General features: G+C 42.0%; 11 protein-coding genes across 15 annotated transcripts in view; 2 read left to right on the top strand and 9 right to left on the bottom strand.

Annotated features, from left to right (window-relative positions):
• Positions 1-2,329: 2,329 nt before the first annotated feature.
• On the bottom strand, positions 2,330-4,694 carry LOC147252447 (uncharacterized). Its single transcript, XM_086221144.1, has 3 exons — positions 4,594-4,694; positions 4,157-4,205; positions 2,330-3,031 (listed from the first exon to the last, which is right to left on the bottom strand). Exons 1-3 carry the CDS (start codon positions 4,692-4,694, stop codon positions 2,330-2,332), a joined length of 852 nt encoding a protein of 283 aa, XP_086077270.1.
• Positions 4,543-19,527, top strand: prkag3b (protein kinase, AMP-activated, gamma 3b non-catalytic subunit). Of its 3 annotated transcripts, XM_086221323.1 has the most exons (14): positions 4,543-4,876; positions 9,353-9,416; positions 9,644-9,789; positions 10,331-10,412; positions 11,934-11,992; positions 12,615-12,660; positions 12,762-12,816; positions 13,142-13,268; positions 13,378-13,543; positions 13,669-13,706; positions 15,143-15,289; positions 15,459-15,552; positions 16,311-16,400; positions 17,767-19,527. In XM_086221323.1, exons 1-14 carry the CDS (start codon positions 4,793-4,795, stop codon positions 17,796-17,798), a joined length of 1,230 nt encoding a protein of 409 aa, XP_086077449.1. In that variant the 5' UTR covers positions 4,543-4,792; the 3' UTR covers positions 17,799-19,527. The 3 variants fall into 3 exon arrangements, with proteins under 3 accessions (XP_086077449.1, XP_086077450.1, XP_086077451.1); XM_086221324.1 differs by lacking the exon at positions 16,311-16,400; XM_086221325.1 differs by lacking the exons at positions 16,311-16,400; positions 17,767-19,527 and having other exon boundaries at positions 15,459-15,575.
• A 2,396-nt stretch (positions 19,528-21,923) lies between these two features.
• Positions 21,924-47,284, top strand: fer1l6 (fer-1 like family member 6). Of its 2 annotated transcripts, XM_086221321.1 has the most exons (46): positions 21,924-22,139; positions 22,845-22,930; positions 23,586-23,697; positions 24,191-24,245; positions 24,535-24,666; positions 24,787-24,849; positions 25,044-25,122; positions 25,234-25,390; positions 25,717-25,903; positions 26,074-26,175; positions 26,285-26,375; positions 26,501-26,618; positions 27,889-28,114; positions 28,426-28,534; positions 28,886-29,114; positions 29,805-29,925; positions 30,477-30,577; positions 30,862-30,964; positions 32,006-32,125; positions 32,228-32,380; positions 32,574-32,745; positions 32,920-33,044; positions 33,828-33,962; positions 34,102-34,251; positions 34,330-34,437; positions 34,960-35,022; positions 35,154-35,252; positions 35,559-35,787; positions 36,034-36,161; positions 36,255-36,374; positions 36,480-36,525; positions 37,972-38,016; positions 39,405-39,493; positions 39,873-40,001; positions 40,080-40,220; positions 40,314-40,441; positions 40,516-40,686; positions 41,782-41,936; positions 42,204-42,346; positions 42,902-42,990; positions 43,065-43,163; positions 43,771-43,891; positions 44,017-44,137; positions 44,213-44,370; positions 44,826-44,926; positions 45,818-47,284. In XM_086221321.1, the coding sequence occupies exons 1-46, from the start codon at positions 22,105-22,107 to the stop codon at positions 45,996-45,998; spliced, it is 5,625 nt and encodes a 1,874-aa protein (XP_086077447.1). In that variant the 5' UTR covers positions 21,924-22,104; the 3' UTR covers positions 45,999-47,284. The 2 variants fall into 2 exon arrangements, with proteins under 2 accessions (XP_086077447.1, XP_086077448.1); XM_086221322.1 differs by lacking the exon at positions 37,972-38,016.
• Positions 47,285-48,751: 1,467 nt separating this feature from the next.
• Positions 48,752-54,814, bottom strand: LOC147252444 (uncharacterized). Of its 2 annotated transcripts, none has more exons than XM_086221319.1 (10): positions 54,668-54,814; positions 52,606-53,072; positions 52,388-52,528; positions 51,829-52,064; positions 51,537-51,674; positions 51,289-51,373; positions 50,989-51,194; positions 50,435-50,521; positions 50,057-50,135; positions 48,752-49,295 (listed from the first exon to the last, which is right to left on the bottom strand). In XM_086221319.1, the coding sequence occupies exons 2-10, from the start codon at positions 53,042-53,044 to the stop codon at positions 49,039-49,041; spliced, it is 1,668 nt and encodes a 555-aa protein (XP_086077445.1). In that variant the 5' UTR covers positions 53,045-53,072; positions 54,668-54,814; the 3' UTR covers positions 48,752-49,038. The 2 variants fall into 2 exon arrangements, with proteins under 2 accessions (XP_086077445.1, XP_086077446.1); XM_086221320.1 differs by having other exon boundaries at positions 51,829-52,046.
• Positions 54,815-59,546: 4,732 nt separating this feature from the next.
• Positions 59,547-87,033, bottom strand: kiaa2012 (KIAA2012 ortholog). The gene is made up of 22 exons (XM_086221318.1): positions 86,905-87,033; positions 84,479-84,665; positions 84,057-84,163; positions 83,415-83,601; positions 83,230-83,289; positions 83,052-83,122; positions 82,698-82,905; positions 82,289-82,423; positions 71,041-71,211; positions 68,645-68,767; positions 68,493-68,555; positions 67,348-67,415; positions 66,803-66,866; positions 66,238-66,418; positions 64,511-64,639; positions 63,892-64,048; positions 63,634-63,745; positions 62,388-62,767; positions 62,089-62,276; positions 61,613-61,785; positions 60,927-61,146; positions 59,547-60,135 (listed from the first exon to the last, which is right to left on the bottom strand). Exons 1-22 carry the CDS (start codon positions 86,983-86,985, stop codon positions 59,979-59,981), a joined length of 3,222 nt encoding a protein of 1,073 aa, XP_086077444.1. The 5' UTR covers positions 86,986-87,033; the 3' UTR covers positions 59,547-59,978.
• A 1,479-nt stretch (positions 87,034-88,512) lies between these two features.
• On the bottom strand, positions 88,513-94,055 carry LOC147252442 (trace amine-associated receptor 8b-like). The gene is made up of 5 exons (XM_086221143.1): positions 94,018-94,055; positions 92,341-92,618; positions 91,195-91,206; positions 89,550-89,661; positions 88,513-88,891 (listed from the first exon to the last, which is right to left on the bottom strand). The coding sequence occupies exons 1-5, from the start codon at positions 94,053-94,055 to the stop codon at positions 88,513-88,515; spliced, it is 819 nt and encodes a 272-aa protein (XP_086077269.1).
• A 1,838-nt stretch (positions 94,056-95,893) lies between these two features.
• LOC147252441 (trace amine-associated receptor 13c-like) lies at positions 95,894-97,291 on the bottom strand. Its single transcript, XM_086221317.1, has 2 exons — positions 97,137-97,291; positions 95,894-97,057 (listed from the first exon to the last, which is right to left on the bottom strand). Exons 1-2 carry the CDS (start codon positions 97,289-97,291, stop codon positions 96,244-96,246), a joined length of 969 nt encoding a protein of 322 aa, XP_086077443.1. The 3' UTR covers positions 95,894-96,243.
• Positions 97,292-103,325: 6,034 nt separating this feature from the next.
• On the bottom strand, positions 103,326-104,515 carry LOC147252440 (trace amine-associated receptor 13c-like). The gene is made up of 2 exons (XM_086221142.1): positions 104,340-104,515; positions 103,326-104,139 (listed from the first exon to the last, which is right to left on the bottom strand). The coding sequence occupies exons 1-2, from the start codon at positions 104,513-104,515 to the stop codon at positions 103,326-103,328; spliced, it is 990 nt and encodes a 329-aa protein (XP_086077268.1).
• Positions 104,516-108,831: 4,316 nt separating this feature from the next.
• Positions 108,832-110,757, bottom strand: LOC147252439 (trace amine-associated receptor 6-like). Its single transcript, XM_086220760.1, has 2 exons — positions 110,575-110,757; positions 108,832-110,418 (listed from the first exon to the last, which is right to left on the bottom strand). The coding sequence occupies exons 1-2, from the start codon at positions 110,733-110,735 to the stop codon at positions 109,608-109,610; spliced, it is 972 nt and encodes a 323-aa protein (XP_086076886.1). The 5' UTR covers positions 110,736-110,757; the 3' UTR covers positions 108,832-109,607.
• A 17,134-nt stretch (positions 110,758-127,891) lies between these two features.
• LOC147252438 (trace amine-associated receptor 13c-like) lies at positions 127,892-129,313 on the bottom strand. Its single transcript, XM_086220759.1, has 2 exons — positions 129,144-129,313; positions 127,892-129,064 (listed from the first exon to the last, which is right to left on the bottom strand). The coding sequence occupies exons 1-2, from the start codon at positions 129,296-129,298 to the stop codon at positions 128,248-128,250; spliced, it is 972 nt and encodes a 323-aa protein (XP_086076885.1). The 5' UTR covers positions 129,299-129,313; the 3' UTR covers positions 127,892-128,247.
• LOC147252437 (alpha-tectorin-like) overlaps positions 129,012-141,041 on the bottom strand; it is a 16,102-nt gene continuing 4,072 nt past the window's right edge. Inside the window, exons 6-19 of the mRNA XM_086220758.1 lie at positions 140,947-141,041; positions 140,680-140,809; positions 140,276-140,519; positions 139,319-139,475; positions 139,029-139,116; positions 138,012-138,074; positions 137,681-137,883; positions 137,277-137,414; positions 136,474-136,658; positions 135,680-135,834; positions 135,313-135,558; positions 135,072-135,234; positions 132,986-133,078; positions 129,012-129,064 (exon numbers count right to left, since the gene is read on the bottom strand). The exon at positions 140,947-141,041 is cut by the window's right edge and continues 11 nt beyond it. Coding sequence (XP_086076884.1) covers positions 132,986-133,078; positions 135,072-135,234; positions 135,313-135,558; positions 135,680-135,834; positions 136,474-136,658; positions 137,277-137,414; positions 137,681-137,883; positions 138,012-138,074; positions 139,029-139,116; positions 139,319-139,475; positions 140,276-140,519; positions 140,680-140,809; positions 140,947-141,041 — 1,960 coding nt within the window. The 3' untranslated portion in view covers positions 129,012-129,064. The remainder of the gene's footprint in view (positions 129,065-132,985; positions 133,079-135,071; positions 135,235-135,312; positions 135,559-135,679; positions 135,835-136,473; positions 136,659-137,276; positions 137,415-137,680; positions 137,884-138,011; positions 138,075-139,028; positions 139,117-139,318; positions 139,476-140,275; positions 140,520-140,679; positions 140,810-140,946) is intronic.

Below are 141,041 nucleotides of genomic sequence, written 5' to 3'. Positions count from 1 at the left end.
TATCTCCTTTAGACAGGTCTCCAGTTTAGTCAGCTGATTTATTTCATGTCGATGCATTGATAAGTACAGATGTGTGTCATCAGCATAACAGTAAAAATTAATTGAGTGTTTCCTAATAATGTGACCTAGAGGAAGCAGATAAAGGGTGAAGAGGACTGGTCCAAGCACAGAGCCTTGTGGAACACCATAAGTGACTACAGTGGTTTCCGAGGGTTTATCATTAGTTAGTATGAACTGAGATCGACCTAGTAAATATGACCTGAACCAGTTTAGTGCAGTTCCTTTAATGCCAATGACATGTTCCAGTCTCCGTAGAAGGATATGATGGTCAATGGTATCAAAAGCTGCACTAAGATCTAATAGGACCAGCACAGAGACCAGTCCCTCATCTGATGCTAGTAGGCCATTGGTAACTCTGACTAGTTCTGTTTCTGTGCTATGATGAATCCTGAACCCTGACTGGAAATCCTCTAATAAGCTGTTGCTATGGAGAAAGTCACACAGCTGTTTAGCAACTGCTTTCTCCAGAATTTTGGAGAGAAAGGGAAGATTTGATATTGGTCTGTAGTTGGCCAAAACTTCTGGATCCAGGGTTGCTTTTTTGAGAAGGGGTCTAATTACTGCCACTTTAAAGGACTGTGGGACATAACCAGATAACAGTGACACATTGATCATATCTAAGAGGGAGGTGCTAACGAGGGGTAGAGAGTCCTTAAGCAGCTTAGCTGGGATGGGGTCTAGAAGACAGGTGGATGGTTTAGAGGAGGAAATGATTGAACTGAGCTCATGAAGACTAATGGGAGAAAAACTGTCAAAGTGTATGTCTGGTTCCATAGCTGCCTCTAAGGCTTCTGAGGTTATAGGTGCCATGTTGTCAGCTGATGGCAGGAGGAGGTGAATTTTCTCTCTAATAAGGACAATTTTGTCATGAAAGAAGTCCATGAAATCTTTGCTGCCCAGGGAAACAGGAATGCTAGGTTCAGTAGAGCTGTGGCCCCCTGTCAGTCTGGCTACAGTCCTGAAGAGGAACCTGGGGTTGTTCTTCTGCCCCTCTACTAGTGCCGAGTAGTGGGCTGCTCTCACTATACAAAGAGCTTTCTTATAACTTATAAGGCTGTCTGATTATATGAGACTTCTTCAGTTTGGAGGAGCGCCATATTCTCTCTAACTTCTGGGTTTTTTTTGTTTAAGCTGTCTGGTTTCTGCATTGTACCAAGGTGCTTATTTCCTTGGATTTATAGATTTCTTTTTTAATGGGGCAATTGAGTCCAAAGTTGTTCTTAAGGTGCCTGCTGCACTATTGATAAAATGATCAATTTGGGAGGGACTAAGGTTGACAGCAGTGTCCTCTGTAACAATGGGACATGACACTCGCTGAATCGCTTCCTTAAATCTAGCTACAGCCTGATCAGACAAACATCTGGAAACCATCGTTTTCCTGAGTGGAGTGTAGATGATTAGTGCAAATTCAAAAGTGATTAATTGATGGTCTGATAAAAGCGCCTTCTGTGGAAATACACTAGATGTTCAGCTTCAATTCCATATGTTAGGATGAGGTTGAGGGTGTGGTTGTGGCAGTGAGTGGGTTCATGAACAGACTGATGGAAACCAATCGAGTCTAGAAGAGAGAGAAATGCAGTACCAGACTGTCGTTATCAACATCCACATGAATATTGAAGTCACCTCCAATAATGACTTTATCTGTTTTAAGAACTAAACTGGATATAAATTCTGAGAATTCAGATTAGAATTCAGAGTAAGGACCAGGAGGGCGGTACACAATAACAAATAAGAGTGGCTGTATTGTTTTCCAGGCTGGATGAGACAAACTGAGAATCAGGCTTTCAAATGAATTGAAACTTATTTTGGGTTTGGGCTTTATTACTGAACTTTTCTCAAAAATGGCAGCAACTCCACCTCCTCGGCCAGAGCCTTGAGGAATATGAATGTTAATGTGACTGGGAGGAGTGGATTCATTTAGACTGACATACTCATCATCACACAGCCAGGTTTCAGTGAGACAGAGCAGGTCAATACAATTGTCAGATATCAATTCATTTACCAATACAGCTTTTGGCATCAGAGATCTGATATTTAATAGTCCACATCTCATTTTTAGTTTTTTTTTTTGGGTTAATTTAGTGGTTGTGTTCATTTTGATTAGGTTTTTCTGATTGACTCCTCTACAAGTAGAATTGGAATGATTAAACTGACGTGGTCGGGGGACAGACACAGTCTCTATGTAGTTTTGGGTGGGTAACTGCATTAATGGCCGCGCAGAGAAGCGTGTAAGACGGCAGCTCTGCTTCCTGGTCTGAACTCTGGGTTGTCAGGGTTTTGGTTCCATTATAAACTGGGCCATATTTCTGGAAATGAGAGCAGCTCCATCCAACATGGGATGGATGCCGTCCCTCCTAATCAGACCAGGTCTCCCCCTGAAAGTTTTCCAATTGTCTATGAAGCACACTTGGTTTGCTGGCCACCACCTCGACAGCCAGTGGTTGAACGACGACATGCGGCTAAACACGTCGTCGCTGGTCCGGTTAGGCAGGGGACCAGAGAATACTACAGAGTCCGACATCGTCTTCGCAAATGTACACACCGACTCAATCTTAATTTTTGTGACCTCCAACTGGCGTAGTCGGATGTCATTACCGCCGACGTGAATAATGATTTTACCATATTTACGTTTACTTTTAGCCAGCAGTTTTAAATTTGACTCGATGTCGCCCGCTCTGGCCCCTGGAATGCACTTGACTATGGTTGCTGGTGTCGCTAATTTCATGTTTCTCACAATGGAACTTCCAATTACCAGAGTAGTTTTCTCAGCGGGTGTGTCGCCGAGTGGGGAGAACCTATTCGCGACGTGAATTGGTGGTTGGTCACTGACAGCAGGCTTCTGCTTCGGACTATGCTTCCTTCGGACAGTCACCCAGCCGCCCTGGTTTCCCAGCTGCTTGGGAGCTGCTGGGGGAGCGCTAGTCGGGGCTAGGCTAAGACGGTCCGCACCAGCTACGGGAACTGGCTTGCTCTAATGGCTAATTGTTTGGATCCATTGGTGCGGAGCCACCGCAGGTCCAATTCAACCTCGCTAGGCCTCGCCTCCAACGCTATTTAAATATACTAGTGCTGATCCTTTAATGTGTAAACACCATTTAACAGGTGATGACTCATGAATTAAAAGTTACACAGGGAAAGTACCATTCGGAGCACTTCAACCTGTAACAGTTTGAATCAAACAGCTGGACTGGAAATATCTTAACTCACAAATTTTGACTCTGTAGTTTGTGTGAGGTGTTAGAGATTGATATCCTACTGAAGTATTTCTGGGAGGTCTGTGGTGGTGCAGTGGTGACTGTCACCTCATTAAGAAGGTTCAGGGTTCAAATCTGATAGCCACTGAACAGACAAAGTAGTACAGAGAATGTTTCGATTTGGGAAGATAGCAAGGAGCGATGGTGACGACCTCCACTTTTTGTGTATCCGGATCCATTTTGTATCTTTTTATTTCAGTTTCGTTTCCTCTTTTTTCCTGTTTCATGTCCAACACTTCTTCTCAGAAACTTATCTGTGCTCCTCTGAATGTGTCAGTACTCTTGTAATCTATTAATACCGAAGCGTTTGTCTCAGAAGTAGTGGCAAGCCCGTTTGGGTAACCGTATTTATTATTAGTAAGATGCTGTAAAGCAGCTGCGGTCAGTATTATGACTTGTAAACTAGATTCAGTCAATGTCCTCTGATATTAGAGAGGTGAACTCTTACTCTGAAGAAGCTCTGCCCCACTCTAACGTGTATCTTGTTTTTCCTCCTATTTGATATTTTGAGTAAAACTCAACTCAACTAAAAAAAAATGGAGCTCTGGAGTGGTCATAAGATATTTTGAGGAAACAAAAAGGAATTTTTTCTCTCCTATTAAGTTATTTTTGGGTTTTATTAAAAAAAAAAAAACATCTACCCATATGTGTTTACAGAGTATACATATATATATATATATATATTTTCTCTCTGCCCCCCAAAATGTTTTCTCTTTTTCACCTGTACTCAAAATAACTAAATTGAGGGAACAAGACATTACACTATGTCTCTGTTTCTATTACGTCTATTCCCACATTAAAGAAAAACTTCTCGGACCACAGTTTTTTTTTCTCTCTCTCACTAAGGCCACACCAGGGTTCTCTGCAAATATATCGTTGTACAAGCCAGAGCTAAAAAACAACAACAACAACAACAAAACATCCACCTGTGTTTATTTATTTATCTCAAATTTTGGAAAATGGTGCAAAGGGTACCAGATATTTTTTGTTTGTTTGTTTTTTACTCTTTAAGTTTGTTGGGACATTTAATTCACTCAAACTGATTTATGTCACACTAAATGACAGGGATGATGGTACGTTTTTGCCCAAATATTTATGATATTGCCCCTTGAACGTCTCATGTATGATTGATAAACTCACACATACCACACCACACATACACCCCCGCCTCCCCACTCCATGATCTCCCTGAGCACATTCTCCCCTCCCCTTCTGGGAATGCCACAGGCCTCTCACCCCTCTGTCCTGATTTAGACCTCAGCCTTTCCCAAACTCAGACCCAGCTGGCTGCAGCAGGCCTGTGGCGTCTGATTTCTTATTCTCTTCCCTTTCCCATTCCTCCCTCTTTCCTTCCTCTCCTCCTGTGCACTCCTTCACCATGCCTGGAATCTATCATCACTTCTTTATCTAAGTCAGTAACCGAGTTTCCCAGATGTGAGTTGGACAGCTGGTTGACAGTGTTATAGTTGTGCTGTTTGATGCGCGGGGCTGGGCCGCTCAGTCTGGTACAACAGAGGCAGATCTCCTTCTCCTCTTCCCTTGACATGGAACCTCTTGCAGAGGTAAGACCCCCCCTCCTTTTTATTTACCCACAACTGTATGTGTGTGTGTGTGTGTGTGTGTGTTGCTGTGTGTTTGGATAGGACATTCAAACCAAAAAGCTGCAATAAAACCTATGCTACTGTAATATTTGACATGGATTTATTTTTCACACAAACTGCACATTTGTATGGAGGAACTCATAACATCACATGAACTATAAACACAACCGGGGGGGGGGGGGGGGTGCTTTTCTGGCACTTTCGTACCTCCCTCTTGGTTGGAGACAGTCGACATATAATATTATCCTTGCTCCAGTAAATTTATGAACCATGAAACTGACCAAACTGTGGCTGAAAACCTTGGTAGTCACTTCAGCAGCAGGTGGAAATGTATTATTGATAAATAGCAGGATAATTCATCTACAATACAGTGCAATAAATGGCAACAGAGGATCTGTTCATATTATTATATCATGTTAATGTTCCCACTAGAAATGCTACATATCACCAGTGTGACAATATCATATCACAAGAGGAAGAAAAGCAATATTGTGCAGTAACAATATATTGTCTTAACCCTGACATATACAGTGCATATTTTGTTTAACAAGTGTATGTATGTTACAGTAATACCGTATGGATATACCTGCTTGGCTTATAATAATGTTACATATTAGGGATGCACAATGATACTGGCAAATCATCGGTGTAAGCAGAAACTGGTCATTTAGTAACTATATACTGGTATCGGTCTGATGGCTAATGTGAATATCAGCCAATAGGAAGCAAATATTGTGTACCCCATCACAAATCCATCAATTATGTGTATCTATGTGTGTGTGTGTGGGGGGGGGGGGGGGTATGGTTTCCCAATACAAACAAAAATTAATTTTATTGCTTTCCCCATTTTAATTTTTTTTTATTTTGTCTGATTCCTGCAGACAATGTTTCCCTTCCCCTATCATGTACTGAAGCTTGCATTACCCTCATCATCATAAAGGAAATGATCCAAATGGATGCCTTTTGACAGGCCTCTCTGCCCCTCATACACAGATGCTTACATTTTAGCCAAGGTCTTAGCTCATAGGTTAGAGAATGTCCTCTCTACCATTATATCTAAAGACCAAACTGCTTTGTTAAAAGCAGTCAGTCCTACTTCAATACAAGACGGCGGCTTGATATCATGTACTCTGCTTCTCAAGATGTCCCAGACTGTGTTGTCTCTTTCAATGCAGACGATGCATTTGAATAGGCCTACCTATTTGCTGCGCAGGACGAATTCAGTTTTTGGCAAAAATTTAAGTCATGGATAAAATTACTCTTGTCACAACCCACAGCATCGATTCCTGCTATTTCACAACAATGAAAGCTTTTCCATTAACAGCATGGAACCTGCCAGGGGTGCACCTTTCCTTTTGATTTGGCTGTTTTAGCTGGACATTTTTGGTATTTGGAGCATACAGTCTCACTCTATGCTGATGACCTTCTGCATTTCATCTCTTACCAATCCACATCATTACCTCTTGATTAATCACTGATCAGTCAGTTCAGTAAACTTTTGGGCAATAAATTAAACCTTAACAGGAGTGAGCTCTTTCCCATCAGTGCTGAAGCCAGGGCTTTACATCATACCAACCTGACTTTTATCACTTTGACAAGAAAGCACAAGGATCTGTTCAAGGAGAATTTTATCACTTTGTTAAATCAGACTGAACAAATACTAACAGAGTGGTCAGCCCTGTCAATGTCTCTTGTATCTTGATCAAAAATTTCCATTCTACCTTATTAATGTGGGGCCTACCTAAGTATTACTTAGGTGGAGCAAAGCCTCCTCACCCTCTCACTCACAGGGTTAGATTATGTCCTGCTTAAAACTTGAAAAGATCAGATATTCACTCAAGCACTCCATTGGGAAATTCTAGAGAGCATGGGGTCCTTTTCTTGATGCCTTCTTGACCCTGTCAAGGCTTCACTGTAAGCGCAGCTTAATGATGTTGCACACCGGTTACTCTCTTAGTGCAGGCCTTTGGTGTGACGGTGAGCTTAGACCATGTCTAGAACAGTAACTGTGAAGGGGGGGGGGGGGGTTGCTTTATTATTTGCCATTTGTTTATGTTAAATGGTTGCCAGCTGCTTCTGGCATACCCTCTTGTAAATTTCTATTCAGCACAGCAGTTTTGGCATTCAATGAAAACTTTCAATAAAAGATTTTCTTAAAAAAGTAAGAAAGAAAAACAACTCCGAAACATTCCAGAGATATAATATAATGATATTAACCCATGCACCGGGTGAAATAGGTACACAACAGTATCAACTGCTGATCTTCATAAACTTCTGAAGCTGTGAATTCAGTTGTCGTTGTGATGATAATAACTTAGATAACATTTATGGAGGAAATATGTTAATTAGAGAGATTTTGGCCATTTTACCAATACCGACTACAGCATGGCTTCTAATCTCTAAACAGAACAAATAAAATAAAATGATTCTGCGATGCCTGAAAGCCGATTCTGATGTTGACACTAGTTGGGGTGAAGTTGCCCTTCAATGTAAGTTGCCCTTATAGACGATAATCTATCAGACTGTCACTTCACACATTTCAGGTGGCAACGTCTTTTGCCAATTTATTCATGCCATTTCTGTGAAATGTCACTTATTTAGACAAAGATATAAAGAGGACAATGGTTTATTATCACTCTTGGCAAATTATGCTTCACTTTATGATTGTAGAGACCGCTAAGGGTCACAGCTTCAACAAAAAGAGTTTTTTTTACTTTGCCTTTTGCGATGGTTAGGACATCTGCTTTGACCAGTTGGGGGCAAAGAGCAGGAAATCAGGGAAGAGACAAAGACAGATAATGGAATAAAACAGATATAGAGAAAAAAAGAGGGGTACATTGATAAAGACAGAGAAAGGAGGGAGAGAATGACAGACAGATGGGGATGTGAACAGGCTGGAAGGAGGAAGAAGAGGGGAGAGAAAGACAAGGGGACAGAGGGCATAACAAACAATAACAACAACTTGCTACCGATTATAACATCTACAGGGTACTCAAGCAATCAGTTTCAGCATAATGTGAGCAATTATGTGCAGGCAAATACAATACAAACACAGTGGTGATGAGTATTGAGAATGCTGATATAAATGCAACTAGTACTAATACTAATACTGATAAGGGTGGCAGCATGAGCCTCCTCAGGTCTGTAGCCTCCTCCAGCAGCAGCACCAGTCATGGATCTGGGAAGTGGAGTAGCACAAAGTCTCTGGAGAAGAGGTCAAGTTAGTAACAAGAATGACTACAGGAGGACAGAGAGGAGTGCATCATGGGAGATCAGCAGCAGTTTAAGCCTATAACAGCATATGTAATGGCAAGTATAAGCCAGTCCTAACTTTAAGCTTTACTAATTATATATATATATATATATATATATATATATATATATATATGTGTGTGTGTGTGTGTGTGTGTGTGTGTGTGTGTGTGTGTGTGTGTTTGTGTACTTTTTAATGTGCAATTGTAAATTATTTTTAAAATCAAAGTAAAATCAATGCTGTCAGGTTTTCCAGACCTGCCTTTTGCTACTTCATTAGCAGCTTGTACCTCTCAAATGTGCTCCTGTTGGGCTAATGTTGCTCTGGGTGATTAAGCGTATCAACAGGTTCTTGACTCACTACCATCAAATCCACCAGCGGATTGGCAGACACGGTTCTCAAATACCACAGTCTGTGCCAACTACATGTCTGAGCCACTTGTTTAAATCAGCTTGGACAGGTGTTCCCAGCAAACCCTCAGGATACATGGGTGCAAGGCAGTAATCGTTCTCTAGTAGAGACCAATGTAAGTCCACCTCTCCCGAGTGGAGCGAGTCCATTCCCAAGTGAACCCTGGTGTGGTCCGATTACAGTGAGAGCACAATCCAACCTGATCCCTGCAGAAGATTATGGGATATATACATGTCACATTTTTACAGATGAAAGCAAAACAACAGGTACCGTAGCATGTGGGGGTCCAACTTGGACTTCTGCTCGAATACCATTGTCTCTACAGATTTGGGAGGAATTTAGGGTTTTACATTTTTTGAAGAGTTGTGTGACCACATTTCTGGCTCTCATTCTGTGAAACACCTTCTACAAATGTGTGTTTGTATGTTTTTTAAATCTGATCTCCTTGATTTTAGGTACTGTGAAACCAAATGAAATAAACCAAATACACACATTTGTATTTGATTTAGTTCAGTCAAACTGACTCGTTGTGAAAGGGCTTTTAAGAACAAAGTTGATCCCAGTCCACCAATTGCAGCTGGACCAGTAAGGCACGTTGACTGTTAGAAGACCCTTTGACTCTGACCTGTTCACAGATTCCAGTCTGGACCAGAATGTCATTTTGGATGACCAATCAAATGCCTAAACCATACCATGGAGCTGAGGAACTTTCCAGCTGCTGTGTGTGTCCTCAAAACCTAAGAGCAATCTTATGATGTACTTCTTTATTCCAGGTTCCGCTATTTGAGATGGACCAGGAAGAGGATGAGGAGGATCTTCTCTTAATGAGAAACAGAGGTGAAGAAGAATTTTTCTGACATGTTTGCAGTGATCGTGTGGCATATAGGCCTTTTTCACAGCAGACATGAAATAGCAGGCGAGCACAGGTGATACTGTGACATTAATGAGGGTTTCAGTTCTATTCAGTTTAGCTTTAATGAATATGAATGTCAACACCTGTGTCAACATGTCTGCAGTGAAAAATAAAAGTTGTAGTTTGAAGATGATCTTTTGTTTGTTTGCAGGTTGTATATATGCAAGAGATGTTCTTACGGCTCATACAGGCAAAGACTCGGATGCATTAATTTACATGAACTTCATGAAGAGTCACTGCTGCTACGATGCCATCCCCACCAGCTCCAAACTGGTCATATTTGACACAACACTGCAGGTATGGGGCACACACATATTCACACACAGTTTCAGGTCTGTTTCTAACTTTTGAAGACCTATTTTGACCTACAGTGTGGGGACTCCGTAGGCTATAAGGCACTCTGCTGGCATTGCATGTCAACTTTTTAATGATTTGAATTTAGGCATGTTGGGGATAAAAAAAAAAAGAAGCAAATTTTAAACAAATACAAATCTAACGTCACATTCTTGGTGACTCCAAGAGTGACAGAAGATTTTAATTAATGAAAACACTGAAAGGTCCCTTACTGCATTGTATGCTTATTTTCTGCTGTACAATAGATAGCAAGTTGTAATCTTTTTTTTTTTTTTCAGAGCAAAAATTATACACTTGGGCTTCCCTGGGGGCCTTGGAACTACACACTCCACGTTTAGCCAGAAACAAATGGCTTTGCTTCATACTGTCAAAGTGTGGCTTTTTAGGAAACTATTTATTCACTATTACTGAACAACAAAGAGAGCAACCCTCTTACGACAAATACTCAATGTCATTTTTGTCTTGTAACGTGTGTTTTTGTCAGGTGAAGAAGGCTTTCTTTGCTCTGGTGGCTAATGGTGTAAGAGCAGCACCACTATGGGACAACAAGCTGAAATGTTTTGTGGGTGAGCAACACTATGTCTCTGTTTCTATTACGTCTATTTCTATCTCCGCTACACACGTACTGAACCGACTGTACTAAATAATCACTGTCATGACCTGAGCTTTTTTGAACTTGAGCTGCACTCACTGGGGACAGAAACCACTGTCCATCACCCTGAGGCAAAGTTTGCTACTCCCTTTTGGAATTACAGTGATTCAGAATTCATCCCACACATTATTTCCTTATGTATTTTGATGAGGGGGTTGTTTTTCCATGTGAGAAGTGCTGACACTCGAAAAGAAGTATTATATCAAAGTTTCTGCAACAGTTTGGGCAACCAGTTAATGAGTTGTTAACATGTGCAATATAAGTCCCACTTACACCATATTTATTACTTCATAGAGAAGGAGAAAAGGAAAAATGGAAATAGTCAAAAATACTTCTTTTTTTTTTATTATCCCATGAACTAATTTGTGAAAGTGAAATAAGAATGTAGCCCAGTTTCAGAGCAACCACAATTCCACTGGTCCTGACTGAGCCTCTGTACATGCAAGTGACGGCATTGGTTTGTGACCTACTTTTGTTTCTTCCTCACAGTTTTGCAGCAGGATTGCGGGGTTCAGGTTTCCTGATTGTTGATAGGGGTGTTCAAGTTCATCCTGACCAAATGTCTGTTAACATTTAGTGTGAAGCAGGTCAGCTGCGATGGGTGTGTTGCATTACACACACTGTCACCTCAAATGAACATGCAGAGCTGATCATCATGACACTCGTTGGGACGTGTTTTTCCCTCTACTTGTAATTAAATCTGCAGCCGTTGCAGTGTTTACATCACAGAATTCATCAGCCTGGATGAACTGCCCTGCCTCAACTTACATCAAAAGGCTTATGTCAGCGTCTAGCTACAGTAGGTAAAGCCCCTCTGCTGACTCAGGCTGTAATTTCACAAACAAAGAATAACTTGTCAAAGGATCAATAACAAGCTATTCTCAGATCTTGAAAGTCCCTTTCAGGACAGAGATTGAGAATTCCTCAATGAGATGTCAACATTGTATAACCTCTGGAAAGCTACGATTGCTGTGCCCTTATCTCACCTCAATTATGTTGTACTGCTAAAGGAGAGTGAGCTTGTTCAAATATGTATTTTATAAAAGCCTGTTGCCTATAGTGGCACAGAAGTGAATGATGATCTTTGTTTGCTTGAATCCAAGTCAATGGGATTTTGAATGGGATTTTGGATAAATGCAAGAAATATGCTCAATGTTTAACACAACCTTGAGATATTTTAGCTTTTGCTTGATGGCATAAGAAATGTCTTAAATACCATTCTAATGCACTAACAAGTGTCTACAGGACTACGATCAGGACTACAGAGGCTTTCATGGAATTTTAATCATCACGCTGAAAAGAGAACAGGATTGAAACTTTTCCTGGTGGCATTGAAGTTATGCAGCCGTGCTGTAGTTTGTTCACAGAATAAAATTGGTTTTGTACTTCTAATGATTAAACTTACATTTGTGTGTGTGTGTGTGTGTGTGTGCAGGTATGCTGACTATTACAGACTTCATCAACATTCTTCATCGATATTACAAATCTCCCCTGGTTAGTGTGTCCTCTAAACAAGTTTCATGACCTTAAGTTTTTGTATGTCAGTACTGACATGACGTCAAATTCGCCTCTGCAATGTGTTGCAGTTATCCCGAGTGATGTTAGCATGCCAATCAGCTAGCCTTGGCTCTGCTTGACATCTTTTACTTCATTTGACCTTTTGTGTTATAGTAAGCAAACACACTAAGGCTTATGGCCTTGTGTGGATGAATCATAACTTAAATACAGCTACAAAAAAAGGACTGAAAAACATTCCAAATGGCATCAGCACTTGTTTTGTTGCAGTTTGTTTTTTCTTCTGATTACTTGATAGTACATTTTGCTAAAGTTAAGGTTCATTTTAGGAATTTTTGCTCCACTGTTATTTTAGTTAGTGGTCAACTTTAAAAACAAAACAAAACAAAACAAAACAAAACAAAAAACATACATACACAAAGTTAGACTGTGTTGACCCAGTGGTGCCCTGACTAAAAGAAATGCCTTTATGTTTACCCAACCACCCCCATTGTTTCAAGTTGTTTTCAGAATGATAAATTCAACAGTTGAAGAGTTTTTCCACAGAGAACCTTAAATTATTGTTGTGCAGAATATAAAATAAGGTTTGCTTTGACTGCAGGTTCAGATCTATGAGCTGGAAGAACACAAGATAGAGACATGGAGAGGTTGGTGCAACAGGATGATGTATTCGTGGCCAATGGTGTTGTCTATCATTAAAGATGACGTACTCTGTGTTTACCTCTTATGTTTCTCTTCATCTCTGCAGAGATCTACCTTGAGTATGCGACTAACAGACTGATCAGCATCACACCTGATGCCAGGTCCAGCCAGCCTTTGATAAATAATTAGTCATTTCTGAGCCAGTAGGGGTTATAGCCCTATATGTCTGAGGCTGTCCTCAGCCACCCCATGAATACAACTATCGATGCTTAGATGAAAGTTCAGGCCATAAAATGCCTGCTATTAAGAGAACAATATGTCATTTTCATGTGTGTATATCCAACTGATGTTTAATCTTTTTGTTTCACAACAATGGAATCTAAAATGACACCAGTGTTTACAGCTGGTCACGATGTGTTCTAATGCTGCAATACTAAATAATGACGATTGTAATCCTGAATACGGCTTTTTTTCTCTTTCCCCTAGTCTGTTTGACGCCATCTACTCACTACTGAAGAATAAGATCCACCGGCTGCCAATCATCGACCCAGCATCAGGAAATGTCCTCCACATCCTGACTCACAAACGCATCCTCAAGTTCCTCCACATATTTGTGAGACAACACTTTTCTGAAGTCCTAGGAGATTTATGCAGAGACAGAGCTGCATGCTTCTGTACTTTAATTTTGATTTTGGATTCTTCTCCTCTCCTCATTCCACCAGGGATCTATGATTCCCAAACCCTGGTTTCTGCAAAAGCAGATTGGTGAATTAGCAATTGGTACCTTTAAACAGATTGCAACGGTCCAGGAATCTGCCACTGTCTACGATGCGCTGACCATCTTTGTGGAGAGGAGGGTGTCAGCGCTACCTGTTGTCAGTGAGCAAGGTAATCCAAAATGTCCAAACTGGTTCACATTGAAAACACAATTGACCAATTTCTAATCTATCTATCTATCTATATATCTATCTATCTATCTATCTATCTATCTATCTATCTATCTATCTATCTAGGTAAAGTGGTGGCGCTGTACTCCAGGTTTGATGTCATTGTGAGTTCATTGCAATTACAACTATGATAGATAAATAATAATCACAAATTACTTCTAGCACTTATATTACTTATATAACACTTTCTAACCTGTCTAACTGACCAGTTTCTCAAGCATAGTGTTGGGACTAACGCATTCCTGCGTTATTAGTTACTGCCAAAAAAGTAACTTTGGCAGTAACTAATAATCAAACGCATTGCTTTTAATATTCAATACCTCAGTTATAGTTACTAAACGTTCCGATTATTAGTTTATTTTACGTTATTTTACTATCTCGGTTGAGCCACTGTGTGTACTTCCTGTGTCGGGGAGGGGGCTTGAGGGAAGTGCAAGAGACAGGAGGAGAGTGATCTGCGCTGTGAGGGCGTGTTTGTTTACAACAGCAAGAACGTGCAAGACATCATGGCGGAACCTGGGGCGAGTTTCTTCACGTGGAAGTACGCTCACTACTTCTCCTTCGTTGAGCAGAAGGAGAAAAATGTTTACGTTAACTCTAATCTGTTAAAGCATCCAGGCACGCAGCATGCGGCGGCGACGAAACTTGTTGCTAAAGCTAGCGGGTCAGGGACCGGCACAGATACCGACACAGATGTCACCTCACCCCGTGCACCTAAGCAGCAGCGCCTGCGTTGTTCTTTTCAACGAGGGAGTGCTGCTGCTAGCCAGGCTAAAGTTAATCAGTCACTTTGAAACATCTTAGTGTTTGTGTTTGTATAAATATAAACCATATTGCTTAGCAGAGTTCAGTTCAGTGATGAAAATGCATGTCAAGTCGAACAGAGCTTACAATGATGACAGTTCTGAACTTTTTTTCGTAACTAAATTGTTACTTTTCATAGTAATGTTATACTTTTTGGTTTTAATAACTGAGTTAGCAACTGAGTTGCTTTTGAATTGCAGTAACTGTAACTAATTACTGTTTTGCAGTAACAAGCACAACATTATTGTCATTACAGTAATATGCTGTTATGTTCTGTGTATGGAACAATACACTCTCAAACTTAAAATACTCAAGAGTTCAGTTCCCTTGTTAAAGTGCTTTATTTTTCCCACTACCTCAAATCAGTCAGATCCAATTAGACATTCATTAAAGGAAAGATGGCTCTGCTGATCCCACAAAAAAACAGGCAAACGTAAGCAAAACAAACACAGTAGCTACATAAACATAAACCAGTCATGTCAATAACAAATCCACACCATGCCAAGACAAATCAAAGTGTCAATACGAATAGAAGATAAAACAGTCCATATAATGAACCTGCCCACACATGTAGGAGTAAAAAGAAAGAGTAAAATTGATCCAATAATAAGGAATGTTGCTTTACCAACTCATTAGTGTTGCGTCAGAAAATGGTCAACTTTGTCAGCACCAAATTCAACATAGAATAGCTATGTTGGATGTACTCATGGTAACTCTCTCTCTTTTTCTATTCAAGAACCTCGCTGCCCAGAAAAACTACAACAACTTGAACATGACAATGAGGGAGGCCATCACCTCCAGGGCTTGCTGGGTGGAGGGAGTACTGAAGTGTTACCCACATGAAACACTAGAGACCATCATTAACCGCATCGCGAAGGCTGAGGTAGCACTTTTTTTTTCTCAGTGTTGTTAACTAACTGTGCTATGTTGCTAAGTGCTCAGCTAAGTGCTAACACCAATGGGTTAGCAGTCGGTTGGACACATCAAAGCCATGAATGCTAATGTGCTAAATATAATCATGCATTAATGTTTTTCTCGTTTTGTACTGTTAGGTGCATCGTTTGGTGTTGGTTGACAATGAAGATGTGGTTAGAGGGATTGTGTCTCTGTCTGACCTCCTGCAAGCCTTGGTCCTCACGCCTGCAGGTATTGATGCACTGTACTCCTAACTCCACCACTTTCATCTATTTTTCTCTCTCAGTCCCTTGGATGTCTGCCCATCTACCTACCCAGCTCCTCATCCTCGAAGGCTTCCAACTGCTTTTGGCAAACTACATCCCCTCTCCTCCTGTAATGGCTCATGTTCCTTTCAAACAAAGTTCTTTTCATTCAGTGTTGTACCTCCTGGAAAGCAGATCGCTTTCTTTCCCAGATCTCACCTTCAATCAAAGGTGAAAACTCCAAACCTGAACGAAACCCCATACTCTCACCTCGACTAATTGCCCTCATTTAACACACAAAACCCTTCAGGATCTTGAGCCCTCAAAGATCACCCTCCATAAACCTGAACTCACAATCTCTTCTAATGTCAGTTTTCAGCACCATGCTCTTTCAACATCAACCTGCCGCCTCATCTGGAATATTGTTTACTGACCAACATCCTCAAACTTCCTTCAAAAATGTCAGCGGAAATAAACCTCTAGTTTACCCTGATGAGCCTGCTCCTGCAACCAAATATAAACAAATAAAAACACAATTCTGTCTTTCAAAAGTCACCTGGCCACTTAAATGGTTCTAACCTTCCCCCACCTCCAACATCTGCCAACTGTCCCCACCAAATTCCCATAACTCTACCTAATAAATCTTCTGAGATATCGAACTTCCCATCAATCCTTCCTCCTGTACATGTTACGAAGGTGCAGCCAAGCCTCCACACCTTCTTACAAATGTCACTCATTCATCAGTAAGCCAGTGTCTTCAGGCTGCAGTTCCTCTTCTGGTGCCAGCATGTCATCAGCAGGTCTTAGCCGGCCCCCCAGCCCCTCACCGAGCAGGTAGGAGGCCCTAACCAAGCTTCCAGCCGCTGCCTGTCTGAGCTTGTACCTTCACACTTCCTTTGAGTCACAATGTCTTCACTGCTGCTCATTGTGGTCACCCTGCACAACCTGCAAGAATTACATGAGAGGGAACTGGTACTCGTGCAATTACGGCGTCTTGCACTGTTGTAGCAAAATAAACAAATATTGAAAAAATTCATTTGATACTTCACAATTTTCACTCCATTAGGATGAAATTCCACTCATCTCTGATAGTTAATTAAGTTTGAGCCAAAATATTAATACTGTGGTACATTGAGATACTTCCTCTAACCATACATTACCGATACTCTGGTGCCAAATATTGAATTTAAAAAAATAAAATAGCTGCCATAATGAACAGATTCTCTGTCATCATTCTAACAAGTTGTGTATTATACGAGTGTGTCTGCGTCAAAGATGCACCGCTGAACATTTCTTCATGTGATAATGCAGTGAATAAATACACAATTCTCGCTTTTTGCCTGTGTAGGGCTACTTTTCACCAATGCTCATCAGTTACACAGATGTCCTTATAGACCTCAGATGACTTGTTCGGCAACTTATCACGTATCACTGCATCATGATATGATTGCTATCATGATAATATTGCATTCTCACCTCTATTCTCATCTCTTATGAGTGCAAACAAAACATCTCTTCTTCTGTTATTAATGTGATGGTAAAATTGACTACATTTTAACAAGGGGGAATGTAAAAGACGATTCAATCAGACTCTTCCCCTCCACCTTCCTGTGTCATCTGATGATTCATGAAAGTGCATCGCTCGTATTGACACTGATGCGGTTTGGGTTTTGAAATTGCCTCATTCGTTTTTGGGGTTTTTTGGGGGGGGGGGGTTTGGGGCGGACACCTGTTTAGCTGTCTGGATGTTATTTTGCATCATCATCATCAGCATGTTGCTGCGCTGCTCTTACATCATATCAGATTAGCCTTAAATTTGCTACATCCCACTTCGTTGATTGATATTCTCACTGGGAGAAAGTGGATCATCAGGAATTCAGGTTCTTCTGATATGATGAGAACATGATATGGTCTTCCTGTCATGATGAAACGGTAAATGGCATTAGTGCTTAAGTGCTTGTTTTCTGTCTCAGAATAAATTCAACTAAATGTATAGAATGAAAAAACTGTCTTTTTGAGTTTCGACATATAGTTTTTCTTTTGTTTTGTTTTTTGAGAAAAAGTATATGGAAATGTTTAGATGAGTGGTATTTTTAGTCATAGTAAAATGTAGTGGTTAGAGCTTCCTTTTGGAATGCAGTTATCCCCTAATGAAAAGTTAAAATGACTTCATATGAATTTTCTTGTTTTATCTTCTCAGATATATGCAAGGGAATGAGCTCCCAAGACTAAAGAAAAAGACACGGAGACGTCTGTAAAACAAGACTATAAGTTGGTAAAGTGAAGTTTGTCAGCAGCGCAGGTTGGCGGTAATCACAGGCTCCAGTCTCAATCCATCAGGAAAAATATGGAGAAGAATGGAAGCAGCAATGGTCCCTTTAAAAAGACGTTTTATTCCCGAGTGAATCTTCTCAGTGGACATCGACAGAGGACTGATGAACATCAACATGTCTGGGAGGAAGCGAAGACTTTTAAACAGACTGTAACTGACATTGACAAGGCATTAAATATATATATTTTTTTCTGTCTTATTTAATATATTTTTTTATACTTGACCTTCTTTCCTTATTAATTCAAAACTGATCATTTGCATGTTGAAATTTTTATGGAATGCACTAATGCTTTGGCTCCTGAAACATTAACATGTAATAACATGAACTAACAAGGTCACCATGGGGCTACCGTGGTAAAAAGCTCATGATGATCTGGATATACTGTGTTTTTCTATGGAGTAATGCTAAAATATTAAATTAAAGTCAATCAGTTTTTACAATTATAAAGAATTAATGTCCCATTCTTTCGCTTCTTTTTATATTTAACTTAAAGCCTCTCTGTGCGGAATGATCGGTCTGCAGCATTTGACACTAAAAAGCATGCTAAATGTTAGGAAGAGGGTAATGAGAATTAAGAATAAAATGCAAAGACAACATTTATTAAGAAATATGTCACAATTACAGCCATGAAGGTTGATGTCTTACCCGGATACACAGGCGAAGTGTAATGGCAGTTTTATAGCAATACTATTAAAGATTGATCATTTGAGTAATTTGATATTTTCAGTAGTTTTACTTCAGCATAATGATCTCTCAACTTCACAGGAAAGTAATTTCCTGCAATGGGAGATACATCTATTGATTAATGCTGATTTTCTGTCACATGGAGTAACTATTCTAAAAGTTCTCAGTCGTCATACTTGCTACTTCCTGTTAAGGGTTGCAGGGGGCTGGAGCCTATCCCAGCAGCCTTCACCCTAGACAGGTCACCAGTCCATCGTAGGGCCAACACATAGAAACAGACAACCATTCACACTCACAATTTAGAGTATCAATCAGCCTCGTCCCCATTTGTATGTCTTTGGACTGTGGGAGGAAGCCGGAGTATCCAGAGAGAGGCACAGGGAGAACATGCAAACTCCACACAGAAAGATCCTGTGCTCGGGCCGGGACTTGAACCCGGAACCTTCTTGCTGTGAGGCAACAAAGCTGACCACTGCACCACCGTGCCGCCTGCTGTATTTTATGTATGATTATTAACTACAAATTAATGTAACTATGGTAATTATTTGCTATTGATTAAAAATTGGAATTTAGAAATACAAACTTTTTTATTTGCTGCTTCACAACACATCCGATGAAACTGCAGTAACATGACGACAACATATTATTAATAATTCCTATTCCTTGTGAGTATGGAGCACCTGAGCATCTGGGAGCTGTTTGTCTCCTGGTTATCCTCCCTGACAGGCCTGTCTGGGTGCTGCTGTTTTGTTTGCCAAGGGTGTATTTGTTACCTCTGCCAGTGTCATACATCCTGGTCATATCACACGCTCACATATGCACACTCACACAAACACACACCTGTACTTGAACTTGTATCTCTGTGAGGACTTTCAGTAACATAAGAGACAGACCCTTGACCCTTACTCCATCCCTAGCAGCACATCCTAATGCTTAATCCTGACTCTCTTCTTCTCTCTTTCCAATAATGTCCTCATTCTTGGGTTAGAAACCTCACTGTGTCGCAAATAAAGTACAGTACATAAACTCTGGCAAACAGCTGTGTCTGCTCACGTCTACAGTAGTTATCCCTCCGTTTGTGTTTTGGATGACAATGAATGATGAACGTTATTGTTTTCTCACCAGTGTGACAGAATCACCGGATGATTTACTGGGCCATTGATCATGAACAATAATACTTATAATAATAATAATAATAATAATAATAATAATAATAATAATAATAATAATAATACCACAGTGATATAATTTATACCACTACCTCTATCAATTGTGCTACTATACTTCTAATGAGCTTAAAAACACAATACTGTAAAAAGTAATTGTTGAAGAACTTCAGAGTTTCCTTTTTTGCTCCTGGGCTTCCAGGGAAGTAATCAGAGTGACTGGGAACCTGGAGGTGCATCAGACACATGCTCCAGGTGTGCTCACTGAACAAACACTTCAGCTACCAATCACTAATGAGGCCGCTTTCTTGCACTTTGCCTTAATGTGTCTGAGTGGGCTAACACTGAAACAACATACCCTCAGGATACAGTGGTGTGTGTGCGTGTGTGTGTGCGTGTGTATGTGTGTATGTGTGTGGCTTCTGATTGTAATAATGGATCCAAGACTAAGGTAGGAAACACACACGCACTCTGTTGTTACAGGTTAATCAAGAGGCTTATTTAATCACGTTTCTTAATATTGAATTCTGAAATCTTTTTACTTCATTTGAATGGAAGTCTTACACGGTGCACTCACATGCCGGTAAATATCAAAGGCTCGAGAGGTTGACAGACTGTATGCTGATCAGCTAAATGTCCTTGAGCAAGACACTGAACCCCAATATTGCTCCAATTTGGGCCCGTTGTGGCCACCCTCCAGCATCAGTGTGTGAATGTGAGTATGGGTGAATGAAGCAAAATTGTAGTGCTTTGAATACCATTAAAGTGCAAAGGTGCTGTACAAATGTTGCGCCTTTGACACCGTTATATTTTAACTACACACTGGTGTAAACATGTCGTGTATAAAAACAATACAGTGTTAAATAAGACTAGGTGTGTTTTCAATCAGTCAGTTAAATATGTACAAGTGATATTTCTTGGATGGATAATTGTGCTAATTCACGTGAAATCTTGTGATCATTCAGGAACAGAATAAATTGGCATCATGGGAATGTTCCAAATTGTTAAAATGATATTTCATCAATAAACAAATGTTCATGCTGTTGCCAAAATGGGAGTGAACTGTATTCAGTAATACAATAAAAGTGGAATACGAACTCATTTAACACATGAATCTTGTTTGGGCAACAAACTTTCATCTGTTGAAAAGGGTAAATAAGTAATATTGTGAACCAATGGAGACAAGGGAAGTGGGCATTTTTGCCAAGGCAGTGTATCATTTCTTCAGGCCAATTCAACAGATGTGTCCATCATGTTAGGAGGGATGTGTTTCTTTAATTCTATCTGCCTGGATACAGTCATGACAATTTCATTTACACTGCACCAAATCCTAACAGAAGTTAACTCAGGGCACTTTGCACAGGCAAGCACTGGGGTCAATGGCACAGAAAAACTCCCATGAATAATAAAGAATCAGACTCTGGTAGAGTTGAGATACAAAGCGTAAAGAGAGTAATTTACAGGAAAGCATCCTCGTCGTTGTCATCATCATCGGCATTGTCACCAGCGCCACCACGCTAACCCAGGAATGGAGAGGGTAAAGCGGAGGAAAGCAGCTCAGGGCATGATCGCAATTCCACAGCAAGTCCAGCTCAAAGTGCATCCTTAATCAATATTTGTCTCTGTGAGAAAAGAAAAACAAACCTTTTGTCCTTAAACCAACAGACATCGCTTTATCAAAGCTAGGTTTGAGGTACTGGAGGCCACGGCTACACCATCTAGCTATTTACAACATGTTTCTAGGATGTTTAGCGCAAGTACTATAAACTGAGTTTTGTTTTGTTTGTTTGTTAAATTGCATTCACATCTTTGTGTACTTAAGGCAAATTAAGGTTTAGTTAGCTTATTTATACATACATCTAATTGGTATCATCTAAATAATTAGAGATGACCTACACTGAGCAGAAGAACAGGATTTAGGAATGACTTAATGCAAGCATCAGCCCCCTCTACATTGTGATACTGGTTATATCTCTTCAGCCGTGGCACATGCTTCTTTCCATTACATGTGAATTACAAAAAGGGTGGGTCCCTTTAAACTTGTTAACCACAAACTAACACAACAATCCAAAGAAAATGAACCACAGCAAGTTAAACATGGAGAGAAACAGGATTAAAGTCTTTTCTTTAGAGGAAGTAGCTGAGCATGACTGCGAGGTTTAACTTAAGATACATTTATATTTGAGGATCAGACAGGATCAGGTTAATATATTTGGACATGAGAATGAAGCTTTAAGCATAGAAGTAAAATGTTTTAGCCATTGCTAATGGAGACAGAAAGGCAGTGGCATCCTCAAGTACCTGAACCCAGCTGGTGCCTGTAGGTAGAAAACTAAAGGTGTTACCTGTAGCAGAATGGATCCTACAGACAGTCCTGCAACCAAGCAGCGGTGAGCAGTTTCCTTTTGGAGGTTTTTTCTCTCTCTCTGTTTTATAGCCATTCATTTCAAATAGAAATGAATGAATGAATGGCACTGTGTTCTATTTCTTTACAAAATTTGATTTTAGATTTATTTTTTCCCAAGGACAACACGATTCCTTCTATCCATCCTTTATTTTTTTTTAAAATTAGGATACAAATAACGGATGTAACCCATGGTAAGAGGATAAGGAATGTAATTTAGAGCATGAAATGTTTAAGCGTGGGCATCTGACTTTGTGTTCCCTTATTCTCTAAGTAAGGGAGAACCTGTCTAATTTACCTAATGGTTTAGGAACTTAGGTGTGTATGTGTGATGGCAACATGCTTGATTCATGAAGCTCCAGCAGCAAAGCAGCTTTATGTTGGCTGTTTTCTGCACTTTTGCTGGGACTTTATATACAGTATGAGTCTATTTCATGACAAAACTGACGGCAGCTCAGGGCTGGAGTCACGTTTTGCTCTCAAACTGGCTGATAAGCTGGCTTTCTATATTTGCTAATGGCAACATTCATCTCCACCATCAATTTTAAGATTTCATCAAACACCGCTTTTTTTCATTCAGTTGTTTAGAGATCGAGCCTTTGAAGGTATGAAGAAGTTATAGTGAAAAAAAGAGAGAGAAAAATATGCTTCCATACTTTAAAATAAAATTTGCCTCTTATTATTTGAGCAGAAAAGCCAAGAATATGTTTGGCCTGAAAGTGAAGAAGAAGAAGAAAGTCAACACAGACCTGGTCCTGGCAAACAAAGGAGCCATGGGTGAGGCCTGGAGAACAAACATACACATTCCCGCTTCCCTGACTGTTTTTATAGTGTATATAAAGTAATTACAACTATTATATCACTGTGGTTGAGACTAACCTTAACCAAACAGTCACAGGACTGAGACGTAGAGTCACTGTCACGGGTTATTTTGTTGTTTAAGAGCAGGTGCAATTGTCTCTGTTAAACGAGTGGTCCTGAAATTACAATGGGAAGGACATTTTCCTCTTTGCAGACATTTCTCAGTCAAACAGGGATGAGGGATCAGGATTTGATCCGACATGAACATCATGAGTTTGTTTTTTTTGGTTTTTTTAATTTTACATCATGTCAGTTTGCAGAACTCATGATACTGCTGGTGTGGATGGCTGCAAACCCAGATTTGACATTGTTTGCTGAGACCACTAAACACTACATGACTGGGCTTTTTAAGTCCCAGGTACCTCTTGTTCAGGAAGAAACGCTGTTTGGTATCGCATGCAATGCACTTCTTTTTGGTAGTTCAGGTGGGAACAGGAAATTACAGGAGAACTTATTGTTTGATCTCTGATTCAGTCCATTGGCAGGATACTGAAAGCCAGATTTTGTGTGTACGAAAAACTGATTTGGATAAAACACCTGCCAAATAAAGATGATATGTGTTTGTAAATAGACAGCGAAGGGAAGGCGGCCTCAGGAGCCTCTCCGCTGCAGGAGGGAGAAAGCTCGGAGGACAAACAAAGAAGCCCTGCTGTCAGAACCAGAACGATACCAAATAATAAGAGGTATTTCTGCATCATGTACCACATATCTGGATCCGGACTGAGTGTAGGCTGAAAAGCAAAACCGGTTTGCAAGCTGCAAAACTTCCTGAAATACTTGTCTCTTTCGATCTAATTGTCTAACTTTAAAAGTTTAAAAATCAGCAGCAAAAGAAACGCAAAAACAAAATCCCATAAGTGAGTGCCTTTGCACAACCCACACGCATTTTCTCTTTACTGTGCACTGCTTTTAATATCTTTAACTTTGGCACAGTGTATACACTAGTTTTTTTTACTGGATTTAACTCTTTTGAAGTTTCCACCTATGTGTATCTTTCCGCATTTAAAAGACAAGCAAAACAGCAACATCAGGTAATGTATTTGTATTCATGTATCATGTTTCTGTTCATTTTTGCAGTAATGCATTGAGTGAGTTGTGTGTTTGTTACTGTGGCTTGAACACGTGTCACTGACTAATTTATGTCAATAATCAGATTGTTCGGTGAATCCTCCACAGGTCCAAACTGAAAACTTGCATCCAGGACAGCGACAGGAAACCACAGAGCTTCCAGGTAACACACAGCCTTATTTACTTTACATTGTTATTCATAAGTGTGTGTGTGTGTGTGTGTGTGTGTGTGTGTGTGTGTGTGTGTGTGTGTGTGTGTGTGTGTGTGTGGATATAGTTGCACTCCAACTTGTAAGATGGTAAAACTATATAGAACATAATATCTTATATAGACAACATAAACACTTACATAACACAACATAAACCCCAGCTTTAGGTGCTGCATTGAGGCCAGTTGTGACAGCCAATCAAATTCTTCTCTCGTCTCATGTTTTTTTTTGTCTGTCTCACAGATTGCTATTAACATAACAGAGGCTCGGCAACTGGTGGGTGAAAACATCGACCCCAGTGTGGTGATAGAGATTGGTGATGAGAAAAAACAGACATCAGTCAAAGAAGGAACCAACGCCCCCTTTTACAATGAGGTAGGACCTGGCAAAAAGCTCTGTGAATTTGAATCATTCATCTTTAGTGTCAAAAAAGCGATGTGGAAAAACTATGACAAACAACAATTCTAACTGTCTTCCCTCTCACCTTTTCTTTAGTATTTTGTGTTTGACTTCTTTGCACACAAAGAGGTCTTTTTTGACAAAGTCATCAAACTGACGGTGAGTAAAATGAGCAGGTGATCCTGCAAATGAAAAAAGTGCATGACCTTTGAAAGCCTTGTATGTTTGTAACATGTCAAGCAAAATATATATCGATGTATGAATATCAAGGACGCTCTTAATTCCAACATTAAATTTTTCCTTTGTCTATGAGAGGTTTATGTCTTTCTTTTTGTGTTGATTTCTCTCTCCAGGTGATGCACTCAAAGATGCTGAGGAGTTTTTGTGTTGGCTCTTTTAAGTTGGATGTTTGGACAGTCTACAAACAGCCAGGTGACTAACAGACTACTAACCACGCTGGCTCATTTTGCTGGTTGCCACTGGTCACCAAACAGTAAATTTCAAACAGCAAACAGCATTAACTGTTGATGCTTTCTCATTTAGGTCACCAATTCATCAATAAGTGGGCGATGTTGACCAATCCTTGTGACATTAGCACAGGGGTCAAAGGGTATGTCAAGTGTGACATCAGCGTCTCAGCAAAGGGAGATGCCATGCAGCCCGGAATTAAAGCAAGTGATGCTGAAGAGCAGATAGAAAAGTACGTTACTCATCTTTTTTTCTAGAATTTGTTTTGATGTATTCTTGTGATATGAGAACTGGTAGGGGAAGTTCACCCTTTATCTTCACAAAGAGACATTCTGCTCCTCATATTCTCTTGAACTACTGTAAAATGTCTCAAGATGCAAAAGCAATGCAGCTCCCAAGAGGTTTCAGCATTGACTTTGGAGTCATAGTCTTACTGCGATGTATTCATGGTCGCAAAATTTTCCGATAAACCCGTTTGTTAAACATTTTCAAACATTGATTATTGCCCGGGTTGAAGTACAGTATTCCTCTGATTAGTTCTGGATGTCCTTTTCTCAGGAACTTGCTGATACCAGAGGGATTTCCTTCTGAACGACCGTGGGCTCGTTTCTGTGTAAAGGTGTATCGGGCAGAAGGTCTTCCTCGGAACAACTCCAGCATCATGGCCAATGTCACCAAGGCCTTCATAGGAGACAACACCGCACTCATAGATCCATACGTCGTGGTTAGCTTCTTCAAACAGATGGTGAGGTGAATGACATGGAAGCATTCAAATTTGTTACGTTTCTCCATTTGCACATTTGGGATTTTTCTTTGTTTGCTGTCTCTTACCATGCGATGTAGTATAGGTTTGTACCACATCAAGTTTTTAGGGAAGTAGAGAAATTTGTTTTAAAACCTCATCTCTCCTCTAAGGGTCGCACATCTACACAGAAGTCCACAGCTGACCCGGTTTGGAATGAACAGATCGTCTTCACAGAGATGTTCCCTCCTTTGTGCCAGAGAATGAAGATCCAGGTCGGAATTTTTGTCACGTGGAAGTGGCCAGCAAATCTCACCACAATTTAACTCGATTTAGATGATTTTTTTTTTAAAAAGTGCCTACCTTACATCTGTGTTCTAATAGGTCTGGGATGAGGGAAGCATGAGTGATGTTGCCATTGGAACCCACTACTTTGACCTGAGACGCATCTCCAATGAACAGGATGGTGACCGAGGTAAGGAAAGACGATGGAAGACATGAGGGATTCAAAGGACGACTAGTGGAATTGTTGGCTGGTTTATGGTGACTGTTGTTTACATACAATATCTCTCTCTATCCCCCCCCCCCATCTTTCTCAAGGGTTTTTACCAACCTTTGGTCCCGCTTGGATCAACCTGTATGGCTCTGCAAGAAACTTTTCACTAGGTGATGACACCGTGGAGTTGAATGAGGGCATTGGAGAGGGCGTGTCCTATAGGTTAATATCAAAAGATGATTATAATTCAAAGATTTAAAGGTAGAGTCTGTAGCATGATATTTTGTGTCTTGTAAACACAACATTCACTCACATTGGCCCCCTCCTCCGAAACTTAACTTAGCACATGAACACTCACCATCCAGCCCTGTAATCACTTATCATCTATTGACTAGCACAGTGGTTCTCAAACTTTTTTCATTGATGCACCCCCTTTGAAATATTTTTTAGTCAAGTACCCCCTGAAATGCACAAAACATTTTTGGTAGAAAATAAAGAGTTACAGTGCTGTGTCATCAGTGTCTGATTTATTAAAGTTAAACAACCTATATCAATGATTTGCTAGCGTTGGCTAATTTCTCCCCGCAAAAAAAACACAGTGCCTTGGGTGCCTACATTCTGTACTTTGTCGGCTCTGGTTTCGCCTTCTTTTTCACTTGTTTCTCTGCTTTAGCCACATCTCCATCGTTACAGCGCATCGTCATGGTAACAGGAGGTTATTGACGAGAGATTCTGGATCAATGGGTCAAACTAACTTGATTTGGGGAGAGTCCGTTTTTTCTAAGGATATTAAAATTGAATACTGAATATAAAATTCAGTGTATGAACATACATTTGTATTTTATCAAACTTTTTATTATATAATTGTTTCTCAAGACTTAATTATTACTAGGATTACTGCTTTTTAAAAAAATATATGTATTTTCATAAAGCATTACGTACCCCCTGGAGTACCTCCCCCAGGGATACGCGTACCCCCATTTGAGAACCAGTGGGCTAGCACATGCAAACTGCTGGCTAGGACAAGCTAAATGCTGATGTTTAGCTTGGCTAAGACAAGCAAACCTCTAATGGTGGTCTCCTAACAGTCCAGCAGAAAGTAGCTCAACTCCACATCACTCTCATTCTGGAACCAGCTTTATCTGTTAGCTGTTTCACCTCAGCAGGGCTGCATTTCTTTTCTTTGCCGCTCAGTGCACATCCACTGTTTTCTCAGCAATGAGTTTCATCTAACCTCACCTGTGCGCTCTCTCCATTCCCAGAATCAACCTGTCTAAACAAAAACATTGGAGTCGTGGCAGAGTGCATCAGACGCTGTCACCGCCACACATGGCTATAAACTATAAGAGATGATTTAACCAGATTATTTTTGTGTCAGTCTATGTTTGAAAATGCTGCAGGCTCTACCTTTAATAATGACACATGATCAATAAAAAAATCCATATATGAATGATTAAATAACAGCAGGCTGCCAAATTCTTGCTGCTGTAAGGGGTCGGGTCTACATGGAGCTTGCAGTGGAGATCCTATCAGGAGGGACAGGTTCAGAGTCCAAACTCATTCGAATGGTCAAGACTGTGAAGGACACCAAAGCAGGAAAGACAGGAGGGAAAGATGGCAAGACTCCTGCAGGAGGAGCAGCAGGAGGAGCACCTGATGATGATAAAGGGAAAACAGTTGCAGCAGCAGAGGTCCTGCCTGTGGAATCTCCTCCTGTGGTGAGAAAGAATATCAGATCATATGATGATGTCCTCTCAGACAATGTGTAGCCTATCATGTGCAGCAGCAGTTAAGAGTACAAGAAGGTACTTATCAGCCTGCTTGTGTTTTTTCCTTGTTTTTTGTTTTTTACTTTTCTACTCTACTGTCATCCAGAGGAGATGTCATGAACTGTGGCTGCAGTGGCCTGCACACCACCATATTTTTTTTTTAATGCCATGAACCCCAAGGGTCCGAATTGATAAGAACTCTTTAGTACAAGCCGTGTAAAGAAAACAGCGTTAATACATGAGTGAATGTTTGTGTCCAGCCAAATATAGAGGACAGAGAGTGCTTCCTGCTGTTTGGGGCGTTGTTTGAAGCCACCATGATTGACAGGAAGATTGGAGACAAGCCCATCAGCTTTGAGTTCTCGTTGGGTGAGACCCCACTTTCATTCTTCTTGTTGCTTTTTCACATAAATGCTCTTAACATTAAAGTAATTTATGGTGATTTAATAATTGTCATGAGGTTAAGGATGACAGGGCTTCATATGTGCAGTTAAATGAGCTCTTTTAATTAAGGCCCGTCAGACTAAAGCATGGTAATGTTCACTCAAGTACTGCTCAACTTCCTGTTCCCAGACTCCCCTGTCATCACGTGACTCCACTAGCATGCTGGGATATATAGTAACTTAGGCTACTTCTCATCCCAATAATGTCAAGTGTAAAAATTAAACTCAAGCAATTTGTTGTGCAACAGATTGTTTCTTCTTTTCTTTCCTCTCCAAGGTAACTATGGGAATGTCCAAGAGCCTGTGGGCCAGACAGGCCCCAGTGTGACCAGTCCTGCTGTGGGTCTGAAGAGACGGGGACGAGACGTCTCAGACAGCAGTGACGCTCTCAGCTCCTCCACATCCTCCCCATCCTCTCCCTTGCTACCAAAAGACCTTCAGGACACTAACTGGACCTGCAAGTCCACTTCGCTCCCTGAAAAACCCCTACTCACAGAAGGAAACAGGTTGAGTCATGAGGAATTGTTTATTGATGCTTTATTGAAACTATAATATAGTTTTCTCATTTCATTGTTTTGTGTATATATATCTAATACACTATGAAATAGATAATATTTCAATTGTATTTATACAACTATTGGTTTTAAACTTGCTTTAGTAGAACCATTAGACTCTCGGATCAATTTAAAGGAACATGCCAACTTTTGAGAAAATACCCTTACTGTCCGTTCTCCCAGGCCACATAAGAAGACAGACAAGGATGATTACTTTAACTCAAACCAAGAACCTGAAATAAACCTTTATATTTAATAAAATCTGAGGAGAAAATGCAGGGTTTAGAACTGAGCTGGAAAGATGTATGTATGCTAACTTTCCCATCCATGGCCATTAATTGCGCTAAGCTAAGTAGCAGTCATCCAGTCTCAGATTCCTACTGCATTGGATTTGTACAAAGGAGAGAAAAGAATTTGTCTTCTTGTTGGTCTGTTCCTTTCCTTTTTTGTTTCTTCAGGATATATTAATTGGTTTCTTGACTGCTAGCGTTCAAGTATATCAATATTTTATACTGACTTGCTACTGATTTGACAGTCCCTTTCATGTGTAAATGTGTGATATACGTGTGTGTGTGTGTATGTGTGTGTGTGTGTGTGTGTGTGTGTGTGTGCGTGCGCGCGCACGTGTGTGTGTGTACCCAGGTACTTCATGTATTTGCCACTGGAGAAACGGAAGCCATGCATCAACGTGTTGAGTCACTGGGAGGACAGAACCTACCGACTCCACAATTCTAACATGCTGGAAAACATAGCTGTTCTATTTGTATGCACACACATGCACGAACACCCCCCCACACACACACACACACACACACACACATACACACACACTCACACAGGATGAAACTGTATTTCATAGAGGCGATATGAAAACTGTTGTTGATCCAGACATATGCAACGTTTGGACATTGTTTTGTCAATAGTGACATGTCATCCGGCTGCCTCACTCAGTACTGTGTATTTTATTTAGCAGTATTTGCACTCCTCACCATTGCGCTGTCTGCCTAAAGTAGTTTTGTTATAGTAGTCTTATTACTGTTTTTAGTAGTTAAGTTTTATTCCTTCGTTACAGCCTTTTTACCCCAGCTTTCCTTTTATACATCAGTGCTTAGTAGCATGCAAGAAACCAATGACAATTTCCTTGTAAGCGCACACATACTTGACAAGAAAGCTGATACTGATTCACAATTACAGACGCAGGAAGAAGCTCCTGTAGTTATACCAGTGATGCCAGTGCAGAGTTTTGCAATCGTTGTGGTTATGGATGAAGTTTCCACTTTCATCCTAGTAAAATGAATAATTTCTCTTTTTTAGGAGGAAGGTGTGGCTAGTGCAGCTGAGCTTCACAGGAATTCAGATCCAGGGGCGGAGAACATGCTCAGAACAGTTCTTGAAGAGCTCTGTATGGATGCAAGGTATCCATACTAAGCAGATACTACCTGTTGCATTTCACAGCAGTTATAGCTCGAAAGCCAAAACCTTGCAACTGAATGTGATTCAACAGATACCTGAAAGCATCAATCACCAGGACACACTGTAATCTAGTCCAGCTCCACTTGTCATCTGGGAAAGGTGACAATTGGTCATCAGTGGTGCAGGGAGTCTGTTTTCACTTGCTAATGCTGAGCTTCATCAGGACAGAGTTTCACATCGTTGTTCCCATGAATCTGTTCTTCAATTGGTGTGTGTTTCTTTACAGGAGTTTCATAGCATCAGCAGAGGCCAAGCTGAAAGCACAGCTAAAGTCCAGTTACCTGACACAGCTGGACAAGAAACGCCTCACAATGTGTATAGAGGAACTGGTGGGAAAATCTGATTTTATACTACTACTACTACTACTACTACTATTGGCGAAAACCTTTGCTGTCATTGTATTGCAGTACAGAATAAATCAAGAGTGCTGATGCTGTCGTTACATTGTTGCTGTCACTGAATAGCACAATTTTCATAGGACAAGCTAAAATATTAAGCGTCTTTTAGATTGTTGTAATGCTAAGACAAGAGAAAGCCTGCCTTTAAAACAGCTTATATGTGAATTTAGCCTTTAGTCTTCAGTCAGCCTAAACTGACTCCAGCTGCACTTATTGATTCAATCCTAAATAGAACCCTGATTGAATTTCAGGTTTTAATTCGGGAATTTAATACAATCAGTTTTTTTTTTTAAATCACCATCAGGCAGGTTAAGCTTAATATTAATCAATACTGTCAGTTACAGCAGGAAACAGTTTATTTTAGGCTAATTTGAGCAAAGCCTCTTACTATAAAACGTCTTTCTAGGTACCAATCGTACTGATTGACCTACTGTACCTCAAAATGCTTGCACATGCTGAGCAAACACAGCATGTCCTTATTTTTTTTCTGGGCCCACTTCTTTTTTATTCGGTAACTGTTGTGGTTTAAAATGTTGCAATGTACAATACTTAAGACAAATCTCTCAAGTAAAAGTAAGGTTAAAGATTTTAAAAACTATTTTAAAAAGATCAAATTCATTAAAAAAAACTATTCAAATACAGTAAAAAAAGTTAATAGAATTACTTACCTTCCACCCGGGGTCAGCTGATTCATTTCGACTACAATACTGTGATTTGTTGACACTTTTGAAGTCTGTGGCTGGCAAATGGGAGAAATTTACAATATCTCATAAACCAGGCTTTTAGTCACCCTTCAGGAGCAGGCAGCCGGCATGACTGTTCTTCCACCATTCATCTATGCAGTACATCATGCATTACAACTGTAACGTGTGTGTGTGTGTGTGTGTGTGTATGTGTGTGTGTGTGTGTGTGTGTGTGTGTGTGTGTGTGTGTGTGTGTGTGCATGCGCACACACACACACGTGTATTCCAGGAGAGCGTGATGGCAGATGCACAATCACTGGTAGAGAGGAAGAGGAAAACTGGAGGTTTGAAAGAGATGGTGCAAGAAGCGACAAAACTTGCACACAAACTACGCTTCCTAGTGGAGGAGGTATTATATACATGTGAATGACATAAGTGATTTGTTTCAAGACTGAACAGAAAAACATATACATACATAATGAACATATACACGCATGCCTTCCCATTACAGCCACAACACACAGTTCCAGACATTTTTGTGTGGTTGTTAAGCAACAGCAAGCGTGTTGCTTATGCTCGGGTTAAGGCCAGAGACCTGCTCTTCTCCAGCAGCCAGGAGGCCAGGGGAATCCACTGTGGCAAGATAATAACGCTTTTCCTGAAGGTGAGAAAATGTACGCTCGCATCTTTCAAAGTTGGGAGGTCAGCAGAGACTATTGATAAATGTACAAATACGCGTGCGTGTGTGTGTGTTTGTGTGTGTGTGTGTGTGTGTGTGTGTGTGTGTGTGTGTGTGTGTGTGTGTGTGTGTGTGTGTGTGTGTGTGTGTGTGTGTGTGTGTGTGTGTGTGTGTGCAGCCACCAGGAAAACGTGTTACAAGCTTGTCAGTCCAAGCCAAACTAGATGTGTATTTGTGGCTTGGAAGCTGTTTGGACTCCAGCCACATGTTGGATAACCTGCCTGCAGGTTTCACTGCTGCCACAGGGGATGCTGATGCTAGCAGCTTTCCCACTCACTTAGTTTGCACAGGTGAGTGAGTAAGGGATTATCAAAATCCTGTTTTATTTTTTATTTTTCTTGAAAATTAAGATTTTCCTCACTGAAAAACAAGTATCAGCCAACATGGCTAAATGGCTTTCTGGTGCATAGTTCAACCTCTAGTGATGAGTGTGATTCCATTAACATGTCCTGATGTGTCTCCAGAGCAGCATCAGTTCCAGCTAAGGTGCCACATGTATCAGGCTCGAGGTCTAATCGCGGCCGACAACTCCGGTCTGTCCGACCCTTTCGCTCGAGTCACACATCTGTCACATAGCCAGACTACTAATGTGAGTACACCATCATCTTCATCATCCTCATCAGCATCAGCATCCTCTGCTCTGCAATACTTGTGGTCAAGTGTATTAGTTAGAGTTCCTTTGGCCTTTGGCTTGTGTGTCTCGATGGAGTTGCACTGATTCAGACAACAGAAATAAGTAGTGAGTAAAGGCAATAAATCATGAGACACAACAAAAGTCAAATATAACCTATTACAAATACTTTTCCTCTTGAGATACTCAAAGCAGGGCCCTTGAGGGTCTTCCAGGGAATCCTCAACAAAATAAAGATTAGTGTACTTGTACTTTTGTTCATATATTGAAACACAGAGGCTCTTAACCCACATTTATATTCATAATTTTAATAATTAGAATGTATTTTCCTTGTCATCTGAAAAATTTTAAACTATTTTGGTTGATTGGTGGTCATGTTATTTTAACTAATTTCTTGCATATTTTCAAGTAATTTCTTACAAATGTATGAATGCCACTGAAGGGTAACCTTGGTTTTTAAACAAAACCAGGTACATTTTGATTAGAAACACCAACAAGAAACGCTACAGTGCATAACTTAAAATTGAAATTGGCAAATTTTAAAGACAATGTAGGGCTTCTACTCAATGATTCGACCTAAAAGAAAAAGAAATTACACTGAGCTAAAAATAGATTTTTACAATGCCGTTATTGTGTAAATATCAATCTAATAACTGTTATGTTCTTCTTATGAATGCTAAATAAAGTGCTTTTTCCTCTCCTTATCTTATGTCGTGTAAACGTTGTGTCTGTTGAGGACAGGTGATCAGTCAGACTCTCAGTCCGACCTGGAATCAGTGTTTGCCAATGAGTCGCATCCTGTTGAGTGGAGAGCAGCGGTACATCCAGGAGGAACCGCCACGCATCGTTATAGAGGTGTATGACGATGACGCGCTGGTAATGCTTGTGGCAAACACACACACACACGCACGCACACACACACGCACGCACACGCATACACGTAAAGTAATACTTTCATAGGTTTTTTTATATACATTGCTGCCTGACTGGACTGTGACCTTCCCTGTCATCTCAGGGTAAAGCAGAGTATCTTGGGGCCACGGTGGTAGTTCCGGAAGTGCGGCTGAACTCTGACCCCTACACACCTCCAACACTGCAGTACAGCCCGTTACACTGTGGCAGCCAGTCAGGAGGAGACCTGCTGGCTGCATTTGAACTGGTGCAGGTCAGCTACACACTCACATCTGTCAAACTAGTGCAGAAGAGAGAACAAAAATAAGCAATTACTAAACTAAATCTCTAGATTCCAACATCGGAGGAACTGAATCTGCCACCATTGGAGGAACAGGAGGGAGGAATTTATATGGTTCCTGCCAACATCAGACCTGTTCTCAGCACCTACAGACTAGAGGTTTGTATGTGTGAACATTTTTCTTTTGAGGATTTTCACACAAAGGTCTGGTTGAAAGATAAACTTTCTGCTATTTTTTGTATTATTCGATGTGTATTTTCAACAAAACACAAAATCAACAATTAGTCCATCCTACGCAAATGCGTTACCTAGTTGTTGTTATCGACAATACATTTCACTGCCATTATAGGAATACAGAAATGAAAACTAAAAACCCTCCAGAGACACTGGCAGGTTAGATGAATGCAACTTTCACTCTGACATAAAGAGAACAAAATGGTAATTTTATTTATTATTAGTAGTGGATAGTAACTCGGAAAGACATACTATATCATAGTTTTTACTCTACCTTCTACATTTTCTTCAAATTAAGTGTATAGGAATATATCATTCCCTCAGTGAAATTAGCCACACATTTTTTATTTTCATTTTAGTGATACAATTATTCATATGAAACAAAATTAAAAATTACGCCTTGAGTAGCTATAACTGTTACTGCACTGTGTGTTGTCTCTCCACTAGGTGTTATTCTGGGGTCTAAGGGAGTTGAAAAAGGTTCAATTACTGTCTGTTGATCGCCCTCAGGTACGTACATACACACACACATGCATGCACACACACACACAAACATGCATACAAATACCCATTTATTCATTAATACTCTAAAGAAACTGAATGACAAAACAATAAATATAAGAGCCTCTCTCTGTGTCTAGGTCTTCATAGAGTGTGCAGGGAAAACGCTGCGTTCTTCTGTCATTCAGAAGTACAAGTCCAACCCAAACTTCACCACGCTGGTTGATGCCATAGAGCTGGTAAGATTCTTCATTTCTAACACAATCTTTATGATATGACTTAGCACAATAAAAAGTTGGATATTGAAGATAAGTGGCGGTGCCTGGGAATTCACAGTTGTCTACACTGACTGACTACACTATGTATGTATGTATGTATGTATGTATGTATGTATGTATGTATGTATCTATATATATATATATATATATATATATATATATATATATATATATATATATATATATATATATATATATATATATACAAGTACCACCTCAAATAATTTCCTTTTTATACCCTAAGAACTCTGTTCTCTTGTCCTGCAGGAGTTACCAGAGAACGAACACCTCCATCCTCCTCTCAGCATCACCGTTGTTGATTGGCGTGCCTTTGGTCGCAGCACACTGGTTGGAAATCACATCATCAACAACCTCAAAGCCTTCAAATACATTCCACTGCCAACTCCACCAACTCCTAAACTGGCCCGGCCCCCACCGCCTGAAGTAACGTACACCCCTGGTCCTGCTCCAGCACCGGAACTGCAGACAACTGAGGGTATTCTATATCATGTTGTACAGTATATTCTTCTTTGCTTTAAATTACTCAACATGCTCACAAAGAATTATTTGAATATTTTAAGAGCACATAAGTTATTTGCTTTACATACCATAAAATACTTGGTCAAGATTTCTGAAGCATAAAGCTGTGTTTCATGGCCTTAATGAAACTCTTGCTGATGTAACATGAAAATTTGAGATGATTGATCTTAAAATCAACAGAGATTTTGCCTCCGTCCAACAGAACCGTCCCAGCCTGCAGGAGAACATTCCACTACAGCACCAACAAATCAGGATTTTCTGATCACTGTGGAGGAGGAAGCCCCTCCCATAGCTCCACCCCCCCAAAAGCCACAACCTGCAAAGAAAAGCGTGAATATTGCTGCATACAGAGGTCATAAGTTGAGTTCTAATAGGTCCATATGACTACTTTCTAATATTTTAATATGTGTGCTTGAAATGTAGGACAGCAGGACAAAGAGCACTCGTCGGTCTACCAAGCGGAGGAGAAGGACCATCGCTGATGAATCAGCAGAGTGTGTCATTGATTGGTGGTCCAAATACTACGCTTCTGTGGAAAAACAGGTGCCTCTGAGTTTGCCTTTTATAAACAGCTGCAAAATGGTTCAGAAAATTATTTTAGATATAGGAAAGTTGACCGTCTTCTTTCTTGTGTTGTTCGTGTTCCAGACCAAACAGGTGGAAGGTTCTCCATTCCCTCACGTCTTTGAGAAAGGTGAGAAATAATCTGAGCTTTCTTTAGGATCAAGATGTTCATTAAGACAGATGGCTTGAGGGATTTTCTGGGAGCAAGGAGAGGCCATGGGTTGATCTGGGGCTGATAGACAAGGCCGCCTGAATGCACGGGCTTACCTGGGCTGAAGCTCAGGAGCCCACCGAGATTAGGGGCCTATCATTTTGGGGACACAATGAGCTGAATAAGTCGCATTGTTTCATAACTTGTTAGTTTTCCTATGTACTGTATAGCCTATTTTTAAATAGGGACTACTTTATGTCATACTGTAGTAACACGCTACAGTACGTGTGCTATTAGGCACTCAGTGATCTGTTTATGGCTCTGTTACGTTCTGGATTCTGCAAGTAAAGAGCCATTTTAGTTCATCTCTCCAGCATCTTTATTAATAACATAGTTGTGTTATAGGTCACATCCACAATATCGTGTCAATCACTTTATACCACTTTGGAGGCTGCTGATTGATCCAAATTAACCCTTTGCTAGCTCAGCCCCACCCCCCTATGTGTCAAGCTGTCACCCTTTGCTTGACTGAGTTGTAAAATGATGGGAAAAAAGAAATTTGAGAGCGGTGCCCACAAAAGAAAATTAATTCTAGAAAAGCGTAATCGGGGAAAAGAGTTACTTAAGAGCATCCCAAAGCTCATGGAATTCTTTGAATCACGGATGACAGTGGGCCCACAGCTTGACCCTCACTTTCTAACCACCCGGAGGCAGCAGATGAGGCGAGGCCTTTATTACCATAAGTTGTTGTTATAAAAAGTGCCTTTAGTGTTTACGTTCAAGTGGGCTCATTGATGCTGATGATCATTGATGACGTGTTCATGAAAATAGAATTGTTTTCTTGCTGAAAGAAGGAATACTTGCTGTCGTATTCCCTGAAAGACACAACTGCTTTTTTTGTGATGTGGACGACCTAGCTACTGTGTTTTTTTGTTTGTTTTTGTTTTTTATAATGAGGCTCTGTAAATTTGGGAGATGGGACAGGGCCTACAAAACCTCTCCATGGGACTACCATTAGGTTAAGGCAGCCCTGGGCACTGATCATACCCCGACTTGCAAGCGACAGTGTTTACCTGTCAGTCACCACATCAACCCTGAAGCAGACCCTGATTTATTGTCTCTTTGACTGCAAACTGGATCATCACGTCCAGGATGAAATCTCTGCTTGATTGAAGAATTTGGGATCTAAACTAGTGACTGACACCATAAACACACTTTCGGCACCCAGTGGAGTCACCCCCTGCTGGCCATTAGAAATTCCTAGGCACTGACTTTACTTTTTCAGTAGAGAAGGACACCTTATGTGGTCACTTTCATCACAGATATAATGTATTTAGGTTTCTAAATTAAGTGTAGTTAAACTGGACTTTTAAGGAGTAACCCAAAACTTTACCCCTGACCCACACATACTGTTATGTATTACAGCTTTGCCGTACCACAGCTTACTCAACGATGGAATAGACTCCTTGGGTAAGAACAAAGATATGCAACTAAAAAGCCCAAAACCAAGTGTTGGTCGTGTCAAAATCTGCCCAGTACCTTGGGAAGTGATGCTATCTTATTGGTTTCTGGAGATCTTTGGTGTTGGTGTGTTCGGGTTGTTACATTGTTGAAAAGCTGGATGTGTGGTTCTGTCAAAGTATGATCTGCCCTGCACTGCCACTACCACTGTCCAGCTGCTGCTCTCTCCCATCAGAGGACACAGGAGCCACATTCATGTAACAGAGCATTAGTTCAGGCAGGCCACAAAGTCAAGCTCAGCTCACAATGATGCTGTATCAGCAGATGATCAGCTGTTCTAAACCAGCCCACTTCAGCTAACAACCCAGTTGTCCCCTTCCTCCACTTTAATACTCTTGTTTCTTCCTCTGCATGCTGTCTTGCAACCCACCTCCACTCCAGTTCCTCCTTTACCTGCTGTATTTGACTTATTACTGTTAATCACAGACCATTAAAACCTCAAATTTTGGTTCTACTGCCATGAGAAATAAAAGATGCATGGTGTTATTTCAGGGTGTCATTCTAGGCTTTTCCCTTGAAATGTGGAGTTTCCAAAGCATGGCGCTATTTTACTGCAATTATCAATAGATGACAAGTCAAAAAGGGAAGCAAATACATGCTATTTCCACTACGGATACTGCAGGCCAATAGAAACCATTTATCCAACTGTGGTAACTATAGTAATCATAGTATGGCTGTCAAGAGTGAGGTGTCTGCTATATTTGTGTAGAGAGAAGTTTATAAGGAAATAAGGTTTGCGTGTGTGTGTGTGTGTGCGCGCGCGCACGCACGTGTGTGTGTGCGCGTGTGTGTGCGTGTGTGTGCCTGCGTGTGTGCTTGCATGGGAGCGTGCATGTGTGCAGTAAAATTTATATCAGGACTCATGTTGATTCACAAAAGCTCATTAAATCTGGAAATGATATCAATGTGTACTATTTTTGTAACTTTTTCATCGTATGAGTTGAGTTTTTCATGAAAGTGTTCCTGACTGAGATCATTTTCTTCCAGAAGGATCACTGAGTTCTTTATGTTGGAGTCAAATCAGAATATCTGTACAATACAATTTCATCTAGAAAGATGAAAAGCATGAAAAGAATTATGGCTCTTGCTACATGAGCAAGTTAAAATGCTAATGGTGCAAATCAAACTTTTAAGAGTTACTTAAAACACACACACACACACACACACACACACACACAAATACATACACACACAGAACCAGGTTGTTTTCCCACTGTTAACCACAATCTTGTATCTTCCCAGTTTAAAAGAATGTTCTTTCTTCTCTTGATATCCACAATTTGTGCCTTGTCAGTGTTCCTCACTCACATTATATATATATTTTTTTTTTCCATCAGTCAGCTCCTCATCAGACGGAGACAAGAAGAAGAAACAGAAGGGAAAAGAAACAGTGGCCAGCCTGCCTGCTAAACTAGCCACTCTACAGGTACTTGATCAGCCACAGAAATCCAACAAAATCACAGGAAGTAGTTTTATATGTCAGATTTTCAGAATGGAGGAAACATCTTCCTGCAGCTAAGGACCTGAATAACCCAGCACTGATTAATTTCTATAATGTTCCATGCTGATTTCACCTCACACTCCTGTTAGTTTTCTTTGACATCAGAACATTTCTGGCTCAAACAAGGAAATGACTTTGTTTCATAAGTGTGTAAAATTTCACGTGTATTGATTTGTAATAATTGTATCGTTTGTACAGTTGAAAATATACATCTAGACGTAAAATGTGTCATGAATTTTGGTCATAGATACTGTATGTCAGAGAGAGAAGCAGAGTGATGCTGGTCCTGTTTTGCCCTCTGCAGCTGTACAACAAAGAGCTGGAGGCAGAGTTTGGGCCATTCGATGACTGGGTGAACACATACGAGCTTTTCAGAGGGAAAGCCAATGAGGAAGAGGGGGTGTCGGAGGAGAGATTTGTAGGCAAATTCAAGGTGAGACATTAGTCTTCTCATGTTGACTTCTAGAAACCACTTTAGCTCTGTTCAACCATGAGAATGCTTTCTCCACAGGGGCGTTTCTGTCTGTATAAACTGACTGAGGATGATGCAGGGCAGTGGGATGAAGCCGCAGACGTCGATCACTTCAGAGTCAACAGAGGACTCCCTCCAAACAGCCCAGTCAGAGTTCTGATTCGGGTTTATATTGTCTCTGTGAGCCATACACGATATTATTCATGATAAACAATCAATCTTACATATTTTATGTCTTCTCAGTTCATTAGAATATTCTTAAATGTCCTCCAGGCATCTAACCTTCACCCAGCAGACCAGGATGGGAAAGCAGACCCTTACATTGTTGTTCGACTTGGCAAGAATGAAATCAAAGACAGAGACAACTACATCCCTAAACAGTTAAACCCCGTGTTCGGAAGGTAGAAGGCTGGTTAAATGCAGCTTCAAAGCACTAATCACCACAGTAGCTTCACCCTCGCTTTCACCCTCCCAGGTCTTTTGAGATGCAGGTGACATTTCCTCAGGAGTCTCTGCTCTCAGTGCTGATCTATGACTATGACATGGTGGGAGGCGACGACCTGATTGGACAAACTCAAATCGACTTGGAGAACAGATTCTACAGCCAACACAGAGCCACCTGCGGACTCCCTACTGAGTACAGTGTGTGAGTCTTCACAAATTTTTTTTGTTTTTGTTTTTTTTGTTTATTTGTCCCAACCAAGCCATGTCTTCTATCTGGTGTAAGCTTCCCCCTTTAACATGCTCTGCTCAGGCTCCTCCACTTCCAGTATATAACCACTGACCTGAGATCTGTTCTCACTCATGTGGCTCCGAGTTGGAGGCTACAGCAGCTGGACTGATCGTGTGGACTTGTACTTGACTTTGGAGATGCAAGAAGAGCAATCCCCTGTCAAGGCACCTCGAGCCCTGGTCTATTCTGATGCTTCTGCCTGTTAAAGGGCAGTTTTTCATCACCATTGCTGCGAAGTGCTTGCTCATAGGGGAATGTTGGGTCCCTTTCAGTTAACCAGCATGGTTAAGAGTATTTGGTAAATGTTTTTATTTACGATTATTTTGTTATGACTTGGAGCTTTGTAAGTAAAACTGACTTGACTCCATCTCAGCATCTCATGGTCTTGAAACTTGTGCTTTGTTCTCTCTGTTCCTGCCAGTCCCTGGGAAATCTGGCCTGCTTTTGTGTCGTACGGCAAAGTCATAATAGAATAAGTGTCACCCTGCCATCGGAGCAGGTTGTGATGTCAATGAAGCCCCTTGGGGTATTCAAGCTCACTCAGAAGGAAACTTTTCTTCATTCATGGTTCGTCTTAGAAGGATGGCAATGACAGGCATCTGTGCAGTAGCACCTGGCGGTTCAGCTGAGCCTTGTCGTCTGTTTCTCTCTGTGTTACTGTGTGTGTTGAGTCCTGTTTGACTCCTTCAGTTAATGTGTTGCGAACTCATACTATGGCAACAGCTCAGCTACATTTGTGGAATTTGGAGTTATGGTTTGTAAATAACATCTTTGTATGACTGGCGGTGAATAATTTTGTTGTCACCTCAACAAATATAGGACAGACAAAAGTTTTTTATTGTATCAGCAGATGTAGACAGGGCGTAACTTCACCCTACACCCCCCCCCCCCCCCAGCTTAACCTCCACTAGTTTTTCCACCCATTTTTTTTCCTGTGACCTGTAAAGTGAACATGAACGCCACTGGCAAGTCACTGAGCCATCTCCACCTGCTCGTTCTGTGCGCCAGTGAAGGATATAATGCCTGGAGAGACTGCCTGAAGCCAACAGAGCTGCTGATGAAGCTGTGCAGAGAAAACCTTGTGGATGGTCCTCATTTCAGACCAGGACGCATCACTGTGGCAGACAAAGTCTTCACTGGCAAGACGGTCTTCATGCATGAAGGTACGCAAATCATATTCTATCCATGAAATGAACATCGCCAGGCTGATAAATTCTGATAAATACAGCAGCCTGATATCTTGGGCCAGATTAGACCTGTCATTTATTTCCAAATATGGGACACATCTTTCTGTCAAAACTTGTACAGTACTTTTAAACACTGATTCTTTTGACACATGCATTTGTCCAAAGCGTACTGTAGTTCCAGTATGAGTCTAAGTGTGTGTGTGTGTGTGTGTGTGTGCGTGTCTGTGTGTTCTAATGTCGCAGACCAGCCAGTAGAGTCCTATGAGCACTTATCTCTTAAGATCCTTCATCGCTGGGCAGAGATCCCAGGTGTGGGATGTAAACTGGTACCAGAACACATCGAAACAAGAACTCTGTACAACAAGGCCCGGCCAGGAATGGACCAGGTAGACCTAGGCACACAGCTTTCTGCAGGAAACACGAAACACATATATTTTTACAAGCCCTTAAACATCAGCTAGTAGACTCATATCAACAAAGAGGTATTTTACTATGATTAAAAAAGTGTCATTATTTATCAAGTACTCGCTGTTCAACGTCTCGAATTCATGAAGAAGTTTCTCACACCGACGCGACTCCTTGATGAAGGCTGAGTTCAGATGATGCTCGCCATGTACAACATTCAGACTACCAGCAGCAAAATTGACTGATGAATTAATTAATTTCCAAACTTTCAGCATCCAGTATCATCCAAGTCTTCTTTCTTCAGTCATGTGCTTAATAATTCACGAACACTTTGATCTGAGAATAAAATTAGGTTACAATGCACACCAACGTGGATTGAAAAATTGCTTCAAAGAGAAATTACTATCCTGATTATGAAAATATTAATTATTCTTGTGTGTGTGTGTGTGTGTGTGTGTGTGTGTGTGTGTGTGTGCGTGTGTGTGTGTGCGCGCGTGTGTGTGTGTGTGTGTGTGCGTTTGCACATGCACGTTTAGGGTCAGGTCCAGATGTGGGTAGACATGTTTCCTGCGGACCTGCCTCATCCTGGACCTCCGGTGGACATTTCCCCTCGAAAGCCCAAAGGGTGACAGCATAGCACTTGAAAACATACACGTAATAATAGAAATTGAATAAGGAGACAATTATCTGTGTGTTCAGGTATGAGCTGCGCATCATCATCTGGAACACAGAGGACGTGATTCTGGAGGACAGTAACTTCCTGACCGGTCAACAGTCCAGCGATATCTACATCAAGGGGTGATGTCTCTTGTCTTTTCCTGGAGCAGATATTCCGACATTCCTATTCTTTTTTTTAACATGTAATCAACTTATTTTGATTGACAATATAGTTTTACTCTGAAAGGTTTGCTCTTTTTCACTTACAAACAACCAGCGTCAAGAAGCTTCAGATTTACATATCTGAAACTTGTTTCAGGTTAGGAATATTTAGAGAAAGTAGCTTTGCTTCAGCGAAAAGAACCAGAGTCTAAATTCAGTTTTGGGAAAAATTATCTCACTCCCAAAAATATTCCTTCCTCAGGAGGTAGTACTCTCGGTAGTTCCAGGAACTAGTTTATCTGTCTTTTTTTTTCTCTTTTACCTGGATTTTAAGTCTGGGTTTGAAGGTTTAAGGATGCATTTTAAATACAAAAGGGGAACAAAGATTAAACTATAAACTTGAATGTTCTTCCCCAGAATGTTTTCTATTTTTTTCTTGAATGCAAAATCCCCCCATTTTCTTTTTTTGGCCCAATGTTCACAATTTCAGACCGAGTTTTTTTCTGCTAGGGGCTGTTTTACTAGCCTCCCCTAATCTCGCCCTCCTGATCCAGAATATATGTATTCACCCTGAGTCTCTGTGCAGCTGGCTGAAAGGTTTGGAGGATGACCGGCAGGAGACCGACGTCCACTACAACTCTCTGACAGGAGAAGGCAACTTTAACTGGCGGTTCGTCTTCCCTTTCAACTACATGCCTGCGGAGAAGGTACAGACAGATGCAAATCTCACTGTTGGACTGACCGACAATACAAATACCCCGGTTATTAAGCAGCTGTGGAATAAAATGGAATTATTCTATAAAACACAAGTCATTCCACTTGTCTCTTACAGGTGGTTGTGGTGAGGAAGAGAGAGAGCATTTTCTCTCTGGATAAAACTGAACAAAAGCTTCCTGCCATCCTGATTCTGCAGGTCTGGGATTTTGAGACGCTCTCCTCTGACGATTTCCTAGGTGTGTGTTTTACAACTTCTTCACATATTTCTGTGTCGGTTTTACATTCAACTGATTGAATGCATGCACACACAGGGACAGTGGAGTTAGATCTCCATGGCTTCCCTCGGGGCTCAAAAACAGCCAAGTCGTGTAAGGCGGATGTCTTCACAGACGGGACAGAGAGAATCTCCATCTTCCAGCAGAAGAGAGCAAGAGGCTGGTGGCCTTTCAGCAAGTCAGGAGAACTGACAGTATGACCACACACACACACACACACACACACACACACACACACACACACACACACACACACACACACACAGATATCATGGCCTTATCGTGAAGTTTCCGTCAACATCTTGGAATTCCCCAGAGAAGGCAAATTTATTTTGCTGCATTTTATGTTCAAACTACAAATGGACACTTGCACAATATTTTTGTGTTTGTTGCCATCTCATGCTTCTGAGATTCTGACATAGAAGCCTCGTACACTACATTTTACAGCTTTACTACATTGCTTTAAGGAATGTCCTTGCAACTTGTGCTGATGTAGAGACATTTTACTTGTGATGCAACTGCTCTCCCTACGACTAAAAAAGAGGACTTCAAACTTGAAATCATGCAGCTCTGGATCAAACCAACAGAACACATTGTATCAAACTAGTACTGGCTGATACTTTGACTGACAGGTGTGTTGTGTCATCAGGGGAAAGTTGAAGCAGAATTCCATCTTGTGACAGCTGAAGAAGCAGACAAGAATCCTGTTGGCCGAGCACGCAAGGAGCCTGAGCCACTGCCCAAACCCAAGTGAGAGCAGATACTGACCATTGTAAACAGTGTTGTTACGTAACTGTACCAGGAGCCAGAGAAAAAGTGGCCACAGACACCACCAATTGGTTAATACTTGTAACACTACAAGTTAGTGCAGGTCTAGAGTGGGGAATAACCTTCATCCTGAAGGAGCCTGATGTCAACCACATGCTAAGTGGTGATTGTGATTGTTTCTTTATCCTTTCCGTCTATGATCAGAACCCCAGAGATATAAAATGATTGATAACCACCACAGTTATTCATTTTTTATATTACAGAGAAAGAAATCTATGACAGGTAAAAGTGAAAAGCCTGCAATTAAATGTTATATGGATTTGTCCGCATAAAATCTGTCTACTAAATGTTTATTTTTACCTCTGACACACTTGTATAGTTATTTTTGTTGTCTGAATATGATTGTCATAATTTTAGTGGTTAAAAACAATCACTTTTAGTGGACAGACAGTGACAACGACAGTTATTTTTTATTAATCACCATTGACCCAAATACCCAATCAGTGGTTCTCAAATTTTTTCAGGCCACTTAAACAATAGAAAAACTTACAGACCACCTTGTGTTCCCAAAAACATAAATGGGTCCACCTCAAAGGTATATTAAAAGTTATAGCTTAATCAGATGACAGTTAAACAAATATAATATTTTCATCATTATCATGTTTTTAATTCATTGTCTGTGTAACTTGAGAGTTTTCAGGAGGGAACTACTAAGCTGATGTGCTTTATGTGGGGACAACGAGATCTCAAGAATGTAGAGTAATTGCCCTGATTCAATACAACGTTTCTGCCGGGACTTCCTGTGTTGCTCCGTCCAGTTCGACTCGCTTACCATTAAATCCTGTCTTGTCCTCTTTCTCTGTCCTCCCACAGCCGTCCAGACACCTCCTTTTCGTGGTTTGTCAACCCATTTAAATGTTTCTTCCATCTGGTGTGGCGAAACTACAAAAAGTACATCATCATTGCCCTGGTCCTGCTCATCACTGTGCTGTTCCTGGCCCTCCTGTTCTACACACTGCCAGGCGCCATCTCACAGAAGATAGTAAACGGATAAAGCACACACAGCCCCTGGCAGTGCTCACAATATATAACTAAACATTTATTCAAAATTATGACTCCATGTATTTTTTACGTGACCTAAAGAAATAACTGGTGCACAGAAATGTTTCCTGCGACTGACTCTGAAAAGGCTGCTCATTGAGCTTACTTTGGAGGGTTTGGACAAACACTTCACCTCCAATGGACTGACAACAGTAAATCATAAATTTAAGCCTCCGTTTAAATGCTATTAAACGTTTGCGCAAGGTGTGTCCCACCCACTGTAATCTCTGAACCCTCCCAAAACCTCCTTGTTCCCTCCTCCACTCACTGTTTACAGTCTATTTCAACTTGCGATGTTTCAGGAGTGTTTCAGAAGTTGCCAGGTAACACTCAGATGAGAGTTTACTGCCACTTTGCATTTCAGCCAATGTGTTCAGTCTCTGTTGTACGCCACGCTGTTTTACGTGGACACAACCGACGCCCGCTCAACATGATTGGTCAATGCTACTAAAACAGAAAACAAAAACCAGAAGCTTCCCTGTCCTGATATTTTCACCCTTGCCTACAGATTCTGTTTTTTTTAATGCAGATTCTGTTTATAGAGATTATCAGCGACTATGAAGTCCATTCTCTGTACGTAAGAGGTTTCAAGATAAGCCTACCCGTGGCTAATGATCCATTTATAAATTAGCTGGGCCTCCCCGTCATCTCAAGTCCTGGCTCTCCTGACCCACCACCCACAACCAACTGCTGTCAGGCCTCCAAATAAATGTGTGAAACTGCATTTTTTCAACGGTTATGTCCAATATAGTGAACAACTTTTTGATGTCTGCGATGCAGGCTTTAGTTACCTACACTCAGTCTCTCTGTTGGGACGACTACACAACTATGGGGCTGAATGTTAAGAAACTTTTCAGGAAATATTATGCTTCCTCTTTTTTGTTTTGTTGTGCCAACAAACACCAGTTCCTCCACTTGCCTAAGTCGAATGGCAGCCATATACTGGTTTAGATTGTAATTGTCATGGATTTGGGTCATCGTTTCTATTTTCAGATTGATCTCAGTGCACAAGGGGTTGGGAGGAGTATCAAAATACAAAATACATCTCTCTTAGTTTGTGGCATCAAAAATATTTTGGAAGCTGATCCTGGCCCAGTGTTCTTTATATATATTTTCAAGCATAATGAAGCTCTATGAAGCAAAACTCCGGAGCAAAAACAGTGAGAACAGACTCTTCAGGAAGCAGGAGACATCTTGTAGTTGGAGACATCTATTATCCAAAAGTTAAATATGATACATTAAAACTGTTTATGATGCAATTTAAGGATTTTAATGTGGCAATTCAAATTACTTTTTCAGCACAAACAATGTCAGACACGTTTCGAGCCCCGGCTCCAGCACGGGATCTTTCTGTGTGAGTCTGCATGTTCTCCCTGTTCCTGTGTGGGTTCTCTCTGGTACTCCAGCTTCCTCCCACAGTCCAAAGACATCAAGAGGGGACGAGGCTGATTGATACTCTAAATTGACCGTAGGTGTGAATGGTTGTCTGTCTCTATGTAATGGCCCTGTGATGGACGGCGACCTGTCCAGGGTGAACCCCGCCTCTTGCCTGAAGGCTGCTGGTATAGGCTCCAGCCCCCCCCCCACGACCCTTAACAGGATAAGAGGAAGAAAATGGATGGATGGATGGATGGATGGATGGATGGATGGGTGGGTGGACAGTACACATTATAGTATTTTAGTGTTTGGTAAACCTTAATAATTGAAACACAAATATTGCTTTATATCTGTGAAAACTATAGCTACCTGCAGAAAAATTATATCTAATAATATATTATTAAAGTGTAGTTCAGTTTACCTGGACATTGATGTAGTTGAAATCTTTATCTAAAATGATAAAGTGCACTGTATAAAGCCTGCACATGAGTAAACCCAGACAATAGGGACAAGTATTTATCGTTCATTAATTGCAAACGTTTTTGCTGGTCTGTTGCCCCCATGCTGGTGAGCATTCGCTTGAATAATTTTTGGGACTGGGCTTTTTGCCTGAGAACTGAAGTGATGTCTGTCTGATGGTGGAATGTTGCAATGCCTGGACCACCACTGCTCGCAGTGTTTAATAAATGAACTTCCAGCGAGTCCACCATCGCGTGTTAGCCTCGCCTGGACCTTCCCACTTGGTGAAGGTAATGTCGGGTCTGATGATAGCTTTACCTGACGACCTGTTAACAAATGTCATAAGATTATGATCCAATGTTGGAATGTGTACTGTAGCTGTGCAGCACAGACCTGTGGTATTCAACTGAAGCGGTGGTGTTCTGCTATCATGTATTGTGTGCTGTATTTGTGCGCTGAATGTGCCTCCATGGAGCACAAACTAAATTGCAGCTGCTCTGAGATTGTATAAAACAGATGTCGGCACACTTCAGTGACTGGAACGATTACAGCATTTGTTTACCAATGAATTTCAGGTTTTATTAAGCTTTTTTGTTTTAAAAATTTGGTGATGTTGGGTTTGAAAATACCAAATAGGTCTGTTGCAAAGCCCAGGGCTGTGGTCATCACTACCGTACCTCTGCTTATCTGGCATTTACATATCAAAATGGCTGTTGTTGTGAAAAGGGCCTGTTGGCTTCCAAACTATTTGAAAAGTCGCAAATCATTTTTGGAGGTCTGCATCCTAATAAGCAGAGAAAACTCAACCATTTCACCAGTCACTCAGGTGAGGTTCAAACATTCATCTATACAAATGAGAGCAGCATGACATTTTTGACAGATGAGAACTTTAATATTCTAATTTTCTTTTCCGTTTGTGAATACAACTTTACGTTTACTAGTTTGGCAGATGCTTTTATTCAAAACAATTTACAAATGAGGAACAACACTTATGTTTCAGAAAAGTAAGAGACCACGTTTAGATGTTTCGGTATGCTACATTAAATAACCACATCAAACAATCAAGGACTTTCTATATTCCCAGGTTATATTTTTACCAAACATTGAGATATATTTGAATAAACACTGACATCTTTCAAGGCTCAATTCCAAATATGTCACTGCAAGATATCAGAGTCTGCCAAGGAGATACTCTGTGATAGGTTGACCTGAGGGTAAGAGCAGGAGGAGGAGGAGGAGGAGGAGGAGGAAGTCATCACAGGGTGGTGAGTGACATGCGTAGCCATGTTGGGGCCTCCCAAGAGCAGAGTCGAGGAGCAGGAGGAAGTGGGGGGGGTGAAGGGGAGGGGAGCGGACATGCTGTTCACTGTTGACATGATGGTGTTGTTATTGCTGTGGGGGCTGGAGGTCGACGCTGAAACAAGATTACATTTTAGAGGTTAAAGAGTGACTGATATGCGTAGCATGAGATCATCAAATTAATGAATTCAACTTAAATGGTGACGTTTTGACCACTCAGTCTAAAAGAGCAAAGCTTTTTTCAAATGAATTCAAAAAGAAGTTTGTTTCATGATCGGATCCGAGCGCCATTTGTTTCCACAGGTCTTCCTCTATATGTGTATGGAGGAAACACAAAACAAGGGAAGTAAGTTGTTTAGGGTTGAATGTGCTCAACACCCCCACATAAGGGAGCATGCCCACCACAGACAGCGGCCAAAATGACTTCTTCTACTTAGCTCTCTGCTATCGAATGTAATTAAATAATACAGTTGTGGGCCCCCTCGGACTCTTTACAGGTCATCAAATAAAATGGATCCTACTACTGTGGAACGAGCCAACTCAGTTCTGCTAGGACAGATGAGGGGTGGGGGGCATGGAAATGACAGAAAGAATTTTCATTCGTCCAGGCCCCTAACTGCAGGATGAGTGGTTAAACATCTGTATTGTTTTTACAGATGAAAAAAAAACAGGGATGCGGATAAAGAATCATACTTTACATATATTTGGTCTACATCAGGAGATACGTGAACAAATAATAGAGGGATCAAAACTGAGAAAATGAAGATTTCTCCTTGAGGAATTGTATGATAACAAAATGTTGTGCTTTTGAATCAAAACTGTCAGTGAGGAACACAACAGACGACCACAGTTCAAACGTGATGCGTCTCATCTTACCACAGCTTCCTTTGTGCTGCTGCTGCTGACAGCTGATTGAGAAGCCAGTGGGAGAAAGACCTGCAGCTCCACCTTGTGCCTGGAACAGAATAAGAGCAGGCTTAATGGGACAAATAATTCTTTCTATGTAACTGATCCTGTATTTAACTGGGACGATACCATGACAGTCTTACTTTGAGAGGGCTTGCTTGTTAATTATTCAAGACCCTCCCATGTTCTAGGAACAGTGCAATCAGGTAGCGGATTGACCGCGACATGTAAAGTAGGACGGCCTAATGTACTGGTTTCTACTCTCTGCTATCCAACCCTTGTGTAAGGGACAGAGTTGTTGTCCAACTAAAGATCATGGACTTATTTTAGTACGGGCACGCAACTGACCTGAACTTGGTTCAGACAAGCCTGGAGCTTCCTCTTCGCCCTCCATCTGGCCACCCTCAGTCTGGTCTTCTCTCTACGCTCTCGTACCTTCAACAACAAATACACGCACCACCACAAGACACTATTACTACATCTCTATATACTTTTTATTCGTTTAAATGGACTGATACAGATTATTTCTCGAATGTGTAAAAAAAAAAAACAATTCTGTAAGAACATTTAGGTACCATAAATGTGGGAGTTGGTAAAAGTACCACTTTATTTCACCTAAGGGTGTAAGAATCTGCGCCATTCTATACACAACCCAAGGTTTCATACTCTTGTGAATGACAATTGTTTTATAAAACTGCAAAAGTTTTATGTCATACACACATGCACGGGTAGCTTATTAGCTCGCTGATTAAGTAGAAAGAAGAGTGCAGTCACGAGGAAAATGGTGACAATACAGATGATTTCCAGTAATAAAAGCTGTGGTGAGGTCATCAAGTTGCCCTCCATTATCATCAGTGCCACAGATGAAGTATTGTCAGGTTCCATCACACTGGTGGACTCACCAAATCGGCCAGCAGTGGCTGGGGCAGACTCTTCTCCAGCTCCCTGCGTCTGTTGAGGCTTCGCCGGCGGAGCTCATTCCTTCGCAGTTTGTATTCCTCATACAGGCTGAGGTCTTTGGTCCATGGATGCACCACCTGGTGAGGAGGGATGCCAGAAGGTGCGGCTGCAACTGAGGGTGAGGAGGCTGCTGGCAGAGGCATGGGATCTGGGAGCACACACAGTTGTGAATATAACACATGTTGGCCGAACAGCCACACCCTACTAAAGTCTCTCTTCAATCCAACATTAAGGTGACTCACAAGAACTTTGTCCTGCTGAACTGAAGTCTGTTCGATTTCTCTGGCTCATCTGAAGTCGTGACCACTCCGTCGCCGACATTTGAGCCTGGAAAAGCAGAAAAGCAACGTATTAAGATCCACAGCAGATTCCATCTCACTGGTGCAGATCACAGCAGTTCATGTGACTAAACATCAGTCACAATTCACCGATATGCTTTCAGCATAATTTATCTGGCAGTCTTAAGTTTTATCGTCAGGTCAGCCCTCACCTCTGGCCCATGACTTTGCTTCACCTGGCTGTCCAGGAGCAGGGTGGCCATCACCTCCTGCTCCTCCTCTGGCTCCTCCTTAATACAGATTACATGCTCCTCTTCCTGCTGCTGCTGCTGCTGAGCCTCTTTCTTCACCTGCGTTACAAAAGGAGACGAAAAGGGATTTAAAAACTAAATAAAGAACAGTTTTAGTCTTGTCTTAGTTAAGTCATGTTCTGTCCAGGCATAAAAGTCGCTCTGTATAGCATATTGTTTGACTGTCTCAACAGTTGATGTGTTTGTGTGTCACCTGTGAAGTGGGAACGATCAGCGTGGAGGTATCAACCGGGGCGGAAACATCTGGGAACAGAGAGTCAGCAGCTGACTGCTGGCCCAACTCATGAGTAAGAGCCTGGGCAGGAGGGGGGGCCATGACAGGTTCCATGCATTCAGTATGTGGCTGTACGGTGATGGTCCATTCACAGTCATCCTCCCGCTCCTCATCCTTACTCAGAGCAATGTCTTGCTCTGGGGGACAGAAGAAACCTACAAACAAGCAGCAGTTTACTCTCATCACTTATATCTCTCTTTTTATCATTGCCACCTCATTTATCAGTCTTGCTCACAGTTGACGATACACATGGACACAAGTATCAGAACTTAATGAGGAACATTACTGCCATGCAAACACTGCATTTCATATTTAACTTACAATTCAAAATGCCTCACCTTAGGCTACCACCACAATGTTCAATTCTCATGTGACGAGGGAAGCAGAGGGGAAAAAAAGAAGGTCAAGAGAGAACAAATATAAGAACTGTAGCATTCCACTCAAACGTGATCTTTTCGGATCCCTCTCAGCTCTGTACCTGTGCTGCTGTCCAGAGATTCCACCGGTGTGCTCACTGAGAGTGAGACGGGCAACAGCAGGTCTGAGCTGGCCACTTGCATGTCTGACTGACAGCGCACTCTGATGGCACGCCTGCTGATGCTCTGTGGAGAGGTGCATTCTGGGAGTATAAACACAGGGATGAGTTAGTAGATGCTCACTCATAGAAGAGGTGTCAGACATGTCAGTGGTAATAACCTTGGTTGTTTCTTGCCAGTGCTCCTTCAGCCGCCCTAATCTGAGTGGAGCATGATGGCAGTTTTTCTGTGGAGGAGACATCTTCACCACCTGTCTGTGCTTGGGGGAAGGTGGACTGGTGGATGCGGACCAGAGTGGAGGCAGAGGCTCTCTGCTGAAGCTCCTCCTCCACTCCTTGCCTGTAGTATTTCAGCTTTAGCTCGGTGTATCGCAGCTTGGCTCGAATATTGTCGTTCTCCTTCTCTTTTAGCGCCTTCTCCCTCTGCAGTGCAATGACATCCCTCTTCATCAGAGCAACTTGAGATTTTAGCTCCTCAAATTTGACCCCAACTACTTTAAGCATCTCAGCCAGCACTGTCTCCACAGCTCCGTTCACTGCCCGCTCCACCACTGCACCCATCTGGCCTCGAATTAGGGACACAGCAATGCTGACATCCATTTCAATGAAGCTGCGAAGTATTTTTTTCCTGCAAAAAATAGAAATATTGTGACAATGACACTGTCTGATTAATTACTCAGCACGTACAGGTTTTCATAATCTCTGCAATTGGTTGACTCAAAGCAGTCAAAACAAGAACTGCAATGCAAAATACATGCAGCATTGCAAAACACTCTTAATATTGCAGATGATGACAATAATTCTGACCAATTATTTGGATTGATTGAAAAAGAAATGTGAGATTGTGCAAGTTCTATAACTATGAAAGACAAGTAAAAACAAACAGTAAGTTGTATCTTTTTTTTATGTCCTGCAGGCTGACTAAGCTGCTTGCCAGTGAAATCCTACTTCCCAGAGTTTAAAAGCATACCATCTATTTATCACAACTGTTTTGGGTTATATTCCAAGGATGAGACAAAACTTGATGTGAGAAAGACTGTTCTCCCAGTTATATAAAGGTAACACCATGGCAGGTTCTCATACTGCTGCTACAAGTGCTCAAAAAGCTTTGGAAGGTAAATGCGTCACCATATATTTGTGTAGATGAAAAATTGTCTTAAAGAATATTGCAATAAACAATGCTACTGTCATTTTGAGAACATTTTATGATGCTGACACCATGGTAAGATAATAATCTGGTAAATGTCCACCTCTTAACAGTGATAAGCCGTTCTTCTTCAGAACATTCAATCAGAATAGACTGAGAAATATTAAAATATCCAAATATATAGAGAAATAAAATCAACCACAAAAAATTGATGCGCTAATATGAGCAAGCACGCATGCAAGTGTAATACACAATATATTGAGTTCAACAATACCACTGTCTATCTATTTTACAATAAGTCCACTATTCAGTTATATTTAAGGTGATAAGTGCTCAAAGGAGGTCTGTAGTAATAACTATATTGACTTATGGGTCAATAGACAGGAACTCAATAATTTAACCTCAACATATTGACCACTGAGTTTAAACGTGATTGTTCACATTACTTATGCCTTGTGGTTAATTCTACATAGTTTTTCCTTATTTAGTCGACCTCGGCACTTAAAACATTGCAATGTCTGACCTGTCCGGATGTTTTTAGAAGAGTGCAATTGCATTATCGTTCAATCTCTATTATGAAGAGCATATAATATCATTTATCGTGCTAATTTTAAGGACGAAAGATGGTCCACCAGGGTTTGTTATGTTAACAGGCCTACCTATAGACATGGCAGGTCTGCGACACCGGTATCAGTTAAACTTGCTGTCTCACCAGCAGCTTCGTTGCTTGTATTTGTCATCGCTAAAATTGAATAAACCTGAAGAAGCAGCTGTGCGGTGACGTCGAACGGTCAGTAACTACCGTAACCTTTGATCAGCGGCGCAACGCTGTTGTCCGTCACTGGTGTGACAAACATCAACGACCGCAGTTACAGATGCGAGAGGTACCACGGCTCCCTAAAACCTTTCTACAAACCCGTCTTACGTATCGGGCTGCTAATAATAACATCATCATAGCGCCCCTCACCTGTCTGGGGTTTGTATAATGTGAATGTTATGAATGCTACTGTACGGTATTGACTCGTAATACGTTGGAGACAAAAAAAATCGAATAAATAACAAAACAAATCAATTACCGTTTCTTCTTGAGTCCTCCGAACGCTTCTGCCAGGAAGCTCTTCGATTAATCCACACAGAAAACCTTTGTGTGCGTTTATATATAGTTTTTCCTCTTTTGTCTCAACTGTATAGAGAACACCTCCATGTTTGTCTTCTTCTTCTTATCCTTTGCAAAGACTACGCTGTTTAGCGTAATACTGCCACCTGCAGGATGAACTGAGCCGACACAGCACGTCATTTTTTTCACGTTTAACTCATGCAGGTATTGTAAAATTGCTTTAGTATCGTTCTAATTTTTTTTAACCTGTCCTGTCCTGTTCAGCAGCTGGGGCAGGCAGTATATATGTCCCTGGTGCCATGTTGTGCTGAAAGGAGGAATCCAATACACTCCTCCTCCATCTGTGTTTAAATTTACTGGGAATGGTATTGGTTCATTGATAAAGCTACCGGACGAGAACAGGGACAGGAGAGGGAAGACGGGGGGGGGGGGGGGGGGGCAACAAGATTATTTTTTTTAAATGAAACTTAAAACTACTCCTACTATTGCTAATAATACTATATGTCTGGCGATTGCTGTCCTATTTTTAAATATATGTTCCATATTCACACAATCCAGCAGAATGTTTTTGCTACACGATGAAATAATTTGGTTTCCAATGCCCAAGCCCTTATCTGCAATTTCCAGGAAGTATTAACAATGTGACAAAATGAATGACTCACTTTTCAAACTCCTCCTTGTCCGTTTGTCCGTTTTGGTCAAAAATATCCACATTTAATTTATGCACTGCGGCTGAAAAGTTATTATAAGTATTTTGGTAACCCAAAAGTTGCAAGTTATGAACAAAGTGATTCGCATTTTATCTCGGAGAAAAATATACACATCAAAGTTAAGTACCCAGCAAACACAGGAAAATAAATATATAAAGCTTGCAGCAGCCTTCCATTACAGAACTGTCCGAAATTTTTGAGATGCAGTTTCTCTTGTTCTCTTTTGTATCTCTTTTCTTTTCCTTCCTTTCTTTGTTAAACTGACTATTACATAGTCAGTTTTCACAATGAACTAATGTGGTTTTTTTAAAATTTCTTGATACGTATGTTTACATCATGGGAAATGCTTTGCAGTATTTTGAAGGTCACTGATTGAGGACAGTTTTGGCAGAGACAATATTCATTGTCTTTAGACTTTGGTTGAATCCTGGAGGCCGGGACAGTCCAGGGGTTTTTTAATGTTAGCAAGATCTTTTCCTCATACTGTCCCAAAGTCCTCTCACTTCAAGAGCCTGCCCTTGTTTAAGGCTTCACCCACACGCTTGAAATCTCATTCCAAGGCGAAGTGCTCCTTTACTAGGGTTTTGCAACCCTCGCTGTCGGTGTCCAGCTGGCCACCGTATGACTTGTAGTGCATCTGTCAGTGAGTGAAAATCAGACCCCACAAGGTCCAGATTCCAGAGATGCTGCTGTCATTCTCGGTTCCAAACAAGATGCCACTTGCACAGGTGTTCCTCCTGAGTTTGTAGAAGCACTGACCATCCCTGTGATAAGGTTGCAGCTTCTAAAGGTAAACATGAGCTCCTCAGTGTCATTCTTCATTCTCATTCCTTGGCGTAATCTTTGTCTCAGGCGGCAAGGACGCGATTACTTCTCTCTCAGTCTTCTATCATTTCCTTTTTCTTTTCCTGTGTTTTGTTTTTTTAAAGCTTGACTGTCTTTTGCTCTCATCATCTGTCTTGACACAATCTGTGTCTTAGGCAGTGAATACCAGATCTGGTTTCTGAATCTTGATATTCTCTTCTAATGGCTTGTTTTCCTCTTTCCTTTCCTTCTCTGTCTTTGGTGCATGTCTGTGGCTTTCTCTCAGCAGATTTACCAAGAAAAGCAAAACAACTTGCTGGTTCACACACATCTCAAACCAGCAGTTGATATTACTGTAGGCTGGCTGAATAATGGCTAAAGAATCAGCTTGTATGGGACCAGCATGGAGCAGACCACAGTGACGTCAGCGAAGCCTCTCTCCCAACAGTAATGTACAGGTCATCAGGTATTGGTTTGCATTGCGAGGACACATTTCACATCAGCCATGTTCTCCTCCAGCTGCAAGACTGCTTTGCCTGCACTGAATGCAGATTTTTTGAAGACCAGGATCTGGACACATACACTGAGTCTGTCCTCTTCTACATCAGGAGCTGTGTAGAAAATGTCACAGAGGAAAGACAAATCCGGGTCTTCCCCAACAGGAAGCCCTGGATGACAAATGAAGTCCAGACCCTGATCAGAGCCAGGAACTCAGCCTTCAAGACGGGGAACCAGGCTCTCTACAGCACTACCAGAGCCGACCTGACAAGGGGCATCAAACACGCCAAGGTCACCTACAAAAACAAAATAGAGGGGGACCTAACAAACAATAACCCGCGTCAGATGTGGAAGGGCATTCAGGCCCTGACCAACTACAGAGGCCATTCCCCTCCCACATCCCCCAGCAGCAACAGCAGCCTGCCAGAGGAGCTGAACAGCTTCTTTGCCGGGTTTGAGACCACCACCAGACACCTGCAGGCACTGCCCCCCCTGATTCCAGCACCCCACCTCTCTCCCTCCGGGAGCAGGAGGTGAGGAAAAATCTATGGGCAGTAAACCCCAGAAAAGCTGCTGGTCCCAATGGTATCCCGGGGGCGGTGATTAAAGCATGTGCAGACCAACTAACAGGGATCCTCACCAAACTTTTCAATCTCTCCCTGACACATGCCACCATCCCCACGTCTGAAGGCCTCTACCATCATCCCCATCCCCCAAAAACCTGCCATAGACAGCCTGAATGACTACAGATCAATAGCCCTGACATCTGTAATCATGAAGTGTTTTGAGTGGTCAGTCTCCCACCACATCAGACTGCCTCCCTCCCTTCCTCCCTTCCTCCCTCGACCCCCACCAGTTTGCTTACAGAGCACACCGGTCCACGGAGGACGCCATTGCTCAAACGCTTCACACAGCGCTGAGCCACCTGGAGACCGGGCAGAGCTATGTGAGGATGCTCTTCGTGGACTTCAGCTCAGCGTTCAATACCATCATCCCGGACATTCTCCATGACAGACTCCTGCAGCTCTGTATCCCCCTTCCCACTTGTAACTGGATTAAAAATTTCCTGTCAAGCTGCCCTCAGTCGGTGAGAATTGGCTCCTACATTCCTCCAAGACTCTCACTCAGCACCGGATGCCCTCAAGGCTGCAACCTGAGCCCTCTGCTGTTCGGTCTGTACACCCATGACTGCACTCCAACCCATCCAACCAACCGCATTATCAAATATGCGGACGACACCACCGTGGTTGGACTCATCCGAGGCGAGGATGAGACAGTGTACAGGGCGGAGGTAGAGCATCTGTCTCACTGGCGCTCAGACAACAGTCTGACCCTGAACGTCCGTAAGACCAAAGAACTTATTATGGACTTCAGGAGAAAAAGACAGAACCACAACCCCCTCCTCATAAACGGAGAACAGGTGGAAACTGACACCACCTTCAGCTTTCCGGGCACCCACATCTCCTCCGACTGCTCCTGGACCTACAATGTCAGGGCCTTGGTGAAGAAGGCTCAGCAGCGGCTGCACTTTCTGTGCGTCCTCAGGAAGAACAGCCTGGACCACAAGCTGCTGCTGGGCTTATACCACTCCTCCGTGGAAAGCGTCCTGACCCACAGTCTAGGAGTGTGGTACGCTGGCTCCACAGCAGAGGGTAGGAAGGCGGTGCAGAAGGTCATAAATACCGCCCAAAAAATCATCGGTTGCCCTCTGCCCACCCTGGAACACATCTCCTCATCCTACTGCCTCAGGAGAACCAAGGCCATCACAGCTGACCCTACCCACCCTGCCCACCCCTGTTTGACCTGATGCCCTCGGGCAGGCGCTTCAGGTCAATTAAGTCCTGCACCAGCAGACTCACAAACAGCTTTTTCCCCTGGGCCATCAAGACTGACAACACCCACAAACACAGTTAAATGCACACACACAACTGTCTTGACCCCCCCCCCCCCCGATCAACAACCATCAAACTACCTCATCCTGTACTGCACCTTAATTTGTTCTCTGCACTTTGTAATGTCCTTTTTGCACCTTTCCCTTTTTTTTTATTTACATCTTGCACATTTCTATTGTTTCTATTTTTACTGTTCTTACATTGTTTATTGTTATTTATTGTATCTTTTCTTTTGTATCTGCAATTTGTGGTGCACGGTGGCTCCGGAAGAGCGCCCTTTTTAACGATTTTCACTGTACCCCCCTGTACGGCGACAATAAAAAGATTCTGATTCTGAGTCTGACTGCAGATATAGCAATCAAGGATACACCTGTGGCATATTATGAAGATTATGATGATTTATGTTTATGTGTTTACAAGTGTCTCTGCAAGGACGTGCTCACAGCCCATAAAGAGAAGTTGAAAGAGGGAAGTCTCCAAAATATTTACAGATATTATTACTGGGCAGTGCTGACTACTGCACCACCGTGCAGCCCTGTTTTTTTTTTTAAATAAACAATGAAAATCAACATTTTCTTTTTTCAACTCATGTGACCCAGGGACTCCAAATTAATACCTCGTTAGGGATGGATAGGTAATATACCTATTTTGTTAAATCTTATTTTAGTGCATTATGAATTTATAGGAATATTTTAGTTGAAAATGTTCTGTAATGAGATGTAGGTACTTGAAACTAGTTCCAGATATTAGATCAAGACTGGCAATTAAGGATAAAATTCTTGTTTTTAATCATTTCACACATAAAATCAGTATTTTGGTTTTTCGGTAGCTTTCAAAGAATCTAACCTCGAGACAAATACCAATTCTTTGCTTTCTCATATAGAGAAAAAAATTAATTTGACATAAAAGATAAATACAGACAATTAACACAGCGGAATATGAATTTGACTGATGACAATTTTCTATTTTTTTTTCAGTATTCCCCACACCGGGATGTAAAAAGAAAACATGACTAGTGTTGCTCATAACTTTATCACATCCACCCGTAAAAGCCTAAAAAACGTTTTTAACTGTTTTGTAAACTTTTTTTAAGTGTGGTGCATAAGGCCCCTACATGTTTTTATTTCAAGTTATATAGTATTCTGCTTCTTCAGCTAAACTGAATTATGGTTACCGTAAAATATGTTTTTAAAAACAACAAAAAACATTCATCTTGTGACTCATACACTTCCAAAAATGTTGTCAGACATTAGTTTCGGGAGGGTTGTGGCACTCAAAACAAATGCATCTTTATAGCCACTTGGAGGTCATGGGGTAACCAGGACCAGTGTGCGCCACTACATAGTGTGGTGCTATTCCATGTCCATCACAGTGTCATGGATTCAGCCTCAGATGGATTCAGACCCATTAGCTGTAAAAAATTGAAATAAGAGTAGATCCACGGCCTTGAGATGCCTTGAGTTGTTCCCAGACCTCCGCCCTCTAAACGTAGAGCCAAGTGTTGCTGAAACACCGCTATCCGTCTATAGGGAGGATCGAGCACAAGAGAGATTAGGTTTGTCAGTAAGAAATAAGATCTGGGACAGACACACAAACAGACAACTTCCTTGATTGCATAATAAATTGACATAGGGAAGACATATTCATATTGGCCAGCCCAGAGGTTAGCAGAATCACAGGTTTCGTTGACCATTCCATTTTTAGATCACTGCAGAAAAGCTCTGCTCTCTCGAGTCAAAGTTGAAGACTTACATGTGTTGTCCAGAAAGGAAAAGCTTAATAAATGACAACCATTTTTACATTTTTTTTACGCTTAAATGCAATCCTTACAAATACAAACAGTAGCGAATGTAATGCTATGAACAGATTATACTGCTGATGCAAGATGTGAATATTACCACAAGTTTTCTTCTGTTTATGAAGCCTGTAGTCTCATTTAGCCACATTTAACCACCATTTTTAAGAAATATAAATGCTTTGTAAATATTGAGTTCAGCATTTACTGACATATTTAATGCTGTTGAATAAAACACGAAAATATCTTAAGCTGGTGTGAACCAAAAACTGAAATGGGTTGAAAAATGTCAGTGACTTTGAGGGAACCGGATGTTCTACGATGCTAACTTAATCCTTCAGCAATGTAGGAGTTATCAAAACATTAGAGCAATATTGTAGCTGAAAAGATCAAGTTCAGACAGAAGTCAAACACCACAACTGTTACTGTGCTATTGTATCTGGTAGAAACATTTCTTTTGCCAGCACACACACACGCACACACACACGCGCGCACACACCCACACGCACACAAACATACCTGGACAGTTGCTCCGCCTGTCGCCTGGACTCTTCTGAAGCCCTCAAAGCAAGCTCCTCCTCTCTCCTCCTGCACTCCTCCTCTTTAGTCCTCCTGTCCTCCTCCTCCTGCTCTTTTCTACGGAGGTACACCTCCCTCTCACTCTCATCCATCTCCTGTAATCTCTTGCGCTCCTCCTCATGCCTCCTCTCCTTGTCCACGCGCAAAAGCTCCAGTTCAACTAACCAGGACACGACATAAATGCAAGAAAAGCACGAACTTAGTAATACTTAAGATCTTTCCATATTTTCCACTTTAGCACTACAATCAGGGGATATCAGAAGTATGATCAAAAGCACGAAGATACATAAGATGAAAATTTGATTATCAAAAAAAGCTGTTGTTGTGCCATCAAAATATATCAGAATTGAGATGTAAGGAGAGCATTTATCAAATGTTTGTGCTAGCTGTGGCCCAGAGGCATCATGTTTTCGGTTGTCCATCCCATCCTCATCAAATCTCTGGAACTCTTAGTAGGAATGACTTCAATTTCGGTACAAATGTCCACTTGGACTCAAGAATGAAATGAAAAGATTTTGGTGGGCAAAGATCAAAGGTCACGGGCACTATCACTATTTTTAGATAACTCCTTTGTGTCTCATCTGTTTCCTTCTTCTCTTCTGTTCTTAATTTTTTTTACTTCTCACCCTTCCTCCTCTGCTCCTCCTCCTCTCTCATTCTCTGCAATCGTTCCATCTGCCGCTGCCTCTCCTCCTGACGCCTCCGCTCCATCTTTCTGTTAGCTTGCTCCCGTCTCACTTGCTCCTGTTTTTCTTCCTCGTGCCTTCTCTTCTCCTCCTCTTCTGCAAGCTTCTTCAGTCTGGAGTTTGAGAAGTCAAGTGAAGAAGTTACACACAGGGATTTAGAAGCTGCGTATGTATGATGGCAACAATGAATATTAAATCATTTATCATCACATTTATGCAAAACTTTAACATCTAATAAAAGCAATTTTAAAGAACAGACAAATGAAAAATGCAAAAAAAAAAAGTTTTCCTACTTGAGCAAAAAACACACAGTGTATGTAAGAAATATATTTGCTGATTTATCACATAAATGGGGAACCATTGTCTGATCTGCGTATTTTTACTAAGGTATTTTTATGCCGTAGAGATGTTAAGACCTGTGCTCCTCTGCCCTCCTCCTCCTCTCCCACTCCAGCTCACTCCTCATCTTCTCCTCTGTTTGCTCCCTCTCCTGCTGCTTCCTCTCTTCCTCCTTCTGTCGCTCCCTTCTCTTTCTCTCCTCATCCTTCTGCCGCCCTCTCAGGACTGCAGCATCCTCTTCCTGACTACTTCTGGTTCTAGAGGACTAAAACACAGACAGAACATGACTTGAAAGTAATTTACTTATTTTTTTCTTTAAAACCCATTCAGGGAGCCAGTCACAGTGTCATAGTATTCAGCGTTAAGAGCATCCAACCTCTTGCTTTACTGGGTTCAACATCAGCTGTTCTTCTGTTATCATAACTGTTGAGCAGGTTGATGAGAGGCGGCCGTGAGATGAGGTCAGACCTGTGGTGCTGGCTGGTACCGACAGCTCTTGAGAAGACCTGTATGAGCTCCTTTGGTTGAAGTGAGACACAACAGTGGACCTGAGTGAGCTCACTGAAGGAGCCCTGCTGTGTTTATCAGCACGTGAGAGGGTCTCATCAGTGGAAAGATGGTTGGTATCATCGTCTGTACTTCTACCCGTTCTGCTTTTGTGCTTTTGCCTTGCTAAGGGATTTCTGGTGGAGTTTGAGTGAGGGTCTTCTTTCACTTCCTGCCTTATGTCCACATTCTCTTTCTCCAGTGGGTCATCTGTGAGGGAGAGAAAAGAATATCAAGTTCTCATGATAAAATATTTTCAACCAGATGAATGCTGCCTGTTCCTGATGATGTGGGCCTTATCATCAGGCCTAAAAATATTCCTATAATTTGAACTTCCCTTTTCACTATTTTATTCTCCAAGAAATCTATCAGAGGAACAGTAAGTCAACAAAAATATAACAAACTTGGAAAGCATTCAGGGCTGGATACCTCTGCCACAGAGAAAGATACAACATCTTCATTTTCAAAATCTTCAGTATTCTGCTTATGACCTACAACGGTCTTCCAGATCCTGGGTCATTTGAGATACCTGCTAACAGGCAAATCAACAAATTAAATCCTGGATCTGCCCCTTTAATCGTAGCCACTGCATCCTCCTTCCAAGTTTTAGTAAAACAGCTAAATAGTTTTTGCATAATCCCTCTAATAGGCAGAGAAAACTGAAATAGAGGTGTCAGAAGTGGAGATGCTTTCAATGGTAAAATTATAAATAAATATGAATACTGAAGCTCTATCCAGCAGGGAATGATCTGACAATGCATTCAAAGCTTAAAAATGAAAATAATGGGAGGCGCAGATGGCCTATAACACCCACCATATTGGTCTGGCACCTGCATAAAGACCTCACAACAGTTGTCTGAGAATTTCATGAAAAAAAAAAAATTCTGAGTTGCCATGGTGAAATTGAAAGTCATAAAATCAAAACAAAAACTGAAAAGTGTGATGAAGTTTAAAGAATAAAGATTACCATAAGTTTGTTTCAGTGTTTTTATTTGCTGTGCATCTAATTCATTCCTAAGTCAGTTTTAAAGTGACAGTCACAAATGAGTGTCCTTCAGTTACATTCAACAGCTTACCAACAACGAGCTGTTTGTGATGCAACTTCCTTCTCCTTCCTGCCGAATGTTCCTTCCGCCTCTGTCTCTCTCCTTCTGTGTCTCTCGTCTTCTTTTTCTGAAAGTTCTGTGACTAAAAGAATGGTTGCAAAAATCTGTTGAAATAGGACACACCTCCTGAATGGTTGAAAATAACTTTCATGTGTTCCTCTTTTTAAATGAACACGGATGCAGTCGATATGTTGGCACCACTTGTATCACGCGTACAACAGTTCTCACCATAGCAGAACTATCTGTCCTGGTCAGATGCTCTTGTTTCTGGCTTCTGATGAATTGAGCATCACTTGCTGTCTTCTGTCTTCTCCATTTCCTATCTTTTTTTCTCCTCAGTTCCTGCTGCCCATCTGGCTCTGCACCATTCACACTTTTCATCTTCCTAATCAAATTGAGGACATGGGTGTGCGTGCTCAGAGCATGACGCCTTTAGAATATCAGGTCCTTATAATTATTATTGGTAAATCACAGCAAGATTCCAAAATGTACAAAGTTGCTTTCCTAAGCAAAGACATAAGTCTTACAAAATGATAGTTATATGCTGTCTTAATGGTACAGTCACTATCAAGATAAGTCAAGAGTTAAGACAAACATCTATTGGTTTGGGTTGTAGAAAAGTTACTACTTCCTATGAGTTAAGTTACCGAATAACTTTATGAATAAAGTTTAGGGACAGTTGTGGCAGTCTTGTTGGAAACAGGAACCAAACAACCATCCACCAAGTCCAGTGTTTCAAGTATGACTTTAAATTATTTCTTCTCCTTTCTTTTTTCCTTTGCTTGTCATAATCACTATAACCACTAGAGGGCACTATATCATGCACCACTTGCAAGCCTTGGTTCACCCTAAAGTTACTGCATGTTCCTCTGTCTTCTTCTTCTTGATGTCCTTCATAGCATCTTCTGGTGTGGCTTCATTTGTGTGGATGCTCTGAAGGCTTGATGAGGCACTACCTCTATATATCAGCTTCTCACTGTGCAGATGAGATAAACCACATATTTCATCATTAAATTAACAAAGCAGTAAAGAACGTAACTAAGGTTGCCCGATCGATGTATAAAAATACCTTAGCAAACATGCACAAACATCAGACAATAATTGACTGGACACATTCAACCAAAGAACAGTACTCATGTAGCAGAAGGTAATTTCTCAATTCCTGGTTCAACTTTTAATTCAGGCTAAGTTCTGATTAGATGAGGTTAAATTCTCATTTGATGAACTTGCTTATATTTACCTATTTACTGGATACAAACATACATACACTGAAATAAAAACAATTAGGTACAAGGTACTAATTTTGAACTTGTGGTCTATTAATTCTATCATCTAACCTTTAGTGCTAATGAATATTCTCACCTTAAATCGCTACCTTGAATACCTCGAACACTTCTAGCTTGGAAATAAGCATTAGAGCATTAAATAAGCATTACTGATCACTGATAGACTGATCCTTGACTCAAAATATGCATTTTGACTTCAAGTACTCATATATATAGGTGCCTATATGAACCAGTCTGCCATCCAGTCCCCCATCAAGCTGGCTTGCTCTCCCTGCCTCCCCTACCAGAAGCTTCCTTCTTCAACTGTTATTAACATTTCCGTGTTTCTCACATTCTGCATTGTAAATTGTTTTCTTGTCTGTAACAACATCTACTGCACGTCTGTCCGTCCTGGGTGAGGGATCCCTCCTCTGTTGCTCACCCTGAGGTTTCTCAGATTTTTCCCTGTTAAAAGGGTTTTCTATGGAGTTTTTCCTCAGTCGATGTGAGGGTCTAAGGGCAGAGGATGTTGTTATGATGCCATGTGAAGCCCTTTGAGACAAACTGTTGGTGAAAACGGGGTCTACAAATAAAATTGCCTTGCCTTGCCTTAACTTCAGCTTCACGATTTAGCAATTGCGCTCATTCTGGCATATTTAAATTAATGCTACTGCTATGTTAGTTCATGTGCACTGACCAAATTCAATGAATTAAATGAGTAAATACATAAATAAAAATCAAAAAGTTGTTGTTTTGTTCACCCCTTGCATCACTCACATGTTGCTCCAGAATGCAGAAAGGGCCCGACACGTGTACTCAGCAGTATACTAAAGGTACCCCATTGCCACTAACTGATAACAACAGCAACACTGTTTAAAAACACATGTCTACAAACTTGTATCTTATCAAGCGCAACTTATAGTAAAATTGACATCTATTTTTATTCTGCCATATTGATTTGAGCTAAAAAAAAACAAAAAAAACTCCTCCAAAACTTCTCGTTAGGTGTTTGATCATGGTATCCCTGAACACGACCAGCTGGTGTATTCATTTAAACTGATTTGGTTGTGCTTGTCTGTACAGTAGCTGTACTGTTCTCACAGGAGCTTTGAACCACATATTGTCAGGATTACAATATTGTCTTGCTGTTATTTGGAGTTGATGGCAATGAGGCTCATTAACTACAAGATGAATATGGCTGTTTGGCTTTTTTCCTGGATTCTGGATTCACAAAGAAGTGATGCAAGGGTGAAAAACCCTCTTCATGAGCTCAAGATTAACTCACAGATGTAAAGTAAATGACACCAACCGTGGCCACTGTGATCCAGATGACTGGTCGGTCTGTCCTGTACTGACCAGCGGTTCCTCCTCGTTATCATCATCTGCCTCAGCATTCCCTCCTCTTGGCTCCTTCGCATCCGTTTTCTCATCTTTCTTCCAAATTTCCACCTCTGATTCTGAACGAATTGTTTGTCTCTTCATCTGAGCAGCTGGAACAACAACAATAATATTTTAATTGTTTTCACTGTTTTGAATTGAAAAGGATTCACAGTATTAAGAAATTCAGTGACAGAACTTAAAAAATTAAAAGGATTTTTTATAATAAACCTTTTATCATAAAACTTTGTGAGCATCGGCTCTGTCTCTATGAAATTAAGTTTATGTCCACAGAACCAAATCACATTCAATCAGCCAATCAGACTGTAATACAAACAGGTTGAAAATCACAGTACGTTTGAATTTCAAAACACAGACTGTAGGCAGGAACTTTACTTTTCAACTTGGAACACAACGAAAAAGTACATGAGTTGTTGTTTCTACGCTTAGATGTGATCGAACCTCTGAAAACAGCTTCATGTTTGTCATGAGATTACCTGGATCAGCATGGCTGCTGGTCGAGCTTACATCAGCCTCTGTAGATCTGCTAAGATCTAAACTCTGAAAAAAACAAAGTCTGGTAATTCAACAAGTAGTGTGAAATACTGCACAGACATCAATTGAGAGAAGTAAATGACAAACATCCCTTGAAAGATGAATATGTACATGATTACACCAAAACAACTGCTTATATACTGAAACTAAGACATCTGCGTTTGCATTTCTAGTGATAAACAAAAATAAAATGTCCCTGTGATGGTTATTCTGTTCCTTGAGGTAATATACAACACACTGTTGCTTTGCTCTCTTCTAGAAATGAACATCGTCATCTTCTTCAAAAAATAACTGGCCAAATCATTTTTTGACAACTTTTTGTTTGGCCGAAAAACAACTCCTTTGTGATGTTTGTCTCCAGTTTTTTGTGTTTTCTGAAAAACTTGAAAAAATGACTTTGCTGCTCATTTTAAGCAGGCAACAATATGTGTGTGATTTCATTTAACCTCAAATGGTTAAACATTTGCTCCTTCATTTACTGACTCACTTCATGCATGGATGGGCAGTACTCAGTGATTCCAGCAGGGGCATCTACGTTCAGCTCCACCTTTCCGTCTGCACATACAAAGAATATGCAGGTTTCTGCAAACTGCACATATTACATGTTAATTCCTTTTTCTGAGGAGTATTTGGTCTGGTTTTATATGAATAAAAATGTAATTCTTTAATTGATTTAACTTCCCACTGTAGTAAGGAGGCCATTGCATAACCTACATCCTTAGTAATGACAGGTAGGGGGTGCTCTCTGTTCATGCAAAGGACATCTGGCAATCGGACGTCTGAGAAAATGACTCTATTCTCAGTTCATTTATCACCTTTGTAAATATTTTCATAGTTAGTTTGTAGTCTTGACTGCTAGTTTTAAGTCCTCTTTAATGCAGCATGGTGCTTATTTTGTGTCCCTTTTAAAGTAAAATCCACAAAAAGTAGGGTATGCTTTGGGCACATAGCTGCTTTGTGATGAGAAGCCACTACCCATCAGTGTCATTCACACCCACTCTCCTACAGTCTCGACATCTAAACATCTGACTTTTTTTATGTGAACATGACATAAAATGGGACTCGACAAATTACTGGATGACATCACATGACACACCAAAAACACCAACACTCTGCAGAGCATATATGAATTTTTTTGTTTTGTTTTTTTACATTAAAAATGGTTGTTTTTTTGAATCAATATCATGAATTTTCTGATTAAAATTTGTCATCCTCTCCGTTTCTGCTCCCAATCAGTATCAGTAGTTGACTGTAAGTTGCAAGCTATTGTGTAATGAATTTTTTTTTTAAAAAGCATCATGTTATAGCCCTGTTACACCTTATGGACGTGGGATCACCCATCACAATATTTATTGGTCCAAACTAAAATCAGCTGGGAGCTGCAATCGACAGAGACACATTTATTTTATAGTCTGGTTACAGGGAATTAAACTCACACCAATAGAGTTCTAAAATGTTTATAATAATGGACATGTGAGATGAACAATGAGAGAAAAGAAGATAGCAAAAACAGCTGATGATCAGCTGGGAGGCGTTTTGTGTGTGTATGTATGTATGTGTGTGTGTGTGTGTGTGTGTGTGTGTGTGTGTGTGTGTGTGTGTGTGTGTGTGTGTGTGTGTGTGTGGGTAGACCTTCATGCTTTAACACAATGACCCAGGGTAACTTCTCTCCTTCTGCAGACAAAACCTGGAGCGCTAAGAGATAAACAGTGGAGTGAGGCTACATTCTTGCTCTACAAGGTTGAGATTTGAGATTTATGAGCATCAATTGCAATTTGGCAGACCTTGCTCCTCCGTGTCATTGTTATCCTGTGATAGGTCCTGGCTGCTGTCATACAGTGACAGTTGAATAATTTCCCCATCAGGGCCCAGGATCAGGCTCCCGACTGCTCTCTCGTTCTGCATATCTGACAATAAGCAACAAGTTTCATGACCTTTTAACAAATGGATTGATAGTTTCATATATATATATATATATATATATAGAGAGAGAGAGAGAGAGAGAGAGAGAGAGAGACAGAGAGACAGAGAAACAGAGAGAGAGAGACACACACACACAAGCATGATGTATTTAATACAAAAAAATTATATTTAGTTATTATTTTATGCCATAAAACAATACGTTATAATATATTATGCTAGTGTAAAATACAGACTTTATTTCAGGCATTTTACAGAGAATCCATTCAAAAATCCCACTGACTTTGAGACAAGGGAACTGGAAATTCTAATGCTAACTTTTGTCTGTATTTTAAGACTTATTTCTTTTGCCACTCTATTTGGTTGGCTTTACGTTGTGAAAGTTTCACACAATTAGATGTAGGCTTCAAATTGCATGCGACATACTTTGCCTGCAACATTTCCAGTTCCAACCTTCTCATCTGAAGCAATTAAGGGTTTAGTATCTTGCTCAAGGACACTCAACAAGGTCATCAGGGGAAATGAGAATTGAACCAGCAAACCTTCAATTGCTAGACAGGGGCTCTGTCTCCAAGTGATACCACTCCATTGCCCCATTGTCACATTATTTTCCCACTACAGCAAATCAAGTGATAAATGTCACTGTAACTAAAAGCCTATATGCATCTTATCAGAGTTCAGATAATATTGTCATGAGGTAGCTAATATCACTATCACTCAGGCTTGTTGAAGCACTTTACAATACCGGGGGGGGGGGGGGGGGGGGGGGCGAACCTAAGGGGCATGGCCCTCTGAGGTCTGCGTGGATGGAGGAGCTGGAGTCTGACGGTATGAAGGTCAAAGGCCAAACAGCTCACCAAGAGAGAGAGCTGCAATGGAAGGGGACTCAGCAGCAATGGCCGTGGTTAGACATGCAAAGCTACGAGCTTTGCTTTATCTTTTTGAGATAAATGTTGTCAGTTCATTCTATTACACAGTTGTGAGGTCACAGGAATCTTGGACCACTACAATCTTATCAGTTCCTCTTTGAGATCAAGTCAACATTAATGCCAAATTTGAAGAAATTCCCTCAAGGCATTCCTGAGAAATTGCATTCATGAGAATGAGATGGATGGAAGGATGGACCAATATTACTCTGGTTGCCACTTCCTCTGTTTGGTTCAGGTTTTGAGGGGGAAATCGCCAGTGGTCTGAAATACCCTGTTAGAAAATATGTAGAGACACATTTATGTTTTATTACATTCATGTTTTATCATCATGAAGTTTTAGCCTGATGTAGAATTGTATGATAGATAGTGTTGTGACCTTTATTCAGACCAAAGTAATGAAGTTTGTGCAGGATGTATCAGGCTGTGCTTACACTCCTAAGATAAGAGTTTGGGAAAGGCCTTGGACAGTGAGGAGTCAGCGTCCCTGCGCTCTCCCCTCACCTGTCCTTGACGGAAGAAGGAAGAACAAAGGCGTGGTGGACAGAAACTGAGAGGAGGAACTTTGCATATATATGTTTGGAAGACACTGAGACTGTTCAGTACAAATGTAAACCTTTGCCTGTACTCCTTGCTGCAAGTAAAACTTTAACTGAGATCTCTGTCTGAGAATTTGATCTTGTGTGTTGGGAAATTTTGTGGTACGTACTAACAGCAAAAATACAGTCTTTATCTTACAGAAATAATTTCCTGACATACCCAAAGTGTATACAATTTGACCAAATCAATGATCCAGTTCTGTCAATTTTTTGTTGTAGCAGTGAGAGTTGGATGTTTGCTGTTATTTATTACGCACCAGGGCAATGTTATAATATAAATATATGTATTTATTTTTCAGTTTTGTTTTTTTGTTTCATGGCAGTCATTTTCATAGGTTACTATTGCAGTTTTAGAGGACAGTTAATTTTATGGGGGATGTGGGGTCAGAAGACCATATTTGAAGAGTAAATTGCAACTGATATTGGTTGGAGTTGAAGGAATGAGATGGAGAAGAGCAGGTGGTTGTGGAGGCCAGTCTGAACATGCAGGTTACAACTGCTGGTCAGGAAAAAACTGACATTCTGGGAACTTTGCAAGGGACCGGGGAGAGTAAAAATGTCTGAGGTTAAAGAGGTGGACACAGTGGCAGAGTGTGTTGGAAATCCAAAGATTAAAGAGATTAAGAGAAACAAACTCAGTATAAAGTTGGGGTTCACCAATTGCCACATGAAAAAGTGACTACAGTCGAACTGGAATCCATCACCATGTTAATTATTTTTTGTCGCTCCTCATACCTCTGAGTTCCAGTGGCAGGACACCCCTAACCACACCTCTGTTTGCATCAGTGGATTCACTGGAATCCTGGAGATCCAGTAGTCGGTTCTGTAAGAAAGCCAAAGAGCTTTGCCTGCCTGGGCCTCTCCATCCTCCAACACAATCCAACACTCCAGATGGCCGAGGGGGCTCTTCAGGAGAAGATAAAGCAGATCACAACATAGCACAGTGAGCTAATGATCACAAAGGATATTCCACTGCAGAAGAGTTTTCCTAATTAATTTCAACTTCTACTCCATTGCAGATGGACTTTATTATATTCATCAACTTTAAGGTTTAGGTAAATAAGACCCCAATAATAATACGGGTCCACTAGACCCAAAAGCTCCAGAAAAACAGAAATTTGTCCACCGCACAAGGTTAGTTACTACTATGATTTTTTTTTAACATACATATATACATATACAGTACATATATGCAGTATATATATACTGTGTGTGTGTGTATATATATATATACTGTATATATGTATATATATACAATATATACAGTTTATGTATATACTGTGTGTCTATATATATACTGTATATATGTGTGTGTATATATATATATACTGTGTGTGTATATATATATATATACTGTATATATGTATATATATACAATATATACAGTTTATGTATATACTGTGTGTCTATATATATACTGTATATATGTGTGTATATATATATATATATACTGTGTGTGTATATATATATGTATATATATATATATATCTTCCTCACTTTTTTAATCAGGATTGTTTTATTGTTTTTTGTAAAAGGGGAAAGTACATTACACCGTACGGTGCATCTTCAGTACAATTCTGGTGCAATTCATCATAAACAATCATTGGGGCAATGATAACATAAATCATTAATGTAACAGCATTTACAAGACAATTTGTTAAAGTGAGGGTTTAATTTTTTTTTTGCCAACATTATCCACACGTTCACAAACACAGGAAACAGGCGGAGATGTTGGTGGTCCTGACTCAGTCCATGGGGGAGAGGGTCTCCTGTATCTCCAGTCATCATCGCCTGTACTTCACATTGAGCCTTTTACCATAATTGTTTCTATGGCACCACTCAGGGTACATCTTTGCATGGTGTTCACGTTCTGCTTTTGCCTCCTCATAATAAGTGGCCTGCATGGCCTTTGGCAGAGACTTCCACCTCTTGCCGAGAATTGAATTGACCACAGCATTGTTGGTGATCTGAAGCTCAGCCACTACGTTTGCCCTCTGCTCCCTCGCAAAGAGCATGAAGGCATTGGGTGGTTTTCTGATGTAGGGGCTGTGTCGGTCCTGCTGGCCCTGAGTTGTCTTCTTTATTGACGTGTGGACATTTGGGGTGACAGCAGGAGTGGTGGCTGGCAGCTATTCAACCATTAAAGCCTGGTTGGCCCAGTCTCCTCTTAACAGTTGATGCAGAGATGTTTCTGCTACAAGAACTCTGTGTGGCATTAATCTGAGCTCTAATCTGAGGTGCTGTTAACTTGGGATTTCTGAGGCTGGTGACGCTGATGAACCGATCCTAAGCAGCAAAGGAGACTCTTGGTCTTCCTCTCCTTGGGCAGTCCTCATGTGAGCCAGTTTCATTGTGGTGCTTGATGGTTTTTGTGACAACACTTGGGGACACATTCAAAGTTCTTGCAATTTTCCGGACTGACTGACCTTCAGTTCTTAAAGTAATGATAGACTGTAGGATCTCTTTACTCAGCTGGTAGGTTCTTACCGTAATATGAATTCTAACAGCTGTCAAATGGAGCTGACAGCTGTGTACCAACCGGACTTCTGCACAACACAACTGATGGTCCCAACCACATTAAGAAGGCAACAAAGTCCACAAATGAACCCTGACAAGGCAAACGTGTCAAGTGAAAACCATTTCAGGTGACGACATCATGAAGCTCATTGAGAGAAGGACAAGGGTCTGCAGCGCTGTCAACTAAGCAAAGGGCGGCTACTTTGAGGAACCTAAAATATAAAACATATATACAGTTATTTAACATTTTTCTTTGCCAAATAATTCCATATATCTTGCATCATATATTTGATGATTTCAGTATGTATTTACAATGTAGAAAGTAATAAAAATAAAGAAAAAACATAGAGAATGTGTGTTCAAACTTTTGACTGCTCGTGTATATCGTGATTTGACTGTTTCCTACTGTCAAATAACTAGAACCTATACAGCTATTTCTGACTGATTGGTCATATTTAGTAGCACATCAGAGTCTGTCATTTAGATAAGCATAATTCTTTAAACACAGTTTAAGCTTTTGTAAATAAAAAGAAAATTGAAATTTTGACACATCAATTGCTGCTGTCCTTGTTCTGTAGAGAGCATCCTTACCCACAACATCTTGGTGTGGTTCAGGAGCAGCTTTCAGGCTGACAAGAAGGCTCTGGAAAGAGTCAGTAAGTCAGCCCAGAACATAGTAGGAGTGCAGCTGCCCTCTGTGTCAGACATCTATAACATCAGATGTCTGCGCAAGGTAAGAGGCATCACCTCTGACAGTTCACACCGCAGACACAGCCTGTTCTCACTGATGTCCTCAGGAAAGAGGTACCAATCACTCCAGGCCTGCACCTCCACAGTCATGAACTCATTTTACCCCAGTGCAATATTGGTAGTGAACACATTTCAGTGCTAGTGCAATATATTTATTCATCTCACCTCTTTTTGTGCATACATATATATATATATATGTATGATTCTTAATACAATGAATTTTTTAATTCTCTGTGGTACCTTACTTGGACCAAAACACCTCTAACACCAAAACACCTTTAAAAAAACAAAACAAAAACAAGCAGCGTTGTTAGGGCTTGAGCCCCCGCGCGGCCGTACTGGCCCGAATCCAACGGTGTAATTGGCAAATCCCTAGGCCTTGTACTTTGGGAGATACGAGCCTCAGTGTGCTGCACAGTGTGAGTGCAGAGTTGAGAGCTGGCCATTTAAGAGCCCCTCCCTTCTCTGCTCGCTCTCTGCCATCTCTGTCAGAGTGGAGAGCAGAGCCTCAGTGCTGCACAGTGTGAGAGCAGAGCTGAGAGCTGGCCCTTTAAGAACCCCTCCCCCGCTGCACTTTCTTTGATCTGTGCTAGAGTGGAGAGAGTGGAGGATTAAGAAAATTGTAGTGTGTAAAAGCTGAATAACTCGGCATACGTTGGTCAAAAGTTACACATAACAAAATTTGTCAGGAATACAGTGGTGTGTTTTTAAAAGCTGTGGGATGTATGGTGTAGACGTGAGAAGCATTTGTTTGACAGTATGTACCCTGAGAGGACACGCTCTCCCCACAGACTTCCATTGTAAGCGTGAAACGTGTCTCCCCCACTTTGACGGCTTATAAAATGGGAACTGAGCGCATAGTATATTAACCTTTACAGATTTTTGAAGAGCAGAGTTGGGAGAGTAATGTGTGAAAGTTTGTCCAACGGTGTTGGTCCCATGTTTGTGGGACTTTCGTGTGAGGAGTTATAGCGCTCTAAATTATAAAAAAATTATCTTTTATTTGTGTGGCTCCCTAGGTGGCGCTATAGACTTTTGTGGTGTTTTGATTTTTGATTAGTGAATGTTTAGCCAGACCGGTCAATTGTGCCGAATTTCAGCGAATTTCATGCATGTTCAGGGGGTCAAATTAGATTATGCGCGTTATGTGCATAATGTGCATATTGCGCGCGCTCATTAACGGCAATTAACAGTGTAGTACCAGGTTTTGAATGGGTGTGTATGTGAAAACCGGCTCCGGGCCGTCTGGCCCAGTTGCCTCATGGGTGTTGGGGGGGGGCTGGGACACTGTTTAGTGTGTGTTTTTAGTGTTTTTAGTGCTGCTAATGTGTTGCTTTGCCGAGCAAACATAATAGGGTCTTCGCCAGAAGTACCTTCTGGCTCAGGCCCTAAAAACTCTACAAGAGGCCTGGGAGCTTGAGGGTCCAACACATTATCTTCGCTGTCCTCAGACTACGCTATCTATCTATCTATCTATCTATCTATCTATCTATCTATCTATCTATTAGGGTCTGACCAATGTGGATTTTTTTCGGGCCGAAAACCAATTTCGATACTAAGGAATAACAAATTATGATAACTGATATATTGGCCGATTAAATTTTTCATATAAAAAAAAGACAAAATGCCTGCTTTTGATGGCTTAAATGTAGTTCCAAACACTTGTTATAAAGATTTAAAGTGAAGGGCAACACCCACTATCATCTCAGTTGACATAAATAACTCTCTCTGACAGTGTCAACATTGACCAAGTGATACATTTACTGAAGTAGAATACTGCTGTTATTGGTTTGCATTTCATTGCACAGGGTCTAATTAAGACGTCAATAAGCAATGATGGGAATAACAGCATTAAAATAAACGGCGTTACTAACGGCGTTACTTTTTTCAGTAACGGGTAATCTAACTAATTACTTTGACTATCGTTACAACGCCGTTACTGTTACCAATACCTCGTTACTACGCGTTACTGAAGCGACTCATTGAAGCAGCCATCCGCCTCGGCTCACACAGACACAGGAGCCGCAAATGCGTGTTTTTTTTTTTCCTCCTTTGGTGCAGGGGGAGGGGAGGGGCGAGATAAGCCCCTAAGTCATGCTGACTTAGATTTCACATTGAGCCAACCAGAGACATCAGGTGGGCGGGTGTTTACTCACGAACCCAGCATGTAGCAGCACACACACAAACTACCAGAGATGGTGAGTCCGGAGTCACTAGGAAAGACGGCGTTTTCAAGATAGGCAAGACTTTACCTTCATGGAGGTTAAAGGTAAAAATGTACATGTTGAGTGTATGTTATGTCGTCCCAGAGCGAAAACAAAGAGGCTGTCAATGTCCAATGTAAGCAACTCCAATTTGATGAAGCACCTCTCGACAGCACACGCTTTTACTACACTAGTTTTAACACACCTGACCAGCTGCTTTAACAGACCTGACCAGCTACTTTAACACACCTGACCAGCTGCTTAACACACCTGACCAGCTGCTTTTACCTGAGAAAACACTGGAGAGTTTTGCCCTCCACACTTGGTCGAGTTTTCTCCCAAGTTAACCCAACAACCTGCCTTTTAGATCCAATTCCCACATTACTTTGAAAAAATTTGATGAATTCTTTGTGGAACAGATATTACGGATTGTAAATTGCTCTCCTCAGACGGGTATCTTCCCCACTGCCTTTAAAACGGCGGTGGTGAAGCCCCTTCTGAGGAAGAGCAACTTGGATCCTGATGCTTTTAATAACTACCGACCTGTATCCAGCTTACCATTTTTAAGTAAAATTTTAGAAAAACTGTTTTTTAACCAAGTAAATTATTTTTTAAATAGTAATTTTATTCTAGAGAAATATCAGTCTGGTTTTACGACGAACCACAGAACCGAGACAGCTCTTTTAAAGATTTTAAATGATATCAGGTGTAACGCTGATAAACAAAAACTCACAGTCCTGGTACTACTGGATCTGAGCGCTGCCTTCGATACAGTTGATCACCAGATTCTATTAAACAGACTCAGACACCTGGTGGGCCTCTCTGGTACTGTTTTTAACTGGTTCAGTTCTTATCTCTCAGATCGATCTTTCTTTGTAAGTATGGATACCTGTTCCTCCAGAACACGATATTAAGTGCGGGGTGCCCCAAGGGTCAATTTTAGGTCCAATACTTTTTAATCTATACATGCTTCCCCTTGGGGATGTCATCAGGAGTCACGGCATCAGCTTCCACAGTTACGCTGATGACATGCAGCTGTACATCGCCGTGTCTCCTGATGACACAGGGCCTATTGATACCCTATTTAACTGTATTTTAGATATCAAGTCGTGGATGGCAGAGAACTTCCTACAGCTCAACCAGGACAAAACTGAAGTTTTGATCAATGGCCCTGAAGGCAAGAGAGAGAAACTTTTACCAAAACTACAAGATTTTAAACCTTCACAATCTGTAAAGAACCTGGGCGTCATTTTTGACTCTGAGCTGAATTTCATTCCACATGTCAAGAATATAACTAAGATAGGTTTTTATCATCTTAAGAATATAGCCAGAGTCCGCCCATTCCTCTCTCAGGCTAACACGGAGGTGCTGATGCATGCTTATATTTCCAGTCGTTTAGATTATTGTAATGCCCTGCTCTCTGGTCTTCCCAAAACAACCATCTATAATCTACAATTACTCCAGAATTCTGCAGCACGTGTGCTGACGAGGACCAGAGGACGGGAGCATATTACACCGGTTTTAAAATTGCTGCACTGGCTCCCCGTGTGTTTCAGGATCAATTTTAAGGTTCTTTTAGTAGTTTTTAAGTGTCTTAATGGTCTTGGCCCATCTTATTTATCTGAACTGCTTTTATCATATCAGCCTTTGCGGACCCTGTGGTCCTCTGGCACCGGCCTTTTAGTCGTCCCAAGAGTTAGAACTAAAACCCACGGGGAGGCTGCTTTCAGCCATTATGGCCCAAAGTTATGGAACAGCCTGCCAGAGAACATCAGGACCACAGAGACTGTTGATGTTTTTAAAAGGAGGCTCAAGACTCAACTTTTTAGCTTAGCTTTTAACTGATTTAACTCTTTTAGTCTCTTTTATCCTTTAATTTTGTCACTATATTTTATTGTTACTTTTATCTTTTAATTATTTTATTCTACTTTTTTATTAGCTCTTACACTTTTAGATTATATATATATATATATTTTATGTCATTCTGATATTTTTATATTATTGTAATTTCTGTTCTTTCATATTCTACCTTCTTTTAGTCTTTTATTCTTTTAGTTTTTAGCTCCAGTGTTTCCTCGTGGGGGCCCTCCACACTGGGAGGTGTGTCTGGTCCGCCCGCAGGGGCGTCATCCTTGGGATTGTCCAGGCCCGGAGAGCTGGGGGGCTCTGCATTATATGTGGAGTGCACCTGGTCTGTCAGGGGGTCTCGGTCGCGGTGCTCCCTGTGGTTGTGGGCTGTGGCACCTCCCAGTGAGGATGGCTCCCATAGGTGGTCTTTCCTCACTAGGATTTTCAGTGCCCTGCCATGTTCCTACTTACAGTCAGTGTGTGGTTGTGTGTATGCGTGTGTGTGTGTGTGTATGTGTGTGTGGGGGGGGAGTGCATGCATGTATGTGGTCATGTTGGTTGGGAAGACCGGGTTCTTAACATTTATTGTATTGTTTTATATTTTATTTAATGTTGCCTGTTTTTCTTTTATTTCTGTGAAGCACTTTGTGTTGCAATTTCTGTAGGAAAAGTTCTATATAAATATAAATAAACTAAACTAAACTAGTTGCCAGAAACACCGTTGACACTGTTAATGGTGATAGCAATCAGGTGCTGTTAAAGTGACCTCTGCGAACAAAGAAGGATATGGAGCCACGCCATCCAAGCAGCCAAAGCTGGATTTTTCTGACCTGCTCCACAAAAACTTGTGACACAGACAGAACTTAACGAACTGATTGGCCATTATGTTGATGAAAACAAGCTGCCATTGTCAACAGTTGATTCACACTCCTTCAGAGCCTTCATAGGCAAAATACCAAGGAGAAGGGGAGCATCTCTGCCCTGCAGAAAGGTATCTTCTAAAAAAATAAAAACAAATTCTTTCACATTTTTAAACTTGTCAGAAAAAAGAGTAACGCAATTGTTACTTTCCCTGGTAACTAGTTACTTTCATTGTGGAGTAACTCAGTTTCTAACTCTGTTACTTTTTGGGAGAAGTAACTAGTAACTATAACTAATTACTTTTTCAAAGTAATGTGCCCAAGACTGTCAATAAGTGTATATCTGTAAATAAGAGGCAGGTGGATAAAAAGCGTCATAAAAGTCTCTGGTAAAACATGATTTGAAATGTCCTCTCACCGTGCGTTCATTTTCGTTCCTCCATGAAGTTACAACTTCGACCGTTGACGCTTATTCCTCCTCAAGGACATAAGTAAGTCCTGCTGAAAACAAATGCTGCCCTCAATGGTTTTTGCACAGCAACTAAAAGCGTTATCCTCATTTGCTCCTTTCTTTTCTAGTCTGATAGCATGCAGCTGCCTGAGTGAGCGTTATTTGACTTTGAGGTACTGTAATGTTACTGTTACATCATTCACGGTGCCGTGAGTGACTCGGTTAAATAGTTTAGCAAGGTTAAAAAAAAAAAAAGCAAGGTAGCTAATATTAAAGCTAGGTTATCCTAACTTTCTTTAACTTGCAAACATAGGATTAGAATAGAATAGAATGCCTTTATTGTCATTATACCAGGTACAATGAGATGCAACACTGCTCCTTAGGATGTGCACATATAAATAGAAAAATATACATCGACACATATTTACACTACGATACCTACTATAGGACTAATACTGACATAACTGTACATAGACTCTGCAAAGACATAAGGACATATACTTATATATATAAGACATATACATAGACTGTACAACCATAAACAGGTCCCACTGTGGATACATGTGGGAGTGGATAGCAGCTTTAAGTGGTGCTGTGGTGCATCTAGGTGCACAGGCACATTATAGTACCAGATTCAAGGTGGCTGTGTCATCAACAGATTGAGGTGACATAGCATTTGCAGCGCAAACATGGCAGAACAGTCCTGGTGATAGTGCAAAACATATAGAGGTACTTATACAGTTCAGTCTTCATCCTGAGCTGGTTTTGTGTAGGAGGCTGGCAGATTTGGTGGTGGAAAAGAACAGATAGTGCCGGTAATTGTGCGGAGGCGCTTCAGTTCCTTAGTGCAAGCTTGCGTTGAGCATGGTGACAGCTTTGGGAAAGAAGCTGTCCCTGAGTCTGTTTGTCTTTGCTGGGATGGACCTGTAGCGTCTGCCAGAGGGCAACAGGTTGAATTGGTGGAATGCGGAATGAGTGCTGTCCTTGATGATGTTCTTGGCTTTGTTAAGGCTGCGTGTGGTGTAGATGGTGGTTAGGTAAGGCAGGGGGCATCTGATGATCTTTTGTGCTGTGTTGGTCACTCTCTGCAGACTCTTCCTGTCAGCTTCAGTGCAGCTGGAGTGCCACACTGACACAGCGTACATCAGTAGGCTCTCAATGGTTGAGCGGTAGAAGGTCACCCGCAGGTTGGTATCAAGCTGTTCTTTCCTGAGCACCCTCAGGAAGTGGAGTCGCTGCTGGGCCTTCTTAACCTCCTGTCCAGGAGAGGTCGGCAGAGATGTGGACCCAGAGGAATTTGAAGGTCTCTACTCGCTCCACGCTTTCCCCTTTGATGTAAAGGGGTGCAGGGGGCGGTTCTGTTCCGACGGAAGTCCAGGATGAGTTCCTTAGTCTTTGAGATGTTCAGCACCAGGTTGCTGCCTGCACACCAATGGCTGAGTCTAAGGACCTCATCTCTGTAGGCTGTCTCATTCCCCCCTGTGATCATGCCCACCACCGTCGTGTCGTCCGCAAATTTGACGATGATGTTCTCATGCGTGTAGAGTGAGTAGAGCAGTGGACTCAGCACACACCCCTGGGGTGAGCCGGTGCTGAGAGAGCGGGCTGATAATAGGTGGGGGCCCAGCTTCACATGCTGGGGTCTGTTGACCAGGAAGTCTTTGATCCAGGAACAGGTGGATGGTGGGAGCCCCAGGTCAGCTAGCTTGGGGATTAGAATGTCCGGTAATATTGTATTGAAGGCTGAGCTGTAGTCTATGAAGAGCATCCTGACATAGCTTCCTCGTTTCTCCAGGTGGCTCAGTGCAGAGTGGAGGGCTGTGGCTATCGCGTCTTCAGTGGATCTGTTTGACCGATATGCAAACTGATGCGGGTCCAGGGTGGAGGGGAGACAGGCTTTGATGTGTCTCAGCACCAATTTCTCAAAGCATTTTGTGATGATTGGTGTGAGCGCTACTGGGCAATAGTCATTGAGGGTGGTTGTGGGTGACTTTTTAGGGACTGGGATGATGGTGGCCGATTTCAGGCAGGCTGGGGTGTTGGCTTGTATCAATGACATGTTGAAAATGTCAGTGAATACTGGTGCTAGCTGGTCTGCACATGCCTTCAGCACTTTCCCTGGTACTCCATCCGGGCCCGTGGCCTTCCTGGGGTTGACGGCGCGAAGTACCTGTCTAACGTCCTCCATCCCCACAGTGAATGGGGGGCTATCAGAAGTTGTTGTGGGTTGGAGTGGTGTGGCTGAGTGCTGTGCCTGGGACTCAAAGCGAGCAAAGAAGCTGTTCAGCCCCTCTGCCAGTGCTCCGTCTGAGTCCCCAGCTGACACAGTACAGCCCCTGTAGTTGGTGGTGGACTGTATGCTCTGCCACACCTGCTGGGGGTTGTTGAGCTGTTCCTCAATCTTCTGTTTGTGGTTTTCTTTGGTGGCCTCGATGCCTCTTCTCAGGTTGGCTCTGGCAGTGCTGTAGTTTGCCACTTCCCCGGATCTGAAGGCTGCATCGCGGGCCCGTAGTAGTGAGCGGACCTGGCTGGTCATCCATCCACGGTTTTTGGTTGGGGTACACCTGGATTGACTTTCCACAGTGACCATACCCATGCAGTACTTGATGTAGTGAAGTACTGCATGGGTATGGTCTGTGAATGTCGCCAGGTCCTCATGGTGGAAAGTCTCCCACTGGGTCTGTTCAAAGCAGTCCTGCAGTCGGGGGAGGGCATCGTCAGGCCAGGTTGTAATGGTCTGTCTTGTGGGCCTTGTTTGTCGGCTGAGGGATATATCACGGTCGACTCAATGTCCGCGAAACGTGACAGGCACAATGAGGCACGTCATGGGAAACTTAGTAAGTTATATTTTATCACAAACTAGCTTTTATAAACTTACCTATGAGGCAAAGTCAATCAATCAATCGGAGGTTAGCATCGCGACTGCATGCACTAAATGTAATTATAACAGTATGTGCCGTACATGATGGGAATTTTTTTTTTTTTAAATGAACTTTGTTTTCCTCGATAAGACAAAAAAACTCACCTTCACCCTGCGCTCTGGCAGCACTATACAACCGTGGCATTTCCACAATATGTACATAAATACTTTAAGGTGTTTACATGCGGAATTATGAATTAATCAGACCCTACTCTACTAACTGTCATCATTCAGTGACGCTTATATTATACTGGGCGGATGGTGACTCACCAAGGTGGAGGTACTCAGTAACAAGTTAGAGAACCCACGTGGAAACAAATCAGAAGTGCCAGTATTCAGTTTTGGTGAGTGCTGGCACATTTCCTGCACTGGTAGTCTGCATAAAACAATGTAGTATTTCACTTTGCTTTCATAAATGGTATCTGCTGAATACCTTCCCATGGCTTCAGCAGAATCCTGGATCCTTCCTGAGAGGGAGGTGCTCCTTTTCTTCCTCTTCTCAGCTGCAGAGACTCCTGTTTCAGCTGCCCTTCTGGTTTTACTCCCTTAATTTTGTAAGTCATCTCTCCTTAAAGACAGGGAGAAATACGGTTTCCTGTCAACATTAATATACTGATATTGAGGTATACAGTGTCTGGTCATTTTGCGCTTTTTAGTATTCAGTATTCCTTACAGTAGAACAAGTTGAAATTCAGAAAAGGCCACTTTGACAGAACAACATGAACTCATCAACTTCCAAATTGTGCAGTCATGGGATTTCTAGACATATAGAAATTTAGTAGGCACACAATGCCATCAGCCCTAACCTTTGACTGACATGTATGTGTGTCGATTCTTCTTACCATCTTTTTTCACATGAAGCAAATGAGGAAGAAACATAGACTGTTGGTGGAGTCCTGTCTGATTGTTTTGGGACTGAAATCCAAGCCGGTCTGTATGGACATCCTGCTGTGCCTGGGTCAGCTGTCCATCAGACACAGTGAGGTTTTCACCAATGGGAGGCAGCTTTTGTAGTTGGTCATCATCATGGCTGCTGTTGTTCCATCTCAGCTGAAAGATTTAAAACAGACAAAAGTTTACTTTTAAGAACATGCAAATACCAAAGATGCAATTGAGGATTTCAGAATAGCATCAATTAATTTACAAGTTGGATTAACTATGTACTGTTCAATCTTAAGGCTTTAACTCTGATTTACCTCATCTGTGCTCCCCTGGGAAGATGCCCAACGAACTGAGGGTTCTGCTCTCAAATGGGGGAGAAACACACCTGTATATTGGACAAGGTATCAAAACACCATAGCTTGATATTATTATAGAGGACTGCTGCATTTGTTTTTATTCTGTTTCTGCTACTTCTACTTTGACAGATTGTACCTGAGGTAGTTTTCACATCAGGCCCCGTTTGTGTGTGCCTCTGTGGTCCACTAGGTTGGGCTAAAGAGACAGAAGCAAAGTGCTGTTTATTGGTGATATAATTTTTTTTTTTTGAAGATTCCAGGACATTTCATCATGCATGAGGCATCCTTTTTGCTCCTGATTCACTGGTATGAAACACACACCTATCCTCCCATGTCTGGTCCAACTGACTGCTCTTTCACAGGTGGCTTTTATATCAGTCCTTCTCTTGTCTCTCTGAATACAACAGTCTTGGTCTTCAGCATCATGGATACAATGAAGTGTTGTATGATCTCTTCTCTCCCTGTGCTGTGACTTCTCAGTGTCTTGCAGATTCATATCTAAGGAAGTCTGCTTATGGTAGAAGAGATCAGACATGTGATTGCTGATAAAGATCATCATCAGAATACACAAATATATTTCCAAATATATATAGGTATTAACTAGAGGGTTTGGTATGAAGAGAGGTGGATTGGAGGGAAACACTGGTGTCAGGGAAGCATTAATGAACCCAATGAACAAATGAAGAGATTCTTGATGTTCAGTCACAAATCATTGTAATGCAGGTTACAAAGAACAGAAGTCCCCCCAATTCTGACATACCTCTGGCTTTCAGGGTTCATTTAAACTTGGAATTTCATATTTTAGTTATACAGCCTATGGATGTCCTTAACATCTAAGCGTAGGGGTTGGTTTTCAAAAGATAACAAATGTTAACAATAATGGCTTTGTACTTGAGATGCATACAAATATCACATCTCCTGAAGTTCTTCTGGTTCTTCTGGAGTCGTTACCACATGATTTACCCAGGGAAGGGGCTCCATGAGTGGCGTTGGACTGCTGGGCACACTGGATATTTGAGGGAACAAATCCAACCAGAGTCTCCTCCTGCTGCCTTGTTTCGTATTTTCATCTGTGGAAAATGAAATTTTAGAGTGTAGCAAAGACGATGTGTCAAGCCACCCACCCATCTATCTATCTATCTATCTATCTATCTATCTATCTATCTATCTATCTGTCTATCTATCTATCTAGCTAGCTAGCTATCTATCTATCTATCTATCTAGATATGTTTGTATATATGTTGTTTGTATGTGTATATATATGTTGTATGTATGTGTGTATGTGTATACAGTATATACATGTTTTGTGTGTGTGTGTATATATATATATATACACACACACACACACAATGTTGTTTTTTTTAATTTATTTATTTATTTTATACCTGTGGGTGAATTCTGTTGTTCAATGTTTGTCTCAGCAGGACTCCACTCTGGGTCCACTTCAAGCAGCATCTTAGGACTAGGCTGTTTTTTGGTAATGCAAAGGGGTGACCAACTCATATGATGAAAGTTGGAGGGAGGTTGGAGGTGAAGAGGAGGGAAGAGAGGTGGAACAAGGTGTGACATCAACTGTAGGAGAGAAAAAGACATTTAAAGCAGCATTTACCAACTGGGGCGGGACGGTGGTTCAATGGTTAACACCCTTACACCCCCGGGGTTCAAAGCCCAGCTCGAGCATGGGGTCTTTCTGTGTGGAGTTTGCATGTTCTCCTTGCCTGCGTGGGTTCTCTCTGGGTACTGGGGCTTCCTCCCACAGTCCAAAGACATATGAGAGGGGACGAGGCTAATTGAATACTCTAACTTGACCATAGGTAGGGCTGTGAGAGTGAATGGTTGTCTGTCTAGTGAGCCCTCCGATGGACTGGCAACCCATCCAAGGTGTACCCCGCCTCTCGCCCGAAGGCAGCTTGGATAGGCTCCAGCCTCCCCACAACCCGTAACAAGATAAGCAATAAAATATGGATGGATGGCATTTATCAACTTGTTCACCAATCTGGCAAAAAACTGGCACTTGGATATTTGACTGAAAGGCTGTATGATAGATTATTTTATGTAACAAATTATTTTTTTATCATCTTCCCATTGATTGTTGGAGTTGTGTAGTCAGGAAAAATTACTACTAGCTTCCCAAGGCAGAGTTGTCCAGTGTGATTAGCCATGTTGGGGGTGCAGACACCTCACAAGAAAGAGGAAGACGGTTCACCTTCCTGGAGCAAAGCCTTGTAGCGAGGCTAACTGGTAATCTTATTATGGCCGGCACTCATGTATTGGTTGTGCCAGCATGTGAGAATTGTCCTGGCAGGGTGAGAGCAGCACCAGAACACATTGTAAAGGGAAGGCGTTGACTGTAATTTTCCCACATGTAGCTAACCTCAGGTCAGACCACTTGGCCATCTTGGAAACTCTGGGAAATGATTTGATAAGGAACTTTGAGTTTTTGAGGACCTCCTTAATGATTTAGACTAAGAAGGGAGTGGTTATTCCCTTTATTGAGAAGGCCCACGTGAAAGAGTGTGGTTTGCCTAAGCAAGACACTCAGAACTGCAGTTGGTTTATTGACACTGCGCATAGCTCGTCACTGCTCTGTGCATGATGGGTTAAATACAGACAATTAATTTTGTTACCTGTAAAATAACTTTACCTTAATTTTATGCTATACCTTAGAGAGCATTAGAAAGGAGCTCTAACATCCAGAGGAAATAGTAGCACCACAATTTCTACTCCAGTCAGCTGAGGAGATAATGATGCATCCCAGGCACCAAGCAGGAATTCTGGGCTTGTCCCACTGATAAGAAGTGTCGGAATATGCAGGAGGCATTAAATGTCTCCTCCAGCATATGAATGCCTTGGGGTCCCCAAGGAGGAGCTGAAGTGTATTACAGTCCCTCCAGAAAAACACAATTATGCAATGGCATAATTCAACACAGCGACACGGTGGTGCAGTGGTTAGCACTGTTGCCTCACAGCAAGAAGGTTCCAGCTTGGGCACGGAATCTTTCTGTGTGGAGTCTGCATGTTCTCCCCGTACCTGCGTGGGTTCTCTCCGGGTACTCGGGCTTCCTCCCACAGTCCATAGATATGGAAGAGGGGATGAGGCTGATTGATACTCTAAATGACTGTAGGTATGACTGTGCGTTTGAATGGTTGTCTGTCTACACATGTTGGCCCTGCGATGGACAGGCGACCTCTCCAGGGTGTACCGCGCCTCTCGGCCGAAACCCTCTGGGATCAGTTCCAGCCCCCCCTATGACCCTCAATAGGATGGATGGATGGATGGATGGATGGATGGATAATTTAACGTGTAATCTGCCAAAGTCCACACATTTATGCAGGGGTCACATTTTTACAAAGACGCTGCACTTTTGCAACAAAATGCACAAAATAAGCGGGGCTTGCATGATCTTACAATCCCCGCAATTATCGTACAAAAAAGTTCCTGCAATTTTTGCGAATTCAATTTCCAATTCTTGTAAATTCCTGCAATTTCACCACATCAAATTTCAAAAATATCTCGTATATTCCATCAAATTTTTAAAATATAACATGTCGTATAAGCAAGGACTTTTGCCCACAGCAATCACAAAATAAACCCCACTGCATTTGTCTGGAAGGACTGGTATTAAAAGAAAGAAACCTGAATCTGGGTTACCATCTTCTGATGCCAATGTGACCCACTTTTGGATAAGTGGCAAAAAGTGGTCGGATGGACTGATTGTTTGATTTTAATTATATGTGTACAAATGCATTCAACATTATTGGATAGATTAAAGCTGCTGATCCTGATCCTTTCATTAAAGGTTCCACTGACCTGACTGCTGCTGTGGCTCGAAATGGTTTCTGTTAGCTCCTTGCTCAGCTGTCGTCCAACTTGCTGCGTGTAGCACTGCATGAACCGCTTCTTTCTGTCTCCAACACTTGACTCACATGAGGCTTCCAGTGTAACAAAGTCCTTAAGATAGAAGAAGGTCATAAAACACTTGAAAGCACAATTTTTTGTCTTACTCTCATTCATTTACCTGGGAGTACAGCAGAAGTGGTCCCCTACGAGTGCTGTATGTCTTTGGAAGTGTTGGCTCATTTGACCTGAGCAGACAGCCACTGTTGGACAGACGTAGTAGAGAGTCCTGGGACCTCCAGATGTAGTAATCCTATTGGCAAATCAACAGATTGAATTTATCTCAATGGCTATATTATGGCTTTAAATTTAAATACAGTAAACAGCAACAATCCATCTGACCAATATCCAACTAATATATATGACTGTTACCAGTAAATCATAAATACTCCCATCAGAACAATTCTGTTTGCAGGTTAGAAACTTAGTGTGTGTACTTGAGGTGTGTAGCAAACATCCAGCCGTGCATCATCACACCCTGTGCTTCTGTTGGGGGAGACAAAACGACCACATCCCCGACTCAACAGTGACAAGGGCAAATCCTTCATGATGTCATTTCCTTTTGCGCAGCTGAGTCAAGGAAACAAGTTATTGTATAGATTGCAAGTAATCAGGATAGCAGCAACATTGACTTGATCTGGCAATATTCAGTATTAGCATGCTTATTTTTCCAGCTTCAGTGTATTTTTGACACCCATATATCATTAACTTATTACCAAATTATCAGGATGACAAATGAAATAATCAATACAAAAGAAATTGTTTTCAAGTGAGTAGCACCAGTATCACAGTAATACTTGCTTTAAATGTAATCCATTCATTTTTATAACAAGAACAATATCAATGTTAAATAAAAAAAGGCATAAAACAGGTAATTCTTAGAAAGTACAAAGACCCGTTTTTAAATTGAAAAATTGCTGTATACCTATAGATATAGGTCACACGGTACAGGTCACTTGATAACACACCAACCAGCAGCTTACAGTGAAGATATAGTGTGTATTTTATCACATAGCTTTTACTTGAGTTAGTCATCTTATTAAAACAGAGATACAATGATTAATATCAAATGAATAACCTTGACTCTGAAAGGCCTGAAAATATTCACAGACAATGGTCAGAAAAGTCTAGTCAAGGATTTGTTTGTCTTTTCAGGTTCACTTTGTGTTCGCCTGTGCTTTAGCTTTCTGATTTGTATCAACTTTTACTGTTGAAAGCTGAAAGACAAAATATCAGACATACCTGCTCTCTTCCCTACAAAGACTGCTGTCTGTATGTGTTAGTGCTTGTATGTGTGTTCAGTTCTTGTTGCTATGCTGTCTGGAGTCACTATTTTGTGTTTCTGTTGCTGTGGCTCCAGGGACTTAGGCTGTAAATTTGTAACACACACACACACACACACACACACACACACACACACACACACACACACACACACACACACACACACACACACAGGGTTTGTCATGGCATTTGTTAGAATGATTGTTCTGGATGTAAATACATTCTTGAATAAGACATTTAGATCATTCCAGGATTTAATAAATACAGAGACAGTATATGGGATCCGGCTTTCAGCACCTGAAGTGTAACAATGAGTTTAATAGATTTTCTGAACCAGGGATAGAAGAAGGCATAGATGATGGGGTTTAGACAGGAGTTAAAATGCGCAAGCCAAATCTCAAAGGCTACAGATGAAGCATCAACTAAAGTGTCTTCACCTGCGAGAGAGGGGATGTAGTATGGAGAGAAACAAATCAAAAAGACAACAATAACAATGCCAAGAGTCCTGGCTGCTTTCAGCTCAGTTTTCTTCACCACCCTGGAACGCTGAGGTGCAGCAGCTCGAGCATGCACGAGCATGAGACACGACACGACAAATAATCTAACATATAGAACAGTGGTCCCCAAACTACGGCCCACAGGCCGGATACGGCCCGCCTAAACATTTGGCCCGGCCCCCTGAACAATATCATAGACGCATTTTGATTTTTTTTTTTCCATATATGTGTATTTGTATTTGATAATAAAATTGATAGCTAGCTATGAACTATTTTCATTATTAACTATTAAGGTGTGTTCACACCAAACGCGACGCAAATTTTCACGTCGCTTTATTCGCGCAAATTTGATCGCTGGATCAAAATGTTTATATTCGCGTCATTCGCAATTAAAGCGATGCGAAAATTCACATTGCCATTTGGTGTTAACACACAGTCAGTTAGTAACTATTTCAAACACGCATAGAGCGTGACATTCTATTCCGCCCTTCTGCAGTCTGTGCCTCTATCTGGCAACCCCCAGAAAAAAATCCTAGACCCGAACCCAGAGAGGGTTATTTGGTAGTGTCATTATAGATTTCCTTACTTTTTTTCTGTGAAGAACCCAGAGAGGGTTACTTGGTTGTGTGGCTTTCTGGAAAACAATACATTTTTACATTTAGGCACCCCTGCCATCGTCACACTTTTTCTGTTACAAACTGACCCCGGCCCCCCATCAGAGAAGGGGAAAGTTATGTGGCCCTCGCAGAAAAAAGTTTGGGGACCCCTGATATAGTTACAATAATAGTAATTGGTAAAATAAAGGTGAAAGTGAGGTCAACAAGTCCTGCTATATAGTTAATGACAACCACACACTCTCCCTGGCAAGTAATGGATTTACCTGGATCCTCTAGATCAGGGGTCGGCAACTAAGTTTGGCCTTGGGCCAAATTTTTTCTGACTAACTCAATGGTGGGCCAAAATTACATTTTCATCAGGCAAACCTGTCTTTTCCACTAAAAAAAATTCTCCCATTTTTCTACATAAACGTGATTTAATAAAGTTATTTATATTAAATCATTTGAATTTGTTACACTGTTATTACAATGTCTGCGTTAGGAAACAGCCAGTAGCCTGGTGATAATAAGGCTGCTGTCTGTAATCACACATACTCTGTTAAGACTTACGCAATGCTTAAATAATAAACACTTTTCTGAGCTTAACTCACGTATTTATCATTTTAAGGTCATTTGCTGTAATGATTTGGTTTCCGTTGGTAACGCAGCCTCTTCTGATGCTGTTATTGTTTTTTTTTGCTGAGATAACGAGATAACATGAGACATTAGTTAGCTAGCTAGCAAGACAGTCAAAAGGAAAGTCGACATCGAAGGTAGGACGTATAAAGAAGAGTGGGGAGAAAAATATGCATTCATCCTACCTGATTATATTAACGCCAAGCCAGTCTGTCTCATCTGCAATGAGGTTGTTGCAGTTTGCAAAGAATATAATATCCGAAGGCACCACGAGACTAAGCACGGCAACTTCAAAGCTGCATATCCACTCCAGACAGAGGCGCGAAGGCAGAAAGTTAGCGCACTGACAGCTGGATATGCACACAGCAGCAAGATCCTGGTTCGAGGACTCACAGCGCAGCAAAAGGTGACAAGTGCGTCCCTTAAAGCAGCATGGGTTCTAACCCGGCACCACAAACCATTCACTGATGCAGAGGTTTTTAAAGAAGTGATGGTGGCAGTTTTGGAGGAGCTGGCTACTGATAAATCAATGGATCCCCGGCACATAGACACACTGTCGGATGCTGCCTCTAATTCCATTAGAGGGGAACGCCACTAGGGAAGTTATATTTACCAAACTGGAGAATGAATCAAACTCCATTCATTGTCATTTGAGAAAATCAACCTCATCATGACAGACGGGGCACCTGCCATGGTTGGTTGCCACAGAGGTCTGGTGAGCAGAATGAAGGAGATCGCGCCCCAAATGCACGGATTGCATTGCCTTATTCACCAGAGTGTCCTGTGCGCCAGGCTCAGTGGAGAGCTAAAGGGTGTTATGGATAAAGTAATGCGTGTCATTAATTTTGTCAGAGGTACATCAAGCACACAGCATCGTCTTTTCCGACAACTTGTGGCTGAGTCAGAGGAGGCCATTTATGATGACCTGCTGCTTCACAACGACGTGCGCTGATAAGTAAAGGCAAAGCGCTGGAACGCTTGTGTGCGCTACTGGATGAGGTTAAGGCCTTCCTGAGATTAAGCAAGATACGAGCTGCAGGCGACCACCTTGCCTTTCCAGAAGATGAAATGGCCATGTCCAACGTTGCATTTTTAACGGATATTTTAGGCCACCTGAACCAGCTTAACGTGCAGCTACAAGGGAGAGATAAGACCATTGTGGACCTGGTTGAAAAGCTGGAATCGTTTACCAAGAAACTGGAGTTGTTCCAGTCAGACATATCAAGTGGAAGGCTCTTGCACTTCACTACACTAAAATCACAGGGACGGGGAAAAGTGACAGGGCTGATGGTTGACTTCGTCAAACAGCTACGAGCCAACTTCAAGTCCAGGTTTGAGGACTACTCCATCCCGAGGGACTTCATCGCTTTTGTCCATGACCCACTCACTGTCCGAAGTGCGGATTTCTCCTCCCTGGCTAAAAAAATCATCCCCTCGTTGAATGAGGCCGCATTTCAGCTGGAGTTTATTGATTTTCAAACAAGCTCCCTGGTCAGCGATGCGCTTGGAGCGCAATCCCTGGAGGATTTTTGGATCGCATGCTCAGAGGAGTACAGGTGGATTAAGAAACTTGCCTTTTATGTGCTGACGATGTTTCCCTCTACCTATACTTATGAATCGAGCTTTTCTTCAATGAACGCCATCAAGATGCATGCGAGGAACCGCCTAACGCGCAAAAATCTGGAGAACTGCTTGTTGATTTAACTGACATCCATGTCGCCAGACATCCAAAAGATTGTGACTGAAGGGAGATGCCAGTTTTCCCATTAAGTGAGTAGCCTTTTAAGTTTTTAATAGTCATATAGTCAGTCAATAGTAGCTTGATTTTATTTACGTAAATAGTCATTTCTTTTTTGCTTTTTTTGCTCTGTAATTTCAGGAGCGCAGCGCATGTCCCAATTTCCCACCACAAGCCGGTGTGCAGAACTTTTTTTTCTCTTTTTTTTTTAAATTTTACTTATTTGATCTCTGAGCCAAGTTTGTTGTTTGTTTGAATTCAATGAAACAGATTTTTCACTGTCTGTTGGAGCAGCACACAGAGTTTTTTGCACTCTTTTTTCTCAGAGCGCACATGTGCCAAATAAGTTCCTACCTGAAGCCAGTGTGCATCTGAAGTCAAGCAGATACTGCCTTATTTTATTTTATCATATTTTGTCAGTTCACGACTTTTGAATAAATGTTCTGAAATCTGTGTAGAATTGTTGTTTTTTGATAGCAAATATATATATCAGTTGTTGTTTTTTTATTAATGTCATCTGGTGGGCCAGATATTGTTGGCAGCGGGCCACATTTGGCCCGCGGGCCGCCAGTTGCCGACCACTGTTCTTGATGATCATTTAAAAGGAAAATGCGAAAGACAATTGAACAGATCCAACACAAACAAACACAGATTTGTGCCTTTCTTTTTGTCACTCTGGTGGGGTACCACAGAGGGTTACAAATGGCAATGTAGCGGTCGATTGATGTGAGCACCATGTTAGCAACTGAGGAGGAGGTAATGATGTAATCTATAATATAATACAGAGTGCACAAAATATCACCAAGAATCCAGCAGGCTTCTATATAGATGATTTCAAAAGGCATCAGCAGGAAGCCCACAAGGAGGTCTGCATTGCTTTTAGGAAATTGATAAACTCAAGTTGGAGCTAAATCTAAAAGGTCCTGTAGCCAGAGGGCTTGGGCTAACATCTTGCTGGTATACGTTGGGGATAATTAGATATATTTTTTAAACATGGAGTATCCTGCTGACATTTGGCATGTTAGCTTCTTTGCGCACTGCATTTCCCATTGACAGTTGTACATGTCCCATCTCTTCCTATTATCACAGGCCCTAATTTAAACATGGCACAAGCTGGCGCTAGGCCAAGTGTAAGTGTCATTGTGCATTTCAAGCAGGCTCAAATGATGCTTTCACTCCAAGCGCCATCACTCCTTCACTTGCACTCAGTCTGTGTGCACACCATAAAAAATTTTGCGTCATAGACCAAGGACATGCAAGTCATTGGTCAATGGTATCATGTGTGAAGTGCTGTTTAAAAGGCGCACCAAACAGATGGGTACATGTGCAGCAGATGCCCAAAAACATGGAAACATTGGCTGCCACCTCCTCCCAGGCCTGTTTCACCTCTAGTGGCTTTGATTAATGCCTGCTATTCCCAGTCACCTGGGGCCTCATGTATCATGTATGTTTACGCAAGAAAAACTTACGTACGCCAGGATCGACGCTCGCGTTCAGATGTATCAACGCAAAAAGTTCGTCGATTCTTGCGCTGTTTCACGCCAACTCTGAAGGTGCCGTAGAAGTTGGCGGAAAGCCGATTCTTGCGTTAACTGCACGTTGGTCCGTTGGCGACACCCTGTGGCGGTGTTTGGTAACTGACTATTTGATAAACGCACATACATCGGGCACAAAAAAGCCTTCCAGCGGGAGATGGCGGACCGTTCCGGGGTGTGTCAGTCGACCCTCAGCCGGGCCATGCCCTGGGTGGTGGACCTGATCAGTGAATAATTTTATATTAAATATTAAAGCGCAGTTTGCAGCAGGAGCCGGATTCTCTAATGTCTAATTCTCTAATGACTGCACTCATGTTGCCATAAAAGCGTCGTCCCATGAGGAACACTCTTACGTTCATCGTAAGGGTTTCCACTCCATCAGTGCGCAGATCATCGAAGCGCAGGGGCTGGAGGAATGGACGCCGATCCCGGCCGGGTAGCCGTCCTCGCACGCCAGAATTTCATTTGGGTAAGAAGCGATTACACATTCCTCCGGAGGGCAGCTGTACACCGCTTGACCTCCACCTTGAGGTCCTGGAACCGTGTGTCATTTGTTATCAGAGACCTATTCACCCAAACGCACTCCATGCTGAAAAGTTAACATTGTGCATATGACACAAACAAAACTGCACAATTGACTTTTTACTTCACACTCGTGGCCACCTGGAATTCCTGCTTCTTTAAATTCTAAAATATACTATTTTATCATGGACTTTTCTGTAAAATGTTTTACCAATTACGTTCCCATACCACCAGGGTAATAACTCTTGTAACACATACCCGAGTGGAGTACCAAAGTAATAACGGAAACTCTTATTTTAATTTTATTATTGATCAGGTGAATGAAAGTGTAAGAGAAACAGTGCAAGAACAGCAACCAAGATGCTATGTTCAGAAGGTCTCAACAGGAAAATTTTACAATAGTCACAAATACTTATCATCATTTGAGATGAAGTGTATCCTGGAATAACTGCAGTGAGCTTTGCATTTGGTACATAAAAACTCATTAACATTAAATGAAATGGTTGACTGGAAAGAAAGGATGACAAGCTGCTAACGAACAATGGATCAAGAATAAAGGGAGGCTGATTTCCCTCTTTGATTTTTAGGGCCTGAGCCTGAAGGAACTTCAGGCGAAGACCCTATTATGTTTGCTCGTTTTCTCTCTTTTTGAGAAGTTGTCAAATTTGTTGCCAGTGAAACCGTACATTACTTAAATGATGAACTGAATTTTTTTGGAACTGGCCTAGACACTGTATCTTGTCTATTAAAAACAACCAACTACTTACTTTCTCTGACAACTGCAGGCTTATAGAGCCACCAGCTAATATGCTATTTAGCTGACCAGCCAGATTGGAGAGTAGACAAGTAATTGCAGCTGCAAATTACTGCAAACATATGAATAAAATCATACTCACCACTAAAACTGGAACACACATTTATGGCACAGTCAGGCTGATCAGTCCACACAAAATGCAGAAGAGTGACAAGCATACAGCTTGCAACGAGCTCGCAGAAACAGCACAGCTAACAGCAACTCTGATGACATCTCTGCCTGTCACTCAAACTGGCCTGCCCTACATTGTGCATGATTTTACACCCTCATAGATATTAAATGGGAGATGATACAAAACTTTAACCTTACGTCCCTGTCAGGTTCATTATAAAATTGAACAACCACATTTGACATAAACAATGACACCAAGGTACTTCCTGTTTAAAAAATCTTGTCCTCATTCGTCATTGGGGTAGCAGTCCGTCAGTCATACCCCCCTGAAAATACACCATGTGATTGGCCTGTAGTCCATCAGAGAGGATACAGTAAGTCAGTTTGTTTTTTTACTGTCTCTTTTAAACAAACTACCTTACACTGCCAGTAATCCCCTGACTCAAAATCCTGTCACAATAGTCCCATCAGGGCAGCGTTGAATTAAGTTACAGATTTTTAGTTATGAACTCAGTTTGGACTTTCTGTTCTACATGCATGTAGTTGTTAATTGTCTCATTGGTTTAGTTGTATTTAATCCTCTTGTAGTTTTCACTTGTTATAGGAGCATTTGTTTATTGTGACTGTTCTGCATGAGTTATTCCTTCCCGTGTGCTCAAGTGAGTGACTTTTTTCAGAAATTTCCATTAAACCTTCGTGCACTTCAGTGCATTTACCTTAAGGTCACTGTGCTAGTTTCAAACCCTTTTCTCTAACAAATGGACACTTGTCTTCAGGTCCTCATTTACAAGTTTGCAAACCTGGAAGACAACAGTGGCATTTCTGAATCACTGAAAATGAGGGGAAACACTGTTAAACCATGTTGCATTAATCAAATATTGTTCAAATTATTTTTTCAGAATGTAGAATATTTTTTTCCACCTTTGAGCTTTCAAACATAGACTTTCTACTTTTTAATCCTCATTTACAGTTTCAGATATATAGTATATAGTATTAATATATCAATATTGTATTCATACAGAAATCTTACATCCGTCAGTGATTAAAATCATGAATAGACTTATACTGTCGTGTCTCTTGCATAAATGCACACAGTAGCGAGTAAACAATCCTTCTTTACTGAAGGAAAGACCCAACAAAATAAGGGAAACACTTCTTTTCATAATGCTTATTTATTCTTTATTAGATATTAGAATGTAGACGACACAGGATGAAATGGGGACACAGGAGGTCTTAAGAGAACTTAAACAGTAAAAATATACATTAATCATTTGTATTTGGAGCAAAGTGTACAGTAAACCACAGTTTAACATTTAAATCATGTAAATAGTCCTAGCATGAAATCAAACTTTGTCACCTTAAGATGAGAAACAAAAGGATGGTTTACTTTTGACAGTTGACTACTTTGAAATAATATTTTGTCACTCCTTTACTTAACCCGAATATGAGGTTCTTTAAATGGTAGACTCAACAATAACAGGTTTTCCTTTGCATGCATACTTTGTCATTCTCTTTGTTTCTAGAATAGTTTCGTATTACAGGAGCCAGGCTTTAGTATCTGCAGTGAAACAATTAATTTAACAGATTTTCTGAACCAGGGGTAAAAAAAGGCATAGATCAAAGGATTCAGACAGGAGTTAAAATAGAACAAATACACCACAAAAAATCCAGTTGTAGCATCAAGTATGTGACTGCCTGCAAGTATGTAACAGAAATATGGACACAGGCATATTAAAAAGACAAGTACCACAACACTAACAGACCTAGCTGCTTTCAATTCAGACTTTTGAACAGTTACAGTCCCTGAACGCCTCATCGTGACAGCTGCAAAATGAGACCGCATGGCTCGAGCCTGAGACACAGCCACCACAAATATTCTCATATACAGAACAACAATGACAGAAATCGGTAAAATTAATGTTAAGATAAGATCAACGACATTTTCAATAAAACTAAAATGAAATACACACTCCCCAGCGCAGGAATTATATTTCCCAGGATGTACAAGCATTTCCTTCATTACCCCGATGAGATACAACAGAGAACATATCCAACAAAAACATATACATGTTTGAATTCTTTTGTGACTGACTTTGGTATGGTAATGCAGAGGGTCACAAATAGTCAGATAGCGATCAATTGATATGAGCACCATGTTTCCTACAGAGGCAGAGATTACAAGGTGGTCTAAAAAATAAAACACAGCACACATAAAGTCACCAAGTATCCAGCAGCCCTCTGAGAAGGAAATAGAAAAGGACAAGAGGAGACCAACAAAGAAATCGGAGACAGCCAGAGACAGGAGGAGGAGGTTAGTGGGAGTGTGGAGCTGCCTGGAGACACAAGAGAGCTACATTTAGTACCAGTCATGATATCACATTGAGAAAAAAAACACTCAAAATTATCTGCTACTTGAAGTGGGAGATGGAGATGATGACCATCAGGTTGAGAACTGCAGTGAGCAGCGAGATGATGGACACGAGGACGTAACATAATACAATAACAGAATAAGGACGCTTTGGCTTCACGCAGGAGGTGTTGAGTTGTGGAAAGCAGAGTTCTTCCATCCCCAGACAGGAAGGAGGAGAGAAGGAGCTGCAAAGCTCTGGCAGATTCTCGGCCAAAGCTTGGAGCACTCTTGCTTATATTTGTCTTTACTTAACAGTGTCTCCCTTCTGTCCCTCCCAACATGAGCTCCCCCTTTTCTACATCAGCATAATATATTGTACTGTTGTGTATGTATATTGTCTTGAATAGCAAAATGTCCTGGTGACACATACTGTAATGGCTTTATACTTTTTTGGGATCAAATGGTTTTGAAATTTCATATTTCACCATCATATAAAAAAATATAAATAATACATAACATAGCCTTAAAAAGGTGAAACTGGGTTTTAAAAGAGGGTATTAAACATGGCTGCCAAATCTCCATCGGAACCAGGGGTGTGATTGTCCCCATTGCTTGTGCACTTTTTTCGACCACATCTCTTCCATCCCTTCGCCTCTCTATTAATGTGCTTGGACACAGAGCTCTGTGAACAGCCAGCCTCTCTAGCAATGACCTTTTGTGTCTTGCCCTCCTTGTGCAGGGTGTCAATGGTTGTCTTTTGGACATCTGTCAAATCAGCAGTCTTCCCCATGATTGTGTCGCCTACAGAACTCAATCAAGACAATTTAAAGGCGTTTGCAGGTGTTTTGAGTGAATTAGCTGATAAGAGTGTGGCACCAGTTGTCTTCAATATTGAACCCTTTCACAATATTCTAATTTTCTGATATACTGAATTTGACTTCTAATAGCTGTCAAACAGGGCTGTCAGCTGTGTATCAACTTGACTTCTGCACAACACAACTGATGGTCCCAACCACATGAAGAAGGCAAGAAATTCCACAAATGAACCCTGAGAATGCAAACTTGTGAAGTGAAAACCATTTCAGGTGACGACATCATGAAGCTCATTGAGAGAAGGACAAGGGTCGGCAGCGCTGTAAACAAAGCAAAGGGCGGCTACTTTGAGGAACCTAAAATATAAAACATATTTAAAGTTATTAAACATTTTTTCTTTGCCACATAATTCCATACATCTTGCTTCATATCTTTGATGCTTTCAGTATGTATCTACAAAGTACAAATTCGTAAAAAGAAAATAAAGAAAAAACATTGAATGAGGAGGTGTGTTCAGTGCTAGTGCAATATACTTATATTTATGCATCTCACCTTTTTTTGTGCATTGCACATGTAAAAACAGTATATATATCCCCAGCCACTTCCCCCAGTTCTTCATTCCCAGGCCAGCCGAGAGATATAATCCCTCCAGCGCATCCTGGTTCAGCCTCGAGGCCTCCTCCCGGTTGGGCATGACTGGAACACCCCCTGAGGGAGGCATCCAGGAGGCATCCTCACCAGATGCCCAAACCACCTCAACTGACTCCTGAACTTTGGAGCTTTGTGGAAAAGCTGCTGTTTCTGTCCCATGGACAAGCCGCTGTGGAGCGTGGATTCTCCATAAACAATCAGGTGGAGATGTGCAATATGAACGAGGACACTATAGTCTCACAGAGACTGATCTGCGACTACGTGAGGGTGTGTTGTGGAGTGGTCAAAGTGCCACTGACAAAAGAGCTGCTAAGTGAGTGTGCAGCTGCTCACAGCTGGTACAAGATCTTCTCGGAAGGTGAGAGGAAGATAAAGGAAAAGACAAAACAGATGAACAAGAGAAAAAGGGCTGAAAATGAGCTTGAAGAGCTACACAAGAAAAGAAGAACAATCTCAACTCTGTGTGAAACTCTAGAGAAGGATGCAGATAGCCTTGCAGAGAATACAGCAGGGACCAAGATGGCAGAACTCATCACTAAATCCAACTCCATGAGAAAAAGATGCAAGGACAAGAGCGGGGAGTTGATGACTGTGAAATTGAGAAGAGGGTGGTAGAGCTACGCTATGTGTCTTGAAGAGAATTTGGGGTGTTAGAAAACAATGGACCTCTGTGTTGATTGGTTTCTCTCATTAAGAGTGATGTGTTGTTATTCAAACATTTATGTACATTATTTTTCAACCTTTTGGCTTGAAACAGGCTGATTTGAGGACTTACTTACAATGGAGACTGCTTTAAGTGCTGGAAGTGTTATTATTCTGTCTCCTTATTTGGGAAAAAAAGTCTTTTTGCAGGATTAACAAATGGCTTCAACTGAGCCATGATGGAGACTGCTTTAAATGTTATTGTCTTATTATTGTGTATGGTTCCTAAATGCAATGCAGTGGATTGTTTAACATAATACAACTTGTGTATGTTATATTGGCTCTATTCTGCATCATAATGGAAAAAAAAATAGAAAAAAAGAAAGAGAATGCCAACTGAGCTTTGATTATGTTTACAAGAAAATAAATAGAGTCTGTCTTAAATGTCTTAAAAAGCATTAAATTTGACTTTTAAAATGGTGCAACAACCCTGTCAGGAGACCCACAGGCCAGCCATACCTTGCAAGGCTCCTTCTTCAGCCTGACGGCTCCCCTCACCTCTGGTGTCTACCAGCGGGTTCGGGGAATCCTGCTGTGACCGGCCCCAGCAGCCTTACGGCCACAGCTCACAACAGCCTCCTCGACAATGGCAGAGCGGAACATGGCCCATTCGGACTCAATGTCCCCCACTGCCCCCAGGATGTGGTCAAAGCTCTGCCAGAGGTGGGAGTCGAAGATCATCCTGACAGCTTCTTCCGCCAGACGTTCCCAACAAACCCTCACTACTCGTTCTGGCCTGCCAGGTCCTCAAGGCATCTTCCCCTGCCACCTGATCCAACTCACCACCAGATGGTTATCAGTTGACAGCAGATCCTCTCTCCACCTGAGTGTCCAGAACATGCGGTCACAGGTCAGATGATACGACTATAAAATCAATCATAGACCTGCGACCTAGGATGTGCTGGTGCCATGTGCACTGGTGGGCATCTTTGTGCTTGAACATGGTGTTAGTTATGGACAAACTGCGACTTGCACAGAAGTCCAATAACTGCACACCACTCGCATTCATGTCAGGCCTGCCATTCCTTCCAATCACACCCTTCATGTGAGTGTTGAAGTCCCGCAGTAGGACAATGGAGTCCCCAGTAGGGGCACCATCCAGCACCAAAAAGGCACCACCAGCTCCAAAAAGGGTGGGTACTCTGAACTGGTGTTCGGGACATAAAGGCAGACAACAGTCAGTATCCATTCTCCAAGGCGTAGGGAAGCAACTCTGTTCATCCACCGGGGTAAACCCCAGCATACAGGCAGAGAGTCTGAGGGCTATCAAAAAGCCCACCCCGGCCCTCTCACCCAGAACAACTCCAGCAAAAAAGAGAATCCAACCCCTCTCAAGGACTTGGGTTCTCGACCCGAAGCTATCAAGGTAAGGTTGAGCCAGTAACACTTAACCTCTTCCACCAGCTCTGGCTCCTTCCCTGGCAGAGAGGTAACATTCCATGTCCCAAAAGCCAGCTTCCATGCCTGGGGAACAGACAGCCAAGGCCCCGCCTTGGACTTCTGCCCATACCACCAGACACTTCTGGTTCCTCCTGCGGGTAGTGGGTCCACGGGAGGACGTGTCCATGTAACTTTTCGGGCTAGGCCCTGCTGGACCCCATGAACCAAGGCCCGGCCACAAGGTGCTCACCATCGCACCCCTACCCTTGGTCCAGGGTGGGGTACACAGACTCTTAGGTGTTGCTTCCATAAGGGGTCTATTAAATCAGTCTTCCTTGGGTGATCCTACCAGGGGCAAAAAGCCCCAAATAGCATAGCTCCTTGGGTCACTAGGGCACTCAAACTCCTCCACCATGATGGTGACGGTTCCAGGAGGAGCCCACATATTCCATCAAATTTTTTTAATAAAACATGCCGCATAATCAAGGATTTTTGACAAAAGCATTCAACATTATTAGATAGATTAAAGCTGCTGATCCTGATCCTTTCATTAAAGGTTCCACTGACCTGACTGCTGCTGTGGCTCAAAATGGTTTCTGTTAGCTCCTTGAGCGTGCTCAGCTGTCGTCCAATTTGCTGCGTGTAGCACTGCATGAACCGCTTCTTTCTGTCTCCAACACTTGACTCACATGAGGCTTCCAGTGTAACAAAGTCCTTAAGATAGAAGAAGGTCATAAAACACTTGAAAGCATAATTTTTTGTCTTACTCTCATTCATTTACCTGGGAGTACAGCAGAAGTGGTCCCCTACGAGTGCTGTATGTCTTTGGAAGTGTTGGCTCATTTGACCTGAGCAGACAGCCGCTGTTGGATAGACATGGTAGAGTCCTGTTGGAGATATATATATATGTGTGTGTGTGTGTGTGTGTGTGAGTGTGTGTGTGTGTGTGTGTGTGTGTGTGTGTGTGTGTGTGTGTGTGTGTGTGTGTGTGACTGTTACCAGTAAATCATAAATACTCCCATCAGAACAATTCTGTTTGCAGGTTAGAAACTTAGTGTGTGTACTTGAGGTGTGTAGCAAACATCCAGCCGTGCATCATCACACCCTGTGCTTCTGTTGGGGGAGACAAAACAACCACATCCCCGACTCAACAGTGACAAGGAAAAATCCTTCATGATGTCATTTTCTTTTGCGCAGCTGAGTCAAGGAAACAAGTTATTGTATAGATTGCAAGTAATCAGGATAGCAGCAACATTGACTTGATCTGGCAATATTCAGTATTAGCATGCTTATTTTTCCAGCTTCAGTGTATTTTTGACACCCATATATCATTAACTTATTACCAAATTATCAGGATGACAAATGAAATAATCAATACAAAAGAAATTGTTTTCAAGTGAGTAGCACCAGTATCACAGTAATACTTGCTTTAAATGTAAACCATTATTTTTTTATAACAAGAACAATATTAATGTTAAATTACAAAACAGGCATAAAACAGGGAATTCTTAGAAAGTACAAAGACCCATTTTTAAATTGAAAAATTGCTGTATACCTATAGCTATAGGTCACACGGTACAGGTCACTTGATAACACACCAACCAGCAGCTTACAGTGAAGATATAGTGTGTATTTTATCACATAGCTTTTACTTGAGTTAGTCATCTTATTAAAACAGAGATACAATGATTAATATCAAATGAATAACCTTGACTCTGAAAGGCCTGAAAATATTCACAGACAATGGTCAGAAAAGTCTAGTCAAGGATTTGTTTGTCTTTTCAGGTTCACATTGTGTTCGCCTGTGCCTGAGCTTTCTGATTTGTATCAACTTTTACTGTTGAAAGCTGAAAGACAAAATATCAGATACACACACACACACACACACACACACACACACACACACACACACACACAATTACTTTACTCCACAACAACTATCTGAATCAGATATCCTGAACCAGATTCAGTTCTTGTTTGTTTTGAAGGGAAAAATTTTGCATAGAAAACATGACAAAAGCTGCTGATGATGATGTACTTTCAAAATTAAAGCCATCAACTTGAACTGGACACAACTGGAACACACACCACTAAAACCATACCAGACATTTGCTCTGAGTTTTGCTTGAGCATGCTCCATCATTGAGTATAGCATTATTTCAGGCAGGCTGCAGTGTTCACAATAACAATGACAAATACATTTTAAAATGTATAGTTGTCCACTGTAGAGACCTCTGTGTGAAAATGATAAGCATTCCTTCAATTTGATGTTTTGGACAGACAGAGGTCAGTATGAGAGGGAAGAGTAACACAGATTAACTTTGTATATCTCGTTATGTCACATACAGGCCTGTGTTTCATGTGAAACTTTAGACTTTTGTTTGCAGTGTCATCTGAGCGCCAGAGCTCCTCCGGCGTCTTTGTCTGCAGTTTGTTTTCTGTCAAGAGCTCCTCATGAGTGGTTGATTTGATTTTGACTGTAACACAAGTTGTCTCAGTGTTTGTCATGGCATTTGTTAGAATGATTGTTCTGGATGAAAATACATTCTTGAATAAGACATTTAGATCTTTCCAGTATTTAATAAATACACAGGGACGGCATACATTTACACAGAGATGGAGTGAAATAGGAGTCATGATATCACTTGACATTAGCTCAAACGAATACATTGAAAGAACCCCAGTCAGAAGTTTTAACATCGTCTCTAAAATATTTTAGCATCACGAGATCCGGTTTTCAGCACCTGAAGTGTAACAATGAGTTTAATAGATTTTCTGAACCAGGGATAGAAGAAGGCATAGATGATGGGGTTTAGACAGGAGTTAAAATGCGCAAGCCAAATCTCAAAGGCTACAGATGAAGCATCAACTAAAGTGTCTTCACCTGCGAGAGAGGGGATGTAGTATGGAGAGAAACAAATCAAAAAGACAACAATAACAATGCCAAGAGTCCTGGCTGCTTTCAGCTCAGTTTTCTTCACCACCCTGGAACGCTGAGGTGCAGCAGCTCCAATTTTGGAGCGCATGGCACGAGCATGAGACATAGCCACGACAAATAATCTAACATATAGAGTTACAATGATAGTAATTGGTAAAATAAAGGTGAAAGTGAGGTCAACAAGTCCTGCTGTATAGCTGATCACAACCACACACTCTCCCTGGCAAGTAATGGATTTACCTGGAGCTTCTAGATGATCATTTAAAAGGAAAATGCGAAAGACAATTGAACAGATCCAACACAAACAAACACAGATTTGTGCCTTTCTTTTTGTCACTCTGGTGGGGTACCACAGAGGGTTACAAATGGCAATGTAGCGGTCGATTGATATGAGCACCATGTTAGCAACTGAGGAGGAGGTAATGATGTAATCTATAATATAATACAGAGTGCACAAAATATCACCAAGAATCCAGCAGGCTTCTATATAGATGATTTCAACAGGCATCAGCAGGAAGCCCACAAGGAGGTCTGAGAAAGCTAGAGAGAGGAGGAGGAGGTTGGTTGGGGTGTGAAGCTGCCTGGAGAGAGAGGCAGAGAGCCAGAGGGATAGAGAATCTCATTAATATGTTGTTATCATGGAGTTAGACCACAAAAATCATATTTGTACATTTCATATAGGAATCTAAATACAGATTAAATCATTGTCACAGCACATACATCAATGTCATATGTATCATAAAAACAACACTTTATCTTATGCTGTGAAGCTGATATCTACCTAAAGTGGGAGATGGAGATGATGACCAGCAGGTTAAGAACAACAGTGATGAGAGAAATAGAAGAGAGCAGAACGTATATAAGCATGGCTTCAGTAGGAGGCTGTCTTGGCCTCTTGCAGGAGGAGTTAAGTTGTGGAAAGCAAAGTTCAGATTCTTCCATGGTCTCCAACATCATCAACCACTGAAGCTTATCGGTGACAGTGTGACAAAGCTCTCTGTCAGACAGTCCTTTTAATACTCTCTATTCTACTGCCTCCTCCCAGCTTCAGCTCTGGTTTTGGAACCTTATGGTCCTCCTCCCCCCATTCATGTGAGTTGGACAATAGGACAACAGTGCAGAGTGGTTAGTGCCTACTTTGAACTCCCCTCCTTCCGAGTAATCACTCAACTTCTCTAGAGCCCACACTTCTCTCAAACACTTCTTCTCCATGACTTAGTAGTGATTTTCAAGCTCCTGTTGCCATTAAGTACAACCTTCTGTGCTCCAAGCCGCGTTATTTCTATCAGCACAGCTCCATGTCCCACGTTACTGGCATCTGTGTAGAACATAAAGGGGTGGTCAAAGTTTGGATGCCAAGGAATGGGTTAGGAAAACCAGACAGGTCCTCAAGGTCTTGAAGGCAGAAATCCTGAAATTTGCTCCTGTATGCTCCAGGTCATTTAGAGGCCCTGCTAGTTGAGGAAAGTTTGGAACAAAACTTTGGTACTATCCTGACATGCCAAGAAACCTCTGAACTGCCTTGAGGTTAGTTGGCCCTGGAAATTCCTCAACCACTCTGATTTTGTTGGGATCCAGCTGTATTCCTGCCGCTGAAACAATATCACTAACAGACTTGAGGGAGGGGCTGCACGGTGGTGCAGTGGTTAGCACTGTCGCCTCACAGCAAGAAGGTTCTGGGTTCCAGTCCCGGCTTGGGAACGGGATCTTTCTGTGTGGAGTTTGTATGTTCTCCCTTTGCCTGTGTGGGTTCTCTCCAGGTACTCTGGCTTCCTCCTATCGTCCAAAGACATCAAGAGGGGACTAGGCTGATTGATACTCTTAAGCCTTGTCATATTTTTCCGATGGGTTGTGCTTTTCCAAATTTCCAGATTGGCTAAAGGGCGTAGTGGGTTGTGCTCAGGTGATAAGATTATGAAGTAACTAGTGGGCAAATGGAGCATCGTCACAAACTGTAATATAATACTTGCTTAAGATGTGACGTGGAGACACTAAAATAAGCCTGTGAATAGTGAAAAATTTAGAGTACAATACATATTCTTTCCCCCAGGTAATAATATGCCATCAATTGAAGACTATTTAAGTTAATCTAAAAGGTCCTGTAGCCAGAGGGCTTGGGATAACATCTTGCTGGTATACGTTGGGGATAATTAGATACATTTTTTAAACATGGAGTATCCTGCTGACATTTGGCATGTTAGCTTCTTTGCGCACTGCATTTCCCATTGACAGTTGTACATGTCCCATCTCTTCCTATTATCACAGGCCCTAATTTAAACATGGCACAAGCTGGCGCTAGGCCAAGTGCAAGTGTCATTGTGCATTTCAAGCAGGCTCAAATGATGCTTTCACTCCAAGCGCCATCACTCCTAAACTAACAAATGAACTTGTACTCAGTATGAGTGCACACCATAAAAAATTTTGCGCCATAGACCAGGGTTAGGGTTTAATGGCTGCTTCTTTTTGTGCTGCTTGCTGAGGTTTGTGCTCTTTTAGGGCTTCTCTGTTCACATCCCTGTCTGTCCTTCTCTCCTCCTGTTTTCCATTATATCGCTCTGTCTCTGCCCTGCTTTCCTGCTCTCTTCCCCCCTAACTGGTCAAAGTAGATGTCCCTCCCCATTGAGCCTGGATCTGTCTGACAGTCCTGCCATTTGAAAGGAAGGTTTTAATTGCAGCTGTTGCAGGAAGTGCTTGCTTATGGAGAATTGTTGGGTATAAATTTATTGAAGGAGTCTGGTGCTTGATCTACTCTACTTGTAAAGTGCTATGAGATAACTTTTGTTGTGATTTGGAGCTATGCAAATGAAATTGAATTGACTTGACTTGTAGCACAGCCACACTTACCAGAATTAGGCTTAACATGCCCGAGCGCATACATACATTCCCCCAACCACCTGGCACCATTGCTTAAATAGGGCCCTATTTGTAAAGATGTTCCATAAACAAATACATTCATTAAAATGTAATGTGTCATATAATCTTCCTTTCCCAACTCCATCTAACCAGCCTCCTCACCCCCAGCCCTACTCACTGCTTTAAGGAGCTACAGTTCCATTGATCACGGACAAACTCCCACAGCTAAATAATGCACCAAGTTCTTGGTCTGCAGCCAATCTGAAGTGGTAAAGAAGGTTTGAAACTACCTGCTCAGCCTTTTCAGAAACTGTGAAAAGTAAATGTTCATTGATGATCCTCTCCCTGATCTTGGCATGGGAGCTGAATGACTTAGCAGGCTTTTTTTTTTACCTCAACTCCTGGATGTAGGCTGCCCACACAAATCATAGCTTTGATTTTATTGATGATCTTTATTTTTATTGTTACGAGCCATATTTTGATTAGACTGACGAACTTCACCCAAGCAGGCTTAGCAGCAAATCCATGTGCAGTGCTGTATGCATGACTGTGTGCATCCAAGTCACATGCTTCCTTGTCTTTACAGCTCATTACTCTCAATGCTAGCTCCCCCTGCTGCCCCTCCACTGCTGCCAGCTCTTAATCCTGAATTACCTCTTTCCCTGCCTCTAAACCATATATTTCATTCACAAGTTTCCTTATAACCATTTCTCCTTTCCTGTCATTGTTACTCATTGATCATGTTCTCCCAGTGCATGCGTGGGTTCTCTCCAGGTACTGCGGCTCTTACCCGCCAGGTATACATGTCTTCTCGCGCACTAAAAATTATCAGTTGCAAGCATTTTTTTTGGCAAAGTCAGAGCAAGCATCCCTGTGTCCTCCAGTCATCTATTCATTAGTACCTTTGGCGCTATAATTTTGGACTCTATCACCAATCTCTCTAGGTTACATTTCTAAATTGCCACCTAAAATCAAACCATCATTCAACTCCCATCTCCCTTCAAAATTTTACCGTCATCTTTTGTTATGGAATATTTTTAATTCCATTGGTCCATCGGCTGTTTCCATGATCAATCTCTGTCTGGCTGGCTGTGTCCCTTACCAATTGATTCGTATTATGTGCTGTTCTTGCAAAAAACAAACAAACACCTTGGCCTTTCCCTTTTGAACAATTATAGGCCTGCATCACAACTGCTTTTTCTGTTCAAACTGCTTGAATAAGCTGTGGCTGAGGTAAGGCAAGACCATCCATACATCCATTTTCTACCGCTTATCCAGTTAAAGGTGGCGGGGGCTGGAGTCTATCCCAGCAGCCTTCGGGCGAGAGGAACGGGCCAACACATGAAGACAGACAACCATTCACACTCACAGTCACACCGTGACTGTGAGTAAACACAGTCAATTTAGAGTATCAATCAGCCTCGTCCCCTCTTGATGTCTTTGGACTGTGGGAGGAAGCTGGAGTACCAGAGAGAACCCACACAGGAACAGGGAGAACATGGAGACTCACACAGAAAGACTCGGTGCTCGAACCCAGAACCTTCTTGCTGTGAGGCAACAGTATCAACTACTGCCCCACTGTGCCACCTCGTAAGGCAGGACCATATTATTTATATGGCACTTTTCATGCATAAGACATCCAAAGGGCCTCATAAAATCACAGGGAAATAGAAATAAATTGTGATGAAATACATAGAAATCAATGCCATAGAATTTAATTGTAATTACAATGTCAAATTTCACATAAGAAAATGAGTTAAAAGTTTTCTGAAAGGCTTCAGCAAACAACAGAGCTTTTAAACCTGATTTAGAAATCTTTAATGAGAAGCAGCTTACTATCGTTTTAGATAATCATAAACTGTATAATGTTGGGCATTCCAAAGCGTCGTTCCACAGAAACAGCCCTGGTTATCATCACTAATGACATTTTGAATGCAGAATAGGGCTTGAACAGTTACAGTTTTACTGAATTTGTTCTGTTTTACTCATTGGATCAAAACTTTCAAACAATAGCACCTAAACTATGGAATGCCCTCCCCTGTTCTCTCTGATCAGTTGTGTCATTTACACTTTCAGAATCCGACTGAAAGTTCTGCTCTTTAGACAGGCATCAGGTTAGCCAGCCTATTCAGGATTTTATAACCGTCATGTTTAGTTGATATTCTGTATTTTTATGGTATTGTTCTTACTCTCTAGGTACTCTACCAGGTCAGCTGTTCCTCAGTCACAATCCTATACAGAGCAGTTTCTAGGTTAGTGTGAGACCAGGTGACCTTATGTGTTGGAGCAAATTTCCAAACAAGCGTTACTCAGAAAAACTCAGCATATGCAAGGGGTGGGAAAGTGCTTTCTTTATTGAAGGAAACAATAATAAAGTAACAATCTGTACATGACAGCAGCTTCTCAGCAGTTGTAAATGATATAGGCAGTCTTGTACACATTCAAATCATACATCCAGGCATGATAGGTCCCGCTGGGAGAATCTCTCTGTCTCTCTCTCTCTCTGTTTCCAACATGATTACAATTCAGTATTAATCTATTATGTCCTTTTAATAGGTCAAATCTGTTCATGTGTCCTGAAAAAGTCTAAATTGTAAACGCAGATCACTCAATTACAAGTACTGGTAGATTTCATGTTGAGGTTAATACAACCTGCAATAGAACAGCTCATAATGAATGTAGTGGTGAGATTCTATTGAATCTTTTCATGAGAGATGTTGATTTATTGTCCATTCATGTTTCTGTCCATCTCAGTCATGTGAATTACAGTGACAAAATATGAGGACCAGTGCCTGGTATAAGCCAGTACCATTCAAAACAATATCTATTTTTATTTTAATGTTTGTGATAATAACATATTGTGCTAGAATTACATTCAACAGGTTATGGGCATATAAATCATTGCATTTAGTGTTTTATTTGCATTATTTCATGAAAGAAATTGTCAAGAAATTGTACAGTCATAACTGTTGTCTGTTTTTGGAAGTTATTTTTTTTTGTCAAGATTTAAAACACAAAAAAATGCTACACAGATTATCAGAAATGTGTGACCTCAACCATGACCAAAGTGCTGCTGATATCTTCGACAGTCATCAAGTTAGAGAGCTTTAACCATGTCAAAGCTTTGAAAAACATCCATGTAAATGCATATATTCACACAACATTATACTCACATTTTTCTCAATAGATATTCTTGCTACAGTATATTCGCCTCACAAGAGTCAGGCTGCAGTATCTTCAGTGTGACAATATATCTGACAGCTTTTTTAAACCAAGGGTAGCAACAGACGTAGATGACAGGGTTTAGACAAGAATTGAAATACAACAGAAAAATCATGAATGCCTCAGTTGAAGAGCCGACTAAGATGTTGTAACCTGTAAAAGACACACAGTAATACGGTGAGTAACACATGAGAAACACAACAATAAGAACACCAAGTGTCCTTGCAGCTTTAATTTCAGATTTTGTAGCAGTTGTTTTTGCATATTGCTGTAAAGTGATAGCTGCAGTGTGGGACCTCATAGCACGAGCCTGAGATGCAGCTGTCACAAACACTCTGGCACAGAGAAGTATGATGATACCAATGGGGATAATAAAGCCAATGGTCAAATCTACAATTCCATTAATATTAACAACACACTCTCCGTAGCAGGAACTGGAGCTGTTTTGTTGTTTCAGGCTGTCATATAAAAGGCCAACGCTAAAGAATGTTGACAACATCCATGACAAACAAATACAAACTGAAATATTACGGGATGTGATTTTAGTGGTGTAATGCAGAGGGTCACATATAGCCACATAGCGGTCGACTGATATGAGCAAGATGTTTCCTACTGAAGCAGTGACTATTGTGATAGGGAAAAAATAATAAAGAGTACACAAGAAGTCACCCAACATCCAGCAGGTCTGTGTCAAAATGATTTCAACAGGCATCACCACGAGGCCAATAAGAAAGTCTGAGATAGCTAGAGAGAGGAGGAGGCTGTTGGTGGGTCTGTGGAGCCTCCTGCAGTCAGAGAATATAATCACATCATCAATATGTCTTTTGAATGATAAGAAAAAACACAAAAACACAGTATAACTACATAGATCACCAACCAGCATGTACCAGTACAAGCTGAGGAGCAGCAGTATATCCATGTGCAAGTCTAAAGCCACTTGCCTGAAGTAGGAGATGGAGATGATGACTAGTAGGTTGAGGGCTACAGTAAGCACAGAGACGCAGGAAAGCAGAATATAAAGAAGTTTAGATCCAGTGTTAGTTTCTGGCCTCCTGCAGGAGGAGTTGAGATGAGGAAAGCAGAGTTTGACTGTCTCAGTCATTGGAATGAGGAGATACTGCTGAGCTCTCACAGCTCTGAGCAACCTCTTGTCTATACAGCTCTTTTATCTCTCTACTCGCCCTCCTCCTACATGTCTCTTATTGGATGCTCCTCTTCTTTTGCTCTCTGTTTATTTACCCCGGGGATAGTGGTTGCCTATTGGAGGATATTTTGAACGATAATTTGTAGGTCTGTAGCATATTTTACCACAAAGGTATACTGTGCTTAAAAGTAAACCACTATTGTAATGCTAAAAATCCCTAATTGAGCCTTAAATTACCTCACTAACTCTCTAATCCTGCTTCTGGCCTCTGTCTTTCTTGATCTCTGTTCATCTCAATTTCAAACCTTTCAGTTCTGTTTCGTTTATAAGTTTAATTTTTCTTTCTTGTCTTATATGAATGAATATTCATCCACTTCATTATGTCTATTCTGCCTCTTTTTGAATCTGTATTTCATATTATAGATTTCTCATTAGATGATGCAAAAGCAACGGACAAATCTTCCCTGTACGCATCATCGATAGCAAACATTTTTGTTAAAGGCCCAAACAATGAGACAACGTCAACAAGATCTTTCTCTTTGGGCTTGTAACACCTGTAATTTGTAGTCTGTCCAAATGTAACCATTGATTGTCAAAGTTGTTGTTTTTCCATTGAAATAATGACAATACACAGTGTAGAGGTCTATAGTTTTAGGACCCCATACAACAAAGATCTGAATTTTCAAAATTAAATGGTTCAGCAGTGTTTTCAACAGTCAGTGTTTGGGGGTTTTGAGTAGAATAGATAGGAGTACAAACATAGTTCTAGCAGCATCCAGTTGGCCCTGGCCGAAGAAAGGCAAATGGTGGCTAAACCAGGCTGGCAGGGGAGAGGGGGGCAGAGCTGAGTGCTGAAGACCTGAAGGGCTGAGGGAGCAGTTGCAGGACGCTGGTTTTGCTGTCAAGCCCCACAGAGGTGTCATGGGCTATTTGATGAAATGCCAAAGATGCGGGGTGCCCACTTGAAAAACCTATAAAGTCACAAGGTCTGAAACATCCAGCTCTGTGTCCAGTCAATAGGACAGTAAAAGTCTGTAAAAACCATAAGGGTCGAAGGATGCACCGGAGCAAGATGGGCTGCCTGCGACACAGTGGTGTGCAATGAAAAGGGCAACCTGGTGAGACCGAGGAGAGGCGAGGTTGGGTGTCCAAATACAGTACTCAACATCTCTAGGCACAAAATAGAGGGGGCTACAATTGCTCTCGTAAAAACAATGTATCTAATGACCTACAACAAAGGGGACAAGCCAGCCAAGAAACAAGTCAGCGGGTGCAGGACAGTGAGGCAGGGGAGAGGAAAAGGTCAGTGAATTGACCAACAGCAGCAGCTAGGAAATAATGGGAGTCATTTGACAGAGAAGCAGATCAAGTGCTGGAGACTGTGCTCGCCATTGACATAGGCGGGAAACGGAGAGTATCATCTACAATCATCTGGACCCTGGGTCCAGACTGCTTTGGGACGGAGCAGAGAGAGACCCAAGGCCTGCAACCCGAGGGAGGACATAAGGACCTTGCTTTCAGCAGAGTACCATCGAAGGGACAGAGGGCAATGGGAAAAGGACAGGATTAAGTTCACCAAAAACCCCTTCAAGTACCTGTCAGCGTTTCAAGGACACAAAAGATCAGGGGCCTCATGTATCAATACTTGCATGAATTTCATACTAAAAAACTGCGGTGGCAAGAATCGCAAAAGTTGCGTATGCACAAAAAATTCGTATGTATCAATATGTGCGAGCGCCGGAATCCACGCACGTTTTCCTTCCTTGATCCCAATCAGCGTGGAACTGAGCGCAGATGTCAGAGTGACCGGGCCCGCCCCCATTATGCCCACCTATGAATACGCAAATTCATTTAAATAGGGTCTCCGCTGTCCGCACTAGCAAAATAATGTCAAAATAAAAGAGGTTCACGGCGTGCGAGCTGGAGGTGCTGGTCGGGGAGGTGGAGGCGCGACAGCAGATTCTGTTTGGCAGCCTGTCCAGTGGTGTCAGTATCAACAATGAACAATAAATGAATGGCATAAGGTGTGTGAGAGGGTGAACGCCGTGGGTTCGGAGCAATGCACTCCTGCGGGGATGAAAAGAAAGTGGTCAGACCTATTATTGGCTAAAGTTCCCTTTTAATTTTCTAATGCATGTCTGCAGTTCTAACTTCCTAAACAATGCAAGCTAAACATATGACTAAATTCAACACTGCACAATCACTAAATGCAATAACTACAATGATCAATGGGCTTCAATCTAAATTTAAATAGCAATATGAAAATGGCACCAACAGGACCGCAAGGTGGAGGTCAAGCCGCGTACAGCTGCCCTCTGGAGGAGTGCCAGCCAGGCAGGCGGGGGTCAGGGAGAGGGGCACCTGACGGAATTTGAGCAGCAGGTGGCGGCAGTCATGAGCAGCATCTCTGTGGAGGGGGAATTGTCGCCACCACCCACGCTGACTCCGAGAACCTGGAGGGTAAGTGGCAACTCCATTTCTTACGCAACATTTCCACATGCTTTGCCACAGATGTAAAGGCGACAAATTCACAGAATCAGCCATTTAAATAAACCAATAAATTTAATGTTTAACAGAAATTGATCTGTCAGCCATGCCGCCGATGTGCAGCACCCCTGCCGGCTCAGTGTCATCCGCCAGGACCAGCGGCATTTGGGCCAGCCCTTCCCCCAGACCCAGCACCAGCACCAGGCCGACAAGCGGCAAACGGTCCTCCATCCCACCTGGACCCAGAGGCGCATCCTCTGGCCGACACGGATCCAGTGGGAGGGTCCTCACACAGGTGGTCCTGCAGTCGCAGGAGGACATTATTAGGGGAATAACGGGGATCAATGAGCAGCTCGACCGACTAATAAATGTTCTGGAATGTTTAGTGGACAAAATAAATTAATCTGGCTTCATGAATTGTGTAATCGCTTCTTAGCCAATCACATTGTGGAAATGAAATTCTAGCGTGTGAGGACGGCTACCCGTCCCGGATAGGTGTCCATCCATCCAGCCTCTGCGCATCAATGATCTGCACATTGATGGAGTGGAAACCCTTACGATGAACGTAAGCATATCCCTAATGGGACGGCGCTTTTACGGCAACATGAGTGCAGCCAATGGCTCCAATTACATTAGAGAATCTAGCTATTGCTGCAAACTGCGCTGTCATATTGGCCTGTTCAACCGCACAGGAAGAGAATTTAATGTACCTGCGGGAGAGGTGGATGATCAGGTCCACCACCCAGGGCATGGCCCGGCTGAGGGTCGACTGACTCACCCCGGAACAGTCCGCCATCTCCCGCTGGAAGGCTTTTTCGTGCCCGATGTATGTGCGGTTATCAAATAGTCAGTTACCAAACACCGCCACAGGGTGTCGCCAAAGGACCAAAGTGCAGTTAACGCAAGAATCGGCTTTCCGCCAACTTCTACAGCACCTTCAAAGTTGGCGTGAAACAGCGCAAGAATCGACAAACTTTTCGCGTTGATACATCTGAATGCGAGCGTCGATCCTGGCGTACGCAAGTTTTTCTTGCGTAAAACGCGTTGATACATGAGGCCCCTGGTCATTTTAGTAGGATACTCAGCCTTAACTCTTGGGTGCAGGTAGCTTGCAGAGCACACAATGCTGGTTGTATTAACAACTGTAATCTGTTCTGGAACCGTGTGTCATTTGTTGACAGAGACATATTCACCCAAACAGACTCACTGCTGAAATTCTGGTGGTTAACCTCCTGCATGTGATACAACCACAGCTGCATGATTGACTATATACTTCACATTCATGGCCACCTGAAGCGCCTGCTTCTTTTGATCAAGCACAAGCAAAGTTAAACAAGGTATCTTCCTAAAATATACTATTTTATCATTGACTTTTCTGTAAAATGTTTTACCAATTTCAGTCCCATACCACCAGGGTAATAACTTTTAACTCATAATATACTGTCACGATCCTTGTCTTGTGTTTCCTGTTTTACTTTGTAATAGTGTCCTGTCTTCCTGTGCTCCCTCCAGTGATGGCCTCATGTGTCTCGTGTGTTTGTACCACCTATGTCTCATTTTCCCCAGTGTATTTAACCTCTGTGTTTCCCTTTGTCAACGTCGGCTCATTGTCATTCTGCTGCTGTCAGGGTCACTGTATTGTTTGTCATTCATGTTGTTGTCGTCGTCGTCTTCATCGCAGTGTGCCTCCAGTCTCAGTCTCAGACTCAGTCTTCCATCTCCCGTCTCCATGCTAGTCTCCTGTTTCCACCTCCTGTTCCTCACTTTCCACTTTCCAGTTTTGGGTTTTGTTGAAACTTTCATTCGCGTTCAGGACTTAGACCTGTTGTCCGTCTTTTGTTGCTACTGTGTTTTTTCCTTCTGTTGAATGTAGATAAATGTATTCATATATTTGCTTTAACTGTAGATTAATCCATACATATATATTTGCTTAAACTGTAGTTAAATTTATACATATATTTACTTAAAATAGAGTGCAGGAAACACAAGGCAGTGAAGCACAGACCAGACTGTTTAAGAGTGGACACAGGTAAAAAGGTCACAACAGGGAAAAGCAGGAGTGTAGCTAATGGCTAGCATCACTCCCTCAAACTAATTAAGTCAGAACAGAGTCCACAGAATTTCTACGGTGGGATGAAGTAGTGGGAGATAAGAGCAAGGCCGTGGGAGATAAGAGCAAGGCCGTGAATCAAGGAAAGAGAGGTTTTTATCTTCACAGCTGCAACACGAAGTCTACGATGGAACAGATGGTGCTGGCACGCGGTCAGACAGAAGATTCTGCAAAATAACACAAAGATCAAAAATACACACTTGCACGCAGAAGCAATCACGTAAGCACCTCCCTGTAACACATAAAACTGGAGAAGATAGTTAGATCGTTGGACTTCTTGCCCCAACGCCAGGGACGACGCATCTGCGTATGCTGACTCCAGGATAGGGGAAGACCATCTCCAGAGCTCTGTATTCTTTCCTGTTAATCTGAATAAATTCTTTTGAACCAACTGGAAGGAGTCCTCTCCGGATTTTGAACAGCGCAATATAGACTCTGTGGGTCCTTCTGATTGATTAATGATGACTTGTTGAAAAATTCCTACAGAGAAACTTGGTGACCCCGACGTGATATGAAGGAAGGACATCAGTAACTCGGTCGATTGAGGACCACCCCGAGTGACTTCGGACTTCTCAATTCTCTGACGGCGCCGATAAAATAAGGTAAGCAGTCACCTGTTGTATCGAAGTACTGCCATTGGAAATCCAAATTAAGAGAATTGTGAAGACCACCGTCATTCATAGTAAATTGGACACATCAAAGATTAACAGAAAAGAAATTATCAAAGATCGAAGAGAGGGTTCGACTTTGAATTAATCGGAGTGAGGGTCCGATTTAAAATATTGGAGTGAGGGTCCAATATAGTGACATAAACGGCGCTAGTGGGTGCAAGGCCCGGGGCAATAGAGTCCCCCGAATATATGAATTGGACAGCGGTAAATTGGCGCTACGGGCTTGGCAGGCTTAAGTGTCGGAGTCCACTGAGTTAACAACTCATAAAGAAGAAGTCACAGAAGAATAAGAGAAGTAAAAGGCATCCAAAAAAACAAAACGTGCACGGGGATTTGTGTGGGTGGTTTCTGATGCATCCAAAACAGACGAAGTGGGAAGAATCAGTAATGAGACTGTTGCAGTGAGTAACATCCGCCCCTCAGTAAAATCGAGTGGTAGAAGCTTGTTGGGAAAACTGCAACCTCTCTGATTAAAATTACTTACCCAGTCTGTGTGTCTCTGGGGTCTGTGGGAATTTTGAGGTTGGACACTTGGTGAGGAGTCAGTAAAATTCTCAGACCTATGTTTCCTCATCGCACTATCATGGATAGCGTAGAAGCATATGAGGAGAGATAACTGAGGAGGACAAGATCCACTGACACCTCTATAAGTGTGTGTGGCAACATTTGAACTGTGTTGTGTGATCATAATTGTGAAAGACCATGGCAAACAATGATAAACTTAACTGTGAACAGTGGGAGGTGTGGTGGAAAGGCCTAATATCGCAGGCGATATCTGGCTATTGTGGTGATGACAAGGGAAAGAAAACACTGAGACAGAACATTGATGAATACACTAAACAATGTAAAGGACAGAAGTGGTGGGGACTCGGTGGACTCCAGTGTATTAGGGACAGATTGTGTGTGGATGAGAAGGCGGCGTATGATGAAGTGATGGATCATGACAAAGTGAAACCCGGCAGATTGAGTCGGAAGAAGCATGCTAAAGCAGGTCAGAAGAAAGATGAGTGGAGAGCAATGTTGCATTTGATGGCCATGGCAGCTGGAACCAGGTGTCACATACAGACGCTGAAAGGAACGCAGGAGAAACCTCCTCCGTACTCAGGTCCGTCGGCACCTCCAGCGCCTGCGGCAGTGTTGCAGATGCCTGTTATCTCGGTGAGGGGAGATGTACAGGTGGAGTTTGAGGAAGAGGAGGATGAGGCCTCCAGTGGACAGGGACAGTCAGAATACAATGAGGTGAGAGAGCAGTTAGAAGAAGCCAGAAGGAGACTAGAAGAAGAGAGACTGAGAAATGAAGGTGGAAACAGGGAAAGTCGAGAGGACAGGGAGAAGAGAGAGAGAGATGAGCAAGCATATAGAGACACAGAAGAAGAATATGGTGGTGGACTACTAGAGAATAATGGTGACAAACCACAGAAGGACAAAACTGACCATGACGCAGCTGACAAACCCGCCCCTACGAAAAAGAAAAGCAGATCCACAGCAGAACCCAGACTGTTTGTAAACCTCCTACTGAGACCTGAGCCCCCTAAAAAGTGTGCAAAGCCCAGTACTGATGACAGATGGATGTCAGTCAGAAAACTACAGACAAGAACAGGAGTAGAATATCACTCGCCTCACTCCAGAGGATGGGATCCCAGAGAGATGCTACCTGATAGACCTCCACTGACACCAAAACCACGTGATAAAGATCACAAATCTATACCAGGAAAACTGAAAAGTGACATTGTGTTCGAGCACGAAGACTCTGATGATGACGTGCCAACACGAAAAAGCCGTCCACCCAGTAGAGCACCCAGTAGACCAGGAAGCCGTTCTGCTAGCCCTGTGTCTGATCACACACGCAGTAAATCTACAGGCGGGAGTAGCAAAACAACGACGTTCGCTATGCCGCTGATACAACAACCGGGGGGTGGGGAAGTGATACACAAACCGTGGCCACTCGCTGACAGAGACAAGTTGGTTAGACGCCTCCCCAGTTTATGGGATGAGGGTGCAGGACCCTGGCTGACAAAGTTACACTCCCTGACAGCGGGGACTACACTCTCCATAGGGGACATGAGAGCCCTGGTAGGAGCGTGTACTTCAGTATCACGTGTACTAGACATCGACACAGAAGCTGACACTAACGGTGCACCTGATAACACGCCTTACACACAAATAGCGAGAGTGTGGGGAAATGCGCTGAGAAGGGCGTTTCCGCCCTCATGCACAGCCCCTCACACAGTGTTTTCCAGACAGCCTGGTGAGTCTCCCTCCTCCTTCATAAACAGATGTGAGGATGAGTGGGAGAACAGAACAGGTGAAAGACCAAATCATTCCCCACTAGCAGCCACTCAATTTAAAATGGCTCTGTTAACAGGAGTGTCACAGAAGGTGCGCAGTGAGATGGAAAATGATCCTCATTGCAGTGGAGATAACTTGGCACAGTGGTGCAGAGTGTTTACTCACAGACTCAGACAGGAAGACAGCGACTCAGCTAAATCTAATAAAGAATTACAGGACTTGAAGATGCAACTGACTAAACTCCAAATAGCACAAGCTAGAGAACAAGCAACCGGTGCTAAGAAGTCTGCCAAAGCAGAGAAAAAGATGGTACAACAGCAGGCCGCACCTGCACCACCGGCACCAGTAATGCATGCACCTGTGGTACCAGCCTTACCGTACTATCCACTGCAGTACCAGTGGGCTCCACCTGGACCCCAGCCTCAGTACTATCAGGCCCCTCTCCAACGAGGAGGAGGCAGAGGGCGTGGTTACTCTCAACAGAGAGGAGGAGGCAGTGGTCGGGGAGGTGGGAACGGTAACCAGGGGCTGCCGCAGGGGGGGGGATGTTATGTCTGCGGGGCACTAGATCATTGGGCACGACACTGTCCTAACAAACCTCCATCCCAGAGGGGACGTGGGCGTGGTCAGGGAGGACCACCACAGGACCATCAGGCACCACAACAACACCTGACTCCACAACAATACCAGATGCCTCAGTGGGAAAGGGAGGACTGGTACCTGCCGCCACAATAGGGGTGCCCAGTTCCAACAGCAGGGGGATTGGCTGACCTCTTGTTAAGAGTGAGAGTAGAGGGAGTAGCTGTTGACATGCTGGTGGACACAGGAGCAAAATATTCTACTATAAATCGTAGCCTCCCAGAAGCTCTTATCTCTGACAGAAAAGTGGAACTAGTGGGTTTTACTGGACAGCCAACTGCCATCCCATTTACCCACCCCCTCCGAACGGCAGTCAGTGAACAAACTTTGCAGCATCAGTTTGTGCACTCTCCATCCTGTCCTATTCCTCTGATGGGAAGAGACTTGTTGACTAAATGCAATGCTTCTATTTTGTGTGGTGAAACGGGACTGGAGATATCTTTCCCTAATGGAATAAAGATGACACCTACCAACTTGGTGCTGGCCTCCTCAGTGACTGGACAATGGTTGATGCATGAACCTGAAGTTAAAGAAAATGTGAACGCTACCATCTACTGGGCAGAACTGTGTCTAGATGAACCTGGTCCCCAAAGTCTGATGACTCTTTTCCATCAATGCCGCCCATGGATTAACTCCATGCACCCCTATGATTCTCCTGCTGATCTGTATCATTGTACTCTCCTCTATGATCGATATCAGACTAATGAGGTATATGAAGAGGCGTTTGGTCAAGTGAATGGTTCACACTGGATGCTGCAGTCAGATTGTATACATGTAAATAAAACAGGAGTGGCAGCCAGTGTGGTGTTGACCCCCGAACAAGATGAATGGTTTCAGATGTCAGATACCTCAGTCCCACATATCTCACTGTTGGTGGGAGCTGGAGTGGATGCAAAGGATCTCGGACCAATGAGCAAAGCGGCCCATTTAGTGACTGACTGGAAACAGACACAGGTGGCAGGCTTAACATATTCAGCCTCCCTAGAGACTTATCGCATCACTCATCACACGGTGACCCCATCGGTGTTGCAACAGTGTGAGTTGACAAGACAACATGGACGTGAAAATTCAGATAGTGACATGACTACAGAACTCTTCAGTACCATATCGCCTTCGGTGTGGTCAGAAGGAAAAACAGATGTAGGACACTGTGACCCTGAAACACCAGTAACATTTTAAGTGTCACCTGGACCGCCCATTTGGATATCACAATATCCACCTAAGCCCGGTGCTGTCGGGCCCATCACTCAGATTATCAAGGACCTTGAACAAAAAGGTGTTCTGGAGGCTTCCACCTCTACTTGGAACACTCCTATTCTACCTGTAGGGAAACCCAACGGAGATTGGAGAATGGCTCATGACTTGAGAGCTGTTAATGCACGTGTAATCACGCCTCCTATCCCGGTTCCAAATCCGCACACTGCCCTGTCTCAACTATCTCCAACACAACACTTTTTCACAGTGATTGATCTAGCAAACGCATTCTTTTCAATACCTCTGCCAGTTGAACTGCACAAGTACTTTGCATTCACGTAGAACGGACACAGATATCAGTACACGGTTCTACCTCAGGAATTCTCTTTCTCACCTGGCCTGTTCAATCGTGCGCTTCATGAACATTTATCTGAAACCCTCCACCTCCTGCCAGGTTGCATGTTACTACAGTATGTAGATGATTCAGAATAGAGAAAGCTCTGTTGGCACCTAATTTGACTTACACCCACAAGGGGATAAATATGGCAGATCACATGACAGAAGGGGAACCGCACGAGTGCGCCCCGAGAGCCATACAAGACTCGAAACTGGGAGAGGACCTGACGGCAACACCTAATCATGACGCCACATGCACATTGTTTTCTGACGGATGTTGTTTTAGAAAACATGATGGTTCAGTCTCCGCAGCATGGGCGGTAGTGAAACTATCTGCAGATGGAACCTATGAAACTCTAGCAACAGGGCAAGTGATAGATGGCCCCTCAGCACAGAAGGCAGAAATTGTGGGACTCACTGAGGCATGCAAATTAGGGAAGGGACAGAGAGTGAACATATACACGGACTCAGCATATGCGGTTAACGCAACACATGTGCAACTCCCAGAATGGAGAAGAGGAGGCTACTGCACCTCCACAGGCACACCAATCAGACATGAGACCATGATGAGAGAATTAGAGGAAGCACTCATGCTCCCGGAAACGGTTGCAGTAGTGAAGTGCAAGGGACATGATACAAGCAGAACTATAGTGGCTAATGGAAATCAAGCTGCAGATATAGCTGCAAAGCAAGCAGCAGGGTATTCCCTAACATACCAAATGATGACAGCAGAGACCAACATGACCGACCTAAAACCCCAGACGGATCAGTGACTAGAGCATTAGATGATCGAAGCGAAGTAAAATCTGGTCAACTGGACGTAAGTTTATCTTGAAGACGTTTCACCTCTCATCCGAGAGGCTTCTTAAGAGTGTTCTCTCTGGCATCTTGGTTGCATTTGCATTACTGATTATTGTTGGTTGTTGTTGTATCCCACTAATCAGATCTATGTGTGAGCGTGTGATTTCAGCGGCAGTGGAGAAGAAAGTTAATATGCAGAATGGGCCTCCTCCAGCATACCAGATGCTGTCCACCACTGAACCCTCAGCTCCTCCAATGGATGAGTATGGACCTGAGCTCATCTGGGTAGATGAGTACACTGATGAGACCCCACAATTGGATGATCAGCTATAAATTTATCCAGCTGAAAAAGTGAGCACTTAGTAGTGCTCAACAGGGGGAAATGTAGATAAATGTATTCATATATTTGCTTTAACTGTAGATTAATCCATACATATATATTTGCTTAAACTGTAGTTAAATTTATACATATATTTACTTAAAATAGAGTGCAGGAAACACAAGGCAGTGAAGCACAGACCAGACTGTTTAAGAGTGGACACAGGTAAAAAGGTCACAACAGGGAAAAGCAGGAGTGTAGCTAATGGCTAGCATCACTCCCTCAAACTAATTAAGTCAGAACAGAGTCCACAGAATTTCTACGGTGGGATGAAGTAGTGGGAGATAAGAGCAAGGCCGTGGGAGATAAGAGCAAGGCCGTGAATCAAGGAAAGAGAGGTTTTTATCTTCACAGCTGCAACACGAAGTCTACGATGGAACAGATGGTTCTGGCACGCGGTCAGACAGAAGATTCTGCAAAATAACACAAAGATCAAAAATACACACTTGCACGCAGAAGCAATCACGTAAGCACCTCCCTGTAACACATAAAACTGGAGAAGATAGTTAGATCGTTGGACTTCTTGCCCCAACGCCAGGGACGACGCATCTGCGTATGCTGACTCCAGGATAGGGGAAGACCATCTCCAGAGCTCTGTATTCTTTCCTGTTAATCTGAATAAATTCTTTTGAACCAACTGGAAGGAGTCCTCTCTGGATTTTGAACAGTGCAATATAGACTCTGTGGGTCCTTCTGATTGATTAATGATGACTTGTTGAAAAATTCCTACATGAACTTTGAACCCCCTGTGTTTTATTACTTGCCTTTTTTATATTAAATACTTTTGATTGAACTCTCTTTGCCTGCCTTTCTGCGCCTGGGTCCTACTTCTCTGCCCGTAAACCGTGACTTACACGAGGGGAGTAACAAAGAAATAATGGAAACTCTAATTTTATTGTTGATCAGGTGAATAAAAGTATTTGCGTGTAAGAGAAACAGTACAAGAACAACAACTAAGATATTGAAGGTCTCAATAGGAAAATTTTACAATAGACACAAATTGAGCGTTAGCGTTAGTTCTGTCAGGCCGTGGTAGTCAAGCGCTATTGGCTTCCTGTCCATCAATCAAACTGATCAATCAGCTGATCACAGCTGCTCAGCATCAGCTGATCAAATCCCTTGCTTCTGATTGGCCCCTCTCAACTTAAATGTCACCCGGCCTCAACTCCCGCTCTGCTAGCTTCTGGCTGCTGCTCTGCCTGCTGTCATCGCTGCTATCTACTGCAACTTGCTGCTGCCTGCTGCTGCTGCTATCTGCTGCTGCTATCTACTGCAGCCTGCTGCTGCTGCTATCTGCTGCTGCTATCTGCTGCTATCTACTGCAGCCTGCTGCTGCTGCTATCTGCTGCTGCTATCTACTGCAGCCTGCTGCTGCTATCTACTGCAGCCTGCTGCTGCTGCTATCTGTTGCTGCTATCTGCTGCTGCTATCTGCTCCTATCTACTGCAGCCTGCTGCTGCTGCTATCTGCTATCTGCTGCTATCTGCTATCTGCTGCTATCTACTGCAGCCTGCTGCTATCTGCTGCTATCTACTGCAGCCTGCTGCTGCTATCTGCTGCTATCTACTGCAGCCTGCTGCTGCTATCTGCTGCTATCTGCTGCTGCTATCTACTGCAGCCTGCTGCTGCTGCTGCTGCTATCTGCTGCTATCTGCTATCTTCTGCAATCTGCTGCTGCTATCTGCTGCTGCTATCTACTGCAGCCTGCTGCTGCTGCTATCTGCTGCTGCTATCTGCTGCTATCTGCTGCTGCTATCTACTGCAGCCTGCTGCTGCTATCTACTGCAGCGTGCTGCTGCTGCTGCTATCTGCTATCTGCTGCTATCTGCTATCTTCTGCAATCTGCTGCTGCTGCTATCTGCTGCTGCTATCTGCTCCTATCTACTGCAGCCTGCTGCTGCTGCTATCTGCTGCTATCTGCTGCTATCTGCTATCTGCTGCTATCTACTGCAGCCTGCTGCTATCTGCTGCTATCTACTGCAGCCTGCTGCTGCTATCTGCTGCTATCTACTGCAGCCTGCTGCTGCTATCTGCTGCTGCTATCTACTGCAGCCTGCTGCTGCTGCTATCTGCTGCTATCTGCTATCTTCTGCAATCTGCTGCTGCTATCTGCTGCTGCTATCTACTGCAGCCTGCTGCTGCTGCTATCTGCTGCTGCTATCTGCTGCTATCTGCTGCTGCTATCTACTGCAGCCTGCTGCTGCTATCTACTGCAGCGTGCTGCTGCTGCTGCTATCTGCTGCTATCTGCTATCTTCTGCAATCTGCTGCTGCTGCTATCTGCTGCTGCTATCTGCTGCTGCTATCTGCTCCTATCTACTGCAGCCTGCTGCTGCTGCTATCTGCTGCTATCTGCTGCTATCTGCTATCTGCTGCTATCTACTGCAGCCTGCTGCTATCTGCTGCTATCTACTGCAGCCTGCTGCTGCTATCTGCTGCTATCTGCTGCTGCTATCTACTGCAGCCTGCTGCTGCTGCTGCTGCTATCTGCTGCTATCTGCTATCTTCTGCAATCTGCTGCTGCTATCTGCTGCTGCTATCTACTGCAGCCTGCTGCTGCTGCTATCTGCTGCTGCTATCTGCTGCTATCTGCTGCTGCTATCTACTGCAGCCTGCTGCTGCTATCTACTGCAGCGTGCTGCTGCTGCTGCTATCTGCTATCTGCTGCTATCTGCTATCTTCTGCAATCTGCTGCTGCTGCTATCTGCTGCTGCTATCTACTGCAGCCTGCTGCTGCTGCTAATCTGCTGCTATCTGCTGCTGCTATGTACTGCAGCCTGCTGCTGCTATCTACAGCAGCCTGCTGCTGCTGCTATCTGATGCTATCTACTGCAGCCTGCTGCTATCTGCTGCTGCTATCTACTGCAGCCTGCTGCTGCTATCTACTGCAGCCTGCTGCTGCTGCAATCTGCTATCTACTGCTATCTACTGCAGCCTGCTGCTGCTATCTGCTGCTATCTACTGCAGCCTGCTGCTGCTATCTACTGCAGCCTGCTGCTGCTGCAATCTGCTATCTTCTGCTATCTTCTGCTATCTGCTATCTACTGCAATCTGCTGCTGCCTGCTGCTGCTGCTATCTGCTTCTGCTATCTACTGCAGCCTGCTGCTGCTGCTATCTGTTGCTGCTATCTGCTGCTGCTATCTGCTGCTGCTATCTGCTCCTATCTACTGCAGCCTGCTGCTGCTGCTATCTGCTATCTGCTATCTACTGCAATCTGCTGCTGCCTGCTGCTGCTGCTATCTGCTGCTGCTATCTACTGCAGCCTGCTGCTGCTGCTATCTGTTGCTGCTATCTGCTGCTGCTATCTGCTCCTATCTACTGCAGCCTGCTGCTGCTCTCTGCTATCTGCTATCTGCTGCTGCTGCTATTTGCTGTACAGTTACTCCTGCTCGCAACTTGCTACCCTCCACCTCCCCAGCTCCACCTTGTCGTGTATACATGGCATAGTTTGTTCCATGTCATGTTGCTGCTCTGTTCAGGGGGTATGTTTGCTCTTCCAGTCTTAAACTGGGAGAACCTTCCCTCACGCTGCTGGTCCCCTGTTTCATGGTGCTCATGAAAAATTATCAGGGGACTCCTCTGAAAAGAGCCATACGGCCAGTTTGTACTATAATAAACAAATCAAGCTCATTATCATCTCTTGTGTTTCTTGACGTGAATGGACCTGACAGAAATACTTATAATCATTTGAGATAAAATGTATCCTGGAATAACTGCAGTGAGCTTTGCATTTGGTACATAATACTCATTACCTTCAATGAAATGGTTGACTGGAAAAAAAGGATGAAAAGCTGCTCATGAACAAGGGGTCAAGAATAAAGGGAGGCTGATTTCCCTCTTGGACTGGAACGCAAATTTATGGCACAGTCAGGCTGATCAGTCCACACAAAATGCAGAAGAGTGACAAGCATACAGCTTGCAACGAGCTCGCAGAAACAGCACAGCTAACAACAACTCTGATGACATCTCTGCCTGTCACTCAAACTGGCCTGCCCTACATTGTGCATGATTTTACACCCTCATAGATATTAAATGGGAGATGATACAAAACTTTAACCTTACATCCCTGTCAGGTTCATTATAAAATTGAACAACCACATTTGACATAAACAATGACACCAAGGTACTTCCTGTTTAAAAAATCTTGTCCTCATTAGTCATTGGGGTCTGTCAATCATACCCCCCTGAAAATACACCATGTGATTGGCCTGTAGTCCACCAGAGAGCAAACAATAAGTCGAGGTGTTTTATTGAACAAAAAACTAGAGTGAAATCATACCATGTCAAGCACCCCCATTGTTGTTGTTGTTGTTTGTTTTACTGTCTCTTTTAAACAAACTACCTTACACTGCCAGTAATCCCCTGACTCAAAATCCTGTCACAATAGTCCCATCAGGGCAGCGTTGAATTAAGTTACAGATTTTTAGTTATGAACTCAGTTTGGACTTTCTGTTCTACATGCATGTAGTTGTTAATTGTCTCATTGGTTTAGTTGTAAATAATCCTCATGTAGTTTTCACTTGTTATAGGAGCATTTGTTTATCATGACGGTTCTCATCAGTGTTGTTTTCGTCAGGCTGGACGAAAACGAAAATGACGACGTCAGACCGCTTTTTCCATGACGAAAATGAGACTAAGACGAACGTCACCATAGCCCTGTAAAGACTAAATTGTGACGACATTGTATACATTTTTGTCTGACGAGAACGAGACGAGACTAAATTGTTAGTGGGTGGACGATCAAAGTTTCAAAACATGCGGGGTTTTTCCGCCAAGTATAACATGCGTGCAATGTCAATCAAGAGCTCAAACATCAGAATGGAGCCAGTTACAGCTGTTGGTCCTAATGGTCACGCCCCCATCATCAGTACACACGCACTAAAAGCCTCTCTCTCGCGCGCACACACGTTCACACACAGAGACGAGTCTGGTCCTGTCTGCAGTGGACAAGACACACATCGTGGCAGCAGCAGCGGTGTCAGGTGGTTGTAAAAAGAGGGATGATTAAAGCATAGCTTTAGTCTATGTTAGGCTCGGCCTGTGATGCATTTTATTTTTTGTATTAAGCCGAAAGTTTTGTGGTGGTGGTAGTGGTGGTGGTTGCACCTCCCCCCTGGTGCAGAGACCGCTTCCTAGTGCTACATGCTAAAGCTAGAATGAATGGGGCTGCCAGGGGCCCCGCTAACGTTGGCTCGTTTAAACCAGCCCTTCTATTACTTTAGCATGTTATGAATAAAACCCCTGTCCATTTGTGGACGGGTGGCAAGTGAAATGCTTTGACCCATGTTTGTGGGACTGGGAAACACGGTAGTCTTCAGACCTGTTGCTGTTCCCTATCGTAAGCAACACACGTGGATGCTTTAACCAATAACAGCAGCTAAAGCCAATATGTAGGACATATGGTCATTTATATGGAAGTCAAGTGTGCTTTTATTTTTTGTTTAATCCTATTTTATTGTGATACAATACTCATTGTGTGCCAGTGTGTTGTCTGCATCTGCAACAAAACAATAAAAGTAAAAGGTAGAGAAAGAAAAAGAGGGGAAAAAACTCACCTTTGAAAGTTAGATCAGTTTCAGTGTACTTCATTCTAACACCTGTATTGGCCTATGAAGTACATACACATATATCTTTTATTTAGAGGTATCTTTGATATTTGACTAAAACTTTTGAGTTTTCGTCAACTAAAACTAGACTAAAACTATCAAGGATAGAAATGACTAAAATGTGACTAAAACTACGAAGCATTTCGTCCAAAAGACTAAGACTAAATCTAATATGCCTACCTAAAACAACACTGTTCCGCATGAGTTATCCCTTCCCATGTGCTCACGGGAGTGACTTTTTTCAGAAATTTACATTAAACCTTTGTGCACTTCAGTGCATTTACCTTTAGGTCACTGTGTTAGTTTCAAACCCTTTTCTCTAACAAATGGACACTCGTCTTCAGGTCCTCATTTACAAGTTTGCAAACCTGGAAGACAACAGTGGCATCTTCTATCAATTCAATCTTACATCTGTCAGTGATTAAAATCATGAATAGACTTATACTGTTGTGTCTCTTGCATAAATGCACACAGTAGCGAGTAAACAATCCTTCTTTACTGAAGGAAAGACCCAACAAAATAAGGGAAACACTTCTTTTCATAATGCTTATTTATTCTTAATTAGATATTAGAATGTAGACGACACAGGATGAAATGGGGACACAGGAGGTCTTAAGAGAACTTAAACAGTAAAAATATACATTAATCATTTGTATTTGGAGCAAAGTGTACAGTAAACCACAGTTTAACATTTAAATCATGTAAATAGTCCTAGCATGAAATCAAACTTTGTCACCTTAAGATGAGAAACAAAAGGATGGTTTACTTTTGACAGTTGATTACTTTGAAATAATATTTTGTCACTCCTTTACTTAACCCGAATATGAGGTTCTTTAAATGGTAGACTCAACAATAACAGGTTTTCCTTTGCATGCATACTTTGTCATTCTCTTTGTTTCTAGAATAGTTTCGTATTACAGGAGCCAGGCTTTAGTATCTGCAGTGAAACAATTAATTTAACAGATTTTCTGAACCAGGGGTAAAAAAAGGCATAGATCAAAGGATTCAGACAGGAGTTAAAATAGAACAAATACACCACAAAAAATCCAGATGTAGCATCAAGTAAGATGTCAGTGCCTGCAAGTATGTAACAGAAATATGGACACAGGCATATTAAAAAGACAAGTACCACAACACTAACAGACCTAGCTGCTTTCAATTCAGACTTTTGAACAGTTACAGTCCCTGAACGCCTCATCGTGACAGCTGCAAAATGAGACCGCATGGCTCGAGCCTGAGACACAGCCACCACAAATATTCTCATATACAGAACAACAATGACAGAAATCGGTAAAATTAATGTTAAGATAAGATCAACGACATTTGCAATAAAACTAAAATGAAATACACACTCCCCAGCGCAGGAATTATATTTCCCAGGATGTACAAGCATTTCCTTCATTACCCCGATGAGATACAACAGAGAACATATCCAACAAAAACATATACATGTTTGAACTCTTTTGTGACTGACTTTGGTATGGTAATGCAGAGGGTCACAAATAGCCAGATAGCGATCAATTGATATGAGCACCATGTTTCCTACAGAGGCAGAGATTACAAGGTAGTCTAAAAAATAAAACACAGCACACATGAAGTCACCAAGTATCCAGCAGCCTTCTGAGGACAAACTATAAAAGGACAAGAGGAGACCAACAAAAAAATCGGAGACAGCCAGAGACAGGAGGAGGAGGTTAGTGGGAGTGTGGAGCTGCCTGGAGACACAAGAGAGCTACATTTAGTACCAGTCATGATATCACATTGAGAAAAAAAACACTCAAAATTACTTGCTACTTGAAATGGGAGATGGAGATGATGACCATCAGGTTGAGAACTGCAGTGAGCAGTGAGATGATTGACACGAGGACGTAACATAATACAATAACAGAATAAGGACGCTTTGGCTTCACACAGGAGGTGTTGAGTTGAGGAAAGCAGAGTTCTTCCATCCCCAGACAGGATGGAGGAGAGAAGGAGCTGCAAAGCTCTGGCAGATTCTCGGCCAAAGCTTGGAGCACTCTTGCTTATATTTGTCTTTACTTAACAGTGTCTCTCTTCTGTCCCTCCCAACATGAGCTCCTCCCTTTCTACATCAGCATAATATATTGTACTGTTGTGTATGTATATTGTCTTGAATAGCAAAATGTCCTGGTGACACATACTGTAATGGCTTTATACTTTTTTGGGATCAAATGGTTTTGAAATTTCATAATTCACCATCATATAAAAAGATGTAAATAATACATAACATAGCCTTAAAAAGGTTAAACTGGGTTTTAAAAGAAGGTATTAAACATGGCTGCCAAATCCCCATTGGAATCAGTGGTGTGATTGTTGCACACCCTTCAGGAAACAACAAACCAGGTGATGCTGTCATGCAGGCCTATCTCTAAAGCCTACATGGCAGAGAAAGATGCTAAGTGCACCTTAATCATAGAAAAGGATCTGTCCTTCTCAAAGTCCTGCAGGAAACACAGGAGCGGAACTCCCCAAAACTGAACAAAAATAGCATGTCTGAGGTCACAGCACCACTCCTACAACCTGCCACGACTTAGCTCCATCTCTCACAGGCCAAGTCCAAAGTGCCACACAGTCTGGGTGTAGTTGATTCATATATTGCAATGTGCTTGGGACTGTTGCACTGGTGATAGTTGCAGTACTAGGTTTGTTACAATGAGTTAGCCTCGCAGTTATCAGCCATCAAAACAACATGCTACAGTAAGTATAGTTCAAGCTAACCCCATACCTCCAGAGTTTGTTCACCATACCACATTTACAGACTCAGAACTCATCTCAGCGAGCAAGCCAGTGCTCACTGAACCCTGGTGGGCTTGCTATAACACATTAGCTGGAGGGTATGTCACTCACAAACAAATACAGGGTTGAAACAGCACAGCTCACCGAGGTGCAAATGCTGCTCCAAGGAAACCTGTGTAGCAGTAACTAATTTTAGCTATGTTTCTTTCATAGGGCCTACTTTGTGAATTCAAGAGAAGCTGGAAAACTTGACCTCGAACTGTTGAGCAACTGCTCGGATACATTGAAGGAGCTAGTAGTTTCTTTATGGGAAGAATGGGAGAATACTGTGAGAGGGGGCAGGCAACAGCAGTCTATGGAAGGAACATGTCCCTTGCACAGTCTCTGTCCCAGGCTGACATGGTGTCATAGGAGCTTGTGTAGCTGGTAATGCAGAGGCTATTTCCATAGTGTAAAGTTCGAAAAAGAACCCACACTTCCTCAATTCAGGGCTTGCAGACTCAGGGTTTTCACTGAACCTGCTTTCTGAAATGGGCCCATGGTAGAGCCTCTAAGTTATTGTATATGTCAATCCATTGTGATCACAACTAGAGAGTCAATTGTGTATGAGAGCAAGATCCCTGACTAATGTAAATAATCAGCTTACTCTGCAAAAACAAGGATTTTTGGCAAGTCATGATTGTGGGTTTTTTTGGCTGGAACAACACGAAGTGCAATGTCATTATTTAGCCGGCTAATTAATGCAAGCTAGAAGAAAAAAGGGAGGTCTTGAAATACAGTGAGTCAGTCATTTGTGTTCACCCACCCAAAAAATAGAGCAGAGATTTATCTAATTCATTAACTGGTACCTCCAGAGTTTGCTCACCATGCCAAATTAGCCGAGTCTGTCTCTAATTGCAAGCTAATGCTAATCAAACTCTGGGAGCTCGCTTTCACTCACTAACTTCATAAGACATTTATTGAGAACAACCAGATTGGTAAGAGCAGACACAAGTAATTACATCTGCAATTACTTGCAAACATACTAATCAAATAATATCCACCTCTAAAACCCGGACACAGATTTATGGGACTGTTTTTTTAGTCCACAAAAGAAGAGAAGTGACGGGTATACAGCTATAGGAACAGGCAGCTCTGCATGTCATTGTAAGTAGTCCGCCCCTTACTTATGTGTGATTTTATTCCTAAATATAAATTAAATGGGTCACAATACAAGAATAACCCTGTATCCCTGTCACATTACATAAGTCAAATCACCACAGACAGCAAAAACAACGGGACCAAGGTTCTTCCTATTAAGGACTCCTGTGCTCTTCAGTCACTGGCGGAGCGATCTGACAATCATACCCAGCCCAAACCACACCATGCAACCTGACTGTACCTCATCAGAAAGCAAACAGTGAGTCAAGAGTTCTGTTTTTTTTGTTGTTTTTTTCAGACTGCATCTTTCAGTTTGGTTTGAAACTGAAAGATGCAGTCTGAACACTGGCAGTAATCTCATGACTACAAAAAAATTAGCATGGTCCCAGTTGTACAGTGTTGAATTTAGTTGCAGACTTTTAGTTGATCACTTCCCGTGTTTTCGTTTACTTTACACGTCTGTTTTCCTACTTATTACAGGATACTTCGCTCACTGTGTGCGTGAGTTATTTCTCCCCATATTTTTATAAGTGAATTTTCAGTTATTTGTATTAAACCTTCGTGGGCACAGAACAATGTTCGAAATTAGGATAATCACCGGTAAAATAGACCCTTATCTCTCTTCTGCTTTCTTCTCATTATCAGTTCCTCTGTCTTCAATTGCAGCTGTGGGCCCTTCTACATGATGTCCAATGAGTTCATTTTTCCATTGGATTGATCCAAGTTCTTCAAATATCTGAAGATAATTGAAGAAAATCCGACATACCAACTTGGGTTGCAGGCAAGTTCCAGTTATTGCTGTGTCACGTGTGTGTCATGCAATAAATGTTCCTGCCTGTATGCATCTCAAATTCTTTTATCATTGTGCTTTAAATGAAGCAGACAGCAGGTTCTTGTTAAGGCCATGGACTGGTGAAAATGGAAGGTCAGCCAAATATCATAATTTTTCAAATACTCACAATATTTCTCAAACAGATCAGAAGGAACCTTGCAAATTGTGCATTTTTTTGCCCTCGCAAAAGTAAAAAAAAAAAACAGTTCTATTTGAGCAACAGCACTCAAATTGAAAATTAGGATTGTGAGTTTACTTGAAATTAAATGAAAGATATGATCTGTCACTAAGTAAAATCAACTTAATAAGACAGACTTTCTGTCAATAAAATTCTCTGCACCTCCCAGTGGATCAAATCAGAACCACTGATAATGCACACCATTTCCGCCATCTCAGGAGACAGAAACAATAATGTGCACAAGTCAAGATCTTCATCCACAAAAAGCAAAGGCAGGAATTAAAATTAAACTTGAACCCATATGACAGTTACCGTGGTATTTATACGATACAAATCTGGCTTGTTTTTGTCTCCTTCTAGGTCCTGACTTGCAAACTTATTTAGTTGAAACTGTAATAATAGAACCTAAAAAGTGTAGGGCAATGCCAAAATTGTAAAATGGCTTTTCAGATTGCGACCAAGTCAGTTGCTATGTAATGAGTCCAATAGCCGCTCATGCATCAGAAATGATTTGTTATACTTCAGTTTCTACAGTGTTGCTGCAAATCAAGCCTGGTGGCTTGCCAGTGCAGATGGAGCTAAATCTATGATTTAGCATGACATGTAAAATGGCGAGTATTATCCAGCTAAATAGTTGAAGTAATAAGTCACATTATTTGTGCAATGACTACAGAAACCTGTCTCTGAATTTCTTATCATCTGGAATTCTGCCTAATCTAATGCACTTACCTAATTAGTCCAGGCCATGGTTATTAGAACAGGGTTTTCATTGTCATAAAGTGACAAAACAGATCTGCGTGTCCTCCCTTCCTTGTTGCAAACCTGGAAGACCATTTAAAGAAAAGAAATATTAAAAATTAAAGGGTTTGGTCAGGATCGGCTTTGAGGAGCCGATTGATCAAAACAGACTGATTATACGTATTTAAAAAAGGTTGTGTAAACATTGATCGAGCATAACAAGCAAGGTAAGCCACACTAACACACCCAACCATCCACTTAATTAAAAAAAAACACCCATCTTTCCATTGTCTTCCACTTATTCTTGTTAAGGGTCGCGGGGGGGCTGGAGCCTATCCCAGCGGCTACAGGTGAGAGGCGGGGTTCACCCTGGACAGGTCACCAGTCCATCACAGGACCAACACATATAGACAGACAACCATTCACTCTCACAGCCACACCTACGGTCAATTTAGAGTATCAATCAGCCTCGTCCTCTCTTGATGTCTTTGGACTGTGGGAGGAAGCTGGAGTACCAGAGAGAACCCACACAGGAACAGGGAGTACATGGAGACTCCACACAGAAAGATCCCGTGCTCGAGCCAGGACTCGAACCAGGGACCTTCTTGCTGTGAGTCCACAGTGCTAACCACTGTACCACCATGCAGCCTGTAAAAAAAAAAAAAACATGATTCATAAAACCAGACCACCTTCCTCTGTTACTCCATGGTCCAGTTCTGATGCTCACATGCTCATTGTAGGCCCTTACTGCAAGTGATAAGGATTGTCTGTAGCCATGCAGCCCCTCATGCATCAAGCTGTGACTCACTGTGTGTTCTGAGTTTCTCTCAGAGCCAACAATCCCTTTATCAGCTTTCTGCTACAGTACCTCCTCTTAGGAACTGGATAATCTTTGAGTTTCGGGCACCAATGACCCAGTCAGCAGTTCACTGGTTGTCCTTCCTGAGACCCCCTTTTTCAGGTATCAACCATTGCAGACTGGGACCAACTAACAAGACCTACAATTTAGGTCATTTTTCAGTCATTTTGAATCACAATTTGGCCATTGTCAAAGTTGCTCAGAACCAGTCACATCATCTTGTCGGGTGGTCCCAGTCTGCAACAGTTAGTACCATATACCTGATGTGGTCTGATGAAGGACAATCGGGGAACTGCTGGTGACAGGTACATGGTCGCTCAAGGCTCACAAATGTGCAAGCGGAGTGAAGGTGAACTTGTGTTGTCCAATCCTACAAAAGAGCTGGAAAAGTTCCTGAAAAAGTTAATGCTGGTTCTGACTGAAAGGGGTCAGAACACAGAGTTTGCTGCATAGCCGAAGTCTGCTAAGAGTGTCCATGCTGACCTTTGTCCATCCCCAAAAGTGGCTGCAGTGGGCATGAGAGCATCAGAACTCTACCCTGGAGCAATGGAACAAGGTGACCTGGTATTATGACATGTGATTTCTTGACATCATATGGATGGCTAGGTGTGTGGGTGTGGCTTCCATGAGAACCAGATGACCCCAGGTTACACTATAGGAGAAATGCAAGCAAGTGGAGGTGGTGTGATGCTTTGGGTGATTTTATGCAGGAAATCATGAGATCCTGCCATTTATCTGGAAGTCACTTTGATTTAGATCACCTACCTTAACATAGTTATGGACCAAGAACACCCCTTTGTAAAAATACTAATCCCTAATGGCAGCTACCTCTTACAGCAGGATATCACGCCCTGCCACATTGCACAAAAAGGCTCTGGAATGGTTTAAGGAATATCACAAGGAGTTGAATTGGTATATGAATTCACAAGATCACAATCCAATCAAGAATCTGTGGGATATTCTCGACAAAAATATAGGGTTCACGGAAACCCCACTGTGCAGTTTACAGGACAAAAAAAGGATCTGCTGCTAACATTTTGGTGCCAAATACTACAGAATACTTTCATAGGTCATGTGGAGTCCACACCTTGACTGGTCAAAGCTGTTTTGGCAGCAAAAAGGGGACCTACCTAATAGTTGGCAGGTGGTCATTATCTTATGCATGATAGCAGTTTATAACTTTGTGTGTTTGTTTGAGTAGTCAGAAACTGGAATTACTGGAGTACAGGAGTCGCTCTGCCTGATGCACAGGTCTACTTTGCAATGCAGGAAAACCGAGTCAGTTTTTCCAGAGAACCGGAACATGCTGAAGGAGAAGTAGTTGGATGTTCCTAGTCCGTTGCCAACCACCTTTACTGTCTGGTCTGCAGGATTAGGGCAGCTGCTTAAACAAAGGGGAAGCATTATACAACAACAACAAGACACATTTTTCTTTCCACTGAGTTTCTGTGTATCTCACCCTGTGATGATGAGGTTGTATCTAAGGCCCCCATTTGGTGATAGTTGATCGGTTGCCCAGCAGGAGTCTGTAACCACTACAACCATTTTCTCATCTAGTCCATCTGTCTTCAGCTCCACCCAGATTTTCTCATTCAATTGAATCTCAGTGTTTGACTGAATACGTTTGATTCTTTCAGGGTCAGTGTAAGCGGTCATGGTCAGGTTGTAATTCCATTCTCCAGATCTAAGATGCTGGACCACAGAGCTGGATAACAAAGATATAGAGCAGTTCACTTTGCACCAGGCCTGAAAAACTGAAGATTAAGTGACACATAAAGGTGATTTTATTAAAACTTCTGGAACCACACTGTACATCCATCACACACCTGTCTTTGAGTTTGATGCCCCAGCTCTTAATATCTGGCTGGCTGTAATAACAAGAGAAGTCAATCTCCACTCGATCGTGATGGGTAATTATACTAAACCTGGAGCTGTTATGAGTCATGATGGTGTTCTTGTAGACAATGTGGCTGTTGTTTGTCTGCAGGCACACGCAGAAAACAGAAATTGTTACTATCTATGAAGGTCTGCCTAGAGCCAGAGAAGCATAGTATCGTGCCCCTTTCCCACTGCACACATTCCCAAACACACAGGATTTTCAAACCCTGGTGGACACACTCATCCTCTTACATGAGAGTTGCCTTTCTGTTTTTTGGTGTTGTTGTTGTTTTCTGGGGTATCACATTTGATGCTAAAATGCAGTCATTTTGAAGGGAAGAAGTGAAAGATATCATCCAAACAGCATCAGGGTGTAGTATCTTGGACTTGTATAGAAATCAGGCAGACTTTAAAGTATTATGGAGGACAGTAACAGTGTTTTTCAACCCCAACTACACCATGTTACAGCACTGCTTGAATGCAGACAGGTTGAATATGTGGCTAACCAAAATCATCACGTCCCCAAAGGTTTGTCTCAATTGTGGTCTTACCTGATAAATACCTGTGTTTATTGTAGGGTCACTAGACCCCAGAGCGCCAGCTGTTTGAACCTATTCCCACCGCAGGTCAAATCAGATGTTAGCAGGTGTTTGCAGGTCTTTTGGACAATGGGAAAGGGGCGTAGGAGGGCTTTGGCTGATTTTTGGCAATAAATATAGTGAGAATAAAGACATGTACCTACCGTGACCACTGTACCACAACTGTTGCTATCAAAACTGAAGGTCACCATGTGTGTCAGATCATCCATTTCACCTTTGCAGGTCTGGTCATTGAGGTGTAAGAGGCTGTAGTCAATGCCTTTGTCCTCCAGAACACAACCAACCAGAGTTACCGAAGCAGTCATCTGCCTGCAGACTATCGGCTCACCTACCAACATGATATAGTTTATTCGGATTTGGTCCAAATACAAATGGGTTCAAGAATGTCCAAAAATACTAAAGATACAGTACTAGAATTCATTTTTATGTGGTTTAAATCTTCAAAATGACATTTGGTTTATACCGAAAGTAATTGACAAGGACAGTATAAAAAAGATAAAAGTTTTTTTTCAGTGTGTGTGTGTGTGTGTGTGTGTGTGCGCACATCAAAAACTTGTTTGTCTTTCTCTTATTTCTTTTCCTCTTTAATTCATTCATTCTGTTATTTAACTGATATTCATTTAATTTTCATGTCCATGCCCCCTTCATGTCAAAATGATATCAAAAACTATTTTGTTGTTTGTTCTTCTTTTGGCTAACGTCCTCCACCAAACTCTGATTGCCAGTGTTTTGCCATGATACAGCACGGTTTTGCTTTCATGATCAGTTTTTTTTGTCTCAGAGCGTTCGCTTATGTCACACTTGTCTTGTGAAAATGTGAAGATCTTGTGCGTGAAGATTTGATAGAAATGTTTGTCCTCATATTTTGGCCTAATTCTAATAAGACACCTACCTGTATGGATATTCTGAAAAGCTAGCAGCTTTGACTTTCTTGCATCATACTTACCTAAAGTGTTTGTAGATTTGTACTTGGAGGCAAAAATGGCTCGGCAAAAACAGCGAGTTTCCCCAGCATTGTTCTTCTCACCGCAGAACTCATGAGCACTGCAGATTCTGTCCTGACAAAGATTCTGAGGAACAAAAGCTGTACACACATTGACATGAATGAATAAATGTATTAATAAATGTGTTCATAGTAAAGCACAGAATGCTTCCGCTTAAATGGTGGGGCCAAATAAAATAGTTAAACCTAAATGTTTCATCTGGATGGACTAGTCCTTTTGAAAAGTATGTCATTAGTTGACATGATTACACACTGACAGGCTCCCTTAAGAATTTGTGTCAATCATTTCCTCTTGGTATAAACATTAGTGAGACAAGGACTGAAACTTGATTGAAATTCTGTCTTACAGCAGCTGGTTTTTGACCTCCATCCCTCAACCGTGATGTTGTTTTGATGACTGCAAACCCTGGCGTAGGCTTCCAGGAACTGGCATCTTAAACCATCCACTGCAGGGTACGAGCACAAAGTGCGTGTGCAGGCAGTAATGAAGGGTTCTGGGCTGACGTGCTTGTGGCAAACATTGAAAGGAGCCTGCCACAAGAGATTACACCTGTTGGAGAGGTAAATGGAACCTGAAACAAGTGTTACTTTTGCTTGCTGAATTTCCAAATTCATCCCTAGTCAAGAGACCACCAATGAAGACACCAACATGTGTTCAGTTACCAGTTTTTTGTTTACCATTTAGTTGTGGCGTTACAGTTTATTGTACTGTCAGCAGCTTCATCGTGTTGTGCATCACACCTATGAGCAACAAAGAGCAAATCAATTGACCCTATTGCAATAAACTTTTGTATTTGTTTTAAATATTGTATTTAAATGGGTAATGGTGGTTCCAAGGAGATTGGCCCTCATTCATCAATTGAACACAGAAATCAGCAATTATCTGAGGATGGGATTCATCTTTCAGACGACTCTTGTGTGATTCTTTGCTCTACTGTATGAATAGTTAGCCACTGATAAATCAGAATATGCCCCAATATAGTCTGGATTCTGAAGCTTCGGCCTTTTAATCAAAGCCTTGGGGAAGCATTTATTATTAGAACTTCACCTAACGCCTGAAGCCTTCTCATCACCAGATCAACTGAACCAACTGTTCGGCTGTCATGATCAAACACCAATAGATGTTTACAAATTCTTTGATTATTAGCTAACCAAAGGGGTGTGTGTCTGCGCTTATATCTGTCAGTAATTGGCAGAGGAGACAAAGATGCACCAATGTGCACATCAACACATCCAGTATCGCCCTGCTAAGTGGAATATCATGCCAAACCCCACAGGCAGAAAGCCCTATCTTCACCCCACCTCAGCTCATCAAGGCTGTGTGTACTCTGTGGAACCTGCACTCCCGTGCCGTTGCGTATTTTGTCACGTATTAACTGAGTATAAAGCAGTGTGATTGCCCTCTGTGAGGAGAACCCCCTTAACCTCGCAATAACCCTTGACTAAACTGTTATTATCTATTTTCAGATGACAGTCAGAATGGTCTCATAACAATTCTCTATATCCGCAAGTCTACTCTGCTGCACTGGCAGGTCAAGCTGAGTAGAAAATGTGTGAAGTGGATCTGAGATCTGATGAGAGATTTGACTATGGCCTCCCCTCCCATCCACAGTGATTTGCATAAAAATGTTTGTTGGCCCGTTTGCTGTCATATGTACATTTGATCAATGAGAACCATTTTGTTTGAGGTCTTACCCAGTAGCACTGTATTTAGAGACTCTCTCCTCACTAAATTTCCCTTCAAAATTGCCACATAAACCATGCACAGGTACTCCGCTCGTTCCTACCAGTTAGGGAGAGAGTGCGACTTATGAATGTGAAGTGGACAAACACACAGTGAGACACTGAAGCAAAACTGCCTGTAACACAGGTTAAGGCTGGCTGAGCGACTGCAGATATATCCCTACTTTACTTTAGCGACACAGAAGTATCTCTACAATCTCCACTCATTCATCCTATATGCCTGGAGGTTCATTTGTCCTCACCTGTCACGTGGATCTGTGCAGTGTTGCCATCAAAGACGACAGAAACTGTGTAGTTGGATCCTGATATCTTAGCAGTCACTCCCGTCTGGTCCTTTGAAAGTTGCACGCCATGGACAATTGTGGCGGTGTTGTTGAGTGTCAGCACATTGTTATTAAGCTTAGCAGCAGAGGGGGACAGTGGAGGACACTTTCAGAGTACATACTCATTTATTTTACTTGCAAACTGCTAAACCTGATTGACCTGTTCACACAAGTTAGTAGTTAATCTTAAATTTTAGGTTAAATCCCTTACAAAAAAAGTAATAAGGCCATTTTTTTCTTTTCTTTTCTTTTTTTAAACTGTTGTAGGGGGTGTAACATGATATCAAGAACTTTTGGGACAGATTTTTTTTTTTAATTTTTTTTTTTCTTTACACCCGTGTTGACAGAAGTCTTACTTTCAAGCATAACTTTCATCTAAAAACTTTTACTTTTGACTTAAGTATTTGGACATGTAAGCTAATGTTTGCTAACTAACAATAGCTCAAGTTGTCAACTTTAGCCTCTCACAGCTTCATGTTTTTATTTTTGTGTTGTGATAACAACACCAAGTGTATCCTGACATGATCCACACATGAATTGTCAGTCAGTCTAATTCTGACCTTGTGTGGTTAGTTGTGTCAACCTGGTAACCAATAGAATAGATAAGTGCAGCAAGACTGAGAGTGACACCTACTGACGTAGAGGTATAAATGTTGTCTATTGTACCTTTAAATGGTTCGTTCTTCTATATCAAATTGTTATATTGCCATTTACTCTAACTACACCTTACTTTTACATTTGCATGAATTTTGTGTCCAAGTTTACATTTAGGATCCAGCTATACGGGCTGCATCATGTGCTAGAGTAGCATTGGTGTACCACACTTCGATAACTATACTGCATTAATATACCATTTTTTGACAAAGGCTAACTTACCTGGGCTCTGCCGCCTTGTTGGAGAAAAATCTCAACACCTTGCCTTTCCAGCTGCAGAATAACATGGTCCAAAAAACTAACATCTTTACGCCGTCGCTCCTGGAAAACCCCCAGAATTTGGACATGAGGGATTGACGTGGACCTCACCAAAGTGTATCCACACCGATCCGGAATAGAGTGAACTCTGCCGACAAAGTCAATGACTGTGGAGGCCGTCACTGTGCACATAGTGTCCAAGACACAACTGATGAAGGTGGAGAGGGAAAGCATTTTTTTTATTAGCATTTTGTACAGACTGATGCAAAACAGCATACAGAAGCACTCGAGAAAAAAAAAAAAAGGTTAAAAGTAACAATTTGGTCATTTTTCATTTATATCTGTCAAAACTTAAAGTGTTTGTTTACCTGTCATTTCCTTGGCAACGCTCCATGGGTCCACAATCACTGAGAGCCCTAGCAACTCCAGTCACGTCACAAGTCACAGTAGAGCAGATATTTGGATCCCTAATTGTTGTGTCCGTCTTGTAAACAACACCTGGGAATTGAGAAATGTTTGCGTGGGTAGTAAACACAAACTATACTCAGTGGTAGCTGAATTAAGAAGGAAGTGACATTTTCCCATTTTGTTTTTGAGGCAACAAATTACTCAGTGACACTGAAGGATTTCCCAACCTGAGAGTCTGCATCCACTCATGTCTGTGATGACACCCCTGCTCGTTTCAGCGATCTGAAAGGTCTGTTTAGAAACTGTGAGGCCGTTTACCTGT

The sequence above is a fragment of the Aulostomus chinensis genome, chromosome 12, assembly GCF_037954235.1.
Source record: "Aulostomus chinensis isolate RoL2024-O1b breed Wild chromosome 12, RoL_Achi_v1.0, whole genome shotgun sequence".
Classification (NCBI taxonomy): domain Eukaryota; kingdom Metazoa; phylum Chordata; class Actinopteri; order Syngnathiformes; family Aulostomidae; genus Aulostomus; species Aulostomus chinensis.
The sequence above is the reverse complement of the archived record's forward strand: the minus strand, read 5'-3'. Positions and strand labels throughout refer to the sequence as shown.

What these genes read in the sequence shown, in the direction of transcription:
- LOC147252439 (XM_086220760.1), bottom strand. Translation starts at nt 110,735, where the DNA reads ATGACTGAGACAGTCAAACTCTGCTTTCCTCATCTCAACTCCTCCTGC. An exon ending in ATCTCCATCTCCTACTTCAG is followed by an intron (nt 110,419 to 110,574) that starts GCAAGTGGCTTT and finishes CTCTGACTGCAG; the next exon opens with GAGGCTCCACAGACCCACCA.
- LOC147252440 (XM_086221142.1), bottom strand. Translation starts at nt 104,515, where the DNA reads ATGATGTTGGAGACCATGGAAGAATCTGAACTTTGCTTTCCACAACTT. An exon ending in ATCTCCATCTCCCACTTTAG is followed by an intron (nt 104,140 to 104,339) that starts GTAGATATCAGC and finishes CTCTCTCTCCAG; the next exon opens with GCAGCTTCACACCCCAACCA.
- LOC147252444 (XM_086221319.1), bottom strand. Translation starts at nt 53,044, where the DNA reads ATGGATGTCAGCATTGCTGTGTCCCTAATTCGAGGCCAGATGGGTGCA. An exon ending in AGCAAAGTCATGGGCCAGAG is followed by an intron (nt 51,374 to 51,536) that starts GTGAGGGCTGAC and finishes CTGCTTTTCCAG; the next exon opens with GCTCAAATGTCGGCGACGGA. An exon ending in TTCAGCAGGACAAAGTTCTT is followed by an intron (nt 51,195 to 51,288) that starts GTGAGTCACCTT and finishes GTGTGCTCCCAG; the next exon opens with ATCCCATGCCTCTGCCAGCA.
- kiaa2012 (XM_086221318.1), bottom strand. Translation starts at nt 86,985, where the DNA reads ATGCAGTGCTACACGCAGCAAGTTGGACGACAGCTGAGCAAGGAGCTA. An exon ending in CAGCAGCCATGCTGATCCAG is followed by an intron (nt 66,419 to 66,802) that starts GTAATCTCATGA and finishes TTGTTGTTCCAG; the next exon opens with CTGCTCAGATGAAGAGACAA. An exon ending in CAGGCGGAGCAACTGTCCAG is followed by an intron (nt 60,136 to 60,926) that starts GTATGTTTGTGT and finishes TCCTCCCTATAG; the next exon opens with ACGGATAGCGGTGTTTCAGC.
- LOC147252447 (XM_086221144.1), bottom strand. Translation starts at nt 4,694, where the DNA reads ATGGTGAAGGAGTGCACAGGAGGAGAGGAAGGAAAGAGGGAGGAATGG. An exon ending in GGCCTGCTGCAGCCAGCTGG is followed by an intron (nt 4,206 to 4,593) that starts GTCTGAGTTTGG and finishes GTTGTTTTTTAG; the next exon opens with CTCTGGCTTGTACAACGATA. An exon ending in AGAACCCTGGTGTGGCCTTA is followed by an intron (nt 3,032 to 4,156) that starts GTGAGAGAGAGA and finishes ATTAGCCATTAG; the next exon opens with AGCAAGCCAGTTCCCGTAGC.
- prkag3b (XM_086221323.1), top strand. Translation starts at nt 4,793, where the DNA reads ATGCGCGGGGCTGGGCCGCTCAGTCTGGTACAACAGAGGCAGATCTCC. An exon ending in CAAGATAGAGACATGGAGAG is followed by an intron (nt 12,661 to 12,761) that starts GTTGGTGCAACA and finishes TCATCTCTGCAG; the next exon opens with AGATCTACCTTGAGTATGCG. An exon ending in ACTCCAGGTTTGATGTCATT is followed by an intron (nt 13,707 to 15,142) that starts GTGAGTTCATTG and finishes TTTCTATTCAAG; the next exon opens with AACCTCGCTGCCCAGAAAAA.
- fer1l6 (XM_086221321.1), top strand. Translation starts at nt 22,105, where the DNA reads ATGGATCCTACAGACAGTCCTGCAACCAAGCAGCG. An exon ending in GGAAACCACAGAGCTTCCAG is followed by an intron (nt 24,246 to 24,534) that starts GTAACACACAGC and finishes TCTGTCTCACAG; the next exon opens with ATTGCTATTAACATAACAGA. An exon ending in TAATAACGCTTTTCCTGAAG is followed by an intron (nt 32,381 to 32,573) that starts GTGAGAAAATGT and finishes GTGTGTGTGCAG; the next exon opens with CCACCAGGAAAACGTGTTAC.
- LOC147252438 (XM_086220759.1), bottom strand. Translation starts at nt 129,298, where the DNA reads ATGGAAGAACTCTGCTTTCCTCAACTCAACACCTCCTGTGTGAAGCCA. An exon ending in ATCTCCATCTCCCATTTCAA is followed by an intron (nt 129,065 to 129,143) that starts GTAGCAAGTAAT and finishes TTGTGTCTCCAG; the next exon opens with GCAGCTCCACACTCCCACTA.
- LOC147252442 (XM_086221143.1), bottom strand. Translation starts at nt 94,055, where the DNA reads ATGTGTTACAAGAGTTATTACCCTGGTGGTATGGGAAC. An exon ending in TACCCTGGTGGTATGGGAAC is followed by an intron (nt 92,619 to 94,017) that starts GTAATTGGTAAA and finishes ATTTCCTAAAAG; the next exon opens with CAATGCAGACCTCCTTGTGG. An exon ending in TTACCAATTACTATTATTGT is followed by an intron (nt 88,892 to 89,549) that starts AACTATATCAGG and finishes TTTGGGGACCAC; the next exon opens with TGTTCTATATGTTAGATTAT.
- LOC147252441 (XM_086221317.1), bottom strand. Translation starts at nt 97,291, where the DNA reads ATGGAAGAACTCTGCTTTCCACAACTCAACACCTCCTGCGTGAAGCCA. An exon ending in ATCTCCATCTCCCACTTCAA is followed by an intron (nt 97,058 to 97,136) that starts GTAGCAGATAAT and finishes TTGTGTCTCCAG; the next exon opens with GCAGCTCCACACTCCCACTA.